At 41.4% G+C, this 144,179-nt stretch overlaps 2 protein-coding genes across 5 annotated transcripts in view; both read right to left on the bottom strand.

Annotated features, from left to right (window-relative positions):
• Positions 1-52,593: 52,593 nt before the first annotated feature.
• npr2 (natriuretic peptide receptor 2) lies at positions 52,594-127,905 on the bottom strand. Of its 4 annotated transcripts, none has more exons than XM_081365960.1 (23): positions 126,918-127,853; positions 115,792-115,979; positions 110,425-110,538; positions 109,403-109,538; positions 108,431-108,525; positions 107,299-107,422; positions 106,073-106,157; positions 83,369-83,489; positions 81,939-82,013; positions 79,738-79,851; positions 79,376-79,453; positions 75,607-75,711; positions 75,206-75,277; positions 74,237-74,399; positions 73,976-74,131; positions 73,724-73,892; positions 71,314-71,460; positions 70,599-70,722; positions 60,215-60,283; positions 59,754-59,928; positions 58,182-58,280; positions 54,176-54,267; positions 52,594-53,059 (listed from the first exon to the last, which is right to left on the bottom strand). In XM_081365960.1, the coding sequence occupies exons 1-23, from the start codon at positions 127,594-127,596 to the stop codon at positions 52,997-52,999; spliced, it is 3,243 nt and encodes a 1,080-aa protein (XP_081222086.1). In that variant the 5' UTR covers positions 127,597-127,853; the 3' UTR covers positions 52,594-52,996. The 4 variants fall into 4 exon arrangements, with proteins under 4 accessions (XP_081222086.1, XP_081222087.1, XP_081222089.1 ...); XM_081365961.1 differs by having other exon boundaries at positions 79,771-79,851; XM_081365963.1 differs by lacking the exon at positions 79,738-79,851 and having other exon boundaries at positions 126,918-127,905.
• A 7,288-nt stretch (positions 127,906-135,193) lies between these two features.
• Positions 135,194-144,179, bottom strand: part of anapc2 (anaphase promoting complex subunit 2) — a 23,840-nt gene continuing 14,854 nt past the window's right edge. The window contains exons 13-14 of the mRNA XM_081365691.1: positions 136,124-136,365; positions 135,194-135,684 (exon numbers count right to left, since the gene is read on the bottom strand). Of these exons, the coding sequence (XP_081221817.1) occupies positions 135,472-135,684; positions 136,124-136,365 (455 nt within the window). The 3' untranslated portion in view covers positions 135,194-135,471. The remainder of the gene's footprint in view (positions 135,685-136,123; positions 136,366-144,179) is intronic.

The following is a 144,179-nucleotide window of genomic DNA, read 5'->3' as shown; positions in this document are numbered from 1 at the left end:
CGTCCAGTTTCGTGAAGTTCGGACCAAATTTGTGACCTGTGAAACTTTAGTTTCGCTTTCTGTTCAATCCACTATGGCGGACGAACGACATGGACTTGTGATGTCATCTTCGCGAGCAACTTACACCGGTACTGACCGAACGTTTTAAAGTTGGAACGGTGTCTCTGTCTCAAAGGGCCTAGGCGCAGGAGCTGGCCAAAATTTTTCTCCCGGGAATAATAATAATAATAATAATAATAAGAAAACTTAAGAAGAACAATAAGTGTGCGCTTTCAGCAAGCACACTTAATAATAAGAAAACTTAAGAAGAACAATAAGTGTGCGCTTTCAGCAAGCACACTTAATAAGAAGAAGAAGAAGAAGAAAACTTAAGAAGAACAATAAGTGTGCTGCTTTCAGCAAGCACACTTAACTTACGCTAGAGAAAAATATATTGATTACAATATAAAAAAAATGAAGCCTATTGTTTGGTGCGTTTTGCTTTTCAAACGCAGAGCGCGCTCCAAAATATGAAACATTCAAACGCAGAGCGCGCTCCAAAATATGATACATTCAAACGCAGAGCGCACTCCAAAATATGATACTTTCAAACGCAGAGCGCGCTCCAAAATATGATGCATTCAAACGCACAGCGCGCTCCAAAATATGATGCATTCAAACGCACAGCGCGCTCCAAAATATGATACATTCAAACGCAGAGCGTGCTCCAAAATATAATGCATTCAAACGCACAGCGCGCTACAAAATATGATGCATTAAAACGTACAGCGCACTCCAAAATATGATGCATTCAAATGCACAGCGCACTCCAAAATATGATACATTCAAACGCAGAGCGCGCTCCAAAATATGATACATTATGGTTACCATATTATACATATCTTCGTTTGAGCAGATATCCACAAACACAGTAACGGTTCAACTGCAATGTGAAGTTTATGCAACAATAACATGAACTAATAGTTAAGAATTCCTTACCTTACATCTTTCTTGTCTTCAAATCGCGTTCTTCTTCTTCTGAGGTAAATCCAATGTAAGCTCACAGCGAGTCTTCCAAACTCGACGAAAAGCAGAGACTTTGGTGAAGTTTGGTGCTTTGTTTTTGATGTAACGAGCGCGTTCGTGTGAGGCGTGGACGATTTGCATGTCAATCTCGTTTTGCGCGTGTGGGCGTGGTCAAATTAAAAATAATGAGTGAGCGCTTGAGAAACTGGACATCTTGTTGGTTTTATACAAATTACTTAAGCAGAGAATATTTGTTTTCAGTTTGAATCCGATCATTTAAAAGTACACACTTAAATGATAATAAAGATATATGGCTCATAAATGTGTGACAAGTATTCGCGCAGTTTTGTTTCAGTTTATAGACGTGCTCAAGAAAAAAAAGTTCAGCGAGACGGAGAGGCAGAAAGCACACCCTGTTTATTTTCTTTATTTTACAAAAGCGCAATGTTTTGATTTGATTGTAAGTGGACACATACAAAAGTAGACATCTCACAGATTATTTTTTTATATTTCTTTTTTCTGTATGACCATAAATGACGGAGTAATTTAAGTTTATTGTGCTACAATGTGAAGAAAATCCAGCAAAACGCGCGGGCGTGTTTGCCGACCCCAGAGGGTTAACTTCAAAGTAACCTATCGACCAGGAGAAAAGAATGTAAAAGCTGATTCCCTCTCTCGTCTATACCAACCTGAATCCATCTCCACAAATCCTGAACCTATCCTCCCTCCAGGGATTGTCAGCCCAATCCAGTGGAGTCTGGATAACCATATCGCCGAAACCACTTTATCTGAACCTGCTCTGCCGGGAGGTCCTGAGGGACGGACCTTTGTACCATCCCATCTACGTCTGTCCCTCATGGACTCAGTCCACACATCTCCGGGCTCTGGACACCCAGGCAGCCAACAAACCCTCTTGCTCCTCCTACAATGCTACTGGTGGCCCAATATGACCCAGGATATCTCCCGGTACGTAAAGAGATGCTCAGTCTGTGCCATGGCTAAAATCCCCAGAAGGCTTCCTGAAGGCAAACTTGTACCTCTACCTGTACCCACAATACATTGGTCTCATATCGGGGTGGACTTCATTACGGACCTTCCTTCATCAAATTCCTACACCTGTGTGTTGGTTGTTGTAGACCGTTTCTCAAAAGCCTGCAAATGTATCCCTCTGCCTGGTTTACCCACAGCCTTCGAGACTGCAGAGACTCTCTTCAACCAAATCTTCAGACATTTTGTCATACCCGAAGACATTGTATCAGACCGTGGTCCACAATTCATATCCAGGGTATGGAAATCCTTCTTCAACCTCCTGGGAGTATCTGTAAGTTTAACATCTGGATATCATCCGCAGTCGAATGGCCAGACTGAGAGGAAGATACAGGAGATCGGGAGGTACCCGCGGCCATATTGCCACGACCATCAGGACTGCTGGAGCCACTACCTACCCTGGGCCGAGTATGCACAGAACTCCCTACAGCAATCCACCACGGGTCTCACGCCCTTTCAGTGCATACTCGGCTACCAACCGCCGCTGTTTCCCTGGTCAGGAGAGCCTTCTGACGTTCCAGCAGTTTACCATTGGTTTCAAGGAGCGAGAGGGTCTGGGACTCAGCACACGTCCATCTGCAGAGGGCTGTTTGGAGACACAAGAGCCAGGCCGACGCAAGAAGATCAGCAACCCCCTTATACCAACCAGGGCAAATGGTCTGGCTCTCCACCAGGGACGTCCGTCTCCGACAGCCCTGCCGCAAGCTGAGACCCAGGTACATCGGGCCGTTCGCAATTCAGAGGCAGATCAACGAGGTCACCTACTGGTTAACACTCCCTTCACACTACCGCATCTCACCTTCATCCCATGTCTCACTTCTAAAACCATACACTAACCCTCTGATTCCTTCCTCCCCAGAGTCTGGTGCTGGAGACGTACCTCCTCCTCCTCCTCCTCCTCCTCCTGTGGATCCTTCTGAAGAAAACATCTACCGAGTCCAAGACATCCTCGACTCCCTGCGACAGGGCGGCCACTTAGAATATCTTGTAGACTGGGAGGGTTTTGGCCCAGAGGAAAGATGTTGGGTTCACCGTGATGACATCTTAGCTCCAACACTTCTACAAGACTTTCACGCTGCTCATCCCAGTCGTCCAGCACCGAGAGGTCATGGTCGTCCCCGTCGCTCGTAATTTCCGCCCTCATGAGCTGGCTGTGGAGGAGGGGGTACTGTCATGGAAACATCATCGACAGCACCAGACCTCCACACTCCGCCCACTCGTTCCATGTCTCCTGAGTACTGATCACCTTCACCTGTCATCGCCAACTGTCTGCAATCTGCACTCTCATCACCAGCACCATAAAGACACCACAGTTCCCTCAGTTCACTGTCTGGTCTCGTTGCTATTACCTCGACTACCTGACTCTCCTACGGGAATTCTCCAGCCTGTTATTCAGACTTACCTGCATCGTATTTACTCACCTGGCGTCCATGAGACATCCGTCCGCAACTCTGATTCTTCAGTCTTTTGCCTGTCGTCCGTCTACTTCCCAGCTCAACATCACCAAACCTGTACCAGATAAGAGACTCTGTCAATTCAAACATCATCATCCATTATCTAAATCATTCTTCAATTCATCTACTCACCTGCCGTGTCTGTTCCTGAGTGCTTTAAATAAACCATTGTATACTTTACCTGTTTGTGTGGTTGTGTGGTTGTGTTATGACACATGCATTCAGACTAGGCTACTATTACATTCTAAATAACTATTATATATACAGTGGGGAGAACAAGTATTTGATACACTGCCGATTTTGCAGGTTTTTCCACTTACAAAGCATGTAGAAGTCTGTCATTTTTATCATAGGTACTCTTCAACTGTGAGTGACGGAATCTAAAACAAAAATCCAGAAAATCACATTGTATGATTTTTAAGTAATTAATTTGCATTTTATTGCATGACATGAGTATTTGATACATCAGAAAAACAGAACTTAATATTAGGTACAGAAACCTTTGTTTGCAATTACAGAGATCATACGTTTCCTGTAGTTCTTGACCAGGTTTGCACACACTGCAGCAGGGATTTTGGCCCACTCCTCCATACAGACCTTCTCCAGATTGACCGTCATCTTGAACTTCTTCCATTTTCTAATAATTGCGCCAACAGTTGTTGCCTTCTCACCAAGCTGCTTGCCTATTGTCCTGTAGCCCATCCCAGCCTTGTGCAGGTCTACAATTTTATCGCTGATGTCCTTACACAGCTCTCTGGTCTTGGCCATTGTGGAGAGGTTGGAGTCTGTTTGAATGAGTGTGTGGACAGGTGTCTTTTATACAGGTAACGAGTTCAAACAGGTGCAGTTAATACAGGTAATGAGTGGAGAACAGGAGGGCTTCTTAAAGAAAAACTAACAGGTCTGTGAGAGCCGGAATTCTCACTGGTTGGTAGGTGATCAAATACTTATGTCATGCAATAAAATGCAAATTAATTATTTAAAAATCATACAATACTCACAGTTGAAGTGTACCTATGATAAAAATTACAGACCTCTACATGCTTTGTAAGTAGGAAAACCTGCAAAATTGGCAGTGTATCACAGTGGTTCCCAATCCTGGTCCTGGGGACCCACAGCTCTGCACAGTTTGTATGTCTCCCTCATTTAACACACCTGATTCAGATCATCATCTCGTTAGGAAAGAGCTCTATGAACTGAACTGGGTGTGTCAGATAAAGGAGACATGTAAAATGTGCAGAGCTGTGGGTCCCCAGGACCAGGATTGGGAACCACTGGTGTATCAAATACTTGTTCTCCCCACTGTGTATATATATATATATATATATATATATATATATATATATATATACACACTCACCTAAAGGATTATTAGGAACACCTGTTCAATTTCTCATTAATGCAATTATCTAATCAACCAATCACATGGCAGTTGCTTCAATGCATTTAGGGGTGTGGTCCTGGTCAAGACAATCTCCTGAACTCCAAACTGAATGTCAGAATGGGAAAGAAAGGTGATTTAAGCAATTTTGAGCGTGACATGGTTGTTGGTGCCAGACGGGCTGGTCTGAGTATTTCACAATCTGCTCAGTTTCTGGGATTGTCACGCACAACCATTTCTAGGGTTTACAAAGAATGGTGTGAAAAGGGAAAAACATCCAGTATGCGGCAGTCCTGTGGGCGAAAATGCCTTGTTGATGCTAGAGGTCAGAGGAGAATGGGCTGACTGATTCAAGCTGATAGAAGAGCAACTTTGACTGAAATAACCACTCGTTACAACCGAGGTATGCAGCAAAGCATTTGTGAAGCCACAACACGCACAACCTTGAGGCGGATGGACTACAACAGCAGAAGACCCCACCGGATACCACTCATCTCCACTACAAATTGGAAAAAGAGGCTACAATTTGCACGAGCTCACCAAAATTGGACAGTTGAAGATTGGAAAAATGTTGCCTGGTCTGATGAGTCTCGATTTCTGTTGAGACATTCAGATGGTAGAGTCAGAATTTGGCGTAAACAGAATGAGAACATGGATCCATCATACCTTGTTACCACTGTGCAGGCTGGTGGTGTAATGGTGTGGGGGATGTTTTCTTGGCACACTTTAGGCCCCTTAGTGCCAATTGGGCATCGTTTAAATGCCACGGACTACCTGAGCATTGTTTCTGACCATGTCCATCCCTTTATGACCACCATGTACCCATCCTCTGATGGCTACTTCCAGCAGGATAATGCACCATGTCACAAAGCTCGAATCATTTCAAATTGGTTTCTTGAACATGACAATGAGTTCACTGTACTAAAATGGCCCCCACAGTCACCAGATCTCAACCCAATAGAGCATCTTTGGGATGTGGTGGAACGGGAGCTTCGTGCCCTGGATGTGCATCCCACAAATCTCCATCAACTGCAAGATGCTATCCTATCAATATGGGCCAACATTTCTAAAGAATGCTTTCAGCACCTTGTTGAATCAATGCCACATAGAATTAAGGCAGTTCTGAAGGCGAAAGGGGGTCATACACAGTATTAGTATGGTGTTCCTAATAATCCTTTAGGTGAGTGCATATATATATATATATATATATATATATATATATATATATATTTATCGAGATATATATATATATATATATACATAATTGTGTTTGTGTGTGTGTGTGTGTGTGTGTGTGTGTGTGTGTGTGTGTGTGTGTGTGTGTCTGTTGGTTGTTGATTCATTACAATTAATGACAATTTCTGTTTGGGCCTTAAGTTCCTTAAAAAATGGTATGATATTTTTGCATGTTATTGGTTTTTATCGGCAACCTTTTATGTTTTAATGAACTATTTTGTTTTAGAATTGTTCTACTACTTAAATTCGTCCGTAAACACCTCAGGTTATGACTGTAACCATGGTTCCCTTTCAGTCGAGAACGTTAGACGTAGTCGACGTCGACTGAATGGGATCACGCTAGGAAGCCTATCTTCTTCGAGCATGCTTGAACGAGCCAATGCGCGTAATGGCGACTTGAATTGCATCACGCACTCTGCCCCGCGAGATGGGTATAAATATGGAAGCAGATGCATACACCATCTTTCACTTCAACGAGCGAGTGTGTCGGTGCTTCTTCAGGAAGTCTTTCCCTGGCTGGTGTTTCTTCAGCGCAAGCAGCGGTGGCCGCAAGCTCTTTGAGCACTCAACTGCTGTTCTACCAGAAAGACTCGGGAGATAAAATGATATAACAAGTGTAAATTTATTAATAGCTCAGCAAGCATAATTTTATAAAGTCTTTGGCGTAGGCCCCGTCCTTAGCAAGCAATGCGAGGGTAACGGAATCTGCAAATCCCGCCTGAAGATGAAGGCAGGGGCGCAGCCGACCCCCTGGAGGTAAAGGAAGGGACCATCCTGGTGGTGGTGGGGAGGATGGATGGAAAGAACCATCTTGGAGGTGGTTGGGGAGGATGGAGGTAATTGGCGCCGTCAGTATCTGCGAACTCAGACAAATGTAAGTAAGTACCATTCTTTTATACTAAGAATGTTAACACATGATTGGTTAGAAGTGAGTTAATACATGACGGGCTGATTGAGTCTTCCTGGCAGAACTTAACGCTAAGCTTACATTTCTAACAGCATCACATTCTATTTGTGTTTGTTTGTCTGACGGCCGGTTGAGGGCGAGAAGAGTGATTGCTTCACTGGTACAGGCTGCACCATCCCTGTCAGTGTTGCAGCGATCATTACCCTGGGTGCTCCGGCACTGGTGAGAGGTTTCTCACTTCCTGAAAGAGCAACACGGGTGTGTTTGCATCTTTTTCAAGATGTCATTCCGCCCGTTAGTTTCTGGATGTGGTCGTTCCCTGTCCCCTTCTGACAGTCACGATTTCTGCCTCACGTGTTTGGGTGTTCAGCACGCTGAGGCAGCTTTTGTGGACGGTTCATGTTCCCATTGCGGGAATATGACTGTCTCGGTGTTGAGATCGAGACTCACTTTCCTCCGCAAAGGTGCAGTCCCCATTACCACGCCCCACCCCAGGGTGCCATGTGGGATGGGTGATCGGAGATCAGTGATGGAGTTTATGCCCGGTAACCATTCCCTCTTGGCTCCTCACTCCTCCATCACACCGATATCACTGGAGCCCCCTGCTGAGAGCACTGGTCCCTCTGTAATGGACCGACCAGATGTCTCACTCGCGGCTCCCCCAGAGGACAGGATGCCAATCGCAGCATTGGAGGGTGAGCTGATCTTTGGAGATGACGACTCGGCTGCGTTATCCCCTTCGGTGAGTGTGAGGTTGCCCGAGCCAGATCCTCAGTTGTCAGCTATGCTGAAACGGGCCGCAGAGGCTGTCGGGCTCGAGTGGAACCCTCCACCGTGTCCCGCTCAGTCTCGGTTGGATGATTGGTATCTTGGGGCGGGCCATGCTGGTTCTCAGCCCGCCGCCCCAGTGCCCTTCTTTCCCGAAGTGCATGGAGAGCTTACTAGATCGTGGATGGCACCTTTTACTGCCGGAAGCGACTTGGAGAGTTTTTCCCCCCTCACTACCCTTGATGGAGGAGCGGTGGAGTGTTACAAGGCTATTCCCCCAGTCGAGCGGTCTGTCGCGGATCACCTGTGCCCGGCGGCCCCTGCAGCCTGGGCGGGAGATCCTCGTTTCCCCCTCAGGCATGTGGTCGCTCGTCTGTTCTTACGGACAGAGCGTACAGAGCCTGTGGGCAAGCTGCTTCCTCTTTGCATGCCCTGGTGTTGCTTCAGGTCTACCAGGCCAAAGCACTCATGGACATGCACAAGGGCAGTCTAGGCCATGCGCTCACCAGTGAGCTCTGCACCGCAACTGACTTGGCTCTCCAGAGCACAAGCGTTGCGGCTTGCGCGATCAGCCTAGCGATGTCCACCCTGGTGGTCCAGGAGCGCTATAGCTGGCTCAACCTGGCCGATGACAACGCAGTGCTGAAGTGCCAACTAGTCTCTCCCTATGGAGGATCCCACTACCACTCTACAGATAAGGCGTTGTCGGGAAAATTCGTCTCGCGGTCCTACCCCAAAGCAACAAATAAAATAAAATTCCTTATCAAAATTTATAAGGAAAGACAAGTATTTTGTTTAGGCTTGGCTTGTAGGGAATTCCAAACCTGCGTATATTCTAACGCACATAACTATAGAACCCATTCTAAATGCGCATGTGACCGCCATCAGCGTTTCTCACAGGTTCGCGTTTAAAGTCTGTGTAGAGAGAATGGTGTCGTCTTAGCGGCCCCTAATTTAATAACAAATGATCATTGCGACGGAACCAAATTAATTAAAACTAACTTTAGATGGAAATAACTTAACTCTGCTGTAAAGCCGAAACAATCTCTGTTACCTTAAATTATACGCTTATCTCTGTAAAGCTGCTTTGAGACAATCTACATTGTTAAAAGCGCTATATAAATGAAGATGACTTGACTTGACTTGACTTGATTTACAGGATGCGGACAAGGTGTCGGTTCCTGGACATTTTCCCAGGTTGGGCTGTTTGGCGACGCGGTGGAGAGTTGCACCCAACAGTTCTCTACCGCCCATGCGCAGTCGGAGGCAATCCGACACATCCTGCCCCGGCGGCCGCTGCTGCCATCAACCCGCCACCGGTGGCAGCTCCTCCACCTGCTCGTCGCCGAGGGCATCCCCTTGCCGCCGCTTCCGCTCCCTCTGGTCTACAGCAGCAGCCTTTACCCAGGCCTCAGCGTAGAGCGAGCCGCAGGCAGGCCGCCCAGCCTGTATCAGTCACTGCCAAGCCAGGTGGCAACTGTAAGACTAAGCGTCCCTGATACAGGCTCTTCAGACGGTTACCGTTCCCCCACTGGCTCTCCGGAGTCCAGTGATACCCCAATTGTCACAAGAGAATTCCTCTGTTCCTGGACCCCAAGAGGGTCAAACTGGCAGTGTGCGACCCTGTAAAGCCTTGCACCCCTCAGTCCCCTCTTGTGTTGCCAGCCGGCAGTCGGGTACGGTCCGAGGACCCGATTACGCCTTCTCCCGTCACTCCTGCCGACCAATGGAGTCAGGTAAGTGTTGCCTCGCACACTCAGACCTCGCTTTGGGCCGCCTCCGGGCCTTCCAAACCAGGTGCCTGTCCTCCACCCCGCTGCCCCACTCCGGGTACGTCTGTGGTGCCTCTGTCCCGGTTTGTGGAAGTCTGGAGAGAGCTTCACGGCCGGTCCAGCTGGCTCCTCCGTACCATCAGACTCGGCTACACGATTCAGTTCTTCCGGCATCCGCCCAAGTTCAGTGGCGTTCTGTACACTTCAGTGTTGATCGAACGTGCCCCTGTTATGTGTGCGGAAATCGCAGTCCTACTGGCGAAGGATGCGATAGAACCGGTTCCGTAAGCCGATATGAAGTCAGGCTTCTACAGCCCATACTTCATTGTACCCAAAAAAGGAGGTGGGTTACGGCCAATCTTGGACCTGCAACGCTTGAATCGGGCTCTTCACAAGCTCCCGTTCAAGATGTTAACGCACAAATGCATCTTTCGATGCATCCGTCCCCAAGATTGGTTTGCAGTGGTCGACCTGAAGGATGTGTACTTTCATGTCTCCATCCTTCCGCGACACAGGCCATTCCTGCGTTTCGCGTTCGAGGGTCGAGCTTATCAGTACAAAGTCCTACCCTTCGGGCTGGCCCTGTCTCCCCGCGTCTTTACGAAAGTCGCGGAGGCAGCTATTGCTCCTATGAGAGAGCGTGGCATTCGCATCCTCAACTATCTCGACAACTGGCTGATACTAGCTCAGTCCCGGGAACAGTTGTGCGAACACAGGAATGTGTTGCTCCAACATATCAGCCAGTTGGGTCTTCGGGTCAACCGGGAAAAGAGCAAACTCGCTCCCGTGCAGAGGATCTCTTTTCTCGGTATGGAGCTGGACTCGGTCCTCACAGAGGAACGTGTCCAATCATTGCTGACCAGCCTGAGTATGCTCAAGAGCAGAGAAGAGGTTCCACTGAAACATTTTCAGAGGCTCCTGGGGCATATGGCAGTCGCAGCCGTAGTAATACCGCTCGGTTTGCTTCATAAAAAAAAAAAAAAAAAAAAAATCCAAAATGGCGCCGCGGATGGCTGCTTCGGTTTTGAGCTCCTCAGTACTTTTACTGTTTTTGTTTGTTTGTCCTGTTTTATGTAACCTTTTCCCCGTCAGTTTAACTAGGAACGAACTCCTAGACATCAGGAACAACACACCAAACGACATTTTGCCGACTTTTGAGCATTCCGACATTTTATTAGACATCCTAGTTGGCGGAGCTGCGATCCTGTACAAGCGCTTCAAAAGACGCAAACGAGGGAAACGCGCGGGCGCGCTCGTGAAGTTTCGACAGCGCGGATTCAGGACTCCGCTGCCGAGCATTCACTTGGCAAATCTCCGTTCTCTAGCAAATAAAACAGACGAACTACTACTTCTCACCCGCACAAACAAGGACTTTTCAAACTCGGCTGCTCTTTGCTTCACAGAAACATGGCTGAACGGTTCCATACCGGACAGTGCGCTAAATCTAACGGGCTTCCAGCTGTTCAGAGCGGATCGCGTCGCCGAGTTAACTGGGAAAACGAGAGGCGGTGGATTATGTTTTTATATCAACGAAGGCTGGTGTTCAGATGTGACAGTGTTGACGAAGATGTGCTGCCCTAATTTGGAAGCTCTCTTCATTAACTGTAAGCCTTTTTATTCGCCGCGGGAGTTTTCCTCATTTATTCTGGCGAGTGTGTACATCCCCCCTGACGCGTGTGTGAGCGCGGCATTGCAACAGCTGGCTGATCAGATCACACAAACGGAGCAAAGTTACCCGGACTCTTTCACTATCATTCTCGGCGATTTTAATAAAGCTAATCTCACCCGTGAACTGCCTAAATTCAGACAGCACATCACCTGCCCCACCAGGGACACTAACATACTGGACCATTGCTACACTGCTTTAAAGGACGCATACCACTCTGTCCCCAGAGCAGCTTTGGGACTCTCTGATCATTGTTTGGTTCATCTTCTCCCAGCCTACAAGCAGAAACTTAAATCTGCTAAGGCAGTTGTAAGAACTGTAAAGAGATGGACCAGCGAAACAGAGCAGGTCTTACAAGGTTGTTTTGACTGCACTGATTGGAGTGTTTTTGAGGCTGCAGCCACTGATCTGGATGAGCTCACTGACACTGTGACATCTTACATCAGCTTCTGTGAGGACATGTGTGTCCCCACTAGGACTTTTTTAACATATAACAACGATAAGCCATGGTTCACTGCAAAACTAAAACATCTTCGTCAGGCCAAAGAGGATGCCTACAGGAGTGGGGACAGAGCCTTGTACAAACAGGCCAAATACACACTGACAAAGGAGATCAGAGAAGCTAAGAGGAGCTTCTCTGAAAAGCTGAAAAGCCAGTTTTCAGCTAACGACCCTGCATCAGTGTGGAAAGGCCTGAAAGCCATCACCAGCTACAAAACACCATCCCCCAACACTGTTGAGAATCAACGACTGGCCGACGATCTCAATGTATTTTACAGTAGATTTGAAAAGCCTGCTCTCACACCCCACACCCGCTCTGACCGTCTCTACACACAACCATCAACACCCCCCTCCCTCCCCCATACTGCTTCTCAGCCTGCACCTCAGATCAGTGAGGAGGATGTATGCAGAGTCTTCAGGAAACAGAAGATAAGGAAAGCCAAAGGCCCAGACGGTGTCTCACCAGCCTGTCTCAAAGCCTGCGCTGTCCAGCTGTCATCCATCTTCACACTGATTTTCAACAGATCACTGGAGCTGTGTGAAGTCCCCTCCTGCTTCAAACACTCCACCATCATCCCGGTACCCAAGAAACCTAAAATCTCTGGACTTAACGATTACAGACCTGTTGCTTTGACATCTGTGGTCATGAAGTCATTTGAGAGACTGGTGCTGGCCTACCTGAAGGACCTCACTGGACCCTTGCTGGACCCCCTGCAGTTTGCTTATCGAGCAAACAGGTCTGTGGATGATGCAGTCAACATGGGACTGCACTACATCCTCCAACATCTGGACAAACCAGGGACTTATGCAAGGATCCTGTTTGTGGACTTCAGCTCCGCTTTCAACACCATCGTCCCGGATACCCTCCTGAATAAACTAACCCAGCTCTCTGTGCCCTCCTCCATCTGTCAGTGGATCATCAGCTTCCTGACAGGCTGGCAGCAGCTAGTGAGGCTGGGAAAAGTCACATCTCGGACCCTTACCATCAGCACTGGTGCCCCCCAAGGGTGCGTTCTCTCCCCACTGCTTTTCTCCCTCTACACAAATGACTGTACCTCCAAAGACTCCTCCGTCAAGCTCCTGAAGTTTGCAGACGACACCACAGTCATTGGCCTCATCCAGGACGGTGACGAGTCTGCTTACAGACAAGAGGTTGAACAGCTGGCTGTCTGGTGCAGTCATAACAACCTGGAGCTGAACACGCTCAAAACTGTGGAGATGATAGTGGACTTTAGGAGAAACCCCCCTGCACTCCCCCCTCTCACCATCATGGACAGCACTGTGACAGCAGTGGAGTCATTCAGGTTCCTGGGCACTACCATCTCTCAGGACCTGAAGTGGGACAATCACATTGACTCCATTGTCAAAAAGGCCCAACAGAGGTTGTACTTCCTTCGTCAACTGAAAAAGTTCAACCTACCACAAGCGCAGATGACTCAGTTTTACTCAGCTGTTATTGAGTCGGTTCTGTGCACTTCTATAACTGTCTGGTTTGGGTCAGCCAGCAAATCAGATATAAGAAGACTACAACGGACTGTTAGGACAGCTGAAAGGATCATTGGTGTACACCTCCCCAACCTTCAGGACTTGTACAATGCCAGAGTGAAGAAACGGGCAGGGAACATCATCACAGACCCCTCCCACCCCGGCCAAAACCTGTTTGCACTTCTGCCGTCAGGCAGACGTTACAGATCTCTGCGCACTAGAACATCTAGGCACAAAAACAGTTTTTTCCCCCATGCTATCTCCAGCTTAAACAGCTAAAACAGCAATTAACACCTGCTGTATAATTCATTCAGTACTTGAGAGAGAAGCAAGAGGTTTTTTTGTGTAAATACATATACAAATTTTATTTATAGAGCTGTACACACAATGCACAAATCTGTACATAACTGTTTCAGATGTATACTATAACTATTATTATTGTTTATTCTATTTATTTATGTTCTCATTTAAATACCTGTTCTAATGTCATATATGTATGTATGTACCAAGAGCTCCTGTAAAAACCACAAAAAATTCCTTGTGTGTTTGTGCACACTTGGCGAATAAAGCTCATTCTGATTCTGATTCTGATTCTGATTCTGATATGAGACCGCTTCAGCACTGGCTTCATGACCGAGTCCCGAGGGGAGTGTGGCACAGCGGCACGCTCCGTGTGAGAATCACCCCAGCCTGCCGAAAAACTCTCAGCCTGTGGTTAGACCGTTCGTTTCTCCGGGCCGGAGTGGCCCTAGAACAGGTGCAGTAGCGGGGATCTGGACGGGCCCCCAACTGCATTGGCACATCAACTGCCTCAAGTTGTTTGCAGTGCACCTTGCCTTGATACACCTCAAAACGTCGCTGCTCGGCAGCCATGTACTGGTCCGTACGGACAACACTGTGGCCGTTGCGTACATCAACCATCAAGGTGGTCTACGCTCCGTTGCATGTCGCAACTCGCCCGTCACCTCCTCCTATGGAGTCAGAAGCATCTGAGGTCGCTTCATGCCACTCATATCTCCGGCCTGCTCAATTGTGCTGCCGATGCGCTCTCACGACAGCTTGTGGTCAGAGGAGAGTGGTGACTCTGTGATCTGGGTCCACTTCGGGGCCGCATAGATAGATCTGTTTGCCTCTCCGGACTCGTCCCATTGCCAGTTTTTCTATTCCCTGACCGAGGGGACCCTCGGCAGGGACGCGCTGGCACACAGCTGGCCTCAGGGCCTCCGCAAGTATGCGTTTCCCCCAGTGAGCCTTCTTGCATAGACACTGTGCAAAGTCAGGGAGGAAGAGGAGCAGGTCTTGCTAGTCGCTCCTTATTAGCCCGACCGGTCCTGGTTCCCCGGACTCATACTCCTCTCAACAGCCCCTCCCTTGCCCATCCCTCTGAGGGGTCCTCCTCTCTCAGGGACGGGGCACCATATGGCACCCGCGTCCAGACCTCTGGAAACTCCATGTCTGGTCCCTGGACGGGACGCGGAGGTTCTAGGTGATCTACCACAGTCAGTCGTAGACACCATCACTTCTGCGAGAGCGCCCTCTATGAGGCACACTTACACCTTGAAGTGGAACCTATTCATTGAATGGTGTTCTTATCACGGAGAAGACCCCCGAAATTGCCCGATCTGCGCCGTGCTTTCTTTCCTGCAAGAGGGGTTGGAGCGAGGGCTGTCTCCCTCCACCCTCAAAGTGTATGTTGCCTCTATTTCCGCACATCCTGATGCAGTGGATGGGAGATCCTTTGGAAAGCATGACCTGATCGCCAGGTTCCTGAGGGGTGCGAGAAGATTAAATCCGCCTGTCTTTGAAAACAGTTCTCCTGCTTGCTTTGGCCTCCATCAAGAGGGTAAGGGACCTGCATGCATTTTCGGTCAACGAATCGTGCCTGGAGTTCGGGCTGGCTAACTCTCATGTTGTACTGAGACCCAGGCCTGGATATGTGCCCAAGGTTCCTACCACTCCCTTTCGGGACCAAGTGAGGAACCTGCAAGCACTGCCCCCGGAGGAGGCAGACCCAGCCCTGGCTTTTCTCTTTCCAGTCCGTTCCCTACGGATATATGTTGACAGAACGCAAAGCCTCAGGACCTCAGATCAGCTCTTCATCAGTTATGGAGGCCAGCAGAAGGGAAAGGCTGTCTCAAAGCAGAGGTTGGCCCACTGGATAGTGGATGCCATCATCTTGAAGTATGAGTCCCAAGATGTACCTTGTCCCTCGGGATTGCAAGCTCACTCCACTCGGAGTGTAGCCGCCTCCTGGGCGTTGGCGCAAGGTGCCTCGCTTACAGATGTTTGTAGAGCTGCGGGCTGGGCAACAACTAACACGTTCGCTAGATTCTATAGCCTACGTGTCGAGCCGGTTGCTTCCCGTGTGCTCTCTTCACAAAGAAGCCAGTTAACACTGTAAGCCCCACTCGATGTGTCAGCTTGCCCTCCTATGGACTGGATACGTGTGCCATCTTGCTCCAGTTGAGTTCCCCTTCGGTAGAACCCTGTTGTGCTCCTCCATACCCCCTGTGGCTCGGACGTGGCGGAGCGTCCAATGCTAGGCCTACCACTCGTAGGCGTTGGTGGAACTTGTGCTAGGCTGGGTCCATATGTTGTGATCCCTACGGCGATCCCATATGTGTATTTTTCCACGGTACGGCTCCCTGCGGTGAGCCCGTGTCTTTCCCTTGGCAGAGTTTCTGCCGTCACTGTTTTGGTTGATCCTCCCCCCTGTTATAGGCTGGAGTCATCCCAGTGACATCCCATATGTTGTGCTGCCCTACATTTCGCCCAGTTCATATGTGTATCTCCCACGATTCCCCCCTTCGGGCTGGATGTGGCTTCCGTAGCGTCCCTTCCTTCCATCAACAGGGCACACTTTCACAGTGTTATCCAAGCCTACTGAGCGGGTCTTGCGGAACACCAGTGACTTCCTGGCCTAAGCCCTGTCCTATCACCGCCTCAAGATGCGGGAGGTTCAGCAGGCTATTGTCTAGGCACTGGAAGGTGGCAACTCTAGTAGTTTTTCTACTCTGTTTTCCAGGGTTAAGATCCCATTCAGTCGACATCGACTACGTCTGATGTTCTCGACTGAAAGGGAACGTCCTGGTTGCGCATGCAACCCACCATTCCCTGAAGGAGGGAACGGAGGACGTAGTCCCTTTGCCACTATAGCTGGACCACCGCTGACACCTGACGCTCGGCTCCTCAGCGAAAAAAAGATGGTGTATGCATCCGCTTCTGTATTTATACCCGTCTCGCGGGGCGGAGTGCATGATGCAATTCACGTCGCCATTGCGCGCATTGGCTCGTTCAAGCATGCTCAAAGAAGATAGGCTCTCTAGCGTGATCCCATTCAGTCGACATCGAGTACGTCCTCTGTTCCCTCCTTCAGGAAACGGTGGGTTGCATACGCAACCAGAACGTTCCTTGAGAAGGGGAATGAGACACTGCGTTTTGGATTGACGCTATTGGGACGCCAACAAGGATAACCAGGTCTTTTAAGAATGGAGCAAGAGATCTTGCTTTAATACACGCAATGGTTGAAGAGGGAACACCTCACTCAGCCCTAAGGCTCGAAAGGGCAGCTTGCCAAAGGGAGCCTGCTGTGTTAACCATTTCCAGTGGCTACCATCTCTGATGTTGCTGCCTCTCCGAGGAGGAGCTTTGCACAGAGGCAAAATGTGCCTCGGCAACATGTGGGGCCTGAGCTGCGAGGCGTAGACACTTGTTTTACATCCATCGAAACTAAGGACAAAAGCAAACAGAGCTTTCTCATTGAGAATTTCTCACAATGAGCGCATTCAGAACCCTCGAGAACAGAACGTGCAGGCTCCTCGCCTAGACAATAAACGCACAGTTTTGTGTGTTTTCTCAGGTGTCAAATATTTGGGACAGGGAAGCACCCACTTCCTTAAACACTTGCTAGGGATTTGCCGTTCTGGATACTGCCTTCACCACACGCTAACAATACAAGCAGCTCCTGGAGACAAAAAAAAAACCCTCTTATACTTCAGGGCGCTCTGTTTAAGACATCACTAGCTGTCGCCAGCCAATGAAATTGGAGTGTTCACAAGTGTATTCAAAAGTTTTAATTAAGAGAAAGTAAATACTTAATTCCTCTCTAAACACAAATTGACCATTGTCTTTTAACAAATGAGAAAATGGTTATTTGGGTGCAGACAGCAACCATCTGCCCTTCTTCACCATGAGAGAGGATCTCTCGGAGGAAAATCGACTGTTTTCTTTGGATCAGGGTGGCTTACTTTCTCACAGCTGGGCTGTCAATCAGAGAGCTCTGTTGCTGCTCTTCTCTTTCATGCTTTCAGCAGGGATTAACACTGGGTAACTATGGCAACAAGTAATTTTAGACTACATTAATTCAGTGTTTCCTTTTGTTTTCACAAAATTTGCTTCCTCTGAGGAACTCAACATAAAAGTTTTTGAACTGGTTAGATTCCTAAACAATTTTATCTTGTTGCTTCAAGAAAAAAAATATTTTAAATAATTGTCTTTTCTAAAGTTGCTCATTTAGATCTATTCTATCATGTTTTATGTGTCTAGCCACATCAATATTTTTATACCATCTTCTTAATTAATGAGACATTCCAAAGTCCTAATTTGAAACCAACAGGGTGATTTTGACTTCTAGTTAAATTAACAACTTGACCATTTTTCATAAAGCCCTGGTCAAGCATGTTTGTTACCAAGAATGTCATTGCAAAGCTTTGCAGGATGACCTCTTGGCAACAGGACTGACTGTGACAGAGCTGTTAGTGGGCGGTAATTAGGAATCATGGGGGCGAGTAGCGGCTGTGAACATGAGTATACACACACAGATGCAGTGTACTAAAGGCACAGATGCCAGATTCTAAATGGATTCTTAATGGTCAGACTATGATGTCATCCCTATTTACCACCAAACTGTTGAGTGAGCAGTAATGATCAGGGCTCTTTAACGAGCAGACAGTGCATGATTTCAAAGAAAAAGTTTAGAAACACAATGATTTATGAAATGGAAATATTGATAATGTATTATTATTATTAATATTATTAATTTAAACTGAAGAATTTAATTCTACATCAGTTAATACAGTTTTTAGATTAAATGCAGGGTAGGTGATTTGTTCCAGAAACATTCTTTGTTATGCTGGTTGAAAGTATCTTCACATCCTGATAGCAATCACTAAGTTAAGTGGTCTAAATGTATTTATATATTTTTTTTGTGATTCAAATTTATGCGTTTCAATGATGACACTATCAATGCTGAAGTGAATCTGCAGCAGATAGGTGGTACGAGTCAGTGATCTTTAAGTTGTTTATGTTAATTATAATTGTAATGTTATGTGCTTTGAGACATGAGGTAGTTTAACGCCGTCTCTCGTGATTCTTTTGTTTGGTCCTAGCTGTATGAGTTCATGTGTTTTGGAGTGGCTTTGTAGAGCACTCTGAAGGGGGGTGGGATCTTATGCTTAAGCTTGCTATTGCTAGCCTCTTCAAAAAATACCTTCCCTACTTTTAAATTACCTACCTACCTTACCTTTACAATTGCAGAGAGGCTAGCAATAGCAAGTTAGCTATTCATAATTACAAAACCAGATAAAATGCAATTAACTGCATTTATTTGATGAAAAAAAAACAGTAAAACAGCAATTTTATTATGGCAATTTAAAATAACTGTTTCCTATTTTAATATGAATAATTTTAACATTTATTGAAATAGAAATCTTTTGTAGTATTATAAATGTCTTCAATGTCATTTTTAAAGGTGCTGTATGTAGGATTCAGCGGCCTCTAGCGGTGATGTTTCAGATTGCAACCAATAAGTTTACAAGCGCGTGCTCTTGCCATTGTAGTCCTGGACCTGGCCTGTAGACCCGTTCACAATTTGGTGTTGGGGGAATTTCTCACTTGAACTGAGTTAGTGGGTCTCTAGACATGAAAAATCACCGAGGTGCTTGTCGGCCATAGTGCCACAAATTACGTAATGATCAAATCAAATATGGCCGCCATTGCATGCTGATGAAAATCCAACTTCTTTGTTTGTGAATGTTTATACACATGTAATACCTCTATTTTGACTAATTATGGTATGTTGAATTCATTTCTGCAATTGATATGACCATATTGGGTTATTGTGACCTTGCAAGGGCATGGTCAAGGTCATAGAAAAGAAAAGAGCAGCAAGAGCCTTCTCACAACTTTCAACAGGATTGGCTCATGTTCAAGCTACCAGACAATCAGATTTGCCCTCAGTCTTCCCACTAACTATGCTGTGAAATGCTCAGAAGATGGAGAGACACCCATACCAAGTACTTTTACAAGGGAGGATTATACTATGGCAGGCATGGACAACTCCGATTATGCTGATAAATCATCACTTTCTGGTACCAAGGGTTCACACTATGCAGCATTAGTACTGTTCCAAGATGCCACAGTGAACAGACCCCTTCATAAGCCTCCAGTCTCAAGCACAGGATTAAGCCATGCTGATCCAATCCTGCAGACAAAGTTGCCATGCCAAGAGGTACCTCACCATGCCAAGCCAGTGGTCTGACCTGTCCTGCCACCAGACATGCTGCTGCATCCTGAAAACAAGCAAGCAACATTACTTGATGTTGCAACTGCCAAAAGTGTATCTGGAAAGCATGAATTCTTGATCAGTCTGATCCACTGCGGTGCATCAGCAGGAGACCCTCTGATATGGGCCGCTGTGCACACACTTGTCTCATCTGCTGTGGTGCCGATGATGCGTGTTGGCTTCCTCTCTGTCATACCAAGACCCATTACTGAGCGTGCCGACCATCAGACATTGCCTCACCAACTTTCAGAGTGTTCGCAGACAACTGAATCAGGCGTCAATGGCGATTTGGTGTGATGAAAGTGTGTTTGCCCTGGCTGTAGATATTTACCTGCATGAGACAGAACAGTTCAAGGATCTGTTCCTCTGCATGGGACCTTTCCATTGGACCCGTGTTCTACTCAGATGCCAGGGAAAACTGCTTCGAGGTTCTGGCCTGGATGATGCATTGGTGGAGTGTGAAGTGTTTGGACCTGGCGTGATAGAGTCTGTCAAGTCAAGTCATCTTCATTTATATAGCGCTTTTAACAATGTAGATTGTTTCAAAGCAGCTTTACAGAGATAAGCGTATAATTTAAGGTAACAGAGATTGTTTTGGCTTTATAGCAGAGTTAAGTTATTTCCATCTAAAGTTAGTTTTAATTGATTTGCTTCTGTCGCAATGATCATTTGTTATTAAATTAGGGGCCGCTAAGACGACACCATTCTCTCTACACAGACTTTAAACGCGAACCTGTGAGAAACGCTGATGGCGTTCACATGCGCATTTAGAATGGGTTCTATAGTTATGTGCGTTTGAATATACGCAGGTTTGGAATTCCCTACAAGCCAAGCCTAAACAAAATACTTGTCTTTCCTTATAAATTTTGATAAGGAATTATATTTTATTTGTTGCTTTGGGGTAGGACCGCGAGACGAATTTTCCCGACAACGCCTTATCTGTATAGTGGTAGAGGGATCCTCCATAGGGAGAGACTAGTTGGCACTTCAACACTGCGTTGTCATCGGTCTAGGCGAAGGTCCTTCGTCAGATCTGGATACGGCCTGGATCCGGCAGGCTGCAGGAAAACCTTGGGATAAACACAGACACTAAAATTAGCGTAGATGCCATTCTTCTCATGATGTAACGAGTACATCAGGATTTTTGGAAAGTGTTCCCGGTTCCGGCTGACCTACTATATGCAGCCTAACATATAAAATTATAGAAGTCTATAATGTATTATGTGAATGCTAGGTCAAAGAGATGTGTCTTTAATCTGGCTTTGAACTGACAGAGTGTGTCTGCTTCCCGGACAATGGTAGGAAGACTGTTCCAGAGTTTTGGTGCTAAATAGGAAAAGGATCTACTGCCAGCAGTCGATTTTGATATTCTAGGTATTATCAACTGGCCGGAATTTTGAGATCGTAATAGACGTGAAGGACTATAATGCGTTAAGAGCTCGCTCAAGTACTGCGGAGCTAAACCATTCAGTGCTTTGTAAGTAATCAGCAATATTTTAAAATTGATGCGATGTTTAATAGGGAGCCAATGCAGTTCTGACAGAACTGGGCTAATATGGTCATACTTCCTGGTTCTGGTAAGAACTCGAGCTGCTGCGTTTTGAACTAGCTGTAGTTTGTTTATTAAGCGTGCAGGGCAACCACCCAGCAGAGCATTACAATAATCTAGCCTTGAGGACATGAACGCATGAACCAATTGTTCCGCATTTGTCAATGAGAGCATATGACGTAATTTAGATATATTTTTAAGATGGAAAAATGCAGTTTTACAGATACTGGACACGTGACTTTCAAATGAAAGATTGGTATCAAAGAGCACACCCAGGTTCCTAACCGATGACGAAGACTTAACAGAGCAGCCATCGAGTGTTAGACAGTATTCTAGATTATTACGTGAGGAAGTTTTTTGTCCAATAATTAGAAACTCTGTTTTTTCAGAATTTAGAAGTAGGAAATTACAAGTCATCCAATTTTTTATATCTGCTATGCATTCCGTTAATTTTGTGAATTGATAAGTTTCGTTAGGTTTTGAAGAAATATAGAGCTGAGTATCATCGGCATAACAGTGAAAGCTAATGCCATGTTTCCTAATGATATCTCTTAAGGGTAGCATGTACAGAGTGAACAGCAGCGGTCCTAGTACTGAGCCTTGTGGTACGCCATACTGAACTTGTGATCGATGAGACATCTCATCATTTACTGCTACAAATTGATAACGGTCAGATAAGTATGATTTAAACCATGCTAGTGCATTTCCCGTAATGCCAACATAATGTTCTAATCTATTTAAAAGAACGTTGTGGTCGATGGTGTCAAATGCAGCACTAAGATCGAGTAACACTAATAGCGAGATACAACCACGATCGGATGATAAGAGCAAATCATTTGTGACTCTAACGAGAGCTGTTTCGGTACTATGGTACGGTCTAAATCCTGACTGGAAATCCTCGCAGATATCATTTCTTTCAAGAAAGGAACACAGTTGTGAGGATACTGCCTTTTCTAATATCTTTGACAGAAAAGGTAGATTCGAGATCGGCCTGTAATTGACTAATTCTGAAGGATCAAGTTGCGTTTTTTTAACAAGCGGTTTAATCATAGCCAGCTTAAAGTTTTTTGGTACGTATCCTAGAGACAAAGACGAATTAATGATATTAAGAAGAGGATCTATGACCTCTGGAAGCATCTCTTTCAGTAGCTTAGTCGGTATAGGGTCTAACATACATGTTGTAGATTTAGATGATTTAATGAGTTTAGTAAATTCTTCCTCTCCTATAACAACGAATGAATCAAATTTTTCCTCAGGGAGACTACAATGCACTGCCTGATGCGATACTGTAATAGACGGTTGCATAGTTATAATTTTGTCCCTGATATTATCAATCTTATAAGTGAAGAAGTTCATAAAGTCATTACTGCTGTGTTGCTTGGAAACTTCGGTGCTTGAAGCTTTATTTTTCGTTAGTTTAGCCACCGTTTCAAATAAATACCTAGGATTATGTTTATTTTCTTCTAATAGAGTTGAAAAATAAGCAGATCTAGCAGCTTTTAAAGCCTCTCTGTAAGTAATTGAGCTCTCTTTCCATGAAATGCGAAATACCTCTAGTTTTGTTTTCTTCCAGTTGTGCTCCATTTTTCTGGCTGCTCTCTTAAGGGCCCGAGTGTGCTCGTTGTACCACGGCGTTGGACTATTTTCTTTAATCTTCTTTAAGCGCAACGGAGCAACTGTGTCTAAAGTGCTGGAAAAGAGAGAGTTAAACGTTTCTGTTGTAATATCGAGTTCTTCTAAGCTATCTGAGATGCTGAGATGATGAAACTGATTAGGAAGATTATTAATAAAGGAATCTTTAGTAGCAGAAGTGATAGGTCTCACATATTTGTAACACGGAGTCGGCTTTGCAGCCTTGGCTAAATGCAAATTACACGAGACTAGGTAATGATCTGAGATGTCATCGCTCTGCTGCAGAATTTCAACGGCATCCACATCTATTCCGTGTGATAATATTAGATCTAGAGTATGATTACGACGATGAGTAGGTCGACACGTGTTGTCTAACTCCAATTGAATTTACAATGTCTTTAAATGCCAATCCCAATGCATCTTTTTCATTATCGATGTGTATATTAAAATCACCAACAATTATTACTTTATCTGCAGTCAATATTAATTCTGATAGAAAGTCCGCAAATTCTTTGATAAAGTCTGTATGGTGCCCTGGTGGCCTGTATACAGTAGCCAGCACAAATCTCAAACGTGATTTATCTTTACACTATATATTTTTACATTAAGCACCAATGCTTCAAAAGAATTATATTTAAAACTTGATTTCTTAGTGGTTTTGAAACTATTACTATAAATTACAGCAACACCTCCCCCTTTGCGTTTCAGACGAGGCTCATGTTTATAACAGTAATCTTGCGGGGTTGATTCATTTAAAGTAATGTAATCGTTTGGTTTTAGCCAGGTTTCTGTCAAACACAGCACATCTAGGTTATTATCTGAAATTATATCGTTAACAACGAGTGCTTTTGAAGTAAGCGATCGAATATTCAGCAACCCAAGCTTTAGCATTTGCTCATCTGTAATATAGCTGTTTTTTATTTGTTGAACATCAATTAAATTTTTAACCTTAGTTGGGTTTAAACGTTTTTTGGATTTCCAAATTCGGGGAACAGACACAGTCTCTATATGATGATAGCTAGGTGAAAGAGGCTCTATGTGATGGGATTTATCTGACCTTGGTGACGTGAGGCCGCTAGCAGACAGTCGGTTAAGCCAGTCTGTCTGCTTCCTGACCTGAGCCCCAGATTGTCATGTTTGAGCTCTAAGACTATGAGCCATATTACTAGAGAAAAGAGCAGCACCATCCCAGGAGGGATGAATACCATCTCTTTTCAACAGGTCAGGTTTGCCCCAAAAACTTTTCCAATTGTCTATGAATTCTATATTATTAAGCGGACACCACCGAGACAGCCAACCGTTGAGCGAACACAATCTACTAACTATCTCATCACTCCTGCGAACAGGAAGGGGGCCAGAGCAAATTACAGTCCTTGACATCGTACTTGCAAGTTCACACACCTCTTTAATATTAATTTTGGTGATCTCCGACTGGCGGAGTCGAACATCATTAGTGCCGACATGAATAATGATCTTAGAGAATTTCCGATTAGCATTAGCCAGCACTTTTAAATTTGCTTTGATGTCAGGCGCTCTGGCTCCCGGCAAACATGTGACTATGGTGGTTGGTGTCTCTATTTTCACGTTCCGTGTAATAGAATCGCCAATAACTAGGGCACAATCATTCTCAGTGGGTGTTTCACTGAGCGGGGCAAATCGATTTGTTATGGTAATCGTAACGGAAGAGTGGTAGGTCTGTCAACCTAACTGTCTCCTTACATTTATCACATATAAATCCTATATTGTCGACAGAGAAGCCTATGCTAAACATGTGACATGAAGTGCAAGTGACAATAACAGGACAAGACATTACTCACCGTGTTTGTTGACTGATTCTTACTCACCTGAGCTTTTTATGAACTCAAAGGCGCGGACGCGCGAGAGAAAAATAAATAAATAAAATAGCTGAGCGCACGGGTGGCGCGTTAGCAGGCTAGCGAATTACTAGCGTTTTGTGCTAGTAGTACTAATAACAAAAGCTAGCGATGTCAGGTTAATCTGAGATGTTGGGTAAAATGTAGTAGTATAAACAACTAGAAATGGTAGTAAAATGATGGTTCAAAACAAAGAAATATAAGGCTAAGACGGAGCTTACCGCACCGAAGCACACAAACACACTCACAGCAGGCAGCGAGGCAGACAGGAGCAGGAGTCTGTGTTAAATGTGAGTCATTATGTCCGTGCTCTCACTGGGATGCTGATTGTGGAGGATGTGATCAGGTCGCTCCAGTGGGAAATGTCCTGGCAACACAAGGACAAAGCAGAATATCCAGTGCTAGCACAGGTAGAGGCAATGCACACTACACTGGCTGCAAAACAACGTTGCCCAGAGCAGTTTGAAGCCTTGATTGAACAAGTGCAGAAGTTGAATCAGGATTTTCTGGAGTTTGGGAAGGAGTGTGAAGCAAAGTCAGAGCTCTGCCAATTCTTTGGAGTTTGGTTGGAATTGGTGGCCATCATCAAAAATGCTGTAGTCTCCGAAAGAGAAGGAAACTGGAACCTACACGTGGCTACTATAGAGGATTCTATGCCAATCTTTTCAGAATGTGACTGCATAAACTACCTTCGTCATGGTGTCTTGAACAAATCAAGGTGCTAGGGTTCACACATCCTGAGCTCTACCAGCGCTTCTCTATAGGCCAGTGGGTTGTGCAGGATCGCCCTGGCTGGTTCTGTGCTGTGGGAGGTGACATGAAGGTCGAGCAGCCCATTCAGTGAGTGTCAAAGGGTCCTGGAGGTCACTATGTAGTAGGAGCCACACACAATGCAAATGCTGTAGCAGAGTTTGAGCTCTTGTTCCATGAGATTGGGATGATCACTGATATCCTCAACTTTCTTACCAACAACCACACTTTGAAACAGACAGAATGCCATCTCCAGCATGCACTGAGCACCACTCGCTGCCTTACATTCAACCAAAAAGTTTCAAAGCTGCTGGACTTTGAGCTAGAGTGGCAGAATCCATACTCAGTGACAGTCAATGTGCCTGTTCCACTGCACAATCTGCTCACCAAGCAGGATGTTGACCGAGGTGTCGCTCCTCGCTCAACTGTCTCCAAAATGGGAAGCATGTCTACTGCTCGTACAGGCAGGATAGGTTAGTTGAGAAGACCAAGAAAATTAGCACAACTATATCAAAGAGAAAACTACCTCAGTTCAACGAACAACCACAGAAGACACTGACAATCAGTATGAAGGAGCAGAAGTTAGTCTCATACAAAGACATGGCCGAGTCACAGAGGAGTATGGACATTGCTAAGAAGCGGGACATGAGTATCCGGCAGATACTTTCTCATGATGTGCTTTCAGCATCTCCCCTGTTTGATGGTGACCTTCCAGCTCATGTCAACAAGTCAAAACTTGTCAGTGAGATTGAGCCTCAACTTGATCTCAACCAATGGAGTCCTGAGTCTACTTATGCCACTCATGTTGTGGTAGACTTCAAGGTCCCATTCCATGGATTATTTTATTATTTTATAATGTTTCCTGGGGTGCCCTTATAATGTTAGTATGTTTTTTAGATCAAAAATTGTTATAATTTAGAAATAAAAGGCATATTTCCTAGCCTGATTTCATCCCCTTAATAGAACGCTCTGTTTGAAGGGGCGTGTCTGCTGTGAGACTTCAGTGTAAACGCCCACTGCTGTGATTGGCTGACATGCTTGCCTTGCATATGAAATATCTGGCATTACATGTAGAACTATCTGGAAAACTTTTACTATTACAGCTATTATACGTTTTTACTATTACAGCTATCGGGATTATACCCGATTATATATCAATATGTGGAGTTTGTGTTGGAGTCTGTGTTGTGCTGGGAGCAGGTCGTTTCTTAGTGTTATCAGACATGTCATAAGTTGCATAAGTCATAAGTCCATGTCATAAGTTGCAGTGTCGTCGCTGTTGAGTGCAAAGTCAGTACTAGGCTAGATGAGGCGAGAGGCTCGGGAGCGCGCATGCAGGTGACGTCACTGGATTTTGAGGTAAATCCGACCCGGCACCTTCACATAAAAATAAGAATACTTGCTCTCCGAGGTAATAGCAAAACCTGCAAAGTGGATCATTTTAATGTAAGATTACAACCCCTTCACACACATGCAATAAAAAAAGGATTCATTTTAGTAGAAAAGTTACATACAGCACCTTTAAACTAATTAATGTGTTCTTGCTGAATAAAAGTATTATAAAAATAAAATAAAAAACAATCTTATACTTGCCTCAAACTTTTGAATGGTAGAGTATCAAAAATATTAAGCAACAAAAAACCTTTTTAACATTGATCCATCACAGGAAATATAGAAGAAGAAAAAAAGAGACCAGTTATTTAAATTTCACAATCTTACTGTTGTTACTGTATCTTTCATCAAATAAATGTAGTTTTGGTGAGCATAAAATATTTCTTTCAAAAACAAACAAAATCCTAAGTATTCCCAACTGTTGATCCATAGTGTGCATTTAATATACCAAGTTCTGTCATGAAACTCTAGATGAGGCAGGCTGATGGGTCTTTAATGCAACCTGATGGTATTTATATCTTAACTACATGGCACAAGCCCATTGGTTGCTGTCATATCTGCAGCAGCTTTTACATTATCATGTCTATATAGCAGCAGCAGCAAGTGGTTTATGTAGTTGATGTGAGAATACAGTGTCAAAGCATCACAGATTTAAGAATAGTTAAAGTGAATTAGACTATCGCGCACCTACACTTTCAACCGGGGATCACCATACATATTCGCCCGAAACCCAATGACGCTTTCAATATTTTCTAAGGGCATTGTTCCATGTTGAGTGTGTGCAGGCTGATTTATTTTTGTGGTGTTTTGTACAATGCAGTGTAGGCTACAATACAATTTCGGTGCAGCAGTTGACAGACCATTTCAACAGCTGTGTCCAAATTCAGAGGCTGCATCATTCAAAGGCCAAATGCAGCGGCATGATGAAGGCTGTTCCAATTTGATGGCTCCTTCAAATGCTGGCTTCTTTTCAGGCAAAGAAGAATACAACAGAAGGATCTAGTTCGTGGCCCAGACTATCCCAAGATTCATTGCGTGCCGGTCAGTGTTAATTTTGAATAACTTTCGTCATAGGCATTTTTTCACTGATGAAAATGAGATAACTAAATAAAAACCCGTTTTGAATGACGAAACTATGACGAAAATTGTCTACGGTTACTTGCGTAACCTTGGTTCCTCTTCAGTCGGTCAGTCGACACCACGTCGAGACCGACAAATAGGAATCTCGCTAGAAAGGCCAATCAATTTCGAGTGAAACTAAAATGAGCCAATGCACATTGGCGTGCAATCATTTGCATCAACTGTTCAGCCACGCAGCACGGGTATATAATGAGCAGAAGGTGTGATTGCACTTCAGCTTTTTGCTTCGGAGCCGAGCGTTTCGATGCTGTTTAATCTACTGAGTGATCAAACAACGAGCAAGCTCTTCAAGATGATCTCTCGTGTCTGGTGTGGGCGATACAGCGCAGCAGCGGGGGTCGACTTTCTTTTTCTCTCTCTTTTGATTTTGTGTTACTGAGCAAAACAATATACTTGCCTCAAACTTTTGAATGGTAGAGTATAAAAAAAAGCTGTTTTCACAGCTGATAATGGTGCGCCAAGAGCGCTGAATAGCTATTGTTACGGCTGGTAAGACCACCGTGAAGAGAGACAGCGCACGACAGGTTGCACATTTCCTGTCTGTGTCCGCTGCGTTCATTCCCCTGCGTGCTTCAGTACCAAGGAGAGCATTCCCCTGAAAGAGCTTACATGGGTGTGAGTTGCGTCTTTCTTAAGATGGCATTCCACCCATGTGTTTCTGGTTGCGGTCATTTCCTGTCCTCACTGACGGCCACGAGGCACTATCTCGCATGCCTGGGAAACATGTGAGACTGTGTTCGTGGGTAGTTCATGTTCATGCCGCTGCTTGTGTGTAAAAGCACAGCTGCAGGTCTGCTCGACACTCTGGGAGACCGTGGAGAGCAGCGAGAGCTTCCGCCGGGCAAAACCCGACGGGTCTCTCATTCCTCAGCGTGTCATGTGCCGTCGAGCTGCTGGGCTGCAGCGCTGGTTGTCAGGGCAACCTAGCAATCGCTCGGCGCTCTAGGTGCGCGGTCTCCTTGTCTATTCTCCATTGTAACGCCCTTCCTGGTGGCCACCAGGAGAGGTCTACTTAAGTAGAATGGCTTGGGTGATCTGAGAGCTGAGGGCTTCTCCTTCGGGGAACCAACCCCCAGGGTATCACCTCTCTAGCGCATCACAAGCTGTGCAGCTTCTGGATGGGATTGCTGGTCCTTCAAAAATTGAGGAACCTAGCGTTTCATTCAGGGCTCCAGCTGAGGGCAGATGTTGATTGCTGCATCGGAGAGAGGGGCTGTTTCCTTCTGGAAATGATGATGCTGAGTTCCCACTGTAATAGTGTGTGCTTATGCTGAATCAGATTCAGAACTGACAGCCATGCTTTCCCGGATCTTTCTCGGATGTGTATTGAAAACTGCCAGTACCAAATTCTGCATAAAAGTTTTCACCTCTCTCACTACACTCGATGGTGGGGTGGCTGTGCCTCTGGTGAGCCACCTCTGCCCTGCATGCAAGGCCAAGGCACTCTTATTGCACAAGGGTAATTCTGAGCCGGGGTTGAGCTGCGCTTGTCGACTGACCATGTTCAAGTCACAGCGCAGGCCCTCGAACAGACGATGTCCACCTTGGTGATCCATAAGCGCCCCGGCTGTCCTTGCAGAGGTGCGAGAGGTCGTCAAAGGGGAATGAATCTTTTGAGTCAAAATTATTTTCCACCACTGGAGTCACAGTGGTACCTAAATTCTCAACAAAAAAAAAAGCAGTTCCTCTATCCCTGGGTCTGAAGGGGGCCAGGAGAGCAGTGGGAGGAGAAAATCCACTCTCATCCGCCTCTTCTATCACCAGCGGGCAGCAGTGTGCGGTTCGAGAATGCTACCAAGCCGCCTCCTGCACCTCCTGCCCCGTGGAACCAGGTAAGTGTTGCTCGGCACACTCAGACTCTGCTACGGGCCACCTTCCAGAGAGAGCCTCCCGAGCCGAGTCCCTGTGTTCCACCTCGCTGCCCCACACCGGGTACGCCTACGGTCCCTTTGGTCCCGTTTGCACAGTCTCTGCGAGCCTGGTTAGCGTACCCCAGTCCGTCTCGCTGGCTCATTCGGACCATCAGGTTCGGCTATGAGATTCAGTTCGCACAGCGTCCCCGTCTCTTCGTGTCTTCACGGAAGTCACAGAGGGGGCCCTTGTTCCCATGAGAGAACAGGGCGTTCGCATTCTCAACTATCTCGACGACTGGCTCATACTAGCACACTCTCGAGATCAGTATTTGGACGTGAGAGGCCAACCAGCGTTTGTTTTAGGCTTTCGTGCGTACGTTTTTGTCATGGGGGCTGTTTCCACCTGGCCACTTCATGCGTTTGCTCAGATCGGATAGCTATCCGATCGTGAAAAGACCAGGTGTAAATGCCCTCCGAAACGCATTCAAGACGGATTTGAATCCGATCGCTCAAACCACTTCAGGAGGAGGTCTGTGCCGCATTCCAGACGAAACTGGACAAGTGTAAATGCATCTGGTTGTTGAAACCATATGTAAATTGTACTCCTCCCAAAAATGCTAAAAAAATAAAATAAAAAAACATGTGAGAGCGTGTTATATGCTATATGTTATAGACAGATATGATGACGCTACTGGAACACGCATCACCGCAACTGAGCATATTCATCAAGACAACGTGCAAACTATCGCAAATCAAAGTGAAAGTAAGTCGCAGACGCTTAACACACAATCATCATCATTAAAATTAAAGAAATGAAATGATCTTACCAGCGCTGTTACTGCTCTCTCCCTTTGATTTTTAAATTTTAGCCTATGATCAATAAAATGCAGTTCATATCTGTTGCTTTCGGTGACGTGCACTCTACATATAGCGCGGGAATCGCAAAAACACATTTATGTGACCAGGTGTAAATGGAATCGTTTTGATAAATCAGATAGCTATCTGAGAAAACGCATGAAGTGGCCAGTAAATAAATCTCTTATTTGTAAACTTGTTTGCATTCTATGTTGTATGTTGTTGCGCTTGCTTGTAGTATGTTTTTTACATGCTGTTCATTCATTTATTGTTGATAATTAGACCAGTCCAATAATTTCCACATATATCTCAGATATATATCAGAGCTGTTAACAGACTGGCTAACAAACACTCGTTTCTCTTACGTGTTTTTTGCGTTATGTTTTATCGCATAGCTTGCCTCACGAACTAGTTTCCCAGCTGAACTCTGGTGTTGTGAGGTGTATTTATCACGTAGTCCTGAGGGATATCAGACAACGCTGTTGACGTTGATTCTTGCGATTATCATGAGAACAGTTTTCAATATCTCACATAATTATCAGGACATAAATAAGCCTAACGTAGAGGTTGTAAATAGTGTAAACGAGCACAATTTGCAAACTATTATGATAAATTGCAATAATCATGTCCTCGGAGTCTATCTGTGCCTGTTCCATGCCCGACGCAGGTACCGGTGTACAGGGTGGGAGGTGGGGGGCTGGAGGGGTATTTACGACAGTGCAAGTACTCTAGGGGTCGCTGTTTGACAAAAACACAATTCCTACACAGTGTGCCTTTAAAGAGCGCTATGGATTATAGGGCGATAGAAGATCCGTTAAATAGACTGGAGCTAAGCCGTTTAGGGCTTTATAAGTCAGTAGCAATATCTTGTAATTAATACGGAACTTTATAGGTAACCAATGTAGTGATGATAAAATTGGTGTTATATGATCATAATTTCTTGATCTAGTAAGAACTCTAGCAGCGGCATTTTGGACTAACTGTAGCTTGTTTATTAAAGATGCAGGATAACCAGCTAATAAAGCATTACAGTAATCTAGTCTCGAGGTCATGAATGCATGAACTAACTTTTCTGCATCAGAAACTGATAGCTTAGCAATATTTCTAAGGTGGAAAAAGGCTGTTCTTGTAACATATGAAATATGATTTTCAAAAGACAGGTTGCAGTCTAGTATAACACCCAGGTCTTTTACTGTAGAGGATAAAGTAACAGGACATCCTACTATGTTAAAGTTGTAGTGTGAGAGGTTTTGTGGGCGGTTTTTTGAACCGATGATTAGTAAATTAAGCAGCATTTAGTAGTAGGAAATTACTAGTCATCCAGTTCCCTTTCGTAGTCACTCCGAGTTACGTCGGATGACGACGAATGGGGTTTCGCTTAGAAAGCCTATCATCTTCGAGTATATAAAACGAGCCAATGGCAAAGAAATGCCATGGGTCTGCGGAATTTGCATAGCGTATCTCCGCCCCCCCCCCCCCCCTGGGGGTATATAAGGAAGTGCGCTGGCAACATGCAGATATGTTTTCGCCTCGGAGCCAAGTTGATGTACTTCACTCCACAAGCCAATCCTGAGATTCATCTCTCTTCTCTTCGAACGAGCCTCTCTCCAAGTGTTGGTGTGACAGCGAGTTCCAGCGAGTGCACATTCCCTGCTTATCTGTGCAGTGATTTGCCAGTGTTTGTGTGTTCTCTCCCTGGTCGCTACAGCATTTGCGGAGAAATCTCCTTTCTAAAAGAGCTTGCACGCGGCACGTCTTTTTAAAGATGCCTCGCCCGTGCACTTCTGGTTGCGGTCTATTCATTTCTGACTCTGATGGGCACAATCGCTGTCTTGTGTGTCTGGGTATTGAGCACGCTAAGGCAGCGTTTGTGGATGAGTCATGTTCCCATTGCGGGAACATGCCCATCGCACGGTTGCGGTCTAGACTCAATGACCTTCATGGTAGAGCCCCCTATGCTATGCCACCCACACCTGGGCCGGTCATTCCGCCTCGCTGCACCACCGAGGGTACGTCTGTGGTCCGCATGACCCCGCTGGTACAGTTCCTGGAAGCCTGGTTAGAGCTTCCCAGGCTGTCCCGCTGGGTCGCGAGGACCATCAGGCTCGGCTACGCGATTCAGTTCGCACGGTCTCCTCCCCGCTTCAGGGGAGTCCGCTTCACTATGGTCGGTGGCAATGCCCCGATTATGAGAGCGGAGGTCGCTACCTTGCTGGCGAAGGGTGCGATCGAGACTGTCCCTCCAGCCGAAATGAGGTCCGGCTTTTACAGCCCTTACTTCATTGTACCGAAGAAATCCGGTGCGTTACGACCAATCCTCGACTTGCGCGTCTTGAACCGCTCCCTTCACAGGATGCCGTTCAAGATGCTCACGGCCAAGCGCATTTTCGAGTGCATACGGCCGCAGGATTGGTTTGCAGCGATCGACCTGAAGGACGCCTACTTTCATGTCTCCATTCTTCCTCGACACAGACCGTTTCTACGGTTTGCTTTCGAGGGGCAGGCATACCAGTACGCGGTTCCCCCTTTCGGGCTAGCCCTGTCTCCTCGCGTCTTCACGAAGGTCATCGAGGCAGCCCTTATTCCCCTTCGGGACCACGGGGTTCGCATCCTGAACTATCTCGACGACTGGCTGATCCTAGCTCACTCTCGAGACCAGGTTTGCGAACACAGGGACCTTGTGCTCCGGCACCTAGCTCGTCTGGGCCTTCGGGTGAACTGGGAGAAGAGCAAACTCTGCCCTGTGCATAGGATCTCTTTTCTCGGTATGGAGATCGACTCGGTTGCCATGTGCGCGCAGCTTACGAGCGAGCGCGCGCAATCACTGCTGACTTGCCTTCGTCAGTTCGAGGGCAAGAGTGTGGTCCCACTGAAACCTATTTCAGAGGCTCCTGGGGCATATGGCATCCGCAGCTGCAGTCACGCCGCTCGGGTTGCTTCATATGAGACCACTTCAGCTTTGGCTTCGCGATCGAGTCCCGAGGTGGGCATGGCATCACGACACGCTCCGAGTTCCAGTGACTCCGACCTGCCGTCAGACCTTCACCCCGTGGTCGAACCTCAGTTTTCTTCGGGCAGGAGTGCCCTTGGAACGAGTGTCCAGGCATGTTGTTGTGTCAACAGATGCCTCCACCACGGGCTGGAGCGCCATGTGCAATGGACATGCTGCCGCGGGCTCCTGGACAGGACCCCAGCACCTTTGGCATGTCAATTGCCTCGAGTTGTTGGCTGTACGTCTTGCCCTGCACCGCTTTCGGGCGTTGCTCAGGGGTCAACACTTACTAGTCCGGTCAGACAATACCACGACTGTAGCGTACATCAACCGTCAAGGTGGTCTGCGCTCCCGCCGTATGTCACAACTCGCCCGCCACCTCCTCATATGGAGTCAGAAGCATCTGAGGTCGCTTCGAGCCATTTATATCCTGGGAGACCTGAACCAGGCGGCCGACGAGCTGTCTCGGCTTCGGCCTCTTGCTGGAGAATGGAGACTCCATCCCCAGACGGTTCAGCTGATTTGGGATCAGTTCGGGGACGCACAGGTAGACCTGTTTGCCTCCCACGACTCGTCCCATTGCGACCTGTTTTATTCCCTGACCGAGGGCACGCTCGGCACGGATGCACTGGCGCACAGCTGGCCGCGGGGCCTCCGCAAGTATGCGTTTCCCCCAGTGAGCCTCCTTGCGCAGACTTTGCGCAAGATCAGGGAGGACGAGGAGCAGGTGGTTTTGGTTGCCCCGTATTGGCCCAACCGCACCTGGTTTCCAGAACTTATACTCCTCGCGACAGCACTCCCCTGGCCAATCCCTCTGAGGAAGGACCTTCTTTCTCAGGGACGGGGCACCCTATGGCACCCTCGTCCCGATCTTTGGAACCTCCATGTGTGGCTCCTGGACGGGATGAGGCAGGTTTGAGTACCCTACCACCAGCGGTGGTGGCTACCATCACTTCCGCTAGAGCATTGTCCACGAGACATGCCTATGCGTTGAAGTGGAACCTCTTCGTCAACTGGTGTTCTTCTAAACATCAAGAACCCACGAAATGCCCGATCAGTGTCGTGCTTTCCTTCCTGCAAGAAGGGTTGGAGCGAAGGCTGTCTCCCTCCACCCTGAAAGTGTATGTTCACGACCTGATCATCAGGTTCCTGAGAGGTGCGAGGAGACTGAATCCGCCTCGCCCTCCTCTCGTTCCCTTTTGGGACCTCTCAGTGGTTTTAACTGCCCTGCAGAGTGCTCACTTTGAGCCTCTGCAATCAGTGGAGCTTAAGTTCCTGTCAATGAAAACAGCGCTCCTGGTTGCATTGGCCTCTGTCAAGAGGGTAGGGGACCTGCAGGCATTTTCGGTTGACGAAGCGTGCCTGGAACTCTCACGTGATCCTGAGACCCCGGCCTGGATATGTGCCCAAGGTTCCCACCACTCCCTTTCGAGATCAGGTGGTGAACCTGGAAGCGCTGCCCTTGGAGGAGGCAGACCCAGCCTTGGCACTGCTCTGTCCAGTACGTGCACTCCGTACTTACGTAGACAGAATGCAGTGTTTCAGGACCTCAGATCAGCTCTTTGTCTGTCATGGTGGGAAGCTGAAGGGAAAGGCTCTCTCCAAGCAAAGGTTGTCTCACTGGATAGTGGACGCCATTGCTTTGGCATACCAGCAGCAAGGTCGACCATGCCCCCTTGGTGTGACGGCCCACTCCACTCGGAGTGTGGCATCCTCTTGGGCTCTAGCGCGTGGCGCCTCGCTAACAGACATCTGCAGAGCTGCAGGCTGGGCGACACCTAACACATTCGCGAGATTCTATAATCTCCGAGTGGAGCCAGTTTCTTCTCATGTACTCGCTTCAACTAGCCGGTAAGAGATTCTGCTCAGGTGTCTTTGCTTGCTCGCCATTTTTCTCCACGGATGGGATACGTGTGATATTCTTCTCAGGTGAGCCTAATAAGCCCTGAGTCTCCTCCAGCACTGACGACGTCAACGCCAGAGTCATGCCACCGGCAGCTTTCGCGCTTGGCTAGGTGCCTCCATGTGCATGGTTCCCCCTCCGGGTGACCCCCACATGTGTATTCCACTGTAAGCCTCCTTGAGCATGTGTCTTTCCCTTGGCAAGCCACCTTGCCACCCCTGGGGTTGAAATATTCCACCTGCGGCTGGACACCCCAGTGATACTCCATATGCAGCCCCCCGGGGTCATATGTGTATTCCAAGTCCCCCCCTTCGGGCTGGGCATAATTGCATATTTCCACTGAGATATACTTCCCAGTGTACCTTGGTATTCCTGTGTTAAGTAGGACTCCTTCGTCCGTGCTAGTCTCACGACAGGGAGCTCAGACTTACGCAGGGCACTGGAAGACAGTCGAGAGGTGGCGTGATTACACTGGGAACCCCATTCGTCGTCATCCGACGTAACTCGGAGTTCATTGCAGATATCATTTCTTTCTAAAAAGGAACATATCTTTGACAGAAAAGGTAGATTCGAAATCGGCCTGTAATTGACTAATTCTGTAGGTTCAAGTTGCGGAAAGTACAGCCCAGAAAGTACTGCGTAATTAAAACGATTTTACAGTGTAACTTTCTGTAATTATAAAGTACTTACATGTAAGTATAAGTGAACAAAATGTAAAGTTTGGGGAACAAAGGGGTAACAACCAGGAGAATAAAAAAATATATATATTTATACTGTAAGTATTATAGAACTAAGAGGTACTTATTCTACTATTGTTATACAACAATCACATTTGGGACCAATTTAACAAGAACATAAACTGCATACCTTTTTGTAATAATGGTGTACCAATACATACTATATAGGCTTTTTAAAAATTACAGGGTAAATTATGCATTTATACAGTAATCTTTTTAATAAAAGTGCACTGAAAACTAAAACATTTGCAACTTTTGCTTAAATATTGGGGAAAGATACTCTTGTTTCATGTAGTGGTGCTTGTTACCCTCTTGTTCCATGTAGTTACAAGGTAAGTGTGACATTACAGGCCGTAAATTAAAGTGGTGCTTGTTACCCTCTTGTTCCATGTAGTTACAGGGTAAGTACAATAAAAATACATACACACAATCTAATATCATTGACTCAGAAACATTTATTTGAAAAACAACTTAATTCAAAACAGATTTACAACACTTATTTTTCATTTAAAACTGCTTTTTTAGTCTTTTAGTCTTGACAGAAAGTAGCATGTTTTGTCCCCCCTTTTTTCTCTTGCTTGGCTTCTTTTGTTCCTCTTCTTTTTCTTTCTTTCCACTGATGAATCTGAAGAAGAAATCATGTCTCTTGCTATTCTGTATTATGTATTAAAAGAAAATGCAGTACACCCAGAAATATGTCCTCACCATTTACTCATCTTTTACCCTCATGTCATCCAAGATGTATACGACTTTCCTTCTTCAGATTAGCACAAATTAAAGTTTTTAGAAAAATAAAAAATACATCTCTGGGAATACATATAACGCATGCTCATGTGTTCCTGAAAGTTGGAGCATCAAACAGCATACTGCAATAACTGTAGTAATCTATACGACCCCAATGGATGGATCAATGTCTTATGAAGTGAAACGATAGATGTTTATAAGAAAAATTAAAATATATTTAAACTTTTTAGACTATCACTTCAGACCAACTGTGTAATATGTTGTTTTTCAAATAAAGGTATCCGAGTCAGTAATATTAGATTGTGTGTATGTATTTTTATTGTACTTACCCTGTAACTACATGAAACAAGAGGGTAACAAGCACCACTTACCCTGTAACTACATGGAACAAGAGTATATTTCCCAGTATTTAAAAAAAAATTGCAATTATTTTAGCTTTACTTGCCTTGAAACATGTAAGCCCAAACTTAAACATCTGCACTTTTGCTATCAAAAAAAAAAAAAAAAAAAAAACACTGTATAAATGCATTGATTTGTATCCTGTAATTTGTAAAAAGCCTATACAGTTTGTATTGGTGCACAGTTATTACAAAAAGGTACACAGTGTGTGTTTGCTCCCAAATGTAAGATTGTTGTATCATAATAGTAGAATAAGTACCCCTTAGTTCTATAATACTTACAGTATAAATATTTTTTTAATTCTCCTGGTTGTTACCCCTTTATTCCCCAAACTTTACATATTGTTCCCTTATACTAACATGCAAGTACTTCATAGGTACACTATAATTACAGAAAGTTACGCTGCAAATTTGTCTTAAAGGAGAACTCCGGTCAATTTTAACATTGAGCTAATTTTTTTGTACATTTGGAGTGCTGTCAATACAGAGAACAACGAAAAAAATCGGTGTTGCCTACACCGAGTTATTCTATTTTTAAAATTTGCACCCTGTTGACTTCAATGGGGCAAGTACTAAACCTGCTTATAGCCTCTTAACATCCTTAATGTGTCATTACAAGTGCACAGAAAATGTGAGTGATTCCTTCAGAGTGAACACGAGTGAATCTGACTGCAGTAGATGTGAAAGATATGTATAAAAATTATGTTATTTAAGCCAGCGCAAATACCTGTGTTTACATCCTGTTTTCGGTTGAAGTCCAAAGTAAAACTTCAACCGAAAACAGGATGTAAACACAGGTATTTGGGCTGGCTTAAATAACATCGTTTTTATACATATCTTTCACATCTACTGCAGTCAGATTCACTCGTGTTCACTCTGAAGGAATCACTCACATTTTCTGTGCACTTGTAATGACACATTAAGGATGTTAAGAGGCTAAAAGCAGGTTTAGTACTTGCCCCATGCAGGGTGCAAATTTTAAAAATAGAATAACTTGGTGTAGGCAACACCGATTTTTGTCGTTGTTCTCTGTACTGACAGCACTCCAAATGTACAAAAAAATGAGCTCAATGTTAAAATTGACCGGAGTTCTCCTTTAATCACGCAGCATTTTTCAGGCTGTAATCTAAAGCGTTGCCGTCCCAGACAGCAACATAGATAGGCCGACACTATGTTGCTGTCTGGGGTGTGTATATATATATATATATATTCTGAATATTATATTTTATTCACAGCCATCATTTGTAGTAACCTATTCACAAACTGTTTGCTCAAGCGTAGCATTTTTTCGGAGTTCACTGTGTAGCCTGCCCCCTGAATCGTTGCTTTTACTTCTGTATATTATATCTATCTATAAATTGCGGGAACGTCTTTCTGTCTGTGTGTGTGTGTGTGTGTGTGTGTGTGTGTGTGTGTGTGTGTGTGTGTGTGTGTGTGTGTGTGTGTGTGTGTGTGTGTCTGTGTGTCTGTGTGTGTTATTCGCATTTCTCTTGAACCATTACTCGGATGGATTTCAAACTTGACTGGTGTCTTACTACGGGCATGAGTAAGTGCAGTGCCAAGCTTGACGTTGTTTGGATTAGAAATGCAAAAGATATTGTTAAATATATATCGATAAAAGAAGCACGTAAGTAGCGTTTTCTCGGAGTTCACTGTGTATCCTGCTCCCTGAATCGTGTAGTTCAATTTTCCACATTTATTGTATGTCATTATGTCAGTATCAGTATTTGCTTTCTACCATGCACAAAACACTGAACTGAACTTTTGCTGTGTAATTGTAACAATGAGCACTCAAACACACCAAACCAACAATTACTAAAAACACACAAAAACTGATTTTGCACGGGCACTTTGCACTGCTCCCTGAATTGACGTGCTTATTCATTTGTGGATGTTAACTGAATCTGTAAGTCAGCTATGCTGTTTACTTCTGAATTTTATATTTCATTCTGGTGCGCTTAACGTTACTGTGTAATAGTAGCCTATGCTATTCACCAACTAAACATATCCTATTCAATGCGTTCACAGTCTCTTTCACGGGCACCAAACCAACAATTACTAAAAACACACACAAAAACTGATTTTGCACGGGCATTTTGCACTAGTATATATAAAGACCTATACACACACACACACACACATACATACATACACACCAAGCCGACGGTCTGCCGTCGGGCAGTTTCCGTGCGTCGGCCGACTAAATCTTCTCAGTGTGTTCCGCACCGTCGGCTGAAATTGGTCCTCGACGGCTTTGTAACGGCCGATTCGACATGTTGAATCGGCGTCGGGCCGTCGGTGAAAGAGGGAACTCTGATTGGCTGTTTAGCTTAGTGAACGAGTCAGTGCACGAGAATAATAGCAAAACAGCGAGCAAAGTCAAAACGGTACAGATAGAAGGCTGTTCTAATGTTACGTCATCTTACCTGTATGTTCCTTGGCGAATATTTCAATATTAACACGAGAGGAGTGGAATAAAGAAAGTGTTTAGCAGGATTGATTTTCAAAACGGTAAGCACGCGTTGCTTTGTTTACGGTTTGTTTATCTGCAGCCGCAGCGTCGGTTTCCCTTTTTGAATAACGAATATAGACGAATATATCTGCAGAAATAGACGGTTGTCTCATTTACACGCAGGCGCAGAACGCGCTTTCTAGCTAACAGTCGGCTGTAGTTCTCTAGGTGTGTTCAAGTGCTGCTTTTTACCCCGACGCAAGGCGGCAACACAGTCTGCTTTCATCAGCGCTAGTTCGTCGGCATCGGCTTGGTGTGTTCCAGGCTTAAGTTGCAACATCTAGCGATGGGGGTACCTCAGGACTCAGTGCTTGGACCACTTCTCTTCCTCATCTACATCCACATCATCACTAGGATCTGTCATTCAGAAACATGTTTTTTTCTATCACTGTTATGCTGACGACACACAACTCTACCTCTCATTCCAACCAGAGAATCCTACGGTAGCTGCTCGCATCTCAGCCCGCCTGTCAGACATTTCTTGCTGGATGAAGGACCACCACCTTCAACTAAACCTTGCAAAGACAGAGCTGCTTGTGGTACCAGCCAACCCAACACTACATCACCACTTCTCCATTCAGCTAGGTTCGTCATCCATAACTCCATCAAGGTCAGCCAGGAACCTTGGAGTTGTGATTGATGATCAGTTAAGCTTCACAGACCACATTGCTAGAACTGCCCGGTCCTGCAGATTTGTCTTATACAACATTAGGAGGATCAGGCAGGCCCTTCCTATTGGAGCATGCTACACAACTCCTTGTCCAAGCGCTTGTTCTAACCAGACTGGACTATTGTAATGCTCTCTTGGCAGGTCTTCCAGCTTGCACTGTCAAACCTCTACAACTGATCCAGAATGCTGCAGCTAGAGTGGTCTTTAACGAGCCAGAGAGAGAACACGTCACACCTCTCCTTACAAAATTGCACTGGTTGCCAATTGCCGCTCGCATCAAATTCAAGGCACTGATGCTTGCCTAAAGAACAGCAACTGGCTCTGCTCCCTTTTACATAAACTCATTACTCCAGACCTATGTGCCATCCAGAAGCTTGCATTCAGCAAGTGAATGGCGTCTCGTGGTGCCATCTCAAACAGGCACAAAATCACTTTTACAGATCTTCACCTGGACTGTGCCCTGCTGGTGGAATGACCTGACTTACTCAAACCGAACTGCTGAGTCCATAGCCATTTTCAAGAAATCATTTTCAAATTTCCTATAAATTTCATTTTAGTTTTAGTTAGTTTCATTAATGGTTTTGCTAGTTTTAGTTTAGTTTTTATTTTGTGAACACATTTCTATTTAGTTTTTATATATTTAGTTTTAGTTTTAGTAATTATAGTTTAGCAGAGTTAACAGAACACTTAAGTTAAAGACATTTAATTTCAGCAAAGTTTAATGTTTGCAGTTTACATTTAACTCTTGTGAAAACCTCTTAATAATACAAATAAAATAATTGTTTGAGGATGAACAAAGAACCAAACAAATGCAACTAAAAAGAAAATAAGAAAATAAGAAAAAGAAAAATATATGCATTATGATTATTATGATTATTCTTTAAGGTTATTTCTATGATTAATCCTTTCAAACATTATTCTTGTATGATCCATTTATGCTTTGTGTCTATTGCATCGTTTAAAATCATATACTCATAGTTATACACATATTCAAATGTTCTCAGCAGACCAGACATTTAGTATACTTTTACTCTGACAAATATACGTCTATTTCTGGGCTATAGACATGCTATTTGTTTTTTCTGTTTTCTGCTCAGTGTGGTATCTTGTCTAATATGTGTGGTAGGCCTATCTTGTTTAGGCTAGTTTCACATGAGATGGTTATTTTACCTGGAATTAAGGCTTAATTCCAGGTAAGATAACCAGTATTTGCATAAGGTGGAAATACTTATTTGGGCCTTTCTGCTTCTTAGGGCTGGTTCACAGAAAGCGGTTTTGCTTTGAAAAACGGAAAAAAGACGCGGGCACAGTGGGGAAAAAGCGCAAGGTCTCGATACGCGTCTTTTAAAAGTTGAACTTATTTTAACTTGAGTGCCGCGTTTTTAGAGCGTCATGTCATGCACGTAATGCTGCAGAAGACGCAAGACTGGTCATAAACCAAGTGGTTCAGAATTATGCTATAGATTAATCGCGTTTACAGCCAAACGCCGTCAAATACAGCGTTTTAAACCACATGACGGCGCAAAATACGCCGTTGTAATTACAAACGCCGTAAAAAACGCGCAAAATACGTCAATGACGCCGTATTCAACGGCGTTTTAGTGTGAATGGAAAGCGCCGCTTTTTACGCGGTTCATCTTGTCATATGACGCCGTAAAAAACGCCTTTTTCTTTGCACAGAGCGCACGTTATTTTTCCTATGGTTATTTTACAGCGTTTTGCTTATACCGTAGTATAATGAGACACGCCCACTGATTTCCACAGTTTGAACTGTTCTCTCCCAATCAATGATGAACTGAGTCAGACCAGACCAATTCAGCAGGGATAATTTGTGGTAATCCAATTCTTATGCTCCTAAGGAGTTATTAATTTTACGGATTAAAATAATCCAAGCTAAAATAAACTGAAATTAAAGAAAACATTAAAGAACATTCAAATCAATAAAGCAAAATTAATAGGATTTTCACATTTTAAAAGGCGGGTGTCACAAACCAGTTGAGAAACATTGTATCAGAATTATGGATAGAGTTATGGATTTTATCCTGTTTTTTTCTCCGTTCACAGAAGCGCTACAGGTGAATACGATGATGAATCCCCCTATTCTGTTGCTGCTACATGTAGGCTAAAACTAAACCCCTGGAAAAAAATGTTTGGGTATTTTTAATGGGTCACAGTCACAGACATTTGTTCATTCTAATTTAATTTAATTTTAATTTAACATAATCTTGTCGGTTAATGAATGGAGAATGATCGCGTCGGTTGAAGGTCGCAGGAAAAAAAAACGAAATGAATCCAGTTTGTTGATATAAGAAAACATTTCTCATTTCCATTTAGTCTAAGTTTTTCATATTTTCCGGTTTATATTTTACTGTTATATTTCAGGTTTATTTCGATTAGCATAAATGTTTTTAATAGTTTTAGTTTTACTTAACTAACCCTGCCTGGGCAAAACATCAACAGAACTGTCAATTTTCCAACTCTTTCAAGCCACGAATATTTATATTCACGAATTATTTAATGCCGGTCTGGGACACAGTATTAGGCCAATCACACTCATCCACACTGTAAAAACTAAAGGAGACTCAAATATCCTGTCGGATACTCAAGGAACTTCAAAATGTAATTTTGGTGCCTCAAAGCTCTTTCTCCTATAGTAGGGTTACTGGAGGAGCTTTGACAATCTTTGAGGTTCTTGCTGGAACTTATGGGATCCTTTAAGCACTTTGTATTTAGTTCAGAGGTTCTGGAGTCACCTTTTCATTACCATGAGACCTCGAAGTGCTTTGGGGGAAAATAGAGGAACTTGAATGCGATAGAAGGGATATTGGAAGATCTTTTAACATTTAAGTGGTTCCTGGAAGATCTCTTATGTTAAAGCCAGCATCTGGAGGAACCCAATGGTTCAGTGAGGCCAGAATAAGATTATTATTATCCTATTATTATTGTTATTATTATTACTATTATTATTGTTATTATTATTATTATTATTATTACAGGCTATACTTAAATTTGATTCAGTATACATACCAGGTGAAAAAGACGTACTATTAAAAGTATTAAAAATGTACTTGAGTGTGTTTTTAGTAGACCTACAATACAAATATACTTTAATGCATTTTTAATAGGCTACATTTAACAGTAGCCTACCTCTTTTTCACTTGGGTAGCATTCATTTAGTAGGCCTATAGGCCTACTTTATTAAATAATTTAAACCTTAAACAAAAACACAAAATAATAATAATATTAAAAATATGAAGAAGAAGAACCAGGAGGAGAGAGTTTTATTCTGTTTTATTTTATTCGAAACTGCTGCTATTCCTTATTCGAAACTGCTGCTATTCCTCTGCTGTCGTCGCTTCAGTGATGCTCGCGCTGCTCGCGCGCAACAAAGCTCAGCTGATCGACGTCATCGGGTTTGAAAGTAACGGCTCTCCTCATCAAAGCTTCCGCCGTTTGTTCGGCTCTCCGTTATAGGTTTGTAAACTCGCCAAATATATATAAATACAGAGTATACTCACTATATATTCAAACACACATATATATAAACCAAATTTATTATACATTACTACGTTTTTACAGTGTTTACCCCTCGTTTATGGCACACTATCTGGAATGAAGGTTTTAGCCGCGATGTTAACTAACGTTACGTTGATCTAACGAACAAATGGAAATTATTGACTTATTGTCTTAGATTGATTTAGTCATTCAGTTCAACATATTCCTTACAATTGTGTCGTCAAATTGCTGATATAGCCTAACTAATTTAGCTGAATAACAAAAGCAGGTTAATATAGTTTGGTATGTTTTTGTTTAGTCTTACTTTAACTTACTACATGTGCCCTCATTCTCTCAAATACCATTTTAAAGCCATTTATGGTCAATAAATATTTTGCTTTGTTCTTTTGTTTCCCCAGAACAACCATTCCATTTCTAAAATAATCTGAACATTTCAGTGGCAACATTGAATTACAGTAAGTTACCTGCACCACATGCAGTACTTTATTACTATGAACTTTCTCTGTGTAAAATTGTATTGTTTGACTGACTGTGTACTTGTGTTTTTTTAATCAGTTTTTCTCTGAAAATCTTCCCTCATGCTCTCAAATCTCATTAATGTTACTCAGAAAAATAATATCACATGTTTGGTTCACAAATAATGCTATGCATTTTTTCTTATATCTTTATTATTTGCATTTGAATAAGACATTTTAACTCTGAATTATAACTTCAAGTTTGTTCTTTTTCTACAAAACAAAAAAAGGAAAAAAAAAATATTTTATGGCTCCAGAAGACTTACAACACCACCCATAACACATGAGTTGTGAACTCATTGATTATTTTTAGGATCTTTTCTGGGACATTTTTGGAGCTTAACCATTGTTACATAAATTGTTTCATTGAATTGAACCAGACAAGTGTACATAAGAATGGTTTCATGAATGATTTACACTATTTTCTGCGTGTGTTTCATACAGTGTCAGCGATCGGTGACTGGGGTTGCATTATGCCTGAGATCTGCTTTTGGGTTCCACAGACAGAAAGTCAAACAGGTTTGGAACGTCACAAGGCTGAGGAAATTATTTAAATTTCACAACTATCAGTTTAATAACCTTACTAACAGTACATTTTGTACTTTGCAGAGATCTCGGTAAGCTGAAATACAAGTTTGATCAAGAATAAAAATCCTCCTGTAGACCTAAAAATCACCGAAGTGCCTGGACCATCCACCAGAAAAGAGGAAAAACAAACGGAAAACGATGCTGTACCTTTTCACTTTTCTAACTCGTTAAGTACCTCACACCAACTTGGTCCCATAGTGACATTTTTGACCACAAACGAAATTGCTGATCGTGTGAATTCTTATTGAAATGACTGAATTCACCAGTGAACATTCACAGAACAACAGATCATTTTACTGCACCTTAATACTGTTTCCAGGTCGAAGCCTCTACTTCCTCTATCTTGTTTCATGAGAATACTCAACAACAATTTATGAACACTGTTGATTCAAGTAACACATTTAAGCTTTTCAAAAGCCATAGTGTACATTACAGTCTCCAGTCTCATGGCATCCCGGACTTCAACATTTTATGATTCAAAATAGCTGAATAACTAACCATCAGAGATTTCGGTATAGAGATAAAGGTTAGGATCATAATTTTCAGGAATATTACAGCACAATGAGTGCATATTAGCACTGTTTGTTTGTTTGTTTTTGGCATCTGATAGAGCTTCTGGACTTGGAAACAGTGATGTCAGACTAACCATCGGACTGAAACACAAATGTTTTAAAGTTAAGTGAAGATGGACATTTTTAATCAGTCAAAATGTTTGGGTTTTTTACATTGTTTTATTTTGTGGAACATATGTGTTTCCATGCATTTTGTTGAGATGTCATTTCTTGTTTATCTATTGTATGGTTGATTATTCATGTTGCTTATGTATTATATTTTTTGTGTATTCATTGATATTAATTGTTAGCTTTTTTCCCCATGTGCATGGAAGTGTGTGTATAAAAATGAATATCAAATATGTAATAAACAATTCTTATTTTGTATTTGGTTCAATTTGTTTATTATAATAGAAGTTAAAGGTAACCATAGTAACAACATGAAATTAAATATAAAAAAAAATGAAATTTGGTTCCTGGAGGCACCCAAAGTGGTTCCACACAGTGCCTAATATAAGAGTTCCTCAGGAAACCTGTGTGGTTCCTCAGAGAACCACCTCTTTTTAAAGGGTGCCTAGAGGATCTACAGACGGTTCCGCCGGTGTGGCAAAGTGAAGAACCCCAAAAGGTTCCTCCAGGCACCTTTTATTTTTACAGTGCAGGCCAATCAACCTACAGCTATTGTTGCAAGCATAATTTACATTTCTTTTAAGAATAATGACTCAAATGTGGGAAATAAATAACAATGTTATTTTTATTTATTTATTGTCCTTTGCTGAGTTTGCTCCCCTTGCATCTTATCTTTTATCTTTTAAAATGACGGAAATTATTTCAATTTTTTTAAAAAAACGGCTTTGTACTCAGACTGAACGATCAATACCCACAAACGGTTGACTTTTTTTTTCCCCAAGTCGTTTATTTCACTATGAACTGGACGATCGAAATGGCAAAATATTTTAATCTTCATTTTACAAAAATATATTGGATATAACGAAATGTAATAATGTTATTAATGAATAGCCTATATAATTAATGTAATATGAATAAAACACGAATTTAAGTACAAAAATCGGAACACTATTTAATTCTGGAAGGAGAAGCTTAGGCCTACCAAGAAACCTGCCACATTTTTTAGAAATGGCAAAAAATACATTCGTCTTATATTTTTCAAATATTTAAAACACACAAATTCATAGGGCATTCGGTTATATCGATATTTTGTGTTATTCAGCACTTAGATGGAAATGTGCCGAGTTAAGCCAATACGACCTGGATTCTTTTCCTTGTTTAATAACTCCTTTGAAGCATAAGAATTGGATTAAATGATCCGTGCTGAATTGGTCTGGTCTGACTCAGTTCATCATTGATTGGGAGAGAACAGTTCAAACTTACTGGCTGTGGAAATCAGTGGGCGTTTCTCATTATACTATAAGCAAAACGCTGAAAAATAACGAGCGCTCTGTGCAACCAAAATGGCGTTTTTACGGCGTCATATGGCGAGATGAACGGCGTAAAAAGCAGCGCTTTCCATGCAAACTAAAACGGCGTCGAATACGGCGTCATTGACGTATTTCGCACGTTTTTTTACGGCGGTTGTAATTACAACGGCGTATTTTGCGCCCTCAAATGCGGTTTAAAACGCCGTATTTTATGGCGTTTGGCTGTAAACGCGATTAATCTATAGCGTAATTCTGAACCACATGGCTTGCCATAGTCATACACTCTAAAAACTGCTGGGTTAAAAAATAACCCAACCTTAACCACACCGCTGGGTCACTATTGGACAGAACACGCGCTGGGTTGGTTTGACCCAAGTGCTGGGTTTTACCATTTAACCCATATTTCTGGGTCATTCATTTGACCCAACCAGTGGGTGAAATTAACCCTCTTGCTGGGTTAAGTCTTACTCATGTGCTGGGTTATTTCTTGTCTCATTGCCTTATTAAAATTAGAAACAAATATTTGTTATATTATGAATGTAAAATAATTATTATCTCTGTAATACAATAAACCAGAGAGGCCACTGTATGATTTCAATCTCATTTTTTATTTATTTTTATTTTATACATTTCTTTAATACTTTTCTTTATCGAATACAAATGTTAATCAATGTCAAAGGTCTGACATGTCCCCCTCATTTCATCCCTGAGGCACAGCATGTGCAGCAATTCACCAATCATCTCATTTTGTAAATATTCAACCATGTTGGTCCTCACCTGTTGATTACACAAGTCAAGTCATCTTTATTTACATAGCGCTTTTTACAATACAGACTGTATCAAAGCAGCTTCACAGTGATACTGTAACGTGAATATAATACAACAAAGTTTGTTTCTAGAAGAAAATTGCGTCATCGTCCACCTTAAGGCAAATCAATAATATTGTTGAATATTAAATGTCCCCAACTAAGCAAGCCAAAAGCCAAGGCAACAGTGGCAAGGAACCAAAACTCCATCAGGTGACAGAATGGAGAAAAAAACCTTGGGAGAACCCAGGCTCAGTCGTTTAGTTCTCCTCTGGCCATCGAGCGAACAGTGTATGATTATGATTCAGGCAGCATTACAGGTCAGAGGTCAGATTGAATAAGAAAATTCAGAATATTTATCCAGTTCCATCTGGTTAGAAGTCGGAGTCATCACACCAGTATGGAGACGAGTTTGTTGAGGATCAGTCGTGTCGATGAGGCCTTCACAGGGCTGATGAGGCTGGCCCTTCAGGGATGCATCATGGATGGGTCCAGGCGCAGGTCCACCTTCTGATCTGGATACGGCCTGGATCCGGCTGACTTCAGTAAACTTTAGAATGAACAGAAAGACAAACATTAGCATTCATGCCATTCCTCTTATTAAATAATGAGTACATCAGGTGTTATAGGAAAGTGTCCCTGGTTCCGGCTGACCTATGCAGCCTAATAATCATTTAACTGATTTGAATAATAGAAATGTATAATGTTCTATATGAATGCCAGGTAAAAGAGATGCGTTTTAGTCTAGATTTAAACTGACAGAGTGTGTCTGCTTCCCGGACAATCACTTAGAGTGTTGTAATAAAACTGACATGCAAGTTAAGCTTTTTTTGTGGAAGTATCAATTTATTACTGAATATGCAATTAAAATTATTGCAAACATTACCAAATGACCAAATGTGAAAAACAAACAAAATGTGTATTCAGTATTTGTAGTATTATACAAATAATAGTATTATAGTAATAGTAATAAAAGAGTAATTTGGACAAATATTATCAACATTAAGGCATTAAAATAAAACATTATTTCATTAAAAGTAAAATATTACTGTAATGTTGATAGTGTCTTTAACATTAAAACTCACAAACCCACAAAGCTGCTCGTTAATCTCCTGACTGGCAGCGCTGATGATCGCCTCGTTTAGATGTTAACTTACACACAATAAAATGAAAGATGACATGCATGGTGGTAGGGTAGGCTAAGTTTACATTTTTTAAGTTTTAAATATTGACGCTCATTCGTTCAACTAAACGGGTATACTTTTCTTCTCAAAACTGGCGCCTGTCCATTTATTTCTCCTGTCCTCAGTCGCTGTTTATAAAGATTGCAAATCATACATTTACTAAAAAAAACTAGGCTATATCAAGCTCTTGAAAACCTTTTTTTTTTTTTGGCAGAAACGATGGTTCGAGACAGTACAGAAGACACACGCAGACTGTGCTGGAACTTACCTCAGTCACTTCTTCTGACGAGTACTTCTAAAACTACGCCAGCAGACTTTTCACTCACAACTCACTAGCTAGCCTACATTAGAGACTCATTTCCCGCTGATTTTACGTACGAACCCTGTGAGATAAACTGCGCGTATGGATTTCATACAAAACGCTTTTCTCACTTTTAAATATGCAACGTCCACAATGAATAGGCCTACGATAATTACATGATGAATTTAGAATTTAAACTGCATATTTCAAAAAGGCTGCTGATATAGCTGGTTTAATTTCAACTAAGGATTTATTTAACGATGTGGCATTTGATTTTGTCAAAAATTCTAACCGGCTAGCTGTGGCTAATTAATGTTTCACAGAATAAATACGTTACTCCTCACACTTCCATATCAAAGACTGTATGTTGAACAGTGAAATTAGCTTGCTTCTACCACCACAACTTATTAAAAATATAGGTAAACATTCATATTAACTTACCATAAAACAGCTGCCTGCTCCGAGTGGCGTGCTCCTCGAGTCAGAAGTGAAGAATCCAGAAAGTTCCACAAAGAATGAAAAAAGTAACCAGTTGCTGGGTCAAAATAACCCAACCAGCGGTTTATTTGTGAATGACCCCCTTACAACTCATTTGACCCAGCATGAGCAACCCAATAATGTGTTTACAGTACCCCAAACAACCCAACTTTTTGACCCAGCACAATCAACCCAACAATTTGTTTACAGAAACAACCCAGCATTTTTTTGAGTGTACATTAAAAAATAATGTAGCGCAGTGGAATGGAAAAAAGTGATTTTCTGGTAGGCTACAGGATGAGAGTTTATTAATTACGAAAACTATTATTTATTTTTGCTAATTATTATTTTGTTTCAGTTCGTTTTTCAGTAAATGTTGTTAGTTTTGTTTAGTTTTAGTTTTTCATTAATGTTGACATTTCTATTTTATTTCAGTTTACGAAAATGTTTTTTTGACCAATAGTTTTAGTCTTAGTTTCAGTTTTCGTTTACGAAAATAACCTGACTAAACTGGGAATGGTCACAGCACTTGCTATATTGTTGCCCAATTGTTAGTTTAATTGCTTTTATTGCTCCTCATTTATAAGTTGCTTTGGATAAAAGCGTCTGCTAAATCATCTGCTAAATGATTAAATGTAAATGTAAATATATATATATATATATATATATATATATATATATATATATACATTTACATTTAATCATTTAGCAGATAATATATATAGGCTATATAGCTTCATTGTGTGGGATTTTACCTATATTACTAAAACTTAAATCTTCTCTTTTGGTCCTGTATTAAAGAAACTTCATAGGTTTTACTTTTAGCATAGGTTGGGAATAATCTGTGGATGGATCATATCATATTTATAGTTTGGATAATTTATCAGATGACCTAAATGAGACTAACCCTCAACCAAATTCTAATCCTACCCTAACCCTATCGTAAGTACATGTAGTTGCTTAATATTAATCAGTACTTAAGTGTAACCAAAAATATTTAGAGCATTTAGCTTGAGAGTTGCAGTTAATGGAGCTCTGAGGAAGAGTGATATATTCAAGTGTGCAATTTTCTCTTTTTCTCTTGTGATATGCTGCAAATCCCTTTTGGAAGGTGTGTTGAGTAGAAAAGCGCCCTTCAGGAAGGATTCATTATAATTCTTTAACCGTGAAGACTGTATTTAAAGGGTAACTCTCGCCAAAATGCAACCTAGGCTCTTTTTGTTAATCTACCCGAGGCAAACTTTCGTTTAAAAGCATAATTAGAATGGAAACGCCACTTTTAAGTTTGACCGTATTTTCGTTTTAGGTTAAAATGCCTTGTGAATGGGAGTGAATGGGGCACTTTTATGATTGCATAAAAAAATCCCTATTTTTAAAACACTAAGGAGGCTTGATACAACATGAAACTTTGCTCAAAGTATCACCAGTGTAACGGTGGTCAGGCGGTGAAGGGACTGAGACCAAACCTGGCTTTTTTTCACATTTATTCCTTTGGGAAAATCAGAACACAAAACATGCCTTCAGGCACTGGCTTACATAAAACAGCATCCAATGTAAAGCATACCGCTTCTGATCGGTACGGCAACAACACAAGGACAAAACGTAGCAGAGCTGCAGTACACCGTTTCTCCAAAGGGGGCTCCAAAACACCAAACTCAATACAGCTGCTCAATTACGGCGAAAATCACATACAAACACAGCCTACATTTCTAACTCTGTTACACCAGGAACACATTAACTCGAGCATTGAGAACATTGTTTGTGTACACAGAGTTTACTAAAAAGAAAGATTTTGAACAACTCACTGTGTTTCCGTCTGCCGCCATTTTGACAGTCAAAAATAGTTGATCTCCGTAACAGGGAGGAGAGTAAAGATGGAAAGCTCCTAAAGCTTAGTTCAATATAAATTCACGGATAATTTGTTGTTTTCACTTTAGTGAAAATCAATATTGACCTTGTATTTGAAAAAGGATCCTCATATAAGAAACAATACTAAAATTAAGAGTCAGTTCATTCGCATTCGGATATCGACTATTTTTGACTGTCAAAATGCCGGCGGACACAGCTACAGTGAGTTGTTTAAATTCTTTCTTTTTAGTAAACTCTGTGTACACAAACAATGTTCTCAATGCTCGAGTTCATGTGTAGAGCCCCTGGTGATACTTTGAGCGAAGTTTCATGTTGTGTCGAGCCTCCTTAGTGTTTTAAAAATAGTGATTTTTGATGCTATCATAAAAGTGCCCCATTCACTCCCATTCACAAGGCATTTTAACCTAAAACGAAAATACGGTCAAACTTAAAAGTGGCGTTTCCATTCTAATTATGCTTTTAAACGAAAGTTTACCTCGGGTAGATTAACAAAAAGAGCCTAGGTTGCATTTTGGCGAGAGTTACCCTTTAAAAGAACCTTTTCTAATAATGGCAACATAATAACCTGCTTTTAATTCAGTTTATTGAACAAAATATTATACAATGTCTTGGATATACATATATACAAATATTACATTGATAAAACATCACTCTGACAACCACTATTCAATGCGCTTAACGCTTTAAGAAAATGTCAAATACACATCAACGTTTTCCAAAAATCTGAATATAGAAAGCACAAAAAATAAGAATTTCACCTGGAAAGACGTACTCTCTCAGCACAAGAAAACTTACTATAAAATAACTATACAATTTTTGAAGTTTTTAAGCAGGTATGAAATATACCTGAATTGACCTCCCTCAAAAGGTATTATAATTTGTTGTTCTATGCAAGAGTTAGACACAGAACAAATATAAGAAGCAGTGGCTCTGATCCTGGTGACTTCCTGTCATCAACCGTGATCTCAGATAACATAGACTTCTGTCTTCTCTCCCATAAGCCAATACGTTCTCATTTTGCCTTTACCCTGAAAGAGAGGAACAACACCGATCAATAGCATGCATCAATGAGCACTCAGACAGCACACTGGAGGAACTAATCAACAATATGTCAGCAATATGCTCTTTCTTAATGAAAAGACAGAGGCATAGGCCGCGTTTCCATTACATGGTTCAAGTGACCTAATTCAGATTTTTTCACTCCCATGTGTCACAGATCGGATATGACCCACAAACGTGTAAGCAGGAAAAAAGCACATGGATTCCGATATACTTAGATTGGTTTCAGGCCTCATTCATATGTGGAAATAAATATGAATTGAATACGTGCATTTGAGTCTGCCATGTAAGCGAACAGATCAGATATTCCCCTGTTAATGCGAGTCGTACGTCATTAAAAAAGAAAAGGTAGCGAATGATGTCAACTCAATCACATGACTCTTTTCAATGGGTCAATGGAGGACGAAGGCTCAACCCAATGTTTTGTTGACCTTTAAAGATGGTGCGGAAAGCAAACACTTGAATTATCATTTTTATCTACATCCATTGCAAATCACTTCCTTTTCGGCCTAAGCTTTTCTGGGTCAGTACTTCTAACTTGGTTTGTTTGGTGTAAATGTATAGTGTAAATGCAGATATTGGATATGGGTCACTTTTAAATGATGCAAGATGGTCATCAAAAAAAAAATCAGTGTTCTCTGTTAGAATAAATCGCTTTGTAACTGCAGATCGTATGCATGCACAAATAGATCCATTACACACTAACGGATAAGGAAAACATTAAAAAGCATCATATGACCCCTTTAAAATGCTGTCATTAGATATTATTTAATCTTTATCAGAATCTGTTTGAGTTTTAAAATCCTGAAATAGTGTTTTTAAATTCCATCTGATGTCCTGCAGGGGCATTTTATCCTATTGAAAATCAAAATCTACGCACTCTAAAATATCTAGTTTATTTTTGTGTTATATTGGAATAAGAAAATTCCCAATGGGATCCTTTAGAAAAATCTGTACACATTCCTTAAAATCCCTCACACAAAATAGCAAAAACTAAAATTAAAACAATGGATATAAAAATAATTTAGCTCATTATATATACATTTTAATCACTTCAGAATGCAAGCACGACTGGAACTCCATACCTTCATCTCCACGTCTCCTCGCAGCTGGAGTTCAAAGTAGCCAAACTCGTCCAGCACGTCTTTGGTGGCTGAGGACACATGTATCCTCAGAGCTGTGGAGGACATGATAATCATAAATGAATAGTCAACCGGAAGATGAAAATTGTTTCATCATTTTCAAAACTTCATTTCTTTTTCTGTGGAACACACTTACAAATATTTTGACGAATGTAAAATCTGCACTTTTTCATACAACATACGCACACAGTGACTATAAGGGCTGTTGAGCTGCAAAAAGGCCAAAAAAATACCATCATTTTATTAGTCCTTGTATGCAAAAACCTTTCCTTCAGTGGTAGTTTAAAAATATCAACTCAAACTAATTAAAACTGAAAGTATTTAATATGTCCAAGCACTATGAGACTTGGGGACAGTTTTACTAAACAGGGCAAATGGGAGTGGAAAGTTCTGCGAGTGATCTACTGACAACATGCAAATTAAAAAAACAGATGCAGCCGGATCATTTCAATAATGACCAACACATCTACCAAGAGCAGCGCAAATTAGCGTCTGGTTTATGACATGCTTTTTTGGGCATTAAATAATGGCGCAAATACCAGTCAATTTGACTTGCACAAACCTTAGTAAATCACCTTGCATGATTCATTTAAATACTCTCCTCCCATAAAGGATTTAATAATCTTCATAACTCAAATATTGTAGTACAGCTGTATAGTTTATTATAAAATGGTTAGTTCCAGTCCTTGATTCTGATTGGTCAAAAGCTGTGTTTTATTCACGACAAAACACGGCTATGTCCGCTTCACCCAACGGTTCTATGTACCACTACACAAGACCTCTAGCAACCACTCTAAGCAACTTAAACACATGTTCTCATTGATAGTGTTCATTGAAGCTTATAGAGTAGAGTATTGTGACAGATCGAGTAAGCAAGTGTACCTGCATTTACAGTAGATATGTGCATTTTCCTTCAGGTCAGTCCTATATTCCTAATAAAAAATCTGTTTGAATGTCCGCAGTGATTTCTTGTCCTTTTAATAGTTAAGGTTTTTTTCCCGAGCCCTCTAGTCATTTGCGTCTTGTTTCTCCTTGTTCACAAGTTTCAGTCCTTTCAATATAAAAGTGTTCTCTACTAACTACTGTCTTTTTTTTTCTTCTTTTTTTTTCAAGGCTTGCACCTTGGAACCTTTTTCAAGGTTTGCGTTCTCGAGCCACAAGGCACTGTTGTGGTGCAAATGAGCAGGCCAGAGCGCATTAAGGATTTTCTGTTAGAACGGTGTCGGTGCCCCTAAGTTAAAAACTAATGATCTTTGCAGCGGAAGTGAATCAATCAAAACTAACTTTAGCTGGACAATAACTTGAGCTGCTGTAAAGCCAAAACAATCTGTTTCTTTAATTTTCTATTATCACTGTAAAGCTGCTTTGAAACAATTTATATTGTCAAAAGCACTATATAAATGAAGGTGACTTGATATGACTTGACTTTGCCGCTATCTAAAGGTGAAATAATTTAACTTCTGTTGCTGTTCACGGTTATGGGTGGGACTATTTTTTCTTATTATTCACTTATTCACGATATAGCACAGCCTCTTGTACCTTATTGCTTACGTAAATGTTAAACTTGTTTAAAATTCAGTGGTCCTTTATGTTTTGTTTATAGTGGGAGATTTCATAACTATAGAAACCACTTCTCCATTGCCGTGTTTTGCCAGAAACTATTGCAAAATGCTTAGTATAAACACTTGGTATAAAAACAGAGTGACGGTTAAGACGTTTGTTGCAAAGCTTTTTTTCCCCTCTGGGATACTTTACTGTAAGTCAAACTACTTCAGAGGTTTCATGCAACCGGGCCCTGGTCCTTAAGGTGAGATCCACATAAAACTGTTTTATTATTTCAGAAGAATGTATGGATTACTTTTACAGAATTATACTTTTTTTGGTCACTGAAAGCTTTGATTGTGCAGAAAATTCTCCATATTCTCTATTAGAAAGAAAGTAATGCGAGTTTGAAATGAAATGAGGGTGGGCAAACAAAGACTTTTCATTTTTGAGTGAACTATCTCTTTAAGAGTCACAGCCAATAAGTTTAAGTGCACAGCTGTGAGTGACAAATGACACCGTGCTTGATAAAAAATGATTCATCACACTTAAGAATGACGACAGGCACTCAACACAAATGGAGCCCAAGTAATGGGCAATCTGTCCTGTCTATAAGAGGACCAACATATCTGTAACAGGCTCCAGAAGGTGTGGCCTTTAAGTGTGAAGCATTAAGCTCCAACAAGCTGTAAACATATTATTACATGTTATAAATCAAACCGGATACACGTCGAGCGTCCTTGTCGCTAATTATGAATTATAAATGAGGCCCATCTCAGGAAGTGGACTGTGAGTCGATACATGTGGTGGTAAGTCTCATGAACAACAGCTGTTACTTGTAAATGGGTGAAACGCATATTAAAGTTTCATACAACACTACTGAGCAGCTCTGTTCCAAACCCTAGTAAGCTGCCATTGCTGTCTGCTGTCTACAAAGGCAGCTACCTTCTAAGGAATCCTAACCATCACAGAAGTTACTGATTTAAAACTTTCTATAGGCAGCAACATTCATAACAATCATTCAGTCTTGTGAAGTGCGTGAGAATATTAATTATTTTTGGGTGATTCCAATAGTTTTCTGTTAGCATGTTTTTAAGCTAACAATGTAACACTCTAATAAGCACAATAATATACAACTCACAAATAATGGATATGGATGCTATTTTTATCTTTACTTTTCAGTACTGACTAAAATACATTGCTGTTAAAAATTGTTTTTTTAAATAGCACTTAAATAGCAGAATAGCACTTGGGAGCACTTCGACTCGGCGCAGTAAAAAGTCACGTTGGTTCTAATGACAGAAGTGAGAGGGAGAGAGGATTTTTCAGGAGTGATGATATTACTGCGCCGAGTCGAAGTGCTCCCAAGTGCTATTCCGCCATACATTATAGTTATCCTTTTTGCCCGCTTAGAAAAGCACCACGTTTTATTTTGTGTCACCATACTTGGTCATGTAACTACTCGTGTAACTGTATTTAAATAGGGAAAACGTGGAGGTGTTTGGTCGCTTCTAGCTTCATCTCTGTTTGGATCCTAATGAATAAACTGGGCTAAGCTAAGTGCTATCAAAGTGTCGCCGTGCGCCAGAGCGATTGATTGCACGCACTGAGACGAGAGAGGTATGTATCAATATATGTATCTCGTCTTAGTTAAGGGAATAACATAGTTTATATGAAAAAACGGTGGAGTGTTCCTTTAAGCTTTATAATGGGAGTGAATGGTACCATAGATTCTGAAGCCCAAAAAGTGCATCCATCCATCATAAAAGAAATCCAAAATGGCACAAGCCTGTGCTTTCCTATGAGTTATAACTTTACACCACTGTTCAAAAGTTAACGATATTTTGATATATTTTATTTAAATATATCAAAATCACAAACAAAGATTTAGTTAACTTAAGATGTTTTTCCACCGTTGGGCGGCGGCCAAACCGTTTTCGTTCCTTAACCATTCTATTCTGTGCCGGTAAAGATATGGTTTAATTTTCCACTGCTTGGCTGATAACAGAGCTCTTTGGAATGTAATCCAAATTCATCAGTCGTTGCAATAGGGATGTAAATAGTGATTACGTTATGGAGGATGATGAGATATTTCTTTTAATTGTATAGTGCGCTTGGCCAGCTACAGAGAAACTGGTAGCCAGGCAACCAACCAATACTGTGACCAATACTGAGTGGCGATATCACTACATGCATTCTACCTGCATGTTTAGCCAACAGTGCTAAGAATTCCGGATGAGAAATCATGTTGTGACGAACCAAGCTTAAGTGGAAATAAAACCTTGCTGTTCTTAGAACCGTTCGGCCTGATGGTGGAAAAGCAGCTTTAGTCTCATGCTGCATTGTCATAGTGTGGTAAAAATTCTGCATTCTGAACAAAGATAAAAAAAATATTTTTGTCACCAACCTTCTCCAGTAGATTCCATTCGGGATGCTGTGTTGACAGTATCTCCAAATAAACAGTACCGGGGCATCTTAAGACCCACTACACCAGCACAGACAGGCCCTGCTCAACACACACACATGCAGCATAGAGGGAGATTAATTCACTGTAGGAATCCAGTTACTACTTATACACAGTCCTAATGCTTCCTCACAGGTTGAAAAAAATAAACTAAACGAGAACAACAGGCTGCAATCAGATCGCATGTATATGACATAAATTCCTTCCATCTCAAATGAACACACACACATAAACACATGTTGAGTTTTCATGTTTTATGAGGACATTTCCTTGACATAATGATTTGTATACTGTACAAACTGTATATTCTATCCCCTAAACCTACACATCACAGAAAACTTTCTGCAGTTTTTTTATTTTCAAAAAACAATTCCTTACGATTTATAATCTGTTCTTCATGGGGACCATAAAGTGTCCCCACAAGTTCAAGGATTTCAGATATTGGCGTCCTTGCAATGTAGGGTTTACCTGAACCACACACACACAGACATTATATATATATATATATATATCTATCTATTTATCTATCTATCTATGTAATATATATTATATATAATATACAAAAAAATTATAATTTATATTCATATGTATTTGTTTAAAGCAATAATTATCTGTCCTTAACTTGCACTCAGCACAACTGACTTTGTACACCGACGCATGTTTCATTCCTATTTTGCACCCGATGCACAGCTGACTTTTCCCTCGGCAGACGCATGTCGGTAAATTAGGGAATGAACTTGCGCTCCCGGGGGCGGTTAAGCGAAAAGAGGAGGCGTGTTCCGGCGCAAACGTTCCCTGGTGCTATTTTGCAGTTCCAGAAAACTATTCCGCCGCAGAAAAGTCAGTGGCGCATTTTCAGTGGCGCGTTCAGATGCTATTTTAAGGGTGCATGCTTGGCCATAATGTAGCGTGTGCACAACACACATACACTTTGCTTCTCGCATCTACACAGATGCAGCAGTTGACATTTTTGCAAACCATATATAATTACAAGGAAAAATATTCCACACGAGGGAAATCATTGTGGTGTCCATGAAGATGTGAAAATAGGCATAAATCTAGATTACACATTTACCCAAATTATTATACGCCTGTTTAACCGAAGCTTATTTGGGTGGGTTTCTCCCATCCCCATACAATGTCACTTCTCGGAATGTCGGTCTCCTCGGCTGTGAACCGCTCCTGGTGTGCGTCTGGCAAATCCGCCGTTATAATAGCAATCCGTCATGGAACAAGCGCACCTGCTTTTAAAGGGAATGTGAGATGACGCTCTGATTGGTTTATTTCACATTACGCCCAAACCACACCTATGAGTAATGTAGCTACTTCAGACCAACCCATTTTAGATTTGCGTTGGGCGCAAGAGTAATTTATATATAATATATATAGGTAAAATAGCAACAGCGCCCAAGATCCATCCACAAAGTTACTAGCGCTTCGCGTTTGATACTTGCGTTTCAGATCGTTAAAATAGGGCCCTAAGCCTGAAATGAATGAAATCTGTGAAACAGATACCTGTGTGGATTCCTATCCGCAGTCGTAGCTGATCGTTGGGTCTGTGTCTGATTTTGAAGGTTTTAACCTGTTCCAGTAAAGCCAATGACATGCCAGCTATCTCACGTGCATGTACCTTCCCATTCCGCACAGGCAGACCTGACACCACCATGTATGCATCACCGATTGTCTCCACCTAAAAATACAAGAACATGCACAAAGCCATCTGCAAAAAGTTTTTGCACATTTTTACGCCTTTAAAAAAGCTGAAGAAAGTTTAAATAATTAAAAAAATACCTTCTCTAGAGAAAGTACACTATATACTCTATATAGTGCATTATAAAGGTATTCATCTGCATTAATACGATCAAGCACATTCCACATCATATGTGTTTGAATGCATTGTGTTTTTGAAAGGTATAACCCCATGAATATATTTTTACGAAAAGATATGACTGCACTGTGAATTAAAAGTCACTCACCTTATATACATCAAAATTATCAATAATGGCATCGAAGCATGTGTAGAGATCATTCAGTAATGTCACCACCTAAAGAGAGGCACAGGACACTGTTAAGAGCAGTATTGAGTTGTGAATGACATTAGCATGACAACATTATAAAATAATGATGGCTTTTGTATCAGATCACATAACTTAAATTACAAAGAAATTAAAAGATAGTTCTAACCCAAATCTTACCCCTTAATCTTAATACCCGTAACTTATCCCAGAGATCCCTTAACTTAACCGTAACTTAAAACCAGAGAGAAATGATAGGTTGAAAAAAGAATGTTGTAGTAGACCCATAACTTATCCCTAAAACCAGAGGGAAATGATAGGTGAATAAGAATGGTGTAGTAGGACTAACCCTTGTTGTAAGCCTAAACTTGACATTCCCTATCAGTCAGTCAATGTTACATCAGAACTGAACTGACAAATTGGGATCTCGCCTGAGTGCCCAATCATCTTCAAGTGTAAACTACTGTAAACGAGTCAATGCACACTGGCGTGCGAGATTTGTATCACAAGCCCCACCCAATGAAGCAGGTATATAAGGAAGCGTGTGTGCGATCGCACTTCAAGCTTTCGCTTCAGAGCCGAGCGGTTGTTGCTGTTCTGCTCTGCAGTCATCAATGAGTGTGCTACGAGTTAGAAGAAGCTCTTTAGTCAAGTGTTGGTGTCAGCGTTGGTCGCTTCAAGAGCATTTCCTACTGCTTCCTGCTGTCCCCTCTGCTATGCCCCGATCTAGTCCCTCTGCCCAGCAGAGGGCTACTTTGAGGAACCCAGTGGGGGCTAACCTGCCGAACCAAACTCCGCTCCTCTAGCACATCGCAAGCTGTAGAGCTTCCGGCTGAGACTGCTGGTCCTTCGCATGGGGGACCAAGTGTTTCATTTGGGGCTCCAGCGGAAGACCAGATGTCTATCGCTGCATCAGAGGGTGGATTAGAGTCCTCCAGGGATTAAGATTATACTGCGTCGCCCCCTTCAAGAAGAGCAGCATTGACCGAGTCTGACCCAGAGCTGACGGGCCGCTGAGAGTGTTGGGCTCGAGTGGAGGACTCCACCGTGTCCCGAACGCTCAAGGCTGGATGATTGGTATCTCGGGATCGCCGGCAGGGACCAATAGCGCCCTGCCCCAGTGCCTTTCTTCCCAGAAGTGGACGAAGAGTTTACCAGATCGTGGAAGGCAACTTTTTCTGCCAAAAAACGAGCTAGTGTCTCCTCCTCCCTCACTAACCTCGGTAGCCAAGGGGTACGTGGAGATCCCCCTGGTGGAGAGCTTCATATGAGACCGCTTCGGCACTGGGTTCACGGCTGGGCATGGCAGCGTGGCACGCACCGGGGTGGCAATCACCCCGGCCTGTTGCCAAACCTTCAGCCCGTGGTCAGACCTTGCGTTTATACTGGCAGGAGTTTCTCTGGAGCAAGTGTCCAGGCATGCTGTTGTCTCAACAGATGCCTCCACCACTGGCTGGGGTGCAATATGAAACAGGCATGCAGCATCGGGCTCCTGGATAGGACCCCGGCTGCAGTGGCCCATCAACTGCCTTGAGTTGCAAGCAGTATACCTTGCGCTTCTCAGCTTCAAATAGCTGCTACGCGGCAAGCATGTACTGGTCTGATCGAACAACACTGCAGCCGTTGTGTACATCAACCATCAGGGTGGTCTATGCCAGGGGTTTTCAAACTGTGGGTCGCAGAGTGGGAAGAGGTGGGTTGCAAAGTCACTTGGCTCCAGCTAAATTTAAGTTTCAGTGAAAGACACACACACAAACAGTCTAGGGTTGCTCCCAGCAGGCATAACGTGGTCTCCGTAGCATCCCTTACCATAGGTACACTTTCCCAGTGTTATCCAATAGTCTCACTGAGTGGGTCAGAGAGAACAGCAGTGATTGACCTTCTCTGCGTGAAGCCAGTCCCATCTTCCACCCTAGTAGGTGTGGGGTGATTAGGTAGCCTACGCAGGGTGCTGGAAGGGGCACCAATAGTAATGCTTTGTATGGATCCCAATTCGTCAGTTCAGTTCTGACGTAGCGTTGATACACCGCCTCGACTCGCACACACGCTTCCTTTTATAACCGCTTTGGGATTACAATTTGTCAGTTCAGTTCTGATGTAACATCTCTGTTCCCTCCTTCAGGGAACAGGGGTTACATTAGTAACGTCTCGGTTACGTATGTAACCCTCGTTCCCTGAGTAGGGAACGGAGACGTTACGTCGGATGACGACGAATGGGGTTTCGCTTAGAAATCCTATCATCTTCGAGTATTCAAACACGAGCCAATGGCAAAGAAAATGCCATGGGTCTGCGGAATTTGCATAGCGTAACTCCGCCCCACCCTGGGGGTATATAAGGAAGTCGCTGGCAAGATGCAGATATGTCTTCGCTGAGGAGCCGAGACTGAACTCAGGCGTTCCAGCGGTACAGCGGAAGTGGCAGGGAGACGTAACGTCTCCGTTCCCTACTCAGGGAACGAGGGTTACATACGTAACCGAGACGTTCCCTTTCGTTGTCACTCCGAGTTACGTCGGATGACGACGAATGGGGTTCCCGTAAAATCACGCCACCTCTCGACTGTCTACCAGTGCCCTGCGTAAGTCTGATCTCCCTGTCGTGAAACTAGCACGGACGAAGGAGTCCTACTTAACACAGGAATACCAAGGTACACTGGGAAGCATATCCAGTGGAAATATGCAATCATGCTCAACCCGAAGGGGGGGACTTGGAATACACATATGACCCCGAAGGGCTGCATACGGAGTAACACTGGGGTGTCCAGCCGCAGGTGGAATATTTCAACCCCAGGGGTGGCAAGGTGGCTTGCCAAGGGAAGACACATGCTCAAGGAGGCTTACAGTGGAATACACATGTGGGGGTCACCGAAGGGAACCATGCACATGGAGGCACCTAGCCAAGCGCGAAAGCTGCCCGTGGCATAACTCTGGCGCTGACGTCGTCAGTGCTGGAGGAGACTCAGGGCTTATGAGGCTCACCTGAGGAGAATGTCGCACGTGTCCCGTCCGTGGAGAGGAATGGCGAGCAAGCGAAGACACCTGAGCAGAATCTAGTACCGGCTAGTTGAAGCGAGTACATGAGAAGAAACTGGCTCTACTCGGAGATTGTAAAATCTCGCAAACGTGTTAGGTGTCGCCCAGCCTGCAGCTCTGCAGATGTCTGTTAGCGAGGCGCCATGCGCTAGAGCCCAAGAGGAGGCCACACTCCGAGTGGAGTGGGCCGTCACACCAAGGGGGCACGGACGACCTTGCTGCTGGTATGCCAAAACAATGGCGTCCACTATCCAGTGAGACAACCTTTGTTTGGAGAGAGCCTTTCCCTTCAGCTTCCCACCATGACAGACAAAGAGCTGGTCTGAGGTCCTGAAACACTGCGTTCTGTCTACGTAAGCACGAAGGGCGCGTACTGGACAGAGCAGTGCCAAGGCTGGGTCTGCCTCCTCCAAGGGCAGCGCTTGCAGGTTCACTACCTGATCTCGAAAGGGTGTGGTAGGAACCTTGGGCACATATCCAAGCCGGGGTCTCAGGATCACGTGAGAGTTAGCCGGCCCGAATTCCAGGCACGCTTCGTCAACCGAAAATGCCTGCAGGTCCCCTACCCTCTTGATGGAGGCCAATGCAACCAGGAGCGCTGTCTTCATAGACAGGAACTTAAGCTCCACGGATTGCAAAGGCTCAAATGGAGCGCTCTGCAGGGCAGTTAGAACCACTGAGAGGTCCCAAGAGGGTACGAGGGGAGGACGAGAAGGATTTAGTCTCCTCGCTCCCCTCAGGAACCTGATGATCAGGTCATGCTTCCCCAGAGACTTACCTTCAACTGCATCGTGATGTGCGGCAATGGCGGCAACATACACTTTCAGGGTGGAGGGAGACAGCCTTCGCTCCAACCCTTCTTGCAGGAAGGAAAGCACGACACTGATCGGGCATTTCGTGGGTTCTTGCTGTTTGGAAGAACACCAGTTGACGAAGAGGTTCCACTTCAACGCATAGGCATGTCTCGTGGACGATGCTCTAGCGGAAGTGATGGTAGCCACCACCGCTGGTGGTAGGGTACTCAAACCTACCTCGTCCCGTCCAGAAGCCACACGTGGAGGTTCCAAAGACCGGGACGAGGGTGCCAAAGGGTGCCCCGTCCCTGAGAAAGGAGGTCCTTCCTCAGAGGAATTGGCCAGGGAGGTGCTGTCGCAAGGAGTATGAGTTCTGAGAACCAGGTGTGGCTGGGCCAGTATGGGGCAACCAATATAACCTGCTCCTTGTCCTCCCTGATCTTGCGCAGGGTCCGCGCAAGAAGGCTCACTGGGGGAAACGCATACTTGCGTAGGCCCCTCGGCCAGCTGTGCGCCAGTGCATCCGTGCCGAGCGTGCCCTCGGTCAGGGAATAAAACAGGTCGCAGTGGGACGAGTCGTGGGAGGCAAACAGGTCTACCTGTGCGTCGCCGAACTGATCCCAAATCAGCTGAACCGTCCGGGGATGGAGTCGCCATTCTCCAGCGAGAGGCTGAACTCGAGACAGCTCGTCGGCCGCCTGGTTCAGGTGTCCCGGGATATAAATGGCTCGAAGCGACCTCAGATGCTTCTGACTCCATATAAGGAGGTGGCGGGCGAGTTGCGACATACGGCGGGAGCGTAGACCACCCTGATGGTTGATGTACGCTACTGTTGCGGTATTGTCTGATCGGACTAGTACGTGCTGACCCCTGAGCAACGCATGGAAGCGGTGCAGGGCGAGACGTACAGCCAGCAACTCGAGGCAATTGACATGCCAAAGGCGCTGGGGTCCTGTCCAGGAGCCCGCGGCAGCATGACCATTGCACATGGCGCCCCAGCCCGTGGTGGAGGCATCTGTTGTAACAACAACATGCCGGGAAACTCGTTCCAGGGGCACTCCGGCCCGTAGAAAGCTGAGGTTCGTCCACGGGGTGAAGGTCTGACGGCAGGACGGAGTCACTGGGACCCGGAGCTTGCCGTGTTGCCATGCCCACCTCGGGACTCGATCGCGAAGCCAAAGCTGAAGCGGTCTCATATGAAGCAATCCGAGCGGCGTTACTGCGGCTGCGGATGCCATATGCCCCAGGAGCCTCTGAAAAAGTTTCAGTGGGACCGCACTCTTGCCCTCGAACTGGCGAAGACAAGTCAGCAGTGACTGCGCGCGCTCGCTCGTAAGCTGCGCGCACATGGCGACCGAGTCGATTTCCATACCGAGAAAAGAGATCCTCTGCACTGGGCAGAGTTTGCTCTTCTCCCAGTTGACCCGAAGGCCCAGACGAGCTAGGTGCCAGAGCACAAGGTCCCTGTGTTCGCAAACCTGGTCTCGAGAGTGAGCTAGGATCAGCCAGTCGTCGAGATAGTTCAGGATGCGAACCCCGTGTTCCCGGAGGGGAACAAGGGCTGCCTCGACGACCTTCGTAAAGACGCGAGGAGACAGGGCTAGCCCGAAAGGGAGAACCGCGTACTGGTATGCCCGCCCCTCGAAAGCAAACCGTAGAAACGGTCTGTGTCGAGGTAAAATGGAGACATGGAAGTAGGCGTCCTTCAGGTCGATCGCTGCAAACCAATCCTGTGGCCGCACACACTCGAAAATGCGTTTGGCCGTGAGCATCTTGAACGGCAGCCTGTGAAGGGAGCGGTTCAGGACGCGCAGGTCCAGGATCGGTCGTAACCCACCCGATTTCTTCGGAACAATGAAGTAAGGGCTGTAGAAGCCGGACCTCATTTCGGCTGGAGGGACAATCTCGATCGCACCCTTCGCCAGTAGGGTGGCGACCTCCGCTCTCATGACAGGGGCATTGCCACCGACCATAGTGAAGCGGACTCCTCTGTAGCGGGGAGGAGATCGCGCGAACTGAATCGCGTAGCCGAGCCTGATGGTTCTCGCGACCCAGCGGGACAGTCTGGGAAGCTCTAGCCAGGCTTCCAGAAAGTGCACCAGCGGGGTCATACGAACCACAGACGTTCCGTCGGGGGTGCAGCGAAGCGGAATGACCGGCCCAGACGTGGGTGGCATAGCGGCCCGGTGCGGGGGCACGGTCATTATCCGCGTCCTGCCAGAGGAAGCCAGGGGAGGACCAGCGTCCCACGGGGGCGTGCTCTGGCAGGGGTCTGGCGACAGAGGGGGATGAGAGGAGCGTGGCCCGTGGGCGGCGCGTGCTCTCATCCGCACACTCCGTGTGCTCAGAGATGGGGTAGTGAGTTCTTTCTTTAACCATTTTAGGGTGCTGCCCGTCGTGGGACGAGCAGCGGAAATGGGAAAACCAAGGATTCTCCCCCGGCCCTCCACCGGGGGAAGGAGCGGCCCTGCAACCGGCTCCTGAACAGAACTCAACGCCATCTCTGAGCAGCCCGTCTCAGGAGCGCCGTTTAGCCTGGCGTTTAGCGGGGCACGGGGCGGGAGAGGGCTGTGGCGCCTTCCTACGGCCTCCTCGCCGACGCGACCCGGAAGCAGCGGACTGCTGGGGCCGATCGGGAGGGGGGGGAACCGCAGGAGGGCGCCCTCGGCGGCGAGCGGGCTGAGGCACCTGTGCCGACGACTGCGCTGCCGGAGCAGCGGGCCGCCGGGGCAGGACGTGTTTTAAAGCCTCAGTCTGCTTCTGGGCAGTCGAGAACTGCTGGGCAAAGTCCTCGACTGCGCCGCCGAACAGGCCAGCCTGGGATATGGGGGTGTCGAGGAACCGGGTCCGCTCGGCCACCCGCATATCAGCCAGGTTTAGCCATAAGTGTCTCTCCTGGACCACCGAAGTGGCCATCACCTGACCCAGCGAGCGTGCGGTCACCTTCGTCGCTCGGAGAGCAAGGTCGGTGGCGGCACGCAACTCATCAAAGAGTGCTGGGTCAGACCTCCCCTCGTGCATGTCACGCAACATCTGGGCCTGGTAGACCTGGAGTGTCGCCATGGCATGCAGTGAGGAGGCTGCCAGCCCCGCAGCTCTGTAGGCCTTCGCCACAAGGGTGGAGGAGAACCTACAGGCCTTGGAGGGGTGCTTTGGGTCGCCGCGGGAAGAAGCACTCTGAGGACACAACTGCATCGCAACAGAGCGTTCAACCTGGGGAACCCCAGTGTACCCTTTGGCAGCCGCCTGATCAAGGGGAGGCAAGGCGGAGGCGGTCGCCGAGCGATCACGGGAAGACAATGGTGCCTTCCAGGACCTCGTGACCTCCTCATGCACATCCGGGAAAAAAGGCATTGGGGTTGGCTGCCGACGCGGATCAGCAGCCGCACCCAAAAACCAATCGTCCAGCCGCGAACGAACCGGCCCAGGTGGCGGGGACCACTCAAGACCGATCGCCGCGGCTGCCCGGGAAAGCATGGCCGTCATCTCGGGATCAGACTCGGACAATGCTGGGACACCCGAGGGTGGCAGCACAGCCGAATCCTCACTTCCCGAGGACTCCTGCCCACCTTGTGATGCAGCGATCGACATCGAGTCTTCCTCTGGAGCGCCGAATGAAACTCGCGGCAAGTCAGAGGACTGTACAGCGGTTTCCACGCGGACACTCGCGGGTTGCACGGGAACAGAGGGCAGTGTGGAGCGTGGAATAGTCGGCGCTTTGTTCCACACTGTAACCCTCAGATCACCCTGGCCGCCAGCCGAAGTACCAGCCCTCTCGGGACCAGTAGATCGGGGTGCGGATGAGGGGACTCTCACATTAAGATCATTGAGTCTCGATCTCAACCGTGCGATGGGCATGTTCCCGCAATGGGAACATGACTCATCCACAAACGCTGCCCTAGCGTGCTCAACACCCAGACACACAAGACAGCGATTGTGCCCATCAGAGTCAGACACAAATAGACCGCAACCAGAAGTGCACGGGCGAGGCATCTTTAAAAAGACGTGCCGCGTGCAATGCTCTTTTGTGAAAGGAGATTTCTCCGCAGAGTGTTGAAGCGACCAGGGAGAGAACACACAAACTCTGGCAAATCACTGCACAGATCAGCAGGGAATGTGCACTCGCTGGAACTCGCTGTCACACCAACACCTGGAGAGAGGCTCGTCTCGAAGAGATAAGGAGATGAACTCAGGATTTGGCTGTGGAGTGAAGTAAATCAACTTGGCTCCGAAGCGAAAACATATCTGCATCTTGCCAGCGACTTCCTTATATACCCCCAGGGTGGGGCGGAGTTACGCTATGCAAATTCCGCAGACCCATGGCATTTTCTTTGCCATTGGCTCGTGTTTGAATACTCGAAGATGATAGGATTTCTAAGCGAAACCCCATTCGTCGTCATCCGACGTAACTCGGAGTGACAACGAAAGGGAACCTAGATGTTAACTGTAAACCTATCCCTCAAATCTAATTAGTAAATTATAATTCTGATTGGAATGGAATCACAATTTTAAAGTAGAATGTAGACAAGTAGTTTTAAAACAATTAATTTAATGTAATTAAATTAATGTAATTTAAAACAATTACAATAAACAATTGAATGTTTTCACGTTAACACCACTAACCCACTATATTTATATAATTTAAATCCAAAGTACTTTAAAGTGTTAATAATAATTATAATTATAATAATGTAATAATAGAGGAACTCTCCTTTTAATCAGCCAAGATACTCTATTCAGATACTTCAAGATACTTTCTCTGTTTAGTTCATTCTCTCAAGAATTCATTTGTTTGACTATTCAGATGAGACTTCCTCCGATTCCAAAGTTTTTTTTCCCCGCACCTTTTTAGGTGTGATGAGAACCTGACAGAAATAGTTCTGCATCTGTGCTCCCAAAACTCAGTTCAAACAGAATGTATAATAAAAGTCTATTGTGTCTGCAGCTCTGCCATGTCTCATAGAAGCTGAGTGAGAAATGACTGCTGTGATGCGTTTCTGCTTGAACTCCCTATGGTTCCCTGAAATTAAAATACTTTCTGCCCCCCACACCAATCCTCTCCCCCCGTCCCATCCCTTTGGATGTACGCCCAGAAAAAGAGGCCTTACAGAGTGATATATTTGCATACATAGAACAAAAAAGATGATGAATTAAACATGGAGGCCAACTTCATTATGAGGTTGTTATGCTATAACCTTAATCACTGAAACACTGCTGGATTTTATCATTGCATCTTTGAACAGCTGTTGAACAGCGTGATCCAAACATCATGACAGTTAATTTTTGTTGTCTGCATTTGGTCTAATTTCAGAGTAACTTTCCAAACTCAGTTGGTCTATTAGTTCAGATAAGTAAAACAAAATGCAACAATGGCCTCAAATGTCTCATAATTTAAAGGAGTATGCAACTTTTTCCACTTATGGGTACCCCTAAAGAAATTAATTACTTTTGAAAAATATATTAAAAATCATGTTTTATTTATAATGATATTCTACATAGTGAATCGAGTTTGCATAGCTATAATCATTTGCATGTTTACGTAGATAATGATTCAGAACTTAATCTCACTGATTCCAGAAACCATGTTTTAGGCTAAATAATATCAAAGTACATACTATATCTGGATTTATTACATGGGTTGTGAAAGTCTTTGCATTTGCTAATCTCATTTGCTAAATCATCTTCTTTGCAAAACTTTATGGAATGCCTGGCATAAAATGTATTAATACACAAGCATTAAAGGAGAATACTTGAACATCTTGGGGCAAAACTTTGCAACCTCTCGTCAAAAAGTGATTAACGTGATCATCGTATTTTGATCATCAAAATACATGGGAATGTGAAGGAAGGAATGCCTTTTCTGTAACTCAGACCGAAGAATACGTCAGTCTAAATCTCTGTTTGACAATATGAAGGTCAGATATGTTGCTTGCAATAACATTGATGCATAATTCTTGCATAATCAAAAATATTGCAGGATAGTTGCATACTAAATATGGTTATGTTAAGTCCAATCACAGATAAACAGATATGACAAAATATGAAATATGTGCATTGATCATTTTGTTTTTACAGAGTAAACATTCCCAGTGAAATAAGCCAGATCACAGTAGTCTAATGCATCTTACTCTCAGAACCAACCTAACCCTTGACTGTTTTTTAAATACTATATAAGATTATGTATAATATAATCTTAGTGGATTTTATTTGTCTTGATCCACAATAAGATTTTTTCACTTCTTGTAAGCACTGATTTTAGAATAATGTTCTTTCATTCTGAAATCATGCTGGAGAACATGATCATCAGGTTTTACATGAAGTTTGAAATAAAAGGGAGGTGTACTAAATACTAAGAAATTCTATGTTATTCTTCTGTCCTCAATATTGTTATGTTAATATAATTTGCACACAAAGCTTTTTGACCATCGGTCTCAGATTTTGTTGTCCCCACTGTTTATTAAATAATATTATATTTATTAGAATAGTCCTAGAATTTTGTATCTACAAATTCTTGTGCAGACCTGTAAAGGTGTACTCTCAGCAGACATTGATGTAAAGCCCACTATGTCGCTGAAATAGATCGTGACACTGTCAAAGGCTTCTGCTTGTACGGTCTCCCCTCGCTTGAGCTGCTCCGCCACTGAACTGTGGGGAGAATTAGGTTACGATCAAGTGAACCATGAAATTATTTTCCATACACAAGTCCAACTACAATAGCAGACATGCAGTAGCAAACAATCAGTTAGTTTAACAATACACAGATGAAAGCAGAAAATAATTTAATTTAATAAATCCTTATCTAGAAACAAAACAAAGGTATAAACAAATCGGAAATTATTCACAGCATGTTGAAAAATGGGAGTTTTGTCCAGCTGAGACTCTCAGACTTTCTGTTAATAAGACCCAGGATCCCATTTGAGATCAATTAGTGATAATTCATGTAATTAAAGAATGAAAGATCTTGGTTAATTCCTAGCTATTCTTTTAGAGAGTTTAGTACTCTATAATTAGTCAGCTTGCCTGCTTCATCTAAAGCCGGTATTAAAAGTTCTCACCACTTACATAATTATCTCAAAAACAGCCATTTTTAGATAAGACAAAACAATATGGTAGAAGTTACATCACATGCAAGTTGTGTAGTAATAAGATAAGTCTTGAACAAATAGAAGGTCTTCATCAATCTCCAATTAAAAGTTTGGAAATTGCATAGGAAATATTAAACAACACTATTCTTACTGTGGAAGGATTTGGTAAAGAAGATTTTCGGCTTTCCGTTTCTCTTCGAGGTAGGCCTGGGTTCGCTCTTCTACCAAGTTCTCCAGGTTATTGGCATACTGTTCCATTCTGGACAAAAGGTTACTGAGAATACTGGTGCTGCCTTCCCTGCCAAAAAACAAACAAACAAAAACAGACACTTGGTTCAACATCTGATGTGTAATTATAGCAGATATAGATGATTATAATTACAGCAGACAGATTACAGCAGAATATTACAATTATGTGAGATCACTGGCAAGTAACCCATGAATTATTCAACGAGATGAATTGGAGATATTGTAGCATATGACTTCTGAAACATGCATGAGAATAGTGCAGAAAACAGGAAACAGGAATATGTACTATTATGCAGTGTACATCAGAAGGAGCAGGGCATAGTTGCATCTTATGAGGCGTAAAACGCAGTTATGATGAAGTGTGGTAATCATGTACTGTTGGTGTGTGGTTTGCTGAATCACATTGTTCTATTTTGGGGTCAGATCTCACTTTTACGTGCAGCATACAAAAAAATATGTAACACTTTACAATAAGGTTCATTAGTTAACATTAGTTAATTACCTTAGTTAACATGAACTAAGAATGAACAATACATCTACAGCATTTATTATAATTTTAACATTAACTAATACATTATTAAAATCAAAGTTTGTATTTTTTAACATTAGTTAATGTACTGTGAACTAATATGAACAAACAATGAACATCTGTATTTTTAACATTAACTAACATTACCAAAGATGAACTAATATAGTAACAAATGTATTGCTCATTGTTAGTTCATTCATGTTAGTTAATACATTAACTAATGTTAACAAATGAACCTTATAGTAAAGTTTTACCAAAAAATCAAATTATTATTATTTTTACAAAATGTACAACAATAATCTCATACAACAATAAAAAGTTTATTTTATTGCTTTAAATTAAAGAAATAGAATATTAATACAATCTTAATATTACAGTCATATTATAGCTGCAGTGCAAAAAGTTTAAGCAATGTAACTTTATTGCACTTTAGCAATTTACAAGTATTCTAGAACATTTGTAGATCTACAGAGATTTTCAAGTACTACTGTAGTTACTACACTTTTGGGAAACGGCCTGTAATTCTAGGATGACTCATGCAATTGTTTATACAATCTACTTAGGCTTATGACGCTTTTCGGAAAAACACGGCCCTTGTCTATACCTAGATATCTGATTTATTTAAACTTTCTTAAATGCCAACAAGATGCATTTATGTAATGAAGACTAGGTTGTAGGCTAAGTCTTTTTCATGAAACATATTAGGCATTTTAGCGGAGGTTTGTCAATGTCTGTCAACTATGTCTTAAGTGCCCCTTTGGGGAATTAACAAGGAAGCTTTCACTCACATCAATATACGTTGTTTATCAATGAGCTGTCAGCTGTAAAACAAATGCTGCATTCTGTTCAAAGATACAATACTGCTTCTACTTCATGCAGTAAAACACAATCTGTGTGGTTTGTTATATAAAAAGTTTTTCTATTTGAGATAATATTGATTGCATTTCAATGTAATTCCTATATCTTTCTTTTGTGTGTTTAATTGTGTGAATGAGAATTGGTCAACAGGTCAAAACAATGCAGCAATGAATCATTTCAGAAAAAGAGTGAGCATCATTTGTGTAACTGGTCTGTTGTAATGAAGGTGAGGATTTATTTTGAAAGTATTGATGCACAGATTCCTCAGATTAAAAAAACAGCTGATGACCAGCAGCAATTATTTCCCGTCAAACATGTCGTACTACAAACAGCTTGACTGTCCACATCATGAACTTAAATGTATATAATAAAGAATGAAGAAATATATGACAATGTGGATAGAAATACAGTTAATATATTGGAATCATCTAATTGAGTCTATTTTGAAAAATTATGCATTTACATATTGCCCTACATTAAACAATTTGGTAACACTTTACAATAAGGTTCATTAGTTAACATTAGTTAACTACCTTAGTTAACATGAACTAAGAATAAACAATACTTCTTCAGCATTTGTTAATCTTATTTAATATTAATTTCAACATTTACTAATATGTGATTAAAATCAAAGGTTGTATTTGTTAACATTAGTTAATGTACTGTGAACTAACATGAACAAACAATGAATAGCTGTATTTTTATTAATTTACATTAAGATTAATAAATACTGTAACAAATGTATTGCTCATTGTTAGTTCATGTTAGTTAATACATTTAACTAATGTTATCTAATGAACCTCATTGTAAAGTGTTCCCAACAATTTTAAGTAGACTCATTGGTCAACTATCCATATTTGGTAAGGCATATTTGCAAATATAACAAATGTACTGTAAGTGATATGTAGCAGGGTGCAGTGCTTACTTGTTAAATTTTGCAATGAAGATCTTGATGTGGCTGAAGTCAGCTCGTTCTGCAGGGTCTTCAGCCCAACAGCTTTCCATTAAGATGGTCAGCTCCTCACAGTGCAGGCTGTTATCTGTGGTAGGCCTGAAGTATGGCTTCTGGCCATTCCGCACCTTTTGGATTATCTCTGTAACAAAAAAAAAGTGTCAGTTTTTTGTCAGTGGTGTACAACAAATTAGTTTTAATGTACTTGATCTTTGAGGATGTTACCTTTGGGACTGAGATCCATGCCTTCAACATAAAATGGGCCGTTCCTTAGCGCTATCTCCTGTAGTATGATCCCAAAACTGTACACATCTCCTTTCTGGGTTCCTTGGGGTGGATGCCTATCATATATTAGCAACTCTGGAGCCGTCCATAGCTTTTCTGAAAAATCAGTTTGGTAAGCAGTCACAAAATCCTTTATCAGCACTGGACAACAGTCAATTGATGTTTCATGCGTCAAAACAGAAAATCTTAACAGATTCTTACTTGCATACAGTGCATGTGGTGAGTCTTCATTTTCACAAGAAGAACGGAAGCTTGCCAGACCATAATCTGTGATTTTCAAAACGAAGCGGCTATCCACCACACAATTAGATGATTTCAGATTGCCATGGGAGCCAATGTAACTGTTGTGCAGATAATTCATTCCCTGGCAGCATAAGCATTAAACAGAACATTATGTCTTTGCCCACAGTTTATGGGGCAAATAGAGCAGAATACACATGAACCACTGAAAAACATTCTGTAGCGTATAATGGTTTCATGAGAAAGCTGGAAATGTAAAACAATGAACATTAATCGTGTGTATTCCATTTTGTAATTCTCAACAATACTTCCTTGTATGCTCAAAGCATTAAGAAAATTACTGGGTTGATAGAAGCCAAAGAACATATTTCATAATTACCTTTGTAAGACAGAAATACATAAATTACGATAAAATGTTATTGTCTTTTCCATTAAACAGCAACTGTATTTAATAATCAGGATCAGGATTAACTCAAGGTTAATTGGCCCACTAAATTCTTTCTGACAGACAAGTGCTCTTTTAAAAACAAACAATGTTTTCAAAGCAATTTTCTTTCTTAAAAGCAAAAATATGTTTTGTGCATTTAAGCAACAGTTTGCTTTGTTGTAATTGCAGGCCAATTTTCCAGCAAAAGTCAAATGCTTTTATGTGGCTGGGCTCTCAAATACCTTTTACAATAAACAGAAGATTGGTTTACATTAATAGAGTTTACATTATTTTCATACATGTTTTCCAGAAACAATGCCATGCTATCTTTGACGCCAGTCCTTTTTATTTTACTAATGGGGCTCCTCTCAGAAAAGCAAATAATCAAACCAACACAGTTTTATGATTGTGTAGATTGCATAGAATCAAATATATATAAAAAATATGTGTGGTAAAATAAGGTTTATATATGTTCTGTATTTATTTTCCATTTTCCCACAAACCTTCACAATGTCATTGATCAGTGAGTATCGGAACATCCAGTCCAGGTTGATGCTCTCATTTTCAAGGATGTCCTGTGAAAGAACAAACTGGACTTTAACACTGCAAAACATCTAGATGCACAGGCATTGATTTTGTACAAGCAAATTATAGGCCTACGATTAACAGATATGATCATTAACATAAACAAACAAGGTCATTAACATAGAAATGAAGGAATAGTAATAACATTGTAATAGAGACTCAGTTACTACTGTACAGTTGCCAACTACTTCCCTGAAATGGGTAGAATAAAATGCATTATAACATTAGCGTAACCTTTCAAAAACCATTCACACTGCCTGTGAACACAGAATAATATGAATAAATGGTTAACAATGATGTTATTAGTTAACATGTTTACCTGTAGACTGCCTCTGGGGCAATACTCTGTCACAATGCAGATATTTGGTGGATCGATACAAGCGCCAATAAACCTCGTCAAATGGTTGAACTGCACATCTCTCATCTATATATATCAACAAAGTTTTGAATTAACATTTTGAATTTTAACCTTTAGGATGCTGACAATTAGTACTCCACTTATTCTGAAAATCTCAAAGACCACGGCCAATAAAAAATAATAAAATAACAAAATAATAATATAAAATAATATAAAATAAAACAAATTTAAGTTTCTCTAAAGTTTCTCAAACAGTTTTTTTCCTCAGACCATTAAGCCATTGGGCCCTATCTTGCACCCAGCGCAATTGACTTTGTACACCGACGCATGTATCATTCCTATTTTGCACCCGCGCAAAGCGGACTTTTCCCTCCACAGATGCACGTCGGTAAGTTAGGAAATACACTTGCGCTCCCCAGGGCGGTTCAGCACAAAGAGGAGGCGTGTTCCGGCGCAAACGTTCCTTCATGCTATTTTGCAGTTTTAGAAAACAATTGCGCCACTAACCAGGAAAAAATAGTTTAAAGTCAGTGGCGCGTTGCGCATGTTATTCATATGCTATTTTAAGGCCGCATTCTTGGCCATAATCAATGTAGCGTGTGCACAACGCGTATACACTTTGATTCTCTCATCTACACAGAAGCAGCAGTTTTCATTTTTGCTAATCATACATTATTACGATAGATAGATAGATAGATAGATAGATAGACAGATAGATAGATAGATAGATAGATAGATAGATAGATAGATAGATAGATAGATAGATAGATAGATAGATAGATAGATAGATAGATAGATAGATAGATAGATAGATAGATAGATAGATAGATAGATAGATAGATAGATAGATAGACAATTTATTATAAAAGCATACATCTAGCTTACACATTTACCCAAATTATCATACGCCTGTTTAACCGAAGTTAATTTGGGTGGGTTTTTCCATTTCAATGTAACTTATCTCTTTTACGGCCATGACGAGTGGTTGCTCTCCTTGGCTGTGAACCACTCCTGGCGCGCACCTGGCAAATCCGCGGTTACAATAGCAATCCGCTATGGAAAAAGCGCGTCTGCTCTTAAAGGCAATGTGAGATGTTGCTCTGATTGGTTTATTTCACGTTATGCCCAAACCACATCTATGAATAATGAAGCTACTTCAGACCAACCCATTTTAGATTTGCGTCGGGCGCAAGAGTCATTTATCCTGCTGGTATAATAGCAACAGCGCCCAAGACCCGCCCACAAAGTTACTTGAGTTTTGCGCTTGATACTTGCGTTTCAGATCGTTAAAATAGGGCCCATTGAGCTATAGTGAGTGGCAAAATCTGTATGAGGCCATATACACTTTACTTAGCATAAGCTTTGGCCTACATAACAGTGAGGGCAAATATCAGTGGGAACAAAGGTTTCCCCCACATCTGTTTGGTCTTTCATTTGACTCTGGCCCAACAGCTAATCAGACCCCTAGGGCCACTGTCTGCAGGACTGGTGTTTCAGACTGCTGTCTTACTCTGTGTGCAAAAAGCCATGCAGCTTCTCATGTTTCCTATCAAAGCTGAGCAGGTTAGAATTGGCCACAAGTCAGCTAGTCTTATCAGCTTTCCTTCGGGATACGGACATCAAAATAAACTTAGGCTTTAAATAAGATTGTTATGGGAAGCTTGGACTCGCATCATGTTTTTCAGGCTCAGCCTCAATCATGGTGGTCTCAGATGATAGACAGATTTGGGATATGACCGGAATAGCATACAACAATATTCTTCTTACTGTCTCTGCTTTATATACATTGTGCAAAGCGTGTGAATTTATGTATGCACAAAATACAGATGACCTACGACATTTGCCAAAATAATGCAGTGTATAACAGAGCACTATTACAGAGAACTGAGTACAAAGAACTGTATTGCAATATGCAATGCACTCGATGTTCCAATGAACTTTCATTTCCGGTGTGACAAAAGAAATTTAAAGGGTTAGTTCACCCAAAAATGAAAATCCTGTCATTAATTACTCACCCTCCTGTCATTCCAAACCAGTAAGACTTTCGTTCATCTTCGGAACACAAATTAAGATCTTTTTAATGAAATCTGAGAGCTTTCTGTCCCTCCATTGATAGCCACTTTCAAGCTCCAGAAAAGTAGCAAAGACATCATTGAAGTAATGTGAATCGACGTGAAAAAAATGCAACAAAACATAAAAACGTTTACTCTCGCGTCAACACAACATGGATCCATCGTGGTGCTCTCGTTACGCACGTTGGAGATGAATATTTTGTATATAAAGTGGTAAATTGTGTTTTTTGCACAAACAAAGCACTCGCAACGCTTCATAAATTCGAGGTTAAATCATTAGTGTCACATGGATTACTTCAATGAGGTTTTTACTACCTTTCTGGGGTTTGAAAGTGGTAGTTGCTTAGGCTGTCAATGGAGGGACAGAAAGGTCTCAGATTTCGTTAAAAAGATCTTCATTTGTGTTCCAAGGTTTGGAACGACATTGGGGTGAGTAATTAATTACAGAATTTTCATTTTTGGGTGAACTAACGCTTTAAGCAATTTCAACCATGATTAGGTTCATGATGGTTCGGCTTTGTGGTTTATCAGAAAATAGGTCTAAATTAGACAATTACATTTTTTTTTATTTTTTTTTTACTTTTATTAATATAAATACATTTTTAAATCCCACTCTGACTGGGTATTCATCTTGGAGGGGTGTTTACATGAAGCTTGTTCTTGCATTCAAAAACAGAACAGTTCTTAAGGCCCATTCACACCAAGGATGATAACTATAAAGATAGATAACAATAAAGATATAGTTTTAAATATCGTTCTCAATATAAAAGAATAGCAGAGTTCACACCGCAGCTATAACAAAAACGGCACAGAGAAACGATATCGTTGGAATCACTTTCAGAACGTTTTTATCCAATGAATGATAAAAACAATAACAGCCAATCAGAATCCATCCTGCTGTAACCAGCTTGAGCATATAAAATGACAAATAAGCATGCACTTAGAATAAACAGCATGATATCGTCCACTAGTGTGGACGCTAATATAGTTATCGTTATAGTTATCTTCATGGTTATCGTTCTTGGTGTGAACAGGTCTTTAAGATGAGTTTTAAAAGTTGCACAATTTTTAACTTGACATTTGGCATCTTAAAATGCTTGAAAGTGAAAACATGAAGTGATGGCCAAAGACATCTAATGTGTATTAGTGTAGCGGTGATACTTTAAAGGGGATAATTATTAAAAAAAATTAACATGCAAACTGCTAAAGCTGTGAAAATGGCTAAATTATTTAAAATATATATATACAAATAAATATCACCATAATGTCGCCTTCTTCCACTTCATTTCTTTAACATCTATTTCATGACAATGTTCTATGTCTGAAGTCAGCATTTCCTTTCCAAAACACCTTTTAAAAATCCAGCCACAAAAATTCCCCCCGACCTCAGTGTCTACAGCCTCATATTGGCTTCCCAGCCCCCCACCAAAGAATGCAAGTTTATCTGTGTTTATATGTGTAGCAAAGGGCAGGGGGTGTTTTAACCACCTTGGGCACCAAGGCTGTCCAGTGGGGTCATAAACGATTGTCTAAACACTCACACATAACATGCATACCTTGTCTTCTCTTCCCAGATATAGACACGGATGGATGCAAATACAAATTGAACAAAAATACAAAAAAAAAACACTCTCTTGTGATTAAATGCATTCTCTTACGTGCTTTAGTTCAAACAGCACTTGTCTGGTGAGGTCAATCCTCTTCTTGTTCACATGTTTGATAGCCACCAGGTTTCCCTGTTGTGAAATGAAACAAGTGTTAAAAGGATCAGATCTATTGAGCCGCCACTGAATGGCAGACTGGAGCTGTCATGGTGGGAAATTGATTTAATTTTTATCTTCATCAAGTCACTGAGTTGGATAAATTAACATCTCAGAAAATTGTATTGATCAGATGTGCTTTTTCATAGCTCATGAGTCAAAATTAAGTTTTATTAAAGTAATTTAAGTAATTACATAATTGATTTATTTCTGCATTTTAGTAGAATCATCTGAGTCAAAGAAACTGAGAACTCTATTACTCTAACTCTCCTGAGATATGAAAGAACATTCACATTGTCCTGGCCATGGTGACAGCAGAAATATTCAGCTGGCTCAGTGGACATTTGATGCCTTAGTGTCCTTTTCAGCTTACACTGTGGGACAAAGAGGTGACAGTGACTTCTTTGGTTATTCAAATTACATGCATTACATTTTCTTGTAATTAAGGCTTTCAGAGAAGTCCTCTAAGAGTTCTTGGTGGGTGACCCAAATATATTTTTCGATGCTTTAGATATGGGCTGTGTCCAAAAACTAGTGGGCTGCCTACCTAGACTTAAATATATTTGGGTTTAAGGCATCACAGACACACTCCAAACAAGCAGACAATAAAAATATGCTACCTTATGACCTTACTTAATTTTTTAACAAAAATTAAAACATGGGTAAAACAAAAAACATCACAAAGTCAAATTTAAATATAAGCACCTTCAAACGAAAGCGAGAGAACCCTCAGTTGATACTGTAATGTTATATTGGCGAAACAGATTTGGCAAACGCTCCAGTGCATTTTTGTGTTTGGACTCTGGAGAACGTCAAATGTTTCTATTTACATGTCTTGTTACAAGTCATATTTGTTGATCTCTTTAACGCAATGGCCAATCAGAGGAGTTTAATTTAGTCAGAATAAACTCACTACTCAAAACGCCAGAGTTTATGCCCACTACTGAGCTCTGCACACTTGCGAATCCTCTCACTAACAAACAAAGTGTAGACACGATTTAAGTAAGAGATTCATTTTGCCGTGTAGACAACTTTATTGATTATAACAGAACTTTGTGAGATTGCGATGAACTGAGCGATATCTTTTTAGTGATTATAAATGTAGCAGCTATATAATCCACTTAAAGTTTTGTTTTTCATGCTGCTAAGAGGATCGACGGCTAGTTACACGCTTCAAAATTTATCATATGAAATGCAGGATTCACCCTCGAAATTATAATTGACATTGTGATAACTATAGCACGGAACAAAAACATGGCATGTCAAAATAGATATGTGCAATGTAAATGCAGACTAATAGAGTAAAAGAAAAATAGTCATATCAATATGTTTTTGATATTCCATTGTAATTATTTGTAAAATAATCTTAAATGTCTCACTATACATTGCTCTTCTTGTTATGGTGGAGCTGTTGCTTATGCATTATAACATCTTGCCCGAACAACAGTTTAGAGAGAATCTTGCTGAGCAAGTTACTGTCATCCGTTTAATAGCTTGAAACTCTATCACACTCTTGCGCACTAATTTTTGCTATAGTTTTAGCAATGCAAGACTGTACATTAAAGTGCTCCTATTATGCTATTTTAAATGTTCCTAATTTTGTTTTGTTTTGTTTTGTTTTAGACAATTTGTCTCACATACCCAAACCTTCAGACTCAAGACAGAAGGTCTGGACCCCATAGCAGCTGTCATTGGCCAAGAACTGTCAAGAAGCCGTCTGACATGTAAAGCAACCAATCACAGTTTGTTTTGTTTAGCGTCATGTTTAGGGGAGTGAAAATGTCGATGTCGATGTCCTAACAATAACAGACTGGCATGGTAAACTCTTGGACCTATTTTAAAAAATCTATGCCACATACTTCACATACTTTTAAAAATCCAGCATTTAGTTTATTCTGATAAGCACTCAGTAACTATGTTTCCATTCGCAACTTTGGAATATCGCATAAAACATTTGCGAATAAAGCACTGTTTTCTTCCATGAGGGGGTTTGGTGTCACCATGGGTTTGTTTCCACCATTAAAGAAAACGACACACATATCCCAGAAATCCTGTAGGATTCAACCAATCAGACGAAGACTTCAAAACTCCTGAAGTGTTTCCAATTTTGTGTGCCATATGCACTAGACATCAGCCATCGGTTTGTGGGCGTGACGTCCAAGGCTGAGACTACCTACAATAGGTTACATACATCCAAGCTCAAAAAACACTTGCATACTGCAACATCTTTTCCCTCCAGCTTACATTATTGGCATTTTTTAGATTTGTGATCCAATTATCACATAAATGGTGTAGCACAGATAGCATTGTGGATCGACATAAGGAGCTGCAAAGCTGCATTAAAGTGTGATCTTAAAGCAACACATTGAGCTGGTAGTGCACCCACTCTCCATTTCTCCAGTGAATACACATGTGTGTGGGTGTGCAGCAGAGGGAGGATGTCAGAAGAACTCATCCCCACCTTAAAATAGCCTGTTTTTGCAAATAGCTGATATTTTCCATGAGCTGTTATCAAGGAGCCATAGCTGGAACCTCTCTGGAAAGGAAACACAGAGAAAATACAACACTAACAACTATTCAAGACAAAGCAGTTTCATTATGCACGTTAGAAAAGAAAAAATGCATATTGGGGGGGGGGGGGGTCCAAAAGTCTGAGACAACAATTTCTATGATTCAAATTTGATACAAAATAGTTTGTTACAAATTATATAATCAGATTAGCAATTTGAGTGAAAAGTTTCATTTAAATTTACCTTTGCAGCTCACAGTTATCAGCAGCTTTGCAGCTCACAGTTAACAATTTGCTATACCACAAATTTCTTTAAATATTTTCTGTCATTTTACATGACAAAAATCAAGACAAAACTTAATCTAAATGTGAACTTCCAGGTTGTTGGTTTTTGTTTGTTTGTTTTTTTTTTTATTTTTTATTCCAGCACATTAATGGTGGCAAAATGTCCCCACAAAGATGGCAATATCCAAAATCCTTGTCCTTGTGAGGACATTTGTTTGGTTTGGAAAACTTAGAAATCATATAGAATGATTTTTTGTTGAAAATTAAAAAATGCAGAACGTTTTCTGCGATGGGTAGGTTAAGGGGTAGGGGTAGGTTTAGAAAATATCCTAGAATATCATTATGTCAATGGAATATCCCCATCATGATACATGATATGGTTTGATTAGAATACCAGATGGCCAGACAGGAGCTTGTTTGAACAATTGTTAGGGTTAGTCTGTTAGTCTGTATTGTTATGAGTCTGCTATTATAAAACTGAGCCACCTTCAACAAACGAGACAACTAGACATTAGTCATTAATGTATAAACTATAATTTCTGTGTTATTTTCTTCCTTTTTTCCCCTATTTTCATTTATCTATATAACTTTAGTGAAATCTGACAGGGTGGGTCTTGTACCCATTTTGAACTATTTTAGCTATTGAACAGACCCAGATTTGTAAATAGGAGCAAACCTCTGAGCTTATAATGAATTTGTATTTTCTCTAAATTAAAGAGAAAGAGAATTCAGTTTAACAAAATCAAGCTACCTTTTGTGACCAGCTAACTGACTAAGCCATCATTGTAATTCCCAAGAAATGCAGTTTTAAATGGACATTGAAAAACAGTGCCAGGAATTACAGCCAAGTCCAAAAAGGCATTTTTACGAGATAAATTAAAACCATATGGACTGAAACAGGAGGAAACCTCTTTTATTTAACGTTTTTTAAACAAAAACAGAACACAAAGACATTTCATCTTTAAAATATAGATTTGATCCTTGCACTTTTAAAAATGCATTTTAGATCTGGCTTAGAGGTGGCCAACTGGAAAACACATCAGTTTAATGCGGCTTTATCCAAGATATGAAAATACCAGCGAGTGCTTGTAGCCTACCTGTGAAAGAGTGAGACGGCTGCCCGCGCGTTTGTTATATTTGTTGGGATTTTCAAACTTCAGTTCCTCCCACCGTATCCTCCAAAGCATCCCAGCTAACTCCTTCTCCAACTTCAGTTTCCTAGAATAGAGCAGATCGCATTTAAGAAGTGCAACTAAAAAAAATCGCGTTTTGGCAATAGTAAATGCTGAACTAGATTTTTAAATTTTCCAGTGTGTTGTTATGTGGGTGCAAAGGTGTTTTGAGTGTTTTTGGTGTTATTATGTGGTGCTATGGTTGAGGTTGCTAGAGTTTTCTTGATGGTTGTTTATTGTCGCATCCAAACAATCCCACTCTCAGGTCTCTGATTATGGTCTCTAGATGTGGTTCAAGTCATTCCTTTAATATCTATGGGATTTTTTATTGTAAACTGCTGGATTTGAGGTATTCTTGTCTTTATATCATAAACAGTGCAGGACGGCTGATTGGCCAATGTTTAATACTCTGGGTTAAGGGTTTTGAAAAAGTATAGCAAGAGTCATAGGCTATGTGCCTTTGTTAGCACCACAAAAATGTTTTGGAAATACCATTTCATTTTGCACAATTCGTCTAAATAACCCTTAATGCGGGAATACACTGCGATTTCTGTACGATTTCAGCAAGGTTATAACAATAGATTGCATGCGAAGTAAAGCCAAAGCTCAAAATTTGTGTGCTCACACTATACGGTCCTATGACTGCTTACACTATATGTGTGAAATATAAGCGATAAACCCCCGTGCCGGGTTGCGTCAATAGTCCATGATATCGTGTATCCAGAGATATTGTCAAAAGCATCAGCTATCGATACCAAGAGGATTTAGCATTTCCAATTCATGTATTAAATTCTCTGTGATCGATTGCTCCTGTCTGCATGCTCCGTATAGCTTTCTGTTTTGAATCTCTATTTACTATCATTCCTTTTTGCTTATATTGCTAAATATAACTTACTCATCAACATATATTAGATATAGTCTAATATTGCCAATCACAATAATCTGACATAGCTAGCTTTTATCTAAATCGTTATCACTAGCACAACACGCTAGTATCTCGCTAGCCTGTTAACCTGCCATCCGTGCTTGTCGTCTTTTTTTCTTTTCTTTTTTTCTCGTGCGCTCACGCTTTTTACGAGTCTATCAAACAACTTTGGTAAGTAGGATCAGTCAACAAACACGGTGAGTAATGTTTTGCACTTCGTGTCACATGTATTACATAGCCTTCTTTGTCTTTTCATATGCAGGGAGACAGTCAGGCTGATGGAGAAGATTTCAGAACTAAAGACACGCATCCAAACTTTTATCGAGGATAGTAAGAATGCAAGGGCTTTAGATACTGCTTTGGATGTGACTAGCTTAGTGAACTCTGTACATTGTTCAGTGTAGAGCCTGTGCAGCAGGGCAACTGGGTGACTGTGAGATGCTGTAGTCGCGGGACAAAACACCGCTCTTCCATTCCGATTACATAAAACAAATAGATTCTCCCCACTCAGTGAAACACCCACTAAGAATCCTGTTGAAAGTGAATATATTACACGGAACGTGAAAATAGAGATACCAGCCACCATAGTCACATGTTCGCTGGGAGCCAGACCTGACCTGTTGAAAAGAGATGGTATTCATCCCTCCTGGGATGGTGCTGCTTTTCTCACTAGTAATATTGCGCATAGTCTTGAGCTCAAACATGAGAATTTCGGGCTCAGGTTAGGAAGCAGACAGACTGGCTAAACCGACCATCTGCTAGCTGTCTCACGTCACTGAGGTCAGATAAATCCCATCACATAGAGCCTCTTTCACTTAGATATCATCATTTAGAGACTGTTTGTTCCCCGAATTAGGAAATACAAAAAACTCCAAAGCTCATTTAAGGGTAAAGATTTGATTGATGTTCAACAAATAAAAAAACAGATATAATACAGAGGAACAAATGATAAAGCTTGGGTTGCTGAATATTCGATCCCTTACTTCAAAAGCACTTACTGTTAATGATGTGATTAAAGATAATAACCTAGATGTGCTGTGTTTGACAGAAACCTGGCTAAAACCAAACGATTACATTACTTTAAATGAGTCCACACCCCAAGATTATTGTTATAAACATGAGCCTCGTCTGAAAGGCAAAGGGGGAGGTGTTGCTGTAATTTACAGTAATATCTTCAGAATTACTGAGAAGTCTTGTTTCAAATATAATTCTTTTGAATTGTTGGTGCTTAATGTAACACTATCTAGTGTAAATGATAAATCACGTTTGAGATTTGTGCTGGCTACTGTATACAGGCCACCAGGGCACCATACAGACTTTATCAAAAAATTAGCAAATTTTCTATCAGAGTTAATACTGGCTGCAGATAAAGTCCTAATTGTAGGTGATTTTAATATTCATGTAGATAACAAAAAAGATGCATTGGGATTGGCATTTAAAGACATTCTGAACTCTGTTGGAGTTAGACAACACGTGTCAGGACCTACTCATTGTCGTAATCATAATCTAGATCTAAGATTATCACATGGAATCAATGTTGATGCCGTTGAAATTCTGCAGCAGAGTGATGATCAGATCATTATCTAGTCTTGTGTATACTTAATTTAGCCAAGGCTTCAAAGCCGACTCTGTGTTACAAATATGTTAGACCTATCACTTCTGCTACTAAAGATTGCTTTATTAATAACATTCCTGATCAGTTTCATCTCCTCAGCATCCCAGATAACTTAGAAGAACTCGATATAGCAACAGAAATTTTTGACTCTCTCTTTTCCAGCACTTTAGACACAGTAACTTCCTTTGCGCTTAAAGACGATTACAGAAAATAGTCCAACGCCGTGGTACAACGAGCACACTCAAAAATGTTCACCCAAAAATGAAGATTCTGTCAGTAATTACTCACCCTCATGTTGTTCCAACCCCGTAAGACATTCGTTCATCTTTGGAACACAAATTAAGATATTTTTTATTAAATCTGAGAGCTGGATCACTCCTCCATAGGCTTCTAAGGCATTATAACTTGCTAGCCCAGAAAATGCATTAAAGACATCGTTAATATAGTCCAAGTGATTACAGTGGCTCAATCTTAAGTTTATAAAGTGACGAGAATTCTTTTTGTGCGCAAAAAAAATAAAAAAAATAATAATGACTTTATTCCACTATTAATTTCCTTCTCTCTGGGCCTCGAGTTTTTTCACGTAGTATAACTGCGCAGCGCATCTGTGTTGTACGCCACACGTAGGCTCACTATTGGCCAACGCTGGTCATGTGTGTGATGCGTGTGACATATTACACAGAAGCGCTACACTGTTACACTACTATGATTTTGATATTACATAAGTGTTATACATCATTCAAAACTGTTAAATGTCTTCTTTTATTTGTGTACACAAAATGTTGTGTTTTCCATAAAAAAAAGAAAATAAACATGATCTCCATCTCTCTCAATGTGAAACTCATTCTGAAACGCGACAGAAAATGACCTGTAACTCAGCGAATGTTAACACGTCTATACAACGCTTGGAGTCTCTATTTTATTTTGGCGCAATATGGCTGCCATCGCATCATCCAAGTGGATGCTGCACATTGGTGGTGGTTGAGGAGATTCCCCCATCTATGTAAAGCGCTTTGAGGTCTCAGAAAAAGCGCTATATAAATGTAACGAATTATTATTATTATTATTAAAGTATGTAAATTATATTAAAAAAACAAATATTCTCTGTTTAAGTAATCCGTATGAAAGCAGCGGCATGTACAGTTTCTCAAACGCGTCCTAATTAACTCTAATGTGACCACACCCACACGCGCACGAGCAATTGACATGCAAATGATCCTAGCGGAACGCCCCATCACCTCAAAACAAAGAACCAGAGACAGTAACTTAACTCCTCTCTGCTTTTCATCGAGTTTGGAAGACTGTGTTTGTGCTGTGCTGTGCTGTTTACCTTGGATTTACCTCAGATTTACCTCAGAAGAATTAGAGGAATGCGATTTGAAGATGAGAAGATTTTTAGGGTAAGACAGATTAAAATGTATGTTATGAAATGAGATTGGAGTAAAAACATGAAGCATGTTGTACATGTATATGTATCTATATATAGACAGAAACATGTTGAAATCTGAACTAGACTGGTATGCAACCTTTCAATGCTAAATGTATGTCCGACACAAGGATGGTTTTATATTATATAATAAAGCACTGCATGATAAAAGTAGGCTAGTATGAGTGTATACTATGGTGAATATTATAATGTTTAGAACCGTGTTTACTGTTAAATACTGTGTTTGTGGATATCTGCTCAAACGTAGATGTATAATATGGTAACAATAATGTTTAATAGTTTGGAGTGGCTCGATCGCTTCAGTAATGTTCTCTTCACGCGTTGTGCGTTTGAAAAGCAAAACGCGCCAAACAATAGGCTTAAATTTTTTACTCCAAATGTTTACTTTCGTTTTGACATTATGAAATGAGATTGAAGTTACATATGATAATCAATATATTTTTCTCTAGTGTAGTGTTACTGAAGTGTTCCTTTTTAACGATTTATAGGCCGCCTGCTATAGGTTATTGTTATTATTATTTTATGCAGCACTGCACGTATATGCCTACAAGGCACAACAATCCTGGTGTTCATTATATATATACTATATATATATGTGTGTGTGTGTGTGTGTGTGTGTGTGTGTGTGTGTGTGTGTGTGTGTGTGTGTGTGTGTGTGTGTGTGTGTGTGTGTGTGTGTGTGTGTGTGTGTGTGTGCGCATTTTGTACATTTTACAAAGCAATTTTAACCTGAAAAATCTCAAATGTATTTCCCAAATCGTGCAGCCCTATAGTTTCTCTTGATATCAGTATGTTCACAGCATTTTTTTTTTTTTCAGGGACCAGATGCCCCACTGATGAGTCCTGCTGACTTCAACATTCACATTAGTCTCCGTGCATGAACATGGTAAAGTGAAAAATCAAACACCATGGAAATGACAGGTATGTACTATGTTTCAGGAATGGCACAAAGGTGTGTGACTGATTAAGTCTCTGTCTTTAGTTCAATGTGTTAAATAATGCTTTTTTTGTCATTTGTTGTGTATCTTTGGATTATGTTGGGTTGTAAATAAATCCAAACAATCAAAAAGCCATTCTTTTTTTAAATCTCCTCATTCTTCGTGCAAGGTTCCTCATAATGATAGGGCCTGATAGCACCTGACAGGGCCATTATGGGAGGGTCTTTTGTCTTTTTTACCCTCTGAGGTCGGCAATCACGCCGGCGTGATTTGCTCGCTTTTTTTTTTTATCAGTTCAAAAGAGATTCATTTTTCTCTGTTGACTTTGATATTACAAACACGTTTCATACATCAATCGATCCTGTTAAATGTGAATTATTTTTGTGTATACTCACAATTAAAAACAAAGTGTTGTGCTTTTTGCCAAATAAAAGAAAAATAAACGTGATGCGAGTTCTGCCTTCTCTCTGTCAGTTAAGTCCATTCTGAAACGAGTCCGGAAATGAACTGTAACTCAGCGAATACTCAGTCAAACAGGCATACAGACGCACAGGCATGAAGCTTGAATTCTCTTCTTTTAAATGAAGTAATTTATATAAAAAACAAATATTCTCATCTTGTGAAATCTGTATTAAAAGAGAGCGATTCCAGTCGAGCTAATTAGAGCTCATTCAAATGTAATGTGACCACGCCCCGGAGAGCACGCGCTATTCAAACGCAAATTCTGAGAACCATTTCAGACCTGTGAAACGCCCAAATCAGCTGTAAACACAGTGCGCCGCGAGTGAGGCATAATAATCCTGGAGAAAAGTTTCCTCAGAACAGTGCTGATATGAGGAGCAATAGATCCCGCTGAGGAGTGAGGTAGGCTGTTATCTTTTCTCAAGTGTTAATATGGAATAACGTGAGTGTAGGCCTATGTAAACCGCAAAAAGATGAATCGTGTTTCTATAATATATGAATCGCGTTTCTGTGAGATGAATGAAGGGTACATATTTGTAAAGACTGTTTAGCCTAAATATGAATCGCGTGTCTGTGTGTGAAAGAATAAACCGCTTTAATCAACTAAAATGCTTTGCTATACTGAGATGAGTAAAAATCGATTGAAATATGTTGAAATAAAATGTCTTTGTATAAGCAACGTATTAAACTGCAAATTAACATTTATATGCCCTAATATTTCATAAAAACAACGTTACAGTCAAGCGAAATATGAAAGACAACATTTTGTTGACTAGATTTGGGTACAGTTTTTACTGTAGAATATACTGCCACATCAAATAAGCTTTTGTTTAGCAATTTCTGCTCATATGTTATATATATATATATATATATATATATATATATATATATATATATATATATATATATATATATATATTATGGGGTGTAACGATACACCAATGCCACGGTTCGGTTCATATCACGGTTTTGGAGCCACGGTTCGGTTCGGTTCGGTTCGGTTCTGTTTGCTGTGGGGGCAGGGTTCATGGCAGGGCACCACCAGCAATAATAACACTAGATTCACTTTTAACTTAATAAAAACAACAACAACAATAATTTAACTTAACTTTATTAATTTTATACATTGGCTTCATGTTTTCTTTAGAGCAGTTAGCACACCTGAGTTAACTAAAATGAAATAGCCTAAATGTCTCCACTGACTAGTCAGAAATAAACTGCACACCTGAGTAGGGTTGCCAACTTCAGAAAAGTAAAATGCGGGACAATTGTGGTTCTTTATAGGAAAATGAGGGACACTCAAAATATTTACTGTATCGCACAATGTACATAATTTCAGTGTCTGCAAACTGTAGTTAAGTATAGGCTATGTTTAAAAGGTTATCAGACAAACACATTTGTATTGCTTAACCTATTTATGTACAATTTAATTCTAAAAATAATTTTAATGTCATACAAAAAAATATATGTCACATTACAAACAAACCACCATTCAAAATAACCGCATTTATCTGAAATGGAAAGCTTTTTTAACATTACACATAGGCCTACAGTTCAAAAGTTTGAGGTTAAGATTATTTTTTGGGAAAAGTAATTAAAGAAAGTAATTGCCTACTTTTATTCAGCAAGGATGCATTACATTAATCAAAAGTGACAGTACATTTATAGTGTTACACAAGCTTTCTATTTCAAATAAATATCTTATGATCTTTACATTCATCAAAGAATCCTGGCGGGGGGGGGGGGACAAAACCGTTTTAAACAAATAATAATCAGAAATATTATTCCCTCAGGTAGATTACATGTTTTCTTGCGTGGCTGGATGTTGGACTCATGAACAATAATCACGTTGTTTGCATTCGCCAAAAGTGATTTGCCGAAATCAAAACGTGGACAGTGAAAGGAAATTACCGTTAGCGCGAGACGAGTCCGGCTTGAAGCGGAAGCGGCCAGACGGCAAAGGATTATGTTCGCAAATCAAACAATGATTAAAAAAAGCTGTGATATGTCATCATATTGGATGATGACAGGTGTCGGTGATCATTCTCAAGATTCGTGATCAGCACTGCTGCTGTTACTGCTGTATCAATATCAGTCAGTGGTTGTGACCGCAGGGTCTTCAATCACAATATGCCGTGGCGCGGAGTTGCCATCCTGAAGTGTGTATGTAAACTCCCGAGCATGATCGATCACCCAAATCACGTGACATGCACTTAATTTAGTAAATAATATTATAATAATATTTATTAAAACTACAGCTCTTATTAGTTGTTAAAAGTGTACTCATTAATTACTATTTAATCAAATGTCAAGGAAGAAAAAATAGTTTTGTGACAAAGTGAAGTGAGAGTTGGGCAGCAGGGGGCGGGGCGCGTTCGGTTCGACATGAGAGTATCGCGGTTCGAACCGTGGCTGTTGTATCGCGGTTTTTCGGTTCGGTTTGAATATCGTTACACCCCTAATATATATATATATATATATATATATATATATATATATATATATATATATATATAATACTATTTTTGTCAAAAATAAAGTAATAAACTAAGATGTTAGATGTTCCAATGTTGGCTATATTCAAACTAATGAATACATATGATAAAATGTAGGCCTATAATCATTTTTTTACAAAGAAAGACTAAAAAAGAGTTTACACTTGACATATTGTTGAAATTGTAATTATTGTTAGGGCCCAAGCCCTGAAAGGGCGAAGGCCCTATTGGTTTCGTAAGGATTTTTTTTTTTTTTTTTTTTTTTCATTATTTTTTTTTTTGCCTTTTTGCCACTTTTGGGGCCCTTAACATGCTCAAAAACTCTTGAAACTTTGCACACGGGTCAGAACCCGCGGCCATCAGGGCCGGACTGAAGCTGGTAGCTGGGCGTGGCAGGGGGGCTCGACAGCGCCCCCTGGAATGGGGTCCGAAATCTTGGTCCATATATCAAACACGCTTGCATTTAATAATATGAAACTCAGTACACATATAGATCTCATCGGGCCGCACAACTTTCGTGCTCTGAGTTTTACAAAAGCCCAACAGGAAGTCGGTTATTATACGTTGTTTGGAAAACGCATACAATGGAATGTGAAATACTCCTCCTAGGGAATTCATCCGATCGCCGCAAAACTCGGTGAGAATGAAGTCAAGACATTGAGGATGAATTCTTGCGAACAGATTTTTGATATCTCGAACGGTTTGGCCGTGGCGAGGAAACGAATTTATGGCGAATAATGGGACACAGGAAGTGTGTTATAACTTCTGCATACATTATCTGATCTTGCTGAAACTTCAGCAGTGTATTCGTTGTAAGAGGCCGATCACATGGATGTGACCTTTGTGAGTCAAAGTTATAGCGCCACCAACTGGCAACAGGAAGTGTGTCACTTTCAAAATGCTTTGAAATCACTCTCTTATTTTTACTCGATTTGCTTCAAACTTTATGTGTATAATGTAGACACACGGCAGATGTAGACCTGTGAAAGGATTATTGATATCTTAGATACTGTTGCCGTGGCAACGCATCAAACTTTAATATTCTTTTCGGATGCGTTTGAGACTCTTAGCATGCTTGAAATTGGATGAAACTCGACAGATACATCACATTTATTAGCCAGTAGACATGTGCAAAGTTTCAGAAACGGGCGTGGCAGGGGGACTCAACAGCGCCCCCTTGAACGGGGTCTGAAAACTTGGTCCATATATCAAACACGCTTGCATGAATTAATATGAAACTCGGTACACATATAGATCTCATCGGGCCGAACAACTTTCCCTCTGTCAAGTTTCACGCCAGCCCAACAGGAAGTCGGCTAATATGGGTTGTTTGGAAAACGCTTGCTGTGGAATGTGAAATACTCCTCCTAGAAAATTCATCCCATCCCCACCAAACTCGGTGTGCATGAAGTCAAGACATTGAGGATTCTAAATTGCGGACGGATTTTTGATATTTCGAACGGTTTGGCCGTGGCGAGGAAACAAATTTATGGCGAGAAAAGAGAGACACGAAGTGTTATAACTTCTGCACACATTAACTGATCTTGATGAAACTTCAGCAGTGTGTTCGTGGTAAGAGGCCGGTCAGATGGATGAAACTATTGTGAGTCAAAGTTATAGCGCCACCAACTGGCAACAAGAACTGTGTCACTTTCAAAATGCTTTTGGCAAAATGGGGGGGGGGGTTACTTTTACCCACAGTTACAAAAATCAGTACATATATTGGTCTCATCGAGCCGGACAAGTTTCTAATTTACAGTCATTAGCTCTGACCAACAGGAAGTCAGATATTTTGGTTTGAATGTGGATTTTTTGGATATTTCAGACTCTGAGTTTTTAGCTACTCTTCCTAACTGGTTTATTTTATTCACACCAAACTTTTTCAAAATGATAAAGATACATTAAAGATGCTAAATTGTGAACGGATATTAAACATCTCAAACGGTTTTGCTATAGTGAGGGACTAAAGTAAAGTAACACTTAAAGCCTCATCTTCTAAAAATGTAACACCATTTATTTCTATATAAAAGTATAAAAATATCACAACTAAACCCATTTTATTCTTTTTTTTTCAATTTAATAATTATTTATAAGTTTAAAAATAGTAATTGTACTATTTAGTCCCATAAAAGTCAAGTCATACATAGGGCTATACTGCCCTCTTGTGTTCAAAATCAGGTAGGCCTATTTTATCTACATAAAAATATACTAGGTATGTGACGGTGAGAATATTTTACCACCGGTTAATCGACGTGTGACACCGCTGTGGGCTTTTGAATCGCCAACTTAAAAACGAAAGTAAAATATGTTCGTCCGCACTGACATTGATAGTGGTTGAGCGAGCGTTTCAAATGAATTCCTATGGAAGTAGGAATTAACTGAAAAACGTTCACTCTGTTCTGCTCGTTCCTCGCTGTGGATGCGCACCGTTATGAATGCCCGTGCAGCCATGAGCATTTTAGTTTAATTTTAAAATTAGCGCCTTTCGGGGGGTGGATTGCTTGAAATTATTTTACAAAAGCACAATGTTGTGTTTTATTGCGACTGTACACAAACATAAGTTAAGACTTTGCAGTTTGAATGTCGTCCTGTATAATGACGGAGTATGTTTTTATGTGTCCACTGTTCAATCGCGCCCACGCCACACACACACACCCACCCACACACACACACACGGTTTACTATCTTTGTGGGGACTCTCCATAGATTTAATGATTTTTATACTGTACAAACTGTATATTTTATCTCCTTACACTAACCCTACCCCTAAACCTACCCATCACAGAAAACTTTCTGCATTTTTACATTTCCAAAAAAACTCATTCTGTATGAAGCTTGTTTACCCATGGGGACCTCTATTTAGGTCCCCACTGTGATACGAGTCCCCATGAGTCTGTGTGCATTCAGGTTAAAGTCCCCACCGGGACAGAAAAACATGAACACACATACACACACACACACACACACACACACACACACACACACACACACACACATTCCAGCATTGCAATCTTGGCATCGCAGCCTGATCATTATAGCCTTAATAAAATATAATAATAAAATAGTCAACCTAACATATAAAAATTACACTGCTCTAAATAGTCAGTAGTACAATTCGTACATTCACAGTAAGCAGCGCTCCACTGTGATGTTTCCAAGCACATTTTTGCGCATGTGAAGAGGATGATTTTTTTCATCAATATTGGAACACGAGTGAAGAACAAAGCCTATAATAAAGAATAGTTTTGGTTAGCATGCTAACCAGATGCCATTCTTTCTAATGTGGCCCTTTAGCTATCAGGTTAACCATAAGCTACATTAGCATTAAGCTAGCTTAGCATGCTAATCTGGTTAACATGCTTTTTTATGCTTATTCTTACACTGAAGCCTCTCCTCTGCAGCTTTGCAATTCACGTCCTCTGAGTGGCGCAAGTTGCTAAACCACGTGTCATGAATCCTGAACCATTCGGGTTGTGGGTTCGCGTCCTGTGTGGGACAACTTTTGTAAAATTTTGTATACAGTTGTCATTTCAATTCCTTCTGGCTCTGCACTGCTGTTGGTGCTTAAATGCTCGCTGCGCTGCTGTGCTTACAGTATTTGCTGTGCTTGATGTACATTTACATGGTATATTTAATTTCTGCTGTTTTTGTTCTTGCAGCTCTGCACTGCTGTTGGTGCTTAAATGCTTGGTGCGCTGCTGTGCTTGATGTACATTTACATGTATATTCAATTTCTGCTCTTTTTGTTCTTCTGGCTCTGCACTGCTTTACTTTCATTTTTATTTTTACATTAAATTTAAAGGATTTGTTGTGGAATATTTTGAGTGTATCGTAAAATCAGAATAAGGTAAGTTAAGTAATATTTTCTGTCTCTTATATATTTATATATGTGTGTGTGTATATATATATATATATATATATATATATACATACTGTATATATATATATATATATATATATATATATATATACATATATATATATATATATATATATATATATATATATAATATAGCTGCGAGCAGCGATGAAGGGTCAAAGCCGGCGGTACCGCCACCCCGGGGCCTTTAGGTAAAGGCACCGGGGTTGCGGTGCCACCGGCTTGGGCCCGTAATCGCTGCTCGCAGCTATATTTGTAATTGTAACCTTTTTAATAAAATAGCAAAACATATTTACAAGATAAATGTAAGCAAAATCTTAAATGGTCAATATAAGTCTTCTTCTAAATATATCTTTTGTCCTTGCATTCATTCTTGTGGGTCTCAGTCAGTGTCACACCTGAATGAATGGCTCATTATGCAGAGTCATTACGCATACTGGGTGGGACATTGTATTCTCAGGTGTAAACCACTCCTCGTTCACGCCCCCCTCGCATATTGGCTTTCCAAGCAAATATGCAAATATGTCTTATAAAACAATACATTGATTTAAATTGTGTGTGAACGATTAGGCAGGATGATTTTCACATCATTTTGAAGCCAGAACTCGAAGCGACAACATTCATTAGTCAAAAGTCTTGTTGACACATATTTAGTATGTGTTTTGTGGTCTTATTTCAGCAACTTTCATTTTTATTTTTTTCAATAACCACGCATAAACATTATTCTCTTAAAAATTCAAACATATACATGCATGTTGATCACATATTATGGTAGCCCTGTTTGTGCTATATAGAGTGAATTTACACCTTTGCCATTAACATGTTTATAAATAACTGAAAAAAGCACAAATGTCAGAGCATGTCAGAACACCTCCAGAGCCCAGAAAACCCCTCAGACCCCAGAGGGTTAAAGAAAGAACTGGCACACCCATCTCTGAGCACACAAAGTTCTCGGATGACAGTGTGCGTCGCTCACAGGCCTCGCCACTCTCGTCCCCCTCTGTCGGCCAATCCTGGACCTGCGCGTCTTGAACCGATCCCTTCACAGGATTCCGATCAAGATGCTCACGGCCAAACGCATTTTCGAATGTGTGCGGCCACAGGATTGGTTTGCAGCGATCGACCTGAAGGACACCTACTTCCATGTCTCCATTCTTCCTCGACACAGACCGTTCCTACGGTTTGCTTTCGAGGGGCGGGCATATCAGTATGTGGTTCTCCCATTCGGGCTAGCCCTGTCTCCTCGCGTCTTCATGAAAGTCGTCGAGGCAGCCCTTGTGCCACTTTGGCAACACGGGGTTCGCATCCTGAACTATTTTGATGACTGGCTGATCCTAGTTCACTCTCGAGACCATTTTTGCGAACACGGGGACCTTGTGCTCCGCCACCTAGCCCGTCTGGGCCTTCGGGTCAACTGGGAGAAGAGCAAACTTTACCCCATGCAGAGGATCTCTTTTCTCAGTATGAAAATCGACTCGGTCGCCATGTGCGCGCAGCTTACGAGCGAGCGCGCAGTCACTGCTGACTTGCCTGAGACAGTTCGAGGTCAAGAGTGCGGTTCCACTGAAGTTATTTCAGAGCCTCCTGGGGCATATGGCATCCGCAACAAAGCTGCTCGGATTGCTTCATATGAGACCGCTTCAGCTCTGGCTTCGCGATCAAGTCCTGAGGTGGTCCTGCCGTCAGACCTTCACCCCGTGGACGAACCTCAGCTTTCTACGGGCCGGAGTGCCCTTAGAACGAGTTTCCAGGCATGTTGTTGTCTCAACAGATGCCTCCACCACGGGCTGGGGTGCCATGTGCAATGGACATGCTTCCGCGGGCTCCTGGACAGGACCACAGCGCCTTTGGCATGTCAATTGCCTCAAGTTGCTGGCGGTACGTCTGGTTCTGCACCACTTCCATGCACTGCTCAAGAACCAGCATGTACTAATCCGATCAGACAATACTGCGACAGTACTCAATACTCGCCCGCCACCTCCTCTTATGGAGTCAGAAGCATCTGAGGTCGCTTCAAGCCATTTATATCCCGGGAGACCTGAACTTTGCAGCCGAAGAGCTCTCACAGCTTCAGCCTCTTCCTGGAGAATGGAGACTCCATCCCCAGTCGGTTCAGCTGATTTGGGAACAGTTTGGGGACGCACAGGTAGAACTGTTTGCCTCCCACGACATTCCCATTGCAGCCTGTTTTACTCCCTGATCGAGGGCACACTTGGCACGGACGTACTGGCGCACAGCGAATTACCTGAGAAGATTGAAAACAGCGCCACCTAGTGTTCCAGAGGTATAATGTATTTTGCAAAAATGCTTATAACTTTTGAAAACATTGTTAAAATTTTTATTGCTTTATGTCATTATGTTCCGTGGCTTATGCAGATTCCGACGATATCTCATTTGTCATTTTCCAATAATGTGACTGTCCGCCATATTGGAGCAAATGAAAAACATTTTTTTTCGCTACTCGCTACTTTTTTGCCCAAAATTTGATCAGATGTTCTTTGGACTGAGCTGCACAGAAGTGAGTGAACAGATTTTTGATATTCGCTACCATTCCCGAAATATTTGTCTCCAAAGTTGACCTAGCCTGTGTTTGTTGCCTTATGCTAGTTAGCTTAGCAGAATCATTGGTTAGCATGCTAACCAGATGCCATTCTTTCTAATGTGGCCCTTTAGCTATCAGGTTAACCATAAGCTACATTAGCATTAAGCTAGCTTAGCATGCTAATCTGGTTAACATGCTTTTTTATGCTTATTCTTACACTGAAGCCTCTCCTCTGCAGCTTTGCAATTCACGTCCTCTGAGTGGCGCAAGTTGCTAAACCACGTGTCATGAATCCTGAACCATTCGGGTTGTGGGTTCGCGTCCTGTGTGGGACAACTTTTGTAAAATTTTGTATACAGTTGTCATTTCAATTCCTTCTGGCTCTGCACTGCTGTTGGTGCTTAAATGCTCGCTGCGCTGCTGTGCTTACAGTATTTGCTGTGCTTGATGTACATTTACATGGTATATTTAATTTCTGCTGTTTTTGTTCTTGCAGCTCTGCACTGCTGTTGGTGCTTAAATGCTTGGTGCGCTGCTGTGCTTGATGTACATTTACATGTATATTCAATTTCTGCTCTTTTTGTTCTTCTGGCTCTGCACTGCTGTTGTTGCTTAAATTCTTGCTGCGCTGCTGTACTTTCTGTACTTGTAGCTTGCTGTACTTGTTCTGCTTGCGGTGCGTTTAAGGGCTTGGCCCCGTATTGCTGCTTGCAGCTATATTTATTATTATTATTATTATTACTAGGGTAGGCCTATTTCAGCGAATCACCGCATAACTGGTCATGCACGCCACCCTCTCCCATCTTGACATTGTAAGAGGGGGCTATGTCAGACTGCTGTTCATAGACTACAGTTCAGCTTTTAACACTGTAGTCCCCAGCAGGCTGGCTACTAAGCTGTATGACCTGGGCCTGAACCCATCAATGTGTGCCTGGATCCTGGACTTCCTGACTGCCAGGCCTCAGGTTGTCAGAGTGGGAGGGCACACATCACAACCCCCCATCCTCAACACTGGGGTCCCTCAGGGCTGTCTGCTGAGTCCATTGTTGTACTCCCTGTACACCCACGACTGTGTCGCCAGGCACAACTCCAACACCATCGTGAAGTTTGTGGATGACATGGTTTTGGTGGGCCCGATCACTAACAACGACGAATGGGCCTACCTACAGGAGGTGTCAGACCTGACAATGTGGAGCAAGGACAACAGCATACTGCTTAATGGGAAGAAGACCAAGGAGATGGTGGTGGATTTCTGCCCACAACGTCGCAGGACCTACACCCCTCTTTTTTCCCTGCGGCAATCAGAGCCCTGAACTCTGCACTCTGAACACTTTAACTTTTAACACACTTTCAACACTTTTAAACCCAGCCATTGAACTTTTGTACATCTGTCTGTCGATCTAGTTTTAACTTATATCTATAATAATATTCTTCATTCATAACTATTGCACATTGATTTCATTACTATTACACATGTAAATTAGCCATAACCATAACTTAATTATAACTTAATATTGACTTAATAATAACTTCCGCTAAAACCTTTATTGTATTTTATTGTATTTACAGTATTGTATTCTATTGTATTTTATTTTACTTACACTGCATTATTTTTATTTTTTACTTCAATTGAGCACAGAAGTACAGTGCATGTCACAAAAAAATTTCACTGCGCATCTTGCATGAGTATGTGACAAATAAAAACATTTGAATCTTTGAATCTTGAATCTTTTGTAAGGATAATAAAAGATTAGATAGATTAGCTTACTCATTGAAAATGATTTAAAAACAGTCTATAATATGTCTGAAAGCTGCAAAAATCTCACTGAAAATTAAAAGCAGCTTGTTTAGCTCAAAATACTTCTCTTCTCATTTTTTCACTACGTATAGGCCTATAGGCAACAAAAGAAATATTAAGAAAATAAATGAATACATGTATATACCATTATCAGCATATGTTGAAGTAGACTTATCTCTCGTTGTCTCTGAGAGAATATGCGCCGAAAGCTTGTCAGTTTTTACTTTCTGTACAGTAAATAATTGACTCAAACTTTATCACCAATTGCCAAATAATGGACAATGGTCATTGGTCACAACGGACATTTCCCCGTGATAATAAAATTAAGTAAATATTAAATAAATTAGTAGATAAAGTGAAACGTGAAACAAGTAAATTAATGATCAATTATATTAATAAAATAGGCACTTATGTGCATGCAGGTGGCTTGGAAGATGTGGATAATATATGGTTTATCCATTTTGCAATGTGAACTGGAGGTAAAACAGTTTGCTAAATTGCAGCGAGTTTGATAGCAACATAACTTAAAGTTCTCCCTCTTTTCGTGTTCTTTCTTGCTGCTTTAAAGATGAAATGGTTTAACATCTGTTCCCTTACGAGAACGTTCTTTCATACTGCGTTGCAAACGCTGAGGGAAAACTCCTTTTCTCAAGTATTGAATCTCATAGTATTGAAGCCTTTATTTTAAAACGCATTGCAGCTGCACAGCGAGAGCATCGTAGCTCGTCTGAGCGAGCTGATTGGCTGTGCTGCGGCAACTGCACGAACCTATGGCGAGTCAGCAGAGGCGTGCGGCCCAATGGGAGCGCTTGGCGCCCTGCCAGCCTCGAGCGTGCCAAAATGGGCGTGGCTGGAGAGTATAAATTCAGAGAAAACTCGCCATATGACATATTTAATCTCCTTCAGCTCTGAGACTTACCTCGTCGCTGTCTTCTCTGGATACAGAAGCCTTCTCTCGCCGTCGAACAGCCCCTTCAACAGAACAGCTTCAGCGCCTTGGCAGACCTCGCCCAGCTGAATGTTTCCCTGTGGCATCCGGCGAATATCCTTTATAAACGCTTCCTTTCTAAAAGAGCAGAGCGCGTTGTTGCAAATGCCGCTCCCCGTCTGCGAATCCTGCTCCCCGTCTGCGAATCCTGCGGAATTCCCCTTCATGTGTCGGACCAACACACCCAGTGCGCTGTCTGTCTCGGCCCTGACCACGCCGAGGCAGCGCTCACTAAAGGTGGCTTCCTTTCATGCGACAGTATGCCTGTTGCAGTGCTCCGATCCAGACTCACTCTTGCTACGTCAGAGAGCGAGCCCGCCCATCTTGCGTCTCCGGCACCCTACGAGCCCCGAAGGAAGAAGAGGCGCGAGCAGAAGATCCAAGAGCAAGGTGATCTAAGCGCGTGCACGCCGGGTCCCTCCCCGCGTGCCTCGCCCACACCAGGATCTGATACCTCTCTGGTTCTGTTCACTAAGAGCGACCAACGCCCCTCTCTTGAAGCGGCGGGACTCGTTTCTTTCGGCGGATCTGCTGAAGAACTGGATGACGCTGTTTCGGTGGCGGCATCTGAGGGTGAGGATTGGTCGGGCTCCGCGGACTCCGCCCCTCCCTCTCAGTCTGATCGATTTGACACCAGAGCGAACACTGACGCCGAGCTTCTCTGCGTTGTGACTCACGCTGTCGACGAGCTGGGTCTCGACTGGCTTTCCCCAGCTGAGCCCGCTAGAAACCGCCTTGACGAGTGGTTCCTGCCGGGGCGCCAACAGGCCCCTCGCCAGCGCGCCGCTCCATTCTTCCCCGAGGTCCACGAGGAGCTCACAAAATGCTGGTGCGTGCCCTTTTCAGATTTAGTGCTACGAGCCACAAAGACCACTGCTCAGGCCATCAGTCGCAACATGGCCAGCCTCATGGCCAGTAGTTTTGGAGCGCCACTTATGGCTTAACCTGACTGAGATCAGGGACGCGGATAGGACCGCCTTCCTCGACTCGCCAGTCTCCACGACAGGTCTCTTCGGCCCCTCCGTTAGCGGCTTCGCAGAGCGTGTCACTGAAGCGCAGAAGGCTTCCAGTGGGATGAAGCACTTCCTGTCAAAGCGTTATTTGGTTACATACGTAACCTCGGTTCCCTTAGAGAAAGGAACGAGTACTGCGTTGCCTTGCCATGCTATTTCACTCATATCCGGTACTTCGCTTCAGTCGATTTAAACCTGTCATATGGCGAGTTTTCTCTGAATTTATACTCTCCAGCCATGCCCATTTTGGCGCGCTCGAGGCTGGCAGGGCGCCAAGCGCTCCCATTGGACCACACGCCTCTGCTGACTCGCCATAGGTTCGTGCAGTTGCCGCAGCACAGCCAATCAGCTGGCTCAGACGAGCTATGATGCTCTCGCTGTGCAGCTGCAATGCGTTTTAAAATAAAGGCTTCAATATTCTCGAGAAAAGGAGTTTTCCCACAGCGTTTGCAACGCAGTACTCGTTCCCTTATCTCTAAGGGAACCGAGGTTATGTAAGTAACCAAGTACGTTTTCACGCAGGCGCTGTGAGGTTAAAAACACTGAGTTAAGGCAATCGGTTCGTAGTTCTGCTTCAACTGTGTGATACCCTTGTGAGGGACAACCAAAATTTCTGACATGCCAGAAATTCTTCTGACCATCCAAATGTCGGTACACTGCATGAACACTGGACGGCAAACAACCCACGACAAAGCTGTAAATTGGCCCGACTCAAAAAAGAGTCGCACGAGTCAGAATTTCGCTCAAAATTGGAAGAAAATCGCACAGTGTATGTCCAGCCTTAGACTAAAGGTTCATCACCACCAAACCAAGGTGGAAACAATTTTTGCAGGAGGCTGAGTTGAAGTTTGATTGGGCGATAAAACGTGAGCCAATCTTAGGGTCACTGATGTTGTGCCCTTTCCAGCATTTTATTTTTAAACGCAAGTAAACCAAGCAGTCCAGCCAGCCATGTGGATACATACATGGGCAACTTCCAAGTGAATCAACACATCTGGAGGAACTCTCTGAGGACCTGCTATTTCTCAACAGCTTCTATTCACAGCAAAGATTGCTTTTTTTATTACAAATCAATCTCTGAATGTTTCACTGATGTGGTCTGAGAGTTGCGAAATGAGGATATCAATGAAGAGAAGTGTAATTACGTTTCAGAGCACTCAAAACAAAGTACGAGAAAATAAAGCAACCCCCACACATTCCTATACAATCTAAAAGGTGTAAAACATTTCCAGATGGCAGAATGTAAGTACTGCAGAGTCTGCATTTCAACAGGGTTTTACTCGATTTTAGAGCCACCCTGGTAAGCCCCAAAACAAGCACCTTTATTTGTTTTTGTAGACCAGATTTTTGGAGGCAGAGGTGTGGAAAAAACCTCGGCAGGGTCTTCGAATTAAAGAGACAGGTTCAAAATTGTATGCTCAGCTGTTTGCCAAAGGGAAAATCCTTGTTCTAAAATGTCGAATTCTATGAAGCGTTGACTGAATGGAACATCGTAGATTGGAAACTGTTTGATTGAGTGGCAAGGAGTTTACAGCACAGCAGTAGAAATATCCTGAATAAACCGTACAAATAAAGAATAGGAAAATGGACCCAAGCTGCATACTTCTATTTTGAAAGCTTACTGGCGTTGCTCCATATATGATGTGGTCAGAGTGTGCAAGCTCTTATTATTATTACATTTTCACATTGAAGTTGTTTTCCGACCAACATCACTCACTGCAAGTGTATATGTGGCAGTTTTTCACTTAAAAGGTTAGTTCATCCATAAAAAATCATGATGTTCAAAATCCGGAGGTTATTTTCTTCTTCTGTGGAACACAAAAGGAGACATTTAGCAGAATGTGCATGCTGCTTTTTTTGACAGTGATGAGCACCAAGGGCTGCTAAACTCCAAAAATTACAAAAAGCACCACAAAAGTAGTCCATCTCACTTGTATGCTACATCTTAACTAATCTGAAATCATACAATTTCATACAATTAATATCACCAATGCAAACATTGATAACTCATCAAACAATCATAAAATGAAAGACATAGATCATCTTTTCTTTTGCCACTATACTTTTAAATGTCTTTAACATATATTTCATGTATATTTCAGTGAATAATGATTACAATTTTGGTCTGTTCCTTGCATAAAGATGTTGTATTTTGTATTAATTTCATTAAAAAGGTTTACACAGAAATATAGCACACAATTCATATTCATTCAGTTAATTTGTGGTTTTTGGAGCTTGATAAACCTTGGTCTCCATTCACTTGAATTGTATGTAAAAGAGCAGCAAGAACATCCTAGTTATATATTTTTATTTTTAATATATTAAAATATTGTATGTCTATTTTAATTTTTAAAAGAACTTTCTCTTTAACATTTTGTTGTCAAGACCCTCAGTGATAACAAGATTTATTTTATATTATCCTAATATATAAAAATGTATTGCATATGAGCTATATAGTGTAGCACCCTGTGGTTAATAATTACTCATAATAATTAATAGAACAAATATGTTAAAAATATATTTTCAAGCTAAGGCAATAAATCATATTCATTGCAATACTCTATACTATTTGGTCATGTTTTCCATGTAAAAAAAAAACATCAATGGTTTCTCTTATTTGCACAGCATGGCGGTGTTCCTTTTAAATGTTACATTCTCATTTATATCCATAGCCTTGCCAACAGTAACTACTGTAGCAACAAAATTATTCAGTGTTTCATTAATAATAATAAAATATTGTAGCTCAATTTTAGAGCTCAAATGGTAAACATGGTAGAAATGTCAAGGTCATGAATTTGATTCCCAGAAAAAAACACATGCAAATAAAATTTGTATGCAATGTATGTTACTTCTCATAAAATAAATGCCAAATGTGTTAATGTAAGGTTAACATCTATGATGTTTCTTTTTAAAGAATCAAGTGGACAACTGAAAATAGCAGCAGCATAACAGTTATTCTTGCTCTAGTTGAAAAGCTCAATCATAGCAGAATGATGGTGATCAGCTCATATTCTTGTTACTTTTCGTTTCTGTTTTGTGAAATAAATGTGTGTGAGTGTGTACTGTGTCTAAGTGGGTATTCTTATACATAATTTCCATTTTAGAGTCATTTTTTGTTTTAAACCAAGTGAATGACAAGTCCAAGAATAAGTCTACCTCTGCTGCAACTGCAATATTTATTATAGTGGCCATGAGGAGCTAACATCAATATTTGTCTCAAAGTGTTGACTATGCTGGAATTGAGCCAATTTATATAACCCATGAGTCAACTTCTACAATTCCCTTTTCCACAAGATGTCGTTCCAGACTATTCAGTAGTATACTCTATGATTTTATTAAAAAAAGGAAACACTAAATTTGTAGACTGAGTCAAGTAAACTGAAAATAAATTGGAAAAGTATATATGTGCTGTCTCGTGTGCTTCACTGCTTATTAACTCCTGACTTAACAAAAAAATATTTTATCTGCCTGATATCAGTGACATAGACATATGCATGCAAAGATGAGCAATCACTTGAGGAGCATTACTTAAACAACAACCTTTTTCTGCTTGAAACATCATGTTTGCCTTGATTTAAATTCAAATTTGTAGACCTGTAACAATATTCATAATGCACAAACCATAGTACACTACTTTCTATTTATCATGCTCTATTTATTTGTCCTTGTCTGTATATTATCCAACCATTAACATTATATACTGCAGATTTTAAAGAAGTCAAATTATATAAATCCTATATCCTACAATACATTTCAACATTTTTAAATTCGTTACAATTGTATCACACAAGTTTGTGTTGAATATGTTTTCTGTTCTAGTTTATTACTATTATTATTATTTAGGTAAACACCGATATTATAGTTATGGCTGATAAATAATAGATTAAATATTAGTTGATAACAGATCCCTGTTAACAACCTGATAACATCCCTATTATTTATTATAATTATTATTTTCATAATTATTTTATCTTGTATCATCACATCCTTTCTATTTCATGTGTTAGTTCAGAAAAAAATGCCAATTCAGAAAATTATGCTTTAAGATACTGAAAAGATTACAGAACTCTCAGCACTGTTTCACACGGTTTAAATCAATTCCATACAATTCCACGGATTTGCTCCCAAAATCAGCTTTAAAAATGCAACGTTCACATATTCTGTCTGGGTCTATTCATAATTGACGCAATGAGGTAAACACCACAGCCTAAAATTAGTTGAAAATATCAGCTGACCAAGTGAAAAAGCAGTGAAATATTTAGACTATCTGCATTTGTCTCGGAAACAGACATGCTTTCCAGTTTTCACTCAAACAACTGCTGAGCTGTTGCTCTGGCAACAATCATGTAAATTTCACTCTGGCACCTATAGAAGCTTTTCCCGTAAATCCTCTGAAAAAAGAAACAGCTGCAAGTTCCAGCATGTCCTCTTTCTGTGAACCCTTAAATAACACCTCAGGGTATTCCACGTGTTGTCATTAATCTGAAAACGAAAACTATTGTTTTGTAGATTGTTAACGAATGTACCTGTAGATAAGAAAACTGGAGATTCCGAAAATGATGAGGGCCAGTCCAGACCCAACTGCCACTATTCCAAGGACAGGAAGATGATCTGGGAAAGTAAAACAATTACACAAAACTAAACTCAGCAACTGACATTTTGGGTAACCTGAGGGACACTTCAAAACACCGCTGATAGCATTTATTTGCACAAACCGCATGCAATTAAGCACTTGATTCACTAAATAAATTATGCAAATCATTTAACAGCAAAAAAAAACAAAAAAAACAATGTTGAACGAAGCTTGCACAGTGCAATTCCTGATCTTGCAGGTCTATTCTGAGTGCCAAATTGTGGAGGATGCAGCAGATTAAATCTATCAGGCTTTATTTTACTGGGACTGCACAGCCTCACTCCACCACTGCCATCTAGGCACTTTAATCAGACTTTTGAAATGCTGAAAGTGATCTCATTGACATTGTACATCTGGATAAATGCCAAATTTTACCACTCTTTTCCACCATTTGATGAATCACTGCAGTTAAGTTACACAAACATCTTTTTTCAACACTCTAAAAAGTAATTCATGGGACCTGTTACCACAGGAACATAAATTCATGGCTGCAAGTTAAATTCTAATATACTGACTTAAACATTTTAAGTTCCAAACATTATTTTGTTTATTTCTGTTGACATAATAATGTTGATCATTACATTAACTTAATATTGTGTGTGATTTTAACTAAAATTTCGGTGTTAATTGATTTTTATAAAAAAAAAAAAGTTGCAGTAACTTAATGAAATTGTCTTGATTTTGATTTTATTTTTAAATTAGGCAGAGGATATCTAGTTCCCAGCATGCTTTGCATATGACTAGATAAGGAGAATAAATGTTGAAATTAAGTGTTCATTTATTTGTTTTTAGTGAAGGGAAAGACCTTTAAGTGTTTAATGCTGCTATGTTTGACATTTAAAAGTTTCTGTATTTTTTTGTGATGCAATCTACAATAAGTCTGATTAACATCAAGGAGGTTTACAGTGCTTGCTCTTCTGCTGAACACTGAAAAGTACATAATATAGAATGTCCACAGATGACACATTTTAGTCAGTCATAAATAAAACCAAACTGAAAGCAACCTTGATTCAGCTGAATAAAACTGAATAAATAATTACCTTACAGTAATATGCAATTGGCAAAATCTTGGCCTGTTCCTTATTGTAAGTAGTCAGATTTCACTAAAAAGGTCCCTACCTTCTTTGCATGGTGAGAATCCACACGGTGGGTAGTCCAGAGGTGGGGAACCCTTTGGCCACTGAATCCTCTCTGTTGGGGACCACAAGACTTCTTTACTGGTCCCATTGTAGAGACCAACAGTCTGTGTAACAAGAAATATTCATAAACATATTTGATTTACAGTGAGCTGAAAAACATTTCAGACAAGAAAACAACATATTAAAAGAAAGATACATGCAATGGTCAACCAACAAGACTATTTTTCATTTTTAAGTCTATGAAAATATTCATTAGAATATATGAGATGGTATTTTTCTGCAAATGATTCACTGTGTGTGTACATGCAACACTGTCTACTAACCAAATGAAAAGAAAGTCTGAATATATTGGTGACATAAGAGGTAACTATGGCAACAATGCATGGTATAACTCAATCACTTTGTTACCAGCTAAATAATCATTAATTTCACTTCTTTTCTTTTCTTTTCTTTTCTTTTCTTTTCTTTTTTGTTGTGATAGGCCTCTCTAAATCAAACAAGACTCCCGGTACATTTATGAATGAACAAGTCAAACTGAAAAATATACACATCGCTTGCAAGCTCATGAACACATGCTTTCGATTAGGATAGAGGGGCTAGAAAAGGATTTGATTTTTAAGCAACACATTATTTGGTATGTCGAGCCGTCCAACCACAGCCGCATTTGCTGTAATTATGGAGCATGTGGCATGTGGGTTAAATTAGACTGTTGTTCTACATATGCTTGACTCTTTAACCATTGTTATTTATTGTCTATCAATAAAGATAGACCATGTCTATCAAAAAGATTTTCACTATGGAAACATTCCGTAGGAAAGTTACATCCCTCATAATGTTATTTCTGTGTTTGCTAAGGCAAACAGTTGCTATTGCTCACACGCAGGGGTTCTGAAACTCTTATACTCTTGCAGCAGCAGAGACCTTTGGATTCCATTGGTAAACTATATTGCTACGGTAAAAAATAAATAAATGAAGCACATTTTAAGGACTTTTGAAAATTTGGTGATGCCAAAAACTTTCTCAAAACTGAGTTAGTATTTCTTACTTATGTATGAATAAGAATCCATGTTCTGTATTTATGAGTTGGCTGAATTTGTGGACATTCTACTTACTGCGTATTGCCCAGTTTTTAGGTTAGTCATTCCCCAAAGTCTGAAGTCTGTGTATCTGGCATTAATCCCATCTGTGCTTACAAGGCCAGTCACCCCTGTGATGAACAAACACAAGCCCAGGGATCAAATAAACATTTTTATCTGAGTGTTGCAAAGTAAAAAGATCACATATGTTTTTTTTTCTTTGTTAGCCAACAATCATTTTTAAGACACATAGAAAAAAATGTTATTGAGAGACGAAGCGTTATTATAGCTCAGGTTATGTATTAGAACTGAGCAAATTAAAGAATATACAATATATCTTGAACTGCATGTTTTGGACCCCATCCATGACCTTCGTCAAAAAAAGATATCGTGGCCACGTTTTCTGAATTTGTTCCCTCTGTTTAGTTACACCATGGCAATGTTGTCCTAATCAATTCCTTCATTTTAGTTACATCATGTGCAGAGTTCTCTCTAAATTGATTTTTATCTTTTTACTGAAAAAAATACAAAAATACTGATTAAGAAAAATACTTTTTGCAGTGCGTTCAATATTTTGCCTGGTTCCTATATGTGTTTGAAACAGTGTGTGTAGTTTCCTTCAGGGAGAGGGCTCAGCAGATGGGTTGTGTATTAGAAACAGATTTTCCATTCACAAGCTAGTTGGGACATGCTTTAAATCAAGGACTCTGACCTCTACACTCCCTGCAAGAGAGGCTGAGAGTTTACCAACATCGACCTCAGAAGAGCTCTTACGAACCCTCCGCTCACTTTAAAAAGAATCCAAGCGAAGTTGCCAAAACACTCCAGCTTGACACTGCCGCTAAAAACCAGATACTTGTCATCACATCCTCAAACTGTGAAGGGCCTAAATGTTGTAATCTGTGACCATCCTATTGAAATGAATGTCAAAACATCATAGGATCATATTGTGAATGCTTTTATCAAACATATATCTTTGCATTTGTAAACCAAGACCACTCAACACACCCCAGATCCTGCGGTTTCGCATTCTCGCAGTTATGTTGATTCCATCGTTCTGAGACACGCCGTCTGCTAACGCTTCACTGAGGGCTTTTGCATATAGCATAAAACCATCATGGAAACAGCCGGCAATAAAATCCATCTGAGGAAAGGCAAAACAGAGCTTTAATTCAGGGAAACATCAAGAAATCTAAAACTACATTTCATTCTGTACAGACATGGGGAGAGTGGGGTAGATCTGCCAGTTGTCCTCTAGGGATGGAGAAATGAGGTGAGGAAAAACTAGCAGGTTGTCCATTGGTGAAAAATTGAATTGAATTAATTATTAATTTGGCAGACCTAATTTCAAGATGGCTAATATCAGTTTTTTATAAAAAGAAAGCATCTAAAACATAGAAAGATGATATGTCCAATGCATGTTTCAACTGACACAATTTTCCCTGCATTAGGGGTCAACTGAGTCCCATGGTAAACGGAATAATGTACCTTTTCCAATAGTTTTAAGTGTAGCATTAGAGTTCAAAAAACATTTTGGAGTCACTGTAAACATCTTTACCATGCATGATAGACTGGATGGTAATTAGTATAATTATTGTAAGCAGAAACTTGATTCATAACTTTCTCATAATTGCAATCCATTTTAGTACAGTATGTGCCGGGACTCAAAGTCTTAAAGAATTAATTTCCTGAATGTTTTCATTTGGCAGCTACATGTGGATCTAGGGTTTCGGGGAGTTGTTTCCTACTTTTGTCAAAGGGTACAGCTGATTCAGGAAAATGGGACTGACATGAGGAAGCCAAACTTATGATTCAAGCGCTTTTAAGTGTCATATCTGATCTTGTGGTAAAAGGAAACACAGTTTAGCTCCTGAAAGCCTATAGAGCTGAACAGAATGTTCAATATTTTCAAGACAGTGATGGGGGCCAAAAAAGAACTATGTAGTCTGTACAAATGTTCAGATTAAATCTGATGTGACAGATGGCTCTGCATATGTGCCAATACCTGATCTTGTTTATGAGCAACTCACCATTGAGGGTTCCAATTTTATATTAAAGTCCTGCATTGCTCTCTTGTGGAGTTCTTTACGAAAAGTGGTATACTCAGGGCTGTCTGGCTCCCGATACGTTACGATGAACACAGACTAGAGAGATGGGGGGGAAAAAACAGTCAAATAGCTAAGAGTCATAAAAAGAACATAACGTGATCTGATCTGTAGGCAAATATTATTGACAATAAGTCACTTAGGATTTTGCCAAATGTTTTTACTGATGCCAGACACGTGATAAAAACTCAGTCAACACAATTTACAAAAATTTAATTTCTGTCATCATTTACTCATGTTCACGTTGTTCCAAACCCAACTGACTTTCTTTCTTTTCTTGACGTATTGTATTCAAGGCATTCAATAGCTTAGTCTGAAGAACAGACTCAAATTTATGTCATTATTCACTGATAATCTTCACTTCCAGCTCATTGAGTCAGTGAACTAATCAATCAGACTGGTTTTGTGAACCTAATCAACTGATTCAAAAAATGAATTACACATTTAACAACTTATATTCCAGTCTGTTTTTCACACTGAGCTATTGTATTTCTTCAGAAATATTATGGTGTGTTTTTTAAAGCTTGAAGTCTTCGGCACCTTTTTATTGTAATTGCATTGAAAGTGCGTACTTCAAAATTTCTCATTTTGTCTTTGTGCATGTTTCATCTAGTAATACTTGCAGTGTATTACCGTTCTGATTCCTAATTTTAGGTGTTACATAATGTGAAGGTGTATCTCTACTGATGCCAGAATTATCTGTTATTAATAATTTATCTTTTGGATTGTGTCCATTCAGTCAAATAAATAGAGTTAGATGTGAGCTATTGAATTGAATTACTCATGCTGTGATATAAAATGTTGGTCATACCACCCACCCCTATTCTTCTCTGCATTATGACACTGACACCTTGACACTACATATACAAAGTCACTGTCTTTTCATACTTAACTTTAAGTAGTCGGTGTCAATAGTGGAATATTTGACAATGTAAGAAACTTTAAAATTGTCAGGTTTATGTTCTGATTTATGGACCTTTAGTTTGTATTTCCTTGTTTCTGTGTGTTCTGTTCCTGCTTTCTTTTGTTTGCCATTTTACCAGAGATTGTCTTATTATAGTGAGATGAGAGGGTCTGTGGCTCTTACCACTGGAAAAAGCGTAACAGTTAACTTGGATCTTGTGAAGCACCTCAGCCTATCATATAATGCCAGTGACATCAGTGGCCAGCGTTCAGAGTTTTATGACAGTTAGTTACAGTTTACGTTACACACAGTTTCTTGTGGATTAGCGCGTTCATCTTGTGAATAATATTCTATGTTTGGTGTCATATCGTACAGTAGGACTGCAATGTTTGTGGAATGTGCTTTAATGAGTGGTAAAAAGAGTGCAAAATGCTCTATTAGCTGGTCACTACAACCACATTTAAGCTTAGATTTGAATCTGTTCATTTAAAAACAGCTTTATTGGGCATACATAGCATTGATACTACTACCTAAATGTATTTGTAATTTAATTGTTGAAATCTGGAAGCCATATACAGTAAGAATACCTTTATTTATTAAAATCTTTATATTTTGTTTACCTTCATTAATTAAAAAGCGTAATATCAATATCAGACATACACAGCAGTCATAAATCATTAGAATTCCAGTCTATTTTTATTTTATTTTTAACCTGGAAGCCATAGAGAGTACACATCATTATTTAATTTATTTTTACATAAAAAAAACAATATAATACAATATTTATAATTAAATTATTAATTTTCTCTGTATTCATTAAATTCACTTTATTCATTATATCAGCATCACGGTGTACATGGCAGTCACAGTCATTCAAGTCTTATTATAATTGGTAAAATCTGAAAGCCAAAGAAAGAAAACAATTTTCTTTAGACAATATACAAAATCACCCATATCACAGTTAATTTGAGTTTGTTTAATTTTCATGTACGCTTTTTTGGCTAAAGGTTGCAAGCTTGCCTTCCAGTGGCTTTGATTTTCCCGCTTATTTTCTGTTTCCTAGGTTAGTGTTTATGTCCTTGTTTGTTGCCATGGTCACTGATTGCTTTGTGCATCCCTTTTTGTTCAGTTTATTTTCTCCTGTGTATTTAAGCCCTCAGTTTAGTTCTACTCACATTCCGGTATCATCTTTTCTTTAGTGAAGCTGTTACATTGATTCCTTCGTTTTTGTAAATAAACTAAAGCTGCAATTAAGATCCTCTACTACTCCACTTTTCTTGACTACACTGTGAAAAAAATGAGTCATTCCGTATGATAAAATTCACACATTGAATGCTCCATTAATGACAACTAGCTGGCAAAATCAATTAATAGAAAAGTTCACCCAAAAAAATTTATTTCTGTCATAATTTACTTCCACTCATATCATAAGACTTTCGTTCATCTTCAGAACACGAATGAAAATATTTTTTATATTCTCTCATCAAACCTTAACTGTAACTAACCCAAGGCCGGCCCGCGGCATAGGCGGAATAGGCAAATGCTAGGGGCGCCACTCATCCATAGGGGCGCCAGAATGAGTGAATGAGTGAATTTTTTTATTTTTTATTTTATTTTTTTAAATTTTTTTATATATATATAATACTATTTTAAAACCATTAATTCGAAATACTACCAAATAAAGCAAAAAAAAAAAAAAAAAAAGTCCGGCTCATATCATATTTGATCAAAAATACATAAAAATTGAAAAAAAAATTGTGATATATTATTACAATTTAAAATTATTGTTTTTCAATTTATTATACTTTAAATTATCATTTATTTCTGTGATGCAAAGCTGAATTTTCAGCATCATTACTCCAGTCTTCAGTGTCACATGTGACATCCGGTCTATCACATGATCCTTTAGAAATCATTCTAATATTCTGATTTATTATGAGTGTTGGAAACAGTTCTGCTGCCTAATATATTTGATGAATAAAATGTTAAAAAGAACTGCATTTATTTAAAATAAAAGAAAAATATTTTCTAATTATATAAATCATCTTTACGATCACTTTTTATCAATTTAACACATCCTTGCTGAATAAAAGTATTCATTTATTTAAAAAAAAAAAAAAAAACGACTGACCCCAAATTACTGACCAGTTGTGTATATTGTTGTTACAAAAGATTTCTATTTTTAAAACATTTTATTTTATTTTATTTTTTTACTATTTATTTATCAAAGTATCCTAAAAAAGTATCACAGGTTATGAAAAAATATTAAGCAGCAGAACTGTTTCCAACTTTGATAATGAATCATCATATTAGAATGATTTCTAAAGGATCATGTGATAGACCAGATGTCACATGTGACACTGAAGACTGGAGTAATGATCCTGAAAATTCAGCTTTGCATCACAGAAATAAATGATAATTTAAAGTATAATAAATTGAAAACCAATAATTTTAAATTGTAATAATATATCACAATATTACATTTTCTGTATTTTTGATCAAATAAATGCAGGCTTGATGAGCAGAAGAAATTTCTTTCAAAAACATTAAAAATAGTAATGTTTCCAAACTTTTGGCCTGTACTGTATATGGCATTTTTAAAATTTATTTGCCAAAATTAGTAATGATATTTATTTACAGGTTTATTCAAAATAACAAAGTTCACATTAAATCTGTATTGTAAAACGTGCTATAAAAGATAATGGGGACTTGACTTGAATGCTATGTAATGCTCTTGGTATTTGTGTTTAGGCTGTAATGTGTGTGTGTGTGTGTGTGTATGTATGTGTGTGTGTGTATGTATATATATATATATATATATATATATATATATATATATGTGTGTGTGTGTGTGTGTATATATGTATATATATATATATATATATATATATATATATATATATATATATATATATATATATATATATATATATATATATATATATATATATATATATATATATATATATATATATATATGCTAAATCATGAACACAATGATGGGGTGAAATGGGCTGTGATGCATGGGGCACCAGGTAAAATCTTGCCTAGGGCAGCAAATTGGTCAGGGCCGGCCCTGAACTAACCTGTACCTATTAATTGACTTAAACTGTGGAATGCTAATTAGCCCTCACTATTTAAAACAATGAAAGTCTGTTTAATAAATATCTAGCAGTTATAACTTTTCACATTAGATATGGGTAAAGGTTAGGAACAGGTTTAGTTATATGTTTAACGGTTTTTTAAGGTGTAAGGAAAGGGTCAACGGTGTAATTATAGATTACAGAAATTAATTACAGCTGTAATTACATGCAGGTATTTTTTTTAAATATAAGTACAATGTAAAAACTGTATATACACATCAAGTGCATGGTATGATTAATTTAAATGTTAGTAGCCTTTATAGTAGTTAAAGACACTTCATATAAAGTGGGACTAGATGTTGTGTAATGTACATTAAACTGCCAAAAGAAACAGCACCAATTCAAGTTTCTCTAAAGTACCCTCTAAATGGTTACTAAGCTGTTTGACTCAATTATCTGTCAAATATATATATATATATATATATATATATATATATATATATATATATATATATATTAAAGACTGATTTTTTAAAAGCATGACAAGAAATGGTACATTTAATGGCACAAATGGATTTTGATGGAATGTTTGAAGATGGTTTAAGAAAAAAGGCAAAAAGCCTTTTAACTATAAAAATAAATCATATGTGGTGCTGATGTTTACATTAACACTTAACAACACATACAGATATATATATTCTCTGTCGACGATGATATGTACATGCAATTTAAAGAATAATAAGTTATTAACTATAATGTAATATCTTTCGTTGTCAATTAAAGTAAGATAAATTAGGGGCGATAAGGGGTGGGGGCCCCCAATGACGTGTGCCCCACTGGACCACCCTAGCCTTCTGCCCTTATTATAAAAAGTAAATCCTATTTATTATGTACATTTTAATTGTAATCCTTTAATATAACATATTATATTTAATATGTTTCTTCTTTTTATTTCAGTGTAGCTGCATTAATCAGCCTTAAAAGAAATTACTCATTTAAGTAAATGGAAGCCTAATGCATTATTCACAATCAAAGCAACCAGGAAGGCTTTCCAACTAAGTGAATAGCAGTAATATTAATAAAAGCTGTCTAAACGACTTCAAATTTAATTCTGCATGCAAGAAGCACATTAACATGAAAAAAAAAACTCACTGAAATCATACAAAACTTTGAATCACAATGTAAGGTTGAAGGAATTTGAAGTGTTAAGTACTGTAGCTTCTTGACCAATCTCAAAAGCAAAAGCAAATAAATGCCACTGGTGATGCTAAGCTCGGTAGTTACAATGGGTATTATTAATGATACCTGAAATAGCTTGATGGGGTCATTCCACTGTATTGCTGAACCCTGCCAGGGCATTGGAACATCGCCACTTAAACTTTCTGCAAACACGTCAAGGTAGAAGATGGCATAGTCCTCTGGATTCTTCACCTCATCTTCAAAGAGCTTCATTATTTGGAAGAACGTCTGTAGAGGCCCAGAGATATACACAACTATGGTAGAAAAAAAAGAAGACCAAAAAACACTTTAGATAGAAACTAAATTTATACATTTCCCAATACAAATATGACTGGTGTTCTTAAGGTTGCGTTTACACTTGGCATTAACTTGCGATCAACATTATACAAACGAGGATCGGATAATCAGCCAATCAGGATACGGCACGTTAACATTTGTTCACATCAAGTGGCCTCTTTAACTGATCAGATATCTCTTTCCCCGCAAAATGTTTAAATTAGGTCTGCAGGCCTTTATCACAGAGTGTAAAACAACTTTCACTTTAGCCTCTATCAATGGCCGTGGCCATATAGCATGGAGTTTTGTGATTTATTCATATACAATCAATCTTAAATAGGGTACTTAATCTTCCAATTTAAGTTTCCAACATTAGTCTTATATGATGAAACAAAGAAAACATCAGAATCTGACCACCTTTTAATTAAAGAAATACAACAACATAATAAACAACACATCAAGTAATTAGAACTAAACAAGGGTAGGCTACAACACATATAGTTTATTGATAAGCTACGAGTGAAAATGGTACAAAATTTGCAATGCTTGAATCGTTTTCATTTACTTATTTTAATTTCTGATACGATCTCCAGTTTCAGATCAAATTAATTGAAGCTGTTTAAATGAAGAAATATTTCCAAAGTTGATTAATCAAAAATAACTGGGTTGATCATGTTAAATGAGTAATATCATCATGGTTTAAGTGTTAAGATTGTAGCGTGCAATGCATATATTATAGACATAAATGGGAGAATATTTTTATATATATATATATATATATATATATATATATATATATAGAAATATTTAGAATCTTTTTTTTTTTTTAAAGTTATTAATTTAGTTCATTTATAGCCTATAGACAGTCTGGAGAAAACCGTGATGTCATCGTCCAGCTCAGTTCAGTTCTCATATAATGGTGTCAATGCAGTCAGATAATAACAATAATATTGTTGAATATTAAATATCCCCAACTAAGCAAGCCAAAAGCGACAAAGTTAAACTGGCAAACAGCATTTAACAGTATTTTACTGTAAAACCATGAAATATATGGTTAGCCAGTTTTTCACTGTAAATAGAAAGGAAACTTACCATTAACCAACTGACAGGTTTTAACTATAGCATTGTTACAGTCTTTAACAGTTAAAATAAAAAATGTGGCAAATAAAACTTAAACCTGCTGGATGCACAAATGAAAATGATTTGGTGTTTCTCCTGGCTCTTAAGAAGATGCATAAAATAATGCATGGCACCATATTGATGCACAAGTGAAATCTTTTGCATATGTGTGTGTATATGTTTTCCTTAGCTTCTACACTATGGTCATTATTTCCATTAGCAGTGTCTTTCAGTATTTCTTCTGCCAGCTCAGGAGCCAGACTCCCAGTTAGCAGACATTTCCTTAAGTGTTAGACCAAAGCCGGCCCCTGTCTGCCTCTCAGCCCCCAAATTCTAAGCTCTTCCACCATAGCGTAGACAAATGCATGCCAAGTAGTCCTGCTGTCTCCTGGATGCGCTCCAAGACAAATGTACAAAAAGGCAAGGAAAATGTTCAACGGTGTTATAGAATTTATAAGGATCTGCCTGAGCCTGGCTGATACAAAGCCAATGAAAAATGTTTGAGAACATTTTGTTTCAAAATAGTCTACGATAAGATTCCGAAATGTGCTTGCGGTTTCGCGATTTGTTGCACTTTTGCACTAGGTCGTTATTGTTAGTCATGCCAAAGACATTAGTTTGTATTGTGAAATGCACAAAAGATGCTCTGTTGTGCTTTGTTTATTCAAAATTGTCACAATTGGTCTTTGAAAATGACTCTTTTGAAAATATGTTGATATCAACTGAAGAAAAATAAAAGATGTTATTGATCCACTCTATCATCTCAGACATGTCTGAATTTGATATGCTGTGAGTCATTTTTTTGTTGTTTGAGGACTGTATATTTCCCTTAATTGCAGTCTTTTCAGGAGTGAAACACACTCTGGACCATTACTGGTGCAATTGGTTTGTGTTCAGAGTGTATATCAGCAATAGATTGCTCAAGCGTTTGAGCGTCTTTCATATACACACACATAAACACAACTTGTTCTTCTATTCAGCTATTTGACATTTGGTTTTAATCTGCTTCCATTCATTTGAGAGGTTAAAACCTTTAGAAAATCTGAAATCTGAAAAGGGTTTCAACGATTTCTATTGTTTGCTTGAACACCTTTTGTCATTATAAAAAATAATGTTTAAATTATGATTAAGTAACAGATAAATCAAGAAAGCATCCCAATTACTATTGTTCATACTTCAAGTTTTTGAATGATTAGATGACTGACTGAATGACTGGATTTGAGTTTGGCGTGTGCTGCAGAGATGTGTGATTCAACAAATTGTGTGGCTTGTTGCTTTTAGACAAGGGATTTTTCGACTTGAGCCCATAAACAACCACCTAGAAACCACCCACAACAACCTAGCAACAGCATATTGATGCGCTAAAAACCACTTAGAACACCCTAACAACCACATACTGTTCTAGCAACCAGATAAGACCCACTCAGAATTTGTTAACAACCCCATTGCAAAATGCAACCATCCTTGCAAGCTTTGTACAAGCAAGACCTGCTCATACTTTCTTTTTAAAAAATCATTAGTTATAGTCAGAAAACGTCTCGGTTACGTATGATAACCCTCATTCCCCAAAGGAGGGAACAGAGACATACGTCAGAAATTATCTGACAGAATGGGGATCTCGCTTGAGAGACCAATCCACTTTGAGTGTAAACTATACGGCATGCGATAATTTGCAAGAGCTGCTGTGCCTTGCAGCGCGAGCATATAATAAGCAGCAGGTGCGTCACAAGCCGGACCTTGTTGACTCGGCCATACAACGGAGGCTCAGCAACCGTGGCAATGGGACGTACATCTCCATTCCCTCCTTCGGGGAACGAGGGTTACCGTACGTACCCGAGACGTTCTCCTTCAGTCAGTCGCTCTCAACGTATGTCAGAGATGATCTGACAGAATGTGGATATCTACCAACACGCCACTGCTGCTGGCCTGTCTGCAGTGTTGGGTAGAAAGGAGCTCTAAGCAGAGAAGGTCAGTCACTGCTGTTCCAAAAGACCCACTCAGTGTGACTTATTGGATAACGCTGGAAAAGTGTGCCCTGCAGAAGGGGACGCTGCGGAAGCCACATCCTACCCGGAGGGAGGTACTGTGGCTGGTACACATATGGACTAGCCAAGCAGGGTAGTGCAACATATGGCAGTCTCTGGGGTGGTTCCAGCCTAGTTCTAGGGAGAAGAACACCAGCAGAGGCGACAGAGTGTCTGTTGAGGGAAAGACACGGGCTCGTCAGCAGAGGAGCTTGACCGTGGAAGAATCCACAATGGGGTTGCCGCAGGGACCACTACATATGGACACCCAGCCTAACACAGGTTCCACAATGCATACAAGTGTAGGCCTGGCGTCAGACGCTCTGCAACGTCTGACTGCCGCCGGAGTGACAGAGGAACTCAACAGGGTTAGCCATTTCTGGGGAACACAACTGGAGCAAATAGACACACGTATCTGGCCCAGCGGGCAGGAGTGGCGATGCAAGCCGACACTAAGAACAGGTCTTTCGCGCTACGGACCACCAGGGGCGAGTACACGGGAAGATAGCGGCTCTAAACGAAGGCTATGAATCTAGCGAACTTGCTGGGTGTCGCCCAGCCCGCAGCTCTACATATATCTGTCAGCGAGGCGCCTTGAGCCAGCGCCCAGGAGGAAGCAACACTTCTGGTTGAGTGTGCTGGCAACCCGAATGGGCAAGGCACGTCTTGGGATTGGTATGCCAAGACGATAGCATCCACTATCCAGTGGGCTAACCTCTGCTTGGAGACAGCCTTTCCCTTCTGCTGGCCTCCGTAACAGACGAAGAGCTGGTCTTGGGTCCTAAAGCTTTGCGTTCTGTCCACGTATAACCGCAATGAGCGCAAATGGGACAGAGAAAAGCCAGGGCTGGGTCTGCCTCCTCCGAGGGCAGTGCTTGTAGGTTCACTAACTGATACCTGAAGGGAGTGGTAGGAACCTTGGGCACGTATCAAGGCCGGGGTCTCAGGAGAGGCAAACAGATCTACCTGTGAGGCTCCGAAGAAGTCCCATATCAGCTGGACCGCTTGGGGATGGAGACGCCACACTCCCGGAAGCGTAGGCTGTCGTGAGAGCTCGTCGGCTGCACGATTGAGCATGCCAGGTATGTGAATGGCACAAAGCAACCTAACCTAACCTGAGACTGCATGCCTGTTGTACGTGCCCCCCCAGCCGGTGGCAGAGGCATCCGTGAACACCCTAGCATGAGCTAGCCAGGCTCCCAAACACCGTGCAAGTGGGACCACAGATGTACCCGGGGTGGAGCAGCGAGGTAGAACACAGGGACTCAGCTCGGGAGGCACTGGGGCGGCCCGAAGCGGAGTCTGAGTGTGCTGTTCAACACTTACCTGGTTTCAGGGTGGGGCAGAGGGTGCATGGGAAGGCCTGGTGGCATCCCTGAGCCGCACACTGCTACCCACTGGTGATGAGAGAGGGGGATGGGAGTGGCAAGGCACGGGAGCGTCGCTCACTGCCATCCGTGTCCTCTTGTGACCCAGAGAAATTGCTCTTTTATTGAAAATGTCCGAAGAGTCAGCAGCAGCGTAGCCCCCACTGTGATCCTCAGGTCACCTAGTGTACTCACAGAAGTAGCCCTCTGCTGGGCAGAGGAACTAGATCGGGGCATAGCAGAAGGGACTCCACCTCTCTCAAGGTACTCGAGTCTCAACAGCAGCATCGAGATGGTCATCTTCCCGCTGTGGGTACATGACTCATTCACGAAAGCCACCTCAGTGTGCTTTCGACCCAGACACGCAGACAAAGACAGGAAACGACTACATCTGACATCTTTTTTTAAAAAGACGCAACGTCACACCCGTGCTTGCTCTTTTAGGGAAAAGCTCTTTTAGTGCTGAAGCACACAGGGAATTGGTCGCTAGAAATAGTCAAGACTATGCAGTTTGCACAAAACTCTTTTAGTTTTCAGCTGCAGTGAATGCAGAGAAAATACTCTTTTAGACTGTAATAAATGCAGAGGAAATGCTCATTAAATGGTGACCACTGCTGATATGCCAACACTCTCTGGAGAGCTTCTTCCGGGTTTGTAGACCACTCATACAGATGATTGCAGAGCAGAATCAATGAAATGCTCAGCTCCAAAGCCAAAGCTTAAGTGAGCTTACAAATCTCGCTCGTCACTGTCCATTGGCTTGTTTCATTTACACTCGAGGGTGATTGAAGTTTCAGTCAAGATCATTACGACATTCTGATGTAAGGTCAAACGTGACTGACTGAAAGGGAACGGCAGTTTCCTGAATATGCTGTGTCAATAAAAAATCACCATCAAATTTTCCACAAACGCACCATAAAATGATCATAAATGTAATAAATGTTATTCTTGTGCTGTAATTCAAATTTTCAAAATCCATATGATTGTGTTGTGTGGGGAACAGAATCAAATTCAAGCCTTTATTCAGTGATCTTCGTCTACAACTTAGTGAACAGTAGTGAACACAACCTTAAAAACCCACACTCGTAAAAAAAAAAAAATCAAAGTTTGCCATCTCAAGATGAGTTACAACAGAGGTTTTATGCCAGTGATATCAAATACTCGTTGGTCTCATGAGCCTCATCATTGATTGCGACATACCATGATTTGGGTGATGTGTGCTTTTGTGGTGCACACTTAATATAAAAGGTTATGCGTATTTGCCGTGTTTGGCCCAATACGGCCCAAACTCAGAGTACTCCCCTCAGGTTGTGATAGGAATAGTTAGAACTAGATGTGATGAGATGGGGTGATGGAGGGATGCTGATAAACTGTCAACGAACAGAAGTAAGTCTTATACCTCTTATCTTATGTTTAGGTTTGGGGATAGAGTTAAGGGATCTAAAATCTATAAAACGGTAAAAATTTGCTATATAAATATACTTATGATATAAAGGATTCATAAATATTTTAAATTTCTATATTTGTAAATACGTAATACTGTTTACGTTTTAGATGCTGCCAGTACGTCCATATGGTACATTTCAACATCAACACAAATGTACAAAAAAGTATGCTTTTGTACCTGCAAATATTATGTATGATTACCTTTGTATAAACAATGAGACCAGGCTGGACACAAGTATAATAGCCTCTGCTGCTATCTAGGATCTTTTCAGGTTCAATGAGTCCCTGTTTTACACATCTAAACCAAAATAAATGGAAAACGTGTTATGTCATGTGCTCTGACACAAGGAACTGTGGTTCTCAGGTGGACAATAAGAGTTTGAGTCCTGATTGCATCATTTCCTGTCTCATTACTGTGTGTCTAACCAATAAAGAGGCAAAAAGACCACAAATACAAAAACAAACAAACAAAAAAAGAGGAAGGAGAAAAGGTTTGTGATGATATTTCACAGCCTCTGGGCCGATCATTATCTCATCAATGCATGGAATGTGAGTTCACAAACTGAACAAGCCCAAACAACAACCAAAAAACATGAATTAATCTGACCTCAGGGTCATAGCAACTAAACTCATTGAGGAAACAGTGAGAGACATTCTGACGTCTGAGACGCCTTTGCAAATCATTTCACAGGGATTTTAACAATATGCTTTAAGCCTGTCAGCACAGCAAACAGGATTAGACTGTGAAATGGTGTATTATTGAAAGAATAAGTTATCCCCCCCCACCAACTGAAGGTTTTACACGTTTATGCATCTATAAATATGAAGTGTATATAAGAGCGATATATAAAAATCAACCACGTGCAGCTGTGCTACAGTGATTTTACAGTGTGTTACAGTGAATGACAGTGTAGCAACGTGGTGTGTTACAGTGATTTTACAGTGGCTGTACTTTTATCAAACACTGCAATGGCAATATATAAACACTGTTCAATTATGATCAATAAATAGCAAATGTATTAACAATAATCAGAATAAACATTCCACAAAGTTAAATAGTTACCAGTCTACGTAGTCTATGTTCTTTTTAACATAGCTTAAAAATGTGTCACAAATACATCCACGACCTACCCTGAAACGCTTGCCTTATATTTAAGGATAAAAAAAAAAAAAGCTTGTTTCAGATTGATTACTTTAGCATTACTGAAGTTAAATCCAGCTCAAAAGGTTGTACATGGCACCGCCTCACTCATTACTTGCAATATGTTAATAAATGCATCTAACAAGGGAGTGGCTAATCAGGATCTGTAAGCAGCAAATCAAGCTAACAGTAAAACGGCAACTGCAAGCAATTAGCCATACAAGTACTCTAAATGTTCACACACTATAACAGGGTAGTTAAATGTCAGAACAATCTAGACATGTTAAACGGCTCCCAAAGGCTACTAAACAATAAGGTAAATATTATCAGAAAAATGTCATGAGCTGATGCAATCACTTTGGTAACGTACTTCAGTAAACCAAACATAACGGATAAAGCCAAACATGACAGAGCGAGGTTATGATAAGAGCAGAAATCTGGGGGCAGTCTAATATCAGTAAAAAATTAAATGGATCATACATCACTGTAATTCAACCTTCTTTTATTTTATATTTATTGATGTTAAATGAGCATACTGTAAGTATTCTTATATCAAATAGTGTCAAAGACATGGCTGTAAATGACAATTAATGTCTGTGTGCAATAATGTAAGCAACATGGTGTTTTCCTTTGCTTGTTCAAAGGAGACACTGGAAGACATGGATTTGTGTTGCCATGGCAGTGTGGATTCAGCAAAGGAAACCATATATCTGACTTGTTTAGATTGAGGGATGAATATTTAGAACGTAGAACATGCAACTGACAAAGGTTCTTTATATGGTTGGATTTGTAATATTATAATGACTAAACTTAGACAATTATGTATGCTGTGCAAATCTAGTTCATATGAAGAATTCCAAATCATGAATCATTCAGACATTTTAAAACAACTAAGCTTCAAGTTAATGAGTAGTCTGCAGTTGTGTTTAGGTCAGTGTATTCAGACTGCGTAATGCAATTCCTTCATCTGATAATTCATGAAAAAATTTCTTAACTGTGGCAAATACAATGTAATCAGTCAATTATTTACAAAACTCCATATATAAGGCAATAGAAATACAAAACTGAAAAACAGTAGGGCCATCTAACTAATAAATGCAGTCTGATCATTCTGAATGGGCTGCATCTTGCCTGCCAGCTGCAGATGTTTTCAGCCCCTAACCATACAAATCCTCTATTGATTTGAACAATTTCAGCAATTAATTGGTTTTATTTAACAAACATTTTCAGCACAAGCAACACTCAACTCAAATAATTCAATGCATTCAGCTCAAACTGAACTCAAATCAGTAATAATGGTCTTAAAAATGTAATAAAAAACATAATAATAAAATATTTTTTAGAAACAAATTACTTTAAAGTGAAAAAAAACTCTAGTGACTCTAAAAATTTATTTTTCAATGCCTATTTTATGTTTTAGAAGACCATGCAACTTTTTTTGTGTGTATATATTTAGAAAGAGAAAACAATAAAGTGATATAAAAATCTAAATGTGAAATTATTTTTATTTGTTGCAACACTCTTTTATTATCGAGCGTTTCTTACTCTGTCTGAGAGCACAATAATCTAAAATATTTTCTGGAGAAAGAAAAAAATGTTGAGAGAAAAACAAACAAGCAAACATTGTTCTCTTCAGTTATTTAACTCTGATTTCATCATTTTGGGGTAATAGCAGTTGGCCTTTCTCCACATCCTGATATAAACAACAAAATCTAGAAATCTGGACTTAATACATCATATACTTTAGTATCATTATGTAATTAGTGTTGACGCATTGAAACTCAGTGACCAGCTGTGTACTCTCTTATTTACTCTCATTAACTAGTTTAATTAATGACATTAAAATACATTAAATTGTGCTGTGTGAATCTTAAGGGAAGTAAATAAAAATTAAAGGAGAACTCCGGTCAATTTTAACATTGAGCTCATTTTTTTGTACATTTGGAGTGCTGTCAATACAGAGAACAACGAAAAAAATCGGTGTTGCCTACACCGAGTTATTCTATTTTTAAAATTTGCACCCTGTTGACTTCAATGGGGCAAGTACTAAACCTGCTTTTAGCCTCTTAACATCCTTAATGTGTCATTACAAGTGCAAAGAAAATGTGAGTGATTCCTTCTGAGTGAACACGAGTGAATCTGACTGCAGTAGATGTGAAAGATATGTATAAAAATTATGTTATTTAAGCCAGCGCAAATACCTGTGTTTACATCCTGTTTTTCGGTTGAAGTCCAAAGTAGTCGATTGCCGAGTTCACGTGCATAGGTTTAGTTACCTATGATCACGCGCGTGAACTCTGCAATTGACTACTTTAGACTTCAACCGAAAACAGGATGTAAACACAGGTATTTGCGCTGGCTTAAATAACATCATTTTTATACATATCTTTCACATCTACTGCAGTCAGATTCACTCGTGTTCACTCAGAAGGAATCACTCACATTTTCTGTGCACTTGTAATGACACATCAAGGATGTTAAGAGGCTAAAAGCAGGTTTAGTACTTGCCCCATTGAAGTCAACAGAGTGCAAATTTTAAAAATAGAATAACTCGGTGTAGGCAACACCGATTTTTGTCGTTGTTCTCTGTACTGACAGCACTCCAAATGTACAAAAAAATGAGCTCAATGTTAAAATTGACCGGAGTTCTCCTTTAAGACACTGATATCCTGAGTGAAGACACAAAGGCCTTGGTGACATTATGTGTTCTCCTCATTCCATGTATTATTTCAGCCATGCCACAATAATTGTGTTTGACAGCTCAGGGGGTTATGAAAATGTCAAGCACTGTAACAAAGCAAGGAATCAAGCTTTTATGCAGCCTCCTAAGTTCTTTTTTTTTATCATGTTATCATCATCAATCATTTACTTGAATCAACATAAAAGAACATACAAGTTCAGTGTATTTTTTTCTGGGGTCTTTAAAACATCAGGTCATTTGTAATTTTGTAAGGAGCTAAAAAAAAGTTCTTAAGTTATTGTACTGCTCAATGAATCTAAATATTTTCTGTTGAATTCTATATTTTAAATTCTACCTACACATTTTCAATAGTTAAAGAACTTCTAAAGGACTATCAAAAGTCGTGTTTGGTAGATAACTGAACAGAAGTCAATAGATGTTGACTGCATTGCTTTATTAACAGTGAATAGGGTGCATGCCCTCCTGTTTTGGTGGTGCTGTAAATAACTTGCACAGGGCACCACAGGTCCAAAAATACAGCCTGGGGGAACACAGGTGGTGTCAGTACTAAATGCTATCAATGCCTCATTGTAGTCTTCAGATTTTAGATGTAATGGATCAAGAATAGGCCTATCAATGTGGTTGTCATGGAGGGATGCTTTATAACACAAACACGCTTTATTGATTAAAGAAGGTAAACTGTCTGTGGTAGGGAGGGGTAGCAGTGACCAAACCAGATGGTAAAAATGTGGTATTTTGATATATGGTATTTTCCAAAGTACATGGTAGTACTATTTCTTTAAAATATCTTGGGATGTACCATAGCATATGAATATGCAAATGAACTTATTTTCCCCACTGTCCTTTATGTGATGATTGCTTTCTAACAGAATTTTTTTATATCCTTCTATGGAAGGATACATCATTGTAGAATTTTGAATGTTACGCTACAAAATATATGGTATTCTTTTAAGTACCCTGGAGTAACGTAAATAGCTTACCATAGGCTATATGAATTCAGTAACCATTCAGTAACCATTCAGTATGCTATTTCAAAGGACCATGCATGGCACTTTCTTTTTTCATGCTAAAGCATTGTAACTGTCAACGAACCTTTGCTGGACTGAATCTAAACTTACTTCTCCCGTTGTCCTTTATAAATGTGACGATATCTTTATAATTTAAAGTTTGTGGATCTTCGTAAGGGAAAGCATCCACGGTGATGTTTTCATCTCGCAGAATCATGTAAATGCCCTCGGCGAGGAAGTAATGCGGCCGGTCATCTTGTTTGAGGTCGTGGTAGACCATCAGCGCGCGAGAGCTCCAGTTAAAATGCACGTGTAGATTACTGACAAAGTCTCCGAGTTTCGTGGTGGTCGGGCCCGTCCTGACAATAGTTTTAAACTCTTCAAAATCATCAAAACCAAATGCTTGTCCTCCCGCGGTTATCAGGGGGAGTTTCCAGTGGGACGCGAACCGTCCGACAGACGCGACCGAATACGTGCAGCCGGGTCCGATGAACACATCTGGTTTGTAGTAAAGTTTTGTGTCCACAGCGATAATCTGTGCCTTGTTTTCCGAGCAAGAACCAGCGGACTCTGTGCTAAAATTAAAGAGGCTGATGGTGTGTCCCTTTAAAAGTCCGCTCTTCTGAATTTCCTCTTGCGCCATACGGATCGCGGGGAGGACGCGCGGCAATGCCCACGAATACTTCATATTGTCGGGCAGCATCACCGCTACGGTAATATTCCCCTTTTCTGTTCTGCATTCCGATACGAGTACATGTATAAGTACCACAATGTAAAAACTAAATCCCATCCTAAATCCCAATCCCGTTTTAAGTTGACAAACAAATCCTAGTTCGAGCGCGCCAGGTAAGAGGATTTATTCTTCTCAAATCAAACTTCAATCAGAAAAATCATCTTTCAAATGAAGAGAACAATCCATTAGTGACGCCTTTCTTCCTTGTAGGCCAACTAAATTGCTTGACAGAGTCTCCTGGTGCTTTATATGATGGACTTCTCGCGTCCAACTCCTCAGTGAGATTCAGTGTGTGCGCGTCCGCGTGTGTGTGTGTGTGAACATCCAGATGAGCGCAACTTCACCGCGCGCGGCCCTTGCACAGCCCCTACACGTCATGACAGCTACTACACTAGTTAATGGCTCCCTCTGTCTGCAGGTCAATTAACCGCACTCCTACATGGAGTCAGGATGAATTTCATGGGATTTATAATTATAAGTAGCCTAGCACAATGTAAAAACTATGGTAGCCCTTTCATTCTAAATTCACACAAGGATGCGCACACACTAAATCTCACTGAGGAGTTGGACGCCAGAAGTCCATCATATAAAGCACCAGGAGACTCTGTCAAGCAATTTAGTTGGCCTACAAGGAAGAAAGAAGTCACTATTGTTCTCTTCATTTGAAAGAGGATTTTTCTCATTGAAGTTTGATTTGAGAAGAATAAATCCTCTTACCTGGCACGCTCAAAGGATTTGTTTGTCAACTTAAGACGGGATCGGAAGGATGGAATATAGTTTTTACATTGTGCATTGTGCATTTACATTTCATTCTAAATTCCCCAATGTTGCCTTCTAATTTGAAAGCCAACTACATGTTGTTATTGGTAATAGCCTATATTAATTGTTATTTTATTGTAGTTATCTCTTTCAACTCATCAATTAGCCAAAGAGGAAAAGATTTGGCACAATATAATATCACTGACCCGGAAACCTTTATTTGAAAAACAACTTAATACAGTTGGTCTGAAGCGATAGTCTACTGTTTAAAAGTTTTAAATATTGTCATTTTTCTTACAAACACCTATCGTTTCACATCAGAAGACATTGATCCATCCATTGGGGTCATATGGATTACTGTAGTTCCCTTTCGTTTAGTCACTACAAGTTACGTCAGTGACTCAAAGCTTTCGAGTTCTACAAAACGAGCTAATGGCAATGGAAATGCCATGGGTCTGCGGAATTTGCATAGCGCAACTCCGCCCCACCGCGTGGGTATAAAAGGAGGACGCTGGCAGTCTCGCATCATGTTTTTGCTTTTGAGCCAAGAGCTTCTCTTCACTCCTCTTCAAGCCTATATTTGAGTTCTTCGAGACTACGAGACGAGTGGCTCTCAAGTGTGTTGGTGCAACAGCGCGTTCCAGCAAGATCACATTGCCTGCTGCTGATCTGTGCAGTGATCTGCCAACAGTGTGTGTGCTTCTCCCTGGGCGCTTCAGTGCTCTGCTGAGCTTTCCTCTCTTTCCCCTCTTCTCACAAAAGAGCTTGTGTGTGGCACGTCTTTTTAAAGATGTCTCGCCCGTGTACTTATGGGTGCAGTCGGTTAATTTTGCCATCTGAGGGGCACAATCGCTACCTAGCGTGTTTGGGCTTAGATCACGCTCAGGCAGCGTTTGTGGATGAATCATGTTCTCATTGCGGGAACATGACCATCGTGGTGCTGCGGTCTAGACTCAATGACCTCCCTGGAGGTAGAGTCCCCTCTGCAACATCCTGATCTATCCCCTCCACGAGAGGCGATACTTTGGCTGGTGGCCAGGGTGACCTGAGGGTTACGGTGTGGAATAAAGCCCCGGGGATTCTTCCATGGGCCACACCCCCGTCTTGTGCACCACAACCTGAGAGTGTTCAGGCTGAGATTGCGGAACCATCTTTGGATGCTCCCCGCATCTCATTCGGCACTCCAGATGATGAGAGGATGTCCATCGCCGCATCACAAGGTGGGCTGGAGTCTTCCAGAGATGAAGACTCGGTTGTGCTGCTGCCTTCAGGAGTGCCAGCATTGCCCGAGTCTGATCTGAAATTGACAGCTTTGAAATTGAAATTGAATGGAACCCTCCACCCTGTCCCGAGTGCTCGCGACTGGATGATTGGTATTTGGGGGCGGCGAGTGCTGACGGCTGTCAGTGCCCACCCCCAATACCTTTCTTCCCGGAGGTGCATGAGGAGGTCACGAGGTCCTGGAAGTCACCATTGTCTTCCCGTAATCGTTCGGCGGCCTCCTCCGCCCTCTTTTCCCTCAATGGGGCCACGGCCAAAGGGTACACTGGGGTCCCCCTGGTGGAACGCTCTGTTGAGATGCAGTTGTGTCCTCAGAGTGCTTCTACCTGGGATGGTGATCCAAAGCACCCCTCCAAAGTCCACAGCTGTGGTCCAGGAGAGACACCTGTGGCTAAACCTGGCTGATATGCGAGAGGCTGAGCGGACCTGGTTCCTCAACTCTCCCATATCCCAGGCTGGCCTCTTCACCCAGACGCTGGCTTAGATGCCTCAGTCTGCTTGCTGTTGAGGGCGCCCTCCTGCGGCTCCCGCCCCGTCCCGCCCGGCCCCAGCAGCAGCCTTCACCTGGGCCGCGCCGTGGAAGTGGCCGCAGGAAGGCGCCCCAGCCCGTACCAGCCCTGCAGCCTGCCAAACGCCAGGCGAAGCGGCGCTCCTGATATGGGTAGCTCAGAGATGGGCTGCAGTTCTTCCGGGAGATAGTAGCAGGGCCACTCCTTCCCCCGGAAGGAGGGCTGGGGGAGAATCTTTTGTTTAACCACCTTAATGTGGCTAAAGGAAGAACTGACACCCCCATCTCTGAGCCCCCAGAGGCCGCGGACAGCAGTGTGCGACGCTCAGCCTCACCACTCTCGTTCCCCTCTGTCGCCAGACCCCTGTCAGAGCAGGCACACTGGCTTCTCAATCGAGTCCATGGGCATGGCAACAGGGCAATCAAGACGAATCTCGATCTTGGAGATGAAGATGCTGGATGTGTAGGTCCTGGGCTGGTGTGGTTACACGTGGTCTGCGGTTGTGAGGCCGGTTGGATGTACTGCCAAATTCTCTGAAGCGCCTTTGGAGACAGCTTATGGTAGAGAAATGAACATTCAATTCACGGGCAACAGCTCTGGTGGACATTCCTGCAGTCAGCATGCCAATTGCACACTCCCTCAAAACTTGCGACATCTGTGGCATTGTGCTGTTTGATAAAACTGCACATTTTAGAGTGGCCTTTTATTGTGGCCAGCCTAAGGCACACATGTGCAATAATCATGCTGTCTAATCAGCATCTTGATATGCCACACCTGTGAGGTGGATGGAAAGGAGAAGTGCTCACTAACACAGATTTAGACAGATTTGTGAACAATATTTGAGAGAAATAGGGCTTTTGTGTACATAGAAAAAGTCTTAGATCTTTGAGTTCAGCTCATGAAAAATGGGGGCAAAGACAAAAGTGTTGCGTTGTGTTCAGTGTATGTACTGTATATTGTCACTCAGATTTATACTCTGCATTCTACCCTAGATAAAATCCCTGTTGAACAGTGAACACTAGAATTGCCATTTTATAAATTGCCATTAGAGATCAGACAAGTTCATTTGTAACTACAGGAGGACAATTTTTTTTAGTTCAATTACAGACAAGCACAACGAAAAAAGTACAAGGCAAATACAAGGCATTGTGTTACAGTTCAGAGTATGTAAAACAAAGAATAACAACAACTAAAATGTAAAACATGGGATACAAGGTGCTATATAATATTAGGGCAGTTACATGATTTTGAAAAGCTTTAAAATTTGTATTGTTTTTATAAGCTTTTTGTTTTGTGATCTCATGTTTGAAAGAATTTCAAAGTATATTGTGAGATCACTATTATAAAAGGTAATATATGAGGTTTCTTTTGAGTTTTTTTTTTTTTTTTTATGAATATAAAACTTTGCCAAAATAATTAAAATATTAATATCATTTTGTTTTTCTGAAAAATATGGGTTTTGGAAACAAGGAAAAATTTCTTGAGGTTATAAATTAAGAGTTCTATTTAGGACAACTGCCACCAAAAAATCTCAAAAATAATAAACCACTCTGAAAAAAGATCACTGTTCCAAAGTCAAAGTTCATGGAGGGATTAGACACTTCACAACATTTTCATGTGTTTTAAAGAATTAAAACAACACCTCTGTGATCCAGAATCAACAAAAACTTTACTGTGTTCCACAGAGCTGGAAACTACAGTGGTTGCCATGAATCCACTTTCATCCAAGGCCAACACAGATGCATAACCTGGAGTCAAGAGCTCAGTCTTGGACACTGAGCAATGGAAAAAGCAGTGTGATCTGATGATTCAGATCAGATCTCATCCTATTTCATACTATATGTATGTTCTGGGAAAATCAGAAGAGGCCTTCAGTTGACATCTACTATGCTTGTCCTACAGCATTTAAACATTTAGGGCAACATTTGGAGCACAGGGTGCAGAACATATGTCCACCTTTCTTTCCTCAAAGAACTCAGGGTCCTGGTTGCATCTGAACATCAAGTAGTGACACAATCCAACATCAAATTTTCATGCCACTCAAATGCTGCTGTCATTAAGGTTAGGGTTAGTAGAATAAGTTGGCATGTAGTTGCATACTACTTAGTAGAAATAACGTATTACTCTTTTATGTACAAAAAACATCTTGCATTAAAGGTACTAGTGCAAAATGCCTGTGCAAAATCAGTTTTTGTGTGTGTTTTTAGTAATTGTTGGTTTGGTGCCCGTGAAAAAGAATGTGAACGCATTGAATAGGATATGTTTAGTTGGTGAATAGCATTGGCTACTATTACACAGTAACGTTAAGCGCACCAGAATGAAATATAATATTCAGAAGTAAACAGCATAGCTGACTTACAGATTCAGTTTACATCCACAAATGAATAAGTGTGTCGATTCAGGGAGCAGTGCAAAGTGCCCGTGCAAAATCAGTTTTTGTGTGTGTTTTTAGTAATTGTTGGTTTGGTGTGTTTGAGTGCTCATTGTTATAATTACACTGCAAAAGTTCAGTGACATTTTTATTTGTGCATGGTAGAAAGCAAATACTGATACTGACATAATGACATACAATAAATGTGGAAAATTTAACTACACGATTCAGGGAGCAGGATACACAGTGAACTCCGAGAAAACGCTTCTTACATGCTTCTTTTATCGATATATATTTAACAATATCTTTTGCATTTCTAATCCAAACAATGTCAAACTTGGCACTGCACTTACTCATGCCCGTAGTAAGACACCAGTCAAGTTTGAAATCCATCCGAGTAATGGTTCGAGAGATATGCGAATAACACACACAGACATAAACACACACAGACAGAAAGACGTTCCCGCAATTTATAGATAGATACTAGATGTACCGCATCGCGGTACAAAATATGACCGCCGCTCAGGCCTGCACTGGCTTTCCACAAAAATAAATGACGTGGAGTAATTTGGCTGTATTGCGTGTTTATGTATATACCTAAAAAAAGTAGTAGTATGTGCATGTCTGTCTGTGTGTGTGTGTGTGTTTGTGTATGTGTGTGTCTCTGTGTGTGTGTGCGTGTATGTATGTGTGCGTACATGTGTGCGCGTGTGTGTTTGTGTGTGTGTGTCTGTGCATGTGGATTTGTATGTGTGTGTATGGGTGTGTGTCTGTGCGTGTGGATGTCAGTGTGTGTGCATGCTTGCGTTTGTTTGTATTCCTGCATGTGTGTGTGTGACAGTATCATCCTAAACCAGCAACCCTTCGCTCAACAGCACCATCTACAGGCCGATGAGTGTACAGTCACTAAATGTGCACATAAATGAATTTATTTTATACCCCCCCATGGATGAAATTCTACGAAACTTAGCAGAGGATACCCCCAGAGGATGTCAAGTTAATCATACACATGAAATATGGTACAGTTCTGAACATCTCCACTGAAGATAGGGGCGATTAAAGCAGAATAATATTGCATTTTCATTTTTTATGGGAGGGGCGCAAATCACAAATGAGTGATTATGGGCTAGGTTGATGTGGACCCTTAAGAGCAACATACCATAAAAATTTCTTCATCCTCGGTGCCACGGTTCAGGTAGTTATTTAGGAAAAACTGCATTTTTTTGGGTTTGAGGGGGCCCAGCGCGAGGGGGCCCAGCGCGGGGGGGGGGGGGGGGGGCGGGGAGTGGCCCCCGGGGACCAAACGAAATTTTTCCGTAGAAGTCTAGTGGGGCTACATGCCCACCAAATTTCATGTTCCCCGGTGTTTCGGTGTCCCTGGTATCGTTGACGAAAAATTTACGGGGGCCCCAGCGCAGGGGGGGAAGTGGCCCCCGGGGACCAAACGAAATTTTTCCGTAAAAGTCTAGTAGACCAACATACCATAAAAATTTCTTCATCCTCGGTGCCACGGTTCAGGTAGTTATTTAGGAAAAACTGCATTTTTTTGGGTTTGGGGGGGCCCAGCGCGGGGGGGGAGTGGCCCCCGGGGACCAAACGAATTTTTTCCGTAGAAGTGTAGTGGGGCTACATGCCCACCAAATTTCATGTTCCCCGGTGCTTCGGTGTCCCTGGTATCGTTGACGAAAAATTCAGTTAGAGGATAGGAAAAAAAAAAAAAAAAAAAAACTTTGACAATCCCTATATGACCGCTTTCGCTAGCTATGCTAGCGGCGGTCATAATAATATACAGAAGTAAAAGCAACGTTTTAGGGAGCAGGCTACACAGTGAACTCCAAAAAAATGCTACGCTTGAGCAAACAGTTTGTGAATAGGTTAGGCTACTACAAATGATGGCCATGAATAAAATATAATATTCAGAAGTAATATAAACAGTGTAGCTGAGATAGTGTTTATGTCAAAATGTTTATTTTTAAACCACAACCTTCTTGCGGCTTCTTTGACCGATACAACCCTCTAATGTCAGAATGTTTATTTTTAAACCACAACCTTTTAAAAATGATATATTTAACGATATCTTTAGCATTTATACAAACAATGTCAAACTTGGCACTGCACTTACTCGTGCCCGCAGCAAGACACCTGTCAAGTTTGAAATCCATCGGACTAACGGTTCGAGAGATATGCGAATAACAGACACACACATAGACGTTTCTTTAATTTATAGATAGTTCACCCAAAAATGAAAATTCTGTCATTAATTACTCACCTTCATGTCGTTCCAAGCCCGTAAGACTTTAGTTTGATGAAATCTGAGAGCTTTCTGTCCCTCCATTGGCAGCTACACTACAGTTTTGACACTTCAAAAAGTTCATAAAGAGATTGTAAAACTAATCCATATGAATTGAGAGGTTTAGTCCAAATTTTCGGAATAGACTCGACTGCTTTATATAATGAACAGATTTAATTTAGTATTTAATTCACACACAAACTTCGATCCGCGAACATAAACATAAGTTCAACTGAACCTGCTTGACGGACAAGAACAAACCTCTTGCAGAATCTCAGAATCTCACACGAGAATGAACCTCATTGGTTCTCTCACATCAAGTGAACATGCTTGAGCTTCCGTTTACCATGACTGATGTGTGAGTTGATGAATGTTTATATGTGAATAAAAGCCTAAATTCAATCTAATCATCATATAAAGTGATCATTAAGCAAAAGAGGGACAAACCCAACATAAATGTTTATTTATTTTTTCACTAAATTTTTCCCTCAAATTGTTAGGCTGATAATTTGAATTACAAAATGTGTAATTCAAAAATGTAATTTGTATTTGAATTTAAAACACAATCTCAAAAGCATTTTCACTAGACCCTACTATATTTTACAAACCAAAAAGATTGCAACAAGAGATTACAAACATGTCATAATTTTATTAATTTGCACAATGAACAATTTGTGCCTTTGACATCATCGTTTTTCTGGTCTCCGCTTACTGGTTTTTGACTATTGAGTGGTCTTAGGTAGTCTGTAGACACCAGTGGACACAATAAGCTGGTGGGCTCTGACTTTCTTCTGCAGGAAGGCCTGCAGCTCATTCACATCCATCTCAGTGACTCCAGGCCCGGCGGCCACAAACATTCGAAGCATGGAGTGGATCCTCTCCAAAGTCATGCTCTCCAGGTTAGTCAGCATGGCCTGAATGTAGGCCCAGAACAGCTGAGAAACAACAAGGGAAAATAGTTTATCATTAACTTTGCATTACATGCAAGTAAGGCCCTGAGCAGTGTTACATTACTGCGTTATGACGGTAACACTTTACAATAAGGTTTGTTAGTTAACATTAGTTAACTACATAAGTTAACATGAACTAATAATGAACTGCACGTATACAGCATTTATTAATCTTTGTTAATGTTAATTTCAACATTTACTAATACTTTGTTAAAATCTTGTTAACATTAGTTAATGCACTGTGAACTAACATGAACTAACAGCTGTATTTTTATTAACTAACGTTAACAAAGATTAACAAATACAGTAACACATGGATTGCTAATGGTTGGTTCATGTTAGTTAATACATTATCTAATGTTAACTAATGAACCTTATTGTGAAGTGTTACCGTTATGACAAGTGTTGGAATTGTATAACCAACCTGTAGTTTCTCTTCTCTCTGTTCAGACTGTGTTGCAGTGTTGGAGTCTCCCTCCTCATCACTGTCTATGAGCATGACACTTCTGTCAGATCTCTCTCTGCAAGAGCTTGTCTCCTGGACAGTATATCGACCTCCGGCTTCCTCCCGCAGCACACCCTGCTGTTGCCACAGCGCCAACTTCCTGCGCACCATCTCTTGAGGTACGCCCAGGACGCCACTCAGCTCTTCCAAGGTCCATGTGCCTAATAAAGAAAAACAATCAAGATTACGTCACTTATTGGCGCACTAGGTAGTGCTTATACTCAGCATTTCAGCACTTCCAGTTCCATTGTCCCGAAGTTGGTGGGAAGTTAAATGGCTGAAATAAGATCTGTGATTGACACAAGCTCAAGATATTTTCAAATTTAATTCTACAACATAAAATACATCAGTAATAGCTACTAATAGCTATTTTTACTTGGTCTTAAAAAAAGCCATTTGCTAACAAGTGGCTAAATGTGACAACAGATGTTGTTGTGCACATTAAACGTCATCACACCAAACAGGAAAACTGCTAAATATGCTCACTAGTCCATTTTCAAGTCAAGTCACCTTTATTTATGTAGCGCTTTAAACAAGATGGATTGTTTCAAAGCAGCTTTACAGTGATGACAGGAAAATTATGCATTACGGCTGTTGTTCAGCTGAAGTCAGTTCAGTGTGATTATAAACACAGCCTCGTTGTGTTTATAATCACGCTCTTGCAAACTATTCTAACTCAAACTTTCAGGGAAATTTTATTTTTATTTTTATAAAGACTGAAAGAGTTCTCGATAGCTAAGGGATGGTTACGCTAATGTCATATGACTGTGTGTGGTCATACAGATATAAAACGGATGAACAAATGATAAAGCTCGGGTTGCTGAATATTCGATCCCTTGCTTCAAAAGCACTTATTGTTAATGATATGATTACAGATCATAACCTAGATGTGCTGTGTTTGACAGAAACCTGGCTAAAACCATACGCTTACATTACTTTAAATAAATCCACCCCCCAAGATTACTGTTATAAACATGATCCTCGTCTGAAAGGCAAAGGTGTTGCTGTAATTTATAGTAATATCTTCAGAATTACTGAGAAGTCTTGTTTTAAATATTATTATTTTGAAGTATTGGTGCTTAATGTAACACTATCTAGTGTAAATGATAAATCACATTTGAGATTTGTGCTGGCTACTGTATACAGGCCACCAGGGCGCCATACAGACTTTATTCAAAGAATTTGCTGACTTTCTATCAGAGTTAGTACTGGCTGCAGATAAAGTCCTAATTGTTGGTGATTTTAATATACATGTAGATAACGAAAAAGATGCATTGGGATTGGCATTTAAAGACATTCTGAACTCTATTGGAGTTAGATAACACGTGTGAGGACCTATTCATTGTCGTAATCATACTCTAATCATACTCTAGATCTAATATTATCACATGGAATCAATATTGATGCCGTTGAAATTCTACAGCAGAGCGATGACATCTCAGATCATTATCTAGTCTTGTCTCTCCTTTTAGCCAAGGCTGCAAAGTCGACTCCGTGTTACAAATATGTTAGACCTATCACTTCTGCCACTAAAGATTGCTTTATTATTAATATTCCTGATCAGTTTCATCTCCTCAGCATTCCAGATAGCTTAGAAGAACTCAATTTTGCGACAGAAACATTTAACACTCTCTTTTCCAGCACCTCTTTGCTCTTTGATGCCAATCTTTCATTTGAAAGTCACGTGTCTAGTATCTGTAAAACCGCATTTTTCCATCTTAAAAATATATCTAAATTATGTCATATGCTCTAACTGACAAATGTGGAACAATTAGTTCATGCGTTCATGACATCAAGGCTACACTATTATTGTAATGCTCTTATGGGTGGTTGCCCTGCACGCTTAATAAACAAACTACAGCTTACCAGAACTAGGAAGTATGACCATATTAGCCCCATTCTGTCAACACTGCATTGGCTCCCTATTAAACATTGTATACATTTTAAAATATTGCTGATTACTTTCAAAGCACTAAATGGTTTAGCTCTGCAGTACTTGAGCGAGCTCTTAACGCATTATAGTCCTTCACGTCTATTGCAATCTCAAAATTCCGGCTAGCTGATAATACCTAGAACATCAAAATCGACCGCTGGCGGTAGATCCTTTTCCTATGTAGCACCCTATGTCAGTTCAAATCTAGACTAAAAACACATCTCTTTGACCTAGCATACACATAACACATTATAAACTTCTATAATTCAATGTTAGGCTGCATAGTCTAGGTCAGCCGGAACCGGGAACACTTCCCATAAATCCTGATGTACTTGTTACATCATAAGAAGAATAGTGTCTATGCTAATATTAGTCTCTCTGTTTATCCCAAAGTTTACCGCAGTCCGCCGTATCCAGATCTGATGAAGGACCTGCGCCTGGACACGACAACAACGCAGTCCTGAAGTGTCAACTAGTCTCTCCCCTGTGAAGGCCTCCTTCCCTTCACCTCTGTACAGATAAAACGTTGCCGGGATAATTCCGGTTCACGTGGCTACGTGGAAGCGATAAAAATTCTGAATTTTAAGGCCAGACAAGTAGTTTGTTGATGGTTGGCACATATATATTCAAACGTGCATACCTATAGACTAAACACGTAATGTGCATGTGCACACCGTCAGCGTTCTCACAGGTTCACGTTTTTGAAGAAAACTTAAGGGTTTTCTGTTAGAACAGTGTCGTGTTAGCGGCCTCTAAGTTAATAACTAATGATCGTTGTGACGGAAATGAATCAAACAAAACTAACTTTTGCTGGACAATAACGACACTCGGTTACTAACGTAACCCCGGTTCTCTCTAGAGAGGGAACGAGTGTTGCGCAAGTTTAGCTTACGCTACGGGAAAACTCCTTTTCTCGAGAATACTGAAGCAAAAAATTATCCTTTAATTTTTAGAATGTAAAACGCATTTGCTGCAGCAGGCAGACATAGGCGAGACAGTTCGAGACTGCTGCAACCTATCAGTGTGTCTTGGCATGACTCCAGCGCCAATGAGAAGCCTTCCCGCGCTGTCATCATAGCCCGCCAAAACAGGGTGTGGCTTCGCCTATAAAACCCCCCTGCACAGGTTGCACAAGTGATTTCAGTCGACTAGAAGCGAAACCAAGTGCAGCACAAGCACGGCAGGCTACGCAACACTCGTTCCCTCTCTAGAGAGAACCGAGGTTACGTTAGTAACCGAGTGTCGTTTTCTTACGAGAGTACTCTCGTGTTGCGTAAGTTTAGCTTACGCTATGGGAACCCTATGTAAAACGCCGTGCGTGCTGAACTTGAAACACTTATGTCCCAAGGGTAGTGGCCCGGGGCTCATGTAAGTGAAGTGAACACAGCGGCATAACAGGGCGGGACGACTCGGTTGTTATGAGATAGGTGCATTAACGCGTATCTATACAGTTAAGACAGAATGACCACCTTAAACTGCATGGGCCACAGGACTTGCAGTATATCAACAGTCTAATCAAACTGAGTTGGGTAGACAACGTTAATATAGCATTATATACTGAGAGCAGTCTGGCCTGTAATGCGGGTACTTCCAGGTTATAAAACCTTACAAATGTAGACAGCGAGGCCCAGCCTGCTGCCATACAAGTGTCATGGATAGAAACCCCACTTGACCATGCCCACGACGAGGCCATGCCTCTAGTCGAGTGGGCCCTTACCCCCAAAGGGCAGTTTAGACCCTTGGATGCATAAGTTGACGCGATAGCGTCCACTATCCATCTGGACAGGGTCTGTTTCGAGAAGGCTAGCCCTTTAATGCGGCCACCGAACGAAACGAAAAGCTGCTCCGATTGCCTGAAAGCGGCGGAGCGCTCTACATAAATACTTAATGCCCTCACCGGGCAGAGAAGGTTAACCCCTGCCTCACTATCAGACGTAGGGAGGACCGAGAGGGAGATAACTTGCGCTCTGAAGGGAGTCGTAAGCACTTTAGGGACATAACCGTGTCTTGGTTTGAGGATGACTTTAGAGTCATTTGGCCCAAATTCCAAGCACGTAGCGCTTACTGAAAGCGCGTGCAGGTCGCTCACCCGTTTTACTGAGGCTAGCGCCAACAGAAAAGCGGTTTTAAACGATAGGTATTTTAACTCTACCGTGTGCAGTGGTTCAAACGGTTCGCCTTTCATGGCCTCGAGGACCGTGGAAAAGGTCCCAAACCGGAACCGAGGGTGGCCGAGGAGGATTCATCCACCTAGCGCCCCTGAGGAAACGAATTATGAGGTCGTTCTTTCCTAACGACTGGCCATTTGCAAGGTTTGTGAACGCTGCTATGGCCGCCACGTACACTTTGAGCGTGGAAGGGGATCTCCCGCTATCCAACAGCTCTTGTAGGAAAGAAAGAACCACCGTTACCTCACCTTTTAGCGGGTTTAAATCATGAGCTGAGCACCACTCAGCGAACACTGACCATTTAGAGTTGTAAAGCCGTCTAGTAGACGGAGCTCTTGCCTCTGTGATCGTGTTCAGCACTCCGTCTGGGAGGTGCAGTGGTAGTAGTTGATCGCCCACACATGCAGAGCCCACAGCTCGGGGTATGGGTGCCAGATCGTTCCCTGGGCCTGAGACAACAGGTCTTTCCTCAGCGGAATCGGCCATGGAGCCGCGCTCTCTAGTTCCTTCAGTTCTGGGAACCAGACTTGATTCTCCCATAGCGGAGCTATGAGAAGTATCGAGCATTTGCTCTCCCGGAGTCGTTTGATTACCTGTGGTAACAGAGCGACCGGGGGAAATGCATACAGAGGGCGTCTGGGCCAGTTTTGGGCCAGCGCGTCCATTTCTTTCGAGAAGAACATTGGGCAGTGAGTGTTGGCTTGCGACGCGAACAGGTCTACCTCTGCTCTGCCGAAAATGTCCCAGATATTTCGCACCATGAGGGGGTGCAGGGACCACTCTCCTGGGGAGAGCTTTGCCCTGGATAGCATATCTGGTCCCACGTTCAGGACGCCCGGCACATGCGCCGCTCTCAGCGAGCGCAGATTGTGCTGGCTCCATATGAGGAGGCGCTTTGCTATTGCAAACAGGCTCCGGGATTTGAGGCCGCCCTGGCGATTTATGTAGGGACACCACTGACGTGTTGTCTGTTCTGACTAGAACGTGGTGGTTCCTCAGCACAGGGAGGAAGAACTGAAGGGCATTCTCGACCGCTTTCATCTCTAGACAGTTTATGTGGAGACGCTTCTCCGCGTCTGACCACAGACCCATAGAAGGTCTCCCCTCGTATAGGGCGCCCCAACCCGTGTTGGACGCGTCTGTCGAGACCACTTTGATTCGTGAAGCGATGCTCAGGTTCACGCCGGACTGGTACCAGCCGGGTCTCATCCACGGTTTCAGTGCGGAAACGCATGTCTGATTCACTGTGAGACAGAGCAGACCTGAAGTCCATGCTCGCGCTGGTACTCACCGTCTCAACCATAGTTGAAAAGGGCGCATATTCATCAAACCCAGCTGCAGTACCGACGATGCTGAGGCCATGAGACCCATCATCCTCTGGAACACTCTGAGGGGGAGATGTTTCCCCACAGTGAATGTCGCTGCCAGGCACTGTATCACTGCCGCGCGTTCCTGTGTCAGGCGCGCCCTCATACAGCTGGAGTCCAATTCTATCCCCAGAAAGAAGATTTTCTGGCTGGGAAGTAGAATGCTTTTGGTCCAGTTGACTCTGAGACCCAACTGCTCGAGATGGGTCAGCAGTAGTGTTCTGTGTAACACCAATTCTTCTTTTGACTGTGCTAAAATCAGCCAGTCGTCCAGATAGTTCAGGACTCTCAAGCCCCTTCGTCTGAGGGGCGCGAGCGCCATGTCCATGCACTTCGTAAATGTACGAGGTGCCAAAGACAGGCCGAAGGGAAGAACGGTGTACTGATAAGCCTGACCCTCGAAGGCGAACCTCAAGAACGGCCTGTGACGGTCTGCTATTTGGATCTGAAAATAAGCATCCTTCAGATCCACTGATATAAACCAGCCCCCGGTCTGGTTGTAATCATTTTGAACGAGCGCTTCTTCAGCGCTTTGTTCAAGTGTCTGAGATCTAGTATAGGGCGGAGCCCGCCATCCTTCTTTGGTACTAAGAAGTAACAGCTGTAAAACCCCGACTCACTTTCTGCCGAGGGGACAGTTTCCACCGCCCCTTTTCTCAGTAAATTCGCTATCTCGGTGCTTAGTAGGTGTGCTACTTCCTGATTCACAGAGGTTTCGACCCGGGCTATGAAGCGCGGTGGTCTGCGAGCGAACTGTAGCGAGTATCCCTGTTTCACTATATTTTCACCCATTTCGAAGCCCCTGGAATGCTTTCCCACGCTCTCGCGTGAAGGGCCAGGGGTAGAATGGAATCTGGGTTCTGGTCACTCAAAATCGGGGACCCGGAGACCCAGCCATGATGACGTACTTCGTTCATCATGTTCATTTCGAGTGGGGCATACAGTGCTTCGCGCAGTATTTCTGTAACTGGCAGCCCGGCCGTGAGCGCGGGCAGCTGCTTTGATACAGATACAGCTCTGTGAGTCTGTTCACAAAGTGTGTGCGCTGATAGGCAGACACGTGACCTGCACTCACCACACTGCCAGCGCGCGCGCTCACACATTGAGGCTCTACGTGTGTGCGTGGCGCGGATACAGCCATATTCACAAGTGTGTAAGAGTGAACACTGGGGAGTGGGTACAGTTCTTACACTTAGCGGTCGGGCGGCTTGAGACAGCTTTATTGTGTTCGACCTTGGATGAGTGTGACACACAGTGAGGGTAGTGTTTTCGTGTGGGGTGGGCACTGGGCAGTGGGCACCTGTCCTACATTTAAGACACCTTCGGCCTGAGCCGGAATATATCATTCATATGTGCCGCCAGAGCCGGGATCGTACACGGGTCTCCGGCGCGAAAGCCTATATTTCGCCACAGGGGGGAAATGACGTAAGCTTTCAGTTAGTGTGAGCAGATAAGAGAGCGTCATGTGAATCATGCGGAGGGCACCGGCGTGGGCTCATATGTTTAAAATGCTCATAATACTCGAGCCCCGCCATTTGAACGGGAGGGCGCGAGGGGCGGGCTCGCTTTCTGTACGTAAGAAAGCTGGCCGTGACAGAGCAACATATGAACGGGAGGGCACGAGGGGCGGATTCGCTTTCTGTATGTAAGAAAGCTGGCCGCGAGCTCACGATGCACGCGGGGTGCACTTGGAACGAGGCATTTGAAACAACGCCACGTTTTTGAGGCGGACTTGATGGCGAACAAAGCCCGCAGGGTCGAGAGAGGCAAAGATTCGCATTCACAGCAGCCGCCGTCGGCGAGTGCGTGGTCCGCGTGTTCTTTTCACAGGCAGGAAGCGCACAACTCGTGGCGGTCCCCGTTGCTGAGCCGCAGAACATGATAGGCAATGAAAAATGCCTTTGCTCTTTTAATGAGAGAACGCATGTGCCGCAGAGGCGAACACACACGGAGCAGTGAAAAGGATATGAGCGCCGGATAGCGCAGCAGATACAGCGAGCGAAGGTGGTGAATATCCAGCCGGGTCCTTGACTCAAGCTCGTCCCCCTGAGATGCTGTTCAACGGCGTTGCTTCTCTCTCGTAGATCCAGCGAAATCCTTCGCTGAAAGGAGACGAAATCACTTGTGCAACCTGTGCAGGGGGGGTTTATAGGCGAAGCCACACCCTGTTTTGGCGGGCTATGATGACAGCGCAGGAAGGCTTCCCATTGGCGCTGGAGTCATGCCAAGAAGCACTGATAGGTTGCAGCAGTTGCCGCAGAGCAGCCAATAGGCGCGTGAGCTGTCTCGCCTATGTCTGCCTGCTGCAGCAAATGCGTTTTACATTCTAAAAATTAAAGGATCATTTTTTGCTTCAGTATTCTCGAGAAAAGGAGTTTTCTCGTAGCGTAAGCTAAACTTACGCAACACGAGAGTACTCTCGTAAGAGAACTTTATTATAGAGCTGCTATAAAGCCAAAACAATCTCTGTTACTTTAATTTCCTATTATCACTGTAAAGCTGAGTGT

The sequence above is a fragment of the Scardinius erythrophthalmus genome (genome assembly GCF_964197995.2).
Source record: "Scardinius erythrophthalmus genome assembly, chromosome: 5".
Lineage (NCBI taxonomy): Eukaryota > Metazoa > Chordata > Actinopteri > Cypriniformes > Leuciscidae > Scardinius > Scardinius erythrophthalmus.
The sequence above is the reverse complement of the archived record's forward strand: the minus strand, read 5'-3'. Positions and strand labels throughout refer to the sequence as shown.

Excerpts from the sequence above, each read along its gene's own strand:
- npr2 (XM_081365960.1), bottom strand. The coding sequence starts at position 127,596 with ATGGGATTTAGTTTTTACATTGTGGTACTTATACATGTACTCGTATCG. Across the intron at positions 110,539-115,791 it reads ACCCCATCAAGCTATTTCAG|TCTGTGTTCATCGTAACGTA; the intron begins GTATCATTAATA and ends CCATCTCTCTAG. Across the intron at positions 82,014-83,368 it reads GCCGTCTCACTCTTTCACAG|AGAGGTTCCAGCTATGGCTC; the intron begins GTAGGCTACAAG and ends TTTCCTTTCCAG.